Raw genomic sequence first — 135,401 nt, forward strand, 5'->3', positions numbered from 1 at the left:
TTTTAGAGATGGAATTTCCTATTTGTTTTTCCCTTTATACTTTGATCTAAGGACAAATGCTTGAGTGATACTGCAGAGTGCAGACAGTTGTTTGTCTGATAGTTATGTGCTAATTGTTCATCAAAATTCTGGGAAATATACAGGTCCATGCCACTGTTTGTCACTGAATTTCACACATATTTCTTATATTTGGACTTGAGTTTAGATAAAAAATAAACTATTTTACAATGTAGTTTTCTCTTTAACATTTGTTCACTGATTTCAAAGTCTAGGCTGATAAAATAATAAAAATTAAAAAGCAGGAAGAAGATGGAAAGGAAGTGACCAAGGTTCTACATCGGTATACCGCTGACAAACTATCTTCCTTTGGGGAGCTAGCACTAATGTGAGATTTGTATTCACGTGTTGTTTATTACATCATTATGTTACTTTTATTTTTGTAGCATGCTTTAAGATATCACAAAATCCTTCAAGATTAGTGAAGTATCACACAACAGTTACGACGAAGAGAAGATAAAATCAACAGGAAAACATAGTGCCTATAATGCTCCTATACTCTTTAACACTTTACTGTCTCCTACACAGTTCTAAAGCATGGAGCTTAGTCCTACTATCTAACATCCAGAAACACATATACGAATCACTTGATTCTTTCATGAGAACACATTACTCTGGTGTGCATTAAAGTGTACTGACCACCTCTCTTAGTCTATATGTAGACCATCCAACTGATCAAAGGAAATGTACTCAAATGTACACTTTGCAACATAACTTTTGTCATTATCACTTTTGAGTCTGAAACCCACCATACCATGGCATGAGAAGGCATTAAAATAACTAAAACTAAAATGTATATCTGTCTATTTATGCATGTATATGATGGAAAGTTGAATGAATTCAGACATAGACTAAAGTTACTATTATTGAAAAAACAGGTATAACAAGCCACTTCAAGCTTCAGTTCGTGCCGTGACTACTGGAACATTATGGGCTCTAAAGAGAGAGGATTTTCGGGGAATTCTGATGTCAGAGTTTTCAAATATACCATCATTAAAGTTACTCCGATCAGTGGAGCTGTTTACAAGATTGACCATACTTCAACTCAGTCAACTTGCTGACTCCCTTGTTGAAGTAACTTTTGCAGATGGTCAAATGATAGTAGACAAGGTACTTGGATGTGGAAGTGTTTCCTTTTGTAATTTTGTTAGGATATTTTTGTGCAAACTTAATGAGTTTTTCCTTTATGTTGACTTATTTTATGGGTTTTTTTCAGAATCATGACGCATCTTCCCTATATATTATTCAAAGAGGTCATGTGAAACTTAAATTGGGTGCTGATCAGGTAAATTCAGATGCTTGGGATCTTCTTAGTTCCCAAACAAAGGTGGTCCAATCAAGTCAAGAAGATGGTAATTACGTGTTTGAGATAGATGAAGGGGGACACTTTGGAGAATGGGCTCTCTTTGGGGAAACAATTGCTTTTACTGCTACGTCAGTTGGTGACGTCACTTGTTCTACCATTGGGAAGGAGAAGTTTGACTCAATTGTTGGGACCTTGCCAAAAGTTTCTCAGTCTGATGCCAAGTACAGCATCTGAAATATTTTTCACATAGTTGGCCGAGCAAATCTTTCTCAACTGCTAACTTTGTCACATTGTGGGATGTATGTAGGCTTAAAGATTCCCTGATTCCTAAAGGGCATAGGGACGATGATGATAGTGCTTTCAGGAGAGTGCAGCTATCTGATTTGGTAGGGGGTTAGTACTACCCTTCCTTTCCTCTAGCATGTTGGTTGTTTATCAGAAAAGGTTTTGTTGAAATTATATATGACTGTATATATATTCACAGGAATGGAAAATGTGCATATATGCCGCTGATTGCAGTGAGATTGGTCTTGTCCAACTAAGAGGTTCTGGTATGATAATCAGTTTGTTCATTGGTCTTTATTATTGGATTAATTAATCTGTAATAGACATTCTTGTGTTTTATCTAATCTTTTTCTGCTTTTTTTGGCTTATCATGGACCAGACAAGATCAAAAGCTTAAAAAGGTTTTACATCAAGAGAGTAAAAGACCTTCATAAGGAAGCACAAGTAACTGATGAGAAGGATCTCATGAAATCTTTGAGCCAATCAACTTCTGTTCCAGAAGTTCTATGTACTTGTGCTGATCAATCATACCTAGGAATACTGCTGAATTGTTGCCTTTGTTGCTCACTGGCTTCAATCCTTCACACACCACTGAATGAGTCATCTGCACGATTCTATGCAGCCTCCGTCGTTGTAGCTCTAGAAAATCTTCATCAGGTAATATTTTGCTTAATGAAAAACTAACACGTGAAAAGTTGTAAAGGGTTTCTTCTAACAGGCTAATCCACAAAAAAATATGTACATTATTCTCTTGACATAAGTCCTAATGCATAGTATATGCAATTTCAGAGGTCCATTCTGTATAGAGGTGTTTCTGCAGACATTCTTATGGTTGACCGATCAGGACATCTTCAACTAGTGGACTTCAGGTTTTCAAAGAAGTTGGAAGGTGAAAGGACATACACAATATGTGGGATTGCTGACTCACTAGCTCCAGAGATAGTTCTCGGTAGGGGCCATGGATTTTCTGTTGACTGGTAAGTGATTGTTTATCAATTTCCAGTATGAAGCCTTGCATGTCATACATATGTTCTGAATTTTATCCAATACCAAGTTATGGCTATAGTGTGTCTGTCCTCAAGTGTACAATGATCCTAATGTAAATGCCGATGATTCTGGGATGAAGGTACTTCCTTCAAGATTCACATGCAAATCTTGACATTTTTTTCCCTTGAACGTCTGACATTGTCAAAGGAGATTGAAACTCACTCAAGAATCAAATAGAAGCCATATGTCAAATTATAAATTCTTTTGTGAGATAACCCCACAATAGCATTTCTTACACCACCTTCATCTTAAAAGTAGCACATACATGGTGCCAATGAGTGTAACGCTTATATGAAAGCACGTATGCTGATATGGATGCCTTTGTTCAGTTAAAGATTAAGAGTTCTAAAAGAAAAGTTAAAGATTAAGAGCTGAGATGGTTCTTTGGCTTTTCATGATCAGGTGGGCACTTGGAGTCTTGATTTATTTCATGCTGCAGTCAGACATGCCATTTGGCTCTTGGAGGGAGAGTGAGCTAGAGCCTTTTGCAAAGATTGCAAAGGGACACCTTGTTATGCCAGCAACATTTAGCACAGAAGTTGTTGACCTTATAACAAAGGTTATATCCAATGAAGATTTGTTGTTTCTTAATTAGTTTAGTGGTTCATCTATTATTCACATTGTCAGGATTTCCTACTATATTAACACAAAATACTTGCTGTGAATTTCTTTGAACAGCTACTTGAGGTAAACGAAAATGCACGCCTCGGAGCCAAGGGAGCTGAGTCTGTGAAAAGGCACCCCTGGTTTGATGGCATTGACTGGAAGCGAATAGCAGATGGTACTTTCACAGTACCTGAAGAAATCACCGATCGCGTCGACAGCTATGTAGAAACTCTTACAGAGGACATGACAGCATCCACATCCATGCCAAGTGAAGAAACGGCTGATCAGGCTGCTCCAGAATGGATCCAGGATTGGTAATCTCAGTTGCTGCGTGAACAAAAAATACGTTTGAGAACTTTTAGCTTTCGGACAAAAAAAAAAATATATTACATACATGTTTACAGCATGTGAAATTTTGTCAAAATGATGGGTTATACATAGCAATTATTCTGTATAGAGGAATCATCAGCTCAACTTGAAACCATTTGGTCGGTGCCTGTAATTTGGTACTGCAGTAATTCAGTCAGGCACCAATTCTGGTCTGCAGGGAGAACTAATGATTCCTGTGGTATATATGTACAGACCCTTTTTCATTTGTGAATTAATTTATAGTACCATTCATCTCTGTAGATGAAAATTATAAATGCCTATGTATGTATGTAATTTTGTATTAAATTATGCCAAGAGGACAGGAGCAATGTGTCCGAAGTGACTTCTAAGCTTTTAATCCGTGCAGTAGATTATTGAGTTCTTTTGGTGAATTTGAAGTGCTCCAAATCTGTTAATTTGTACTTTCCAACAATGATCTCTTTTTCTGATTTCACCCCTTATTTGTTGCATTAGCTTAGCAACGTAGCAGAAAGCAACTTCGAATGCCACCTACATGATTTGGATGGATTGTCTGTGCAGAAATTTTTTTTTTTTGAAATGTTATTTGTGCAGGTTTTCAACTAGATGAGTGTAGTATCAATTGTTCCAGCCATCCGTGAGGAAAACAACAAACTACTACTGGTTGGTGACAGCCTTTTGTGTAAGGAATAAGGATGAAGCAGCATTAGTCCATGAACCCAAATAGGGCTCTTTGGATTGTAGGATTTTTGACAGAAACTTTGATTGTAGGATTATCATAGTAAATGTAGAAGATTTTGATCCACATAGGAAACATTTTTCACAGGAATTTGAAGGATTTTAAATCCTCAGAATTTCTCTGCTAGGTTGTTCGATCCCTTTGAATTACATTGCCATGAGCTCAAACTATCAGTAATATTCCATACAGATAGTTGTAAGATAATTGTATCCCAAATTATGTCTGCATGTTTATAAATAGTGTTCTTTAAAATAGATAATTTATGATTGATCACTGAGTATGTCACTTACTCGTGAAATTCTCTATGGTATGTTACTATTTCTTAATGTTCACTGATTCTATCATATGTGAAACAAATATGATTATATTAGCATATATATTGGTTAAATTATGTTTGATGTATCATGGTATGGTATGGAAATACCAAGCCAATAATATTGACGCATTACAGGGAACATGTTGTTGGATATATTTTAACCTAAGACACTGCTAGAACATGTTGTTGGATATATTCTAACCCAAGACATTACAAGGATTATAATATGTTGAATCATTATATCCTCCTCCTTCTCCCACCGTTCTCTCTCCCATCTCCTCCTTCCCCCACGCGCGCCAGATCGTCGCCCATGTCATGTCGCCGCCGCCGCCGCCGCCACCCATGTCATGTTCACTGCCTCCCACGCCAGGCCGCTGCCGTTCGGCCAAGGTCGGGCGCCGCATTCGGCCAAGGTCGTTGCTATCTAGATCTGCAGCCTAGACACTGCCATCATCCAGGGTCATCACCGTCGCTGTCGAAGCCCGCCGCCGCCGCCCGACCAGTTAGCCACTCGTCGCCGTGCAGAGGATGAGCGTGTCGCCATCCATCTAGTGCATCGTGCGGTTGACCGTTGCCGATGCCTTGTCCGGTCAGGCCGCCACCTAGTCCGCAGGTCGTCATCGCCACCGTTTGTGTCATCGTCCGCTGCCATCCCTAGCCGTCGGTTGAGAGGAAGAGGGAGAGAAAGAAGGATACTAATGAGTATAGATACTGATACATGGGTCCTGATGTCATAGACTCGAAATAGAGAGGATGGATGGAGAGGTTGTTGAAGTAAATGATGAATTTGACTTGACAAATAAAATGGAGAGTTTCCAAATAAACATTTAGAGAGTAAAATTTAGAGAAACTGTTGGAGATGCTCTTACAACATAAGTCTTTAGGTTTGCTATGAAATTTATAGTAAGATATATATGATTGGGATTTACACCTCATAGTTAATGGGTGAGATAATCTCTTATAGATTATATGAAAGCATATGGTCATGTGAGGAGACAATCGTGAGATATCCTTATATATATATTAATTCAAGACTCTTAAAACCCACGTATTAATCCTGAAAAAAGCCTAGAAATTCACACACATTAGAAACGCTAAAAAATTCCACATTAATCAAAGAAAAAAGAGTCAATAGAAATATAGTTTACAATATACAAAATTCGGTTTGAAAAAAATCAAGACTTAAAAAACTAAGAATCTATATAGAACACAATATGGACTAATTAAATTTCAGAATAAAAATACAACACAATGAGTAATTTGATACAATACAAATTCCAAAGCAAAATAAAACTTGTACTATAAAATTCCGAGTAAAAAATAAAGATAACTAAAAGAAGAGTCCATAATGAACACAATGTGATTTAACTAAAATTTAGGATAAGAAATACAATAAAATAATGATTAAAATGCAATTTCCAAAGTAAAACAAAATTTTCACTACAAGCTATATGAAATTCATAATAAACACATTAATTCTAAAAATAAAAGGCTAGTTCTCACATAAATCAAAAATTCTAGAAATTCCACATTAATCAAAGGAAAAGGAGTCCATGTAAAAATACAGTTCAAAATATATAAGATTCATATTTAAAAAAGACAATTAAAGGAACAGTCCTTATATAGCACACTATGAACTAATTAAAATTCAGCATAAAGAAATAATAAATGTGTGATTTGAATACAATACAATTTCCAAAGTAAAAGAAAGCTTTCACTAGAAGTCAAAAATGTATGACATTCAAAATAAAAAAATAATGAAATTTGTAAGCATTGATTTAGAATCACAAGGTTGGGAAATTCTAGATTGTTAATTTATAGTGATATGATTTTTTATAAGGTAAAATGTTCAAATATTAAAAATACTTTTAAGTAACATAATATAGTAAGCTTACATATATGAACAAAGATAAATAAAATATATATACTAAGAAAACTAAATTTGAAAGTAAAATAAATGAATTTTCACGCACGAGCTCGAATAATTGAACCTTGCATAACATCATGAGGATCATGGTTTATATTCATAGGAGTAATGTCATCATCATCCTCTCCCTCTTGATGTGGAGTCATCCTCAACTCAATCTCACCCTCTTCTCTCAAGTATGATTTTTCATATGAAATGTTAAAGGTTGGAATAACCCCAAACTAGAGAGAGAACTTAATTTTATATGAATTATTATTTATCTTATCGATTATTTTAAAAGAGCCGTTAGCTCTAGGCATCGATTTAAATTTTCTTAATTCGGAAAATCTATATTTACTCAAATGCAACCACACTAAATCACCAGGTTCAAGCTTAACTTCCTTTCCACCTTTACTACCAACAACTACGGTAGGCTTGACCTACTACAGTTTTTAGTCATCTTTTTAATATGTGGCTCAGTTGTTTCATGTATTTGTTTAATGAAATTAGCATGACCCTTAGCATCATTATGCATTTTCTTACTGGTATGTAAAGGCAAAATATCAATAGGAGTAAATGGATTGAATCCATACACTACCTTAAAAGCCTTAGTGATGGAGTGCTCCACCCGATTGTATGTAAACTTCACATGGAGCAAACACTCTTCCAACATGTTCATGATCTTCTTCAAAATAGCCCTCAACATCATAGACAATGTACGGCTCACTAACTCGATCTGTCCATCAGTCTGTGGGTGACATGTTGTTCAAAACAATAACATTGTACCCAACTTATTACATAAAGTATGATAAAATTGATTGAAGAATTTTGCATCATGATCTAAAACAATAGTAGAAGGCATATCATACAAGTGAATAGTCTATTTGAATAAAACAACAATATGAACAACATCATCGCTTTTATGGCAAGAAATACAGTGTGTCATCTTGGAAAAAACGATCCACAACAACAAAATATGATATCCCTCATCCTCTTTGTCATAGGCAACCCTAAAACAAAATTCATAAAAATACTTGCCCAAGGAACAGAGGAACGGGAAGTGCCATGTACAACCCATGTATGGCTCAATCGTGGTTTAGCTTTTTTATAGGTAGTGCAAAGAGCAACGAACCACCCAACATCATAGCTCATCTTTGGCTAAAAGAAGTGTGTGGCCAATACACCCTATCCATGTGTCTCCTACAATAGCATGAGACGAATGAATCCAATTAGAATACATAGGCAATTAGGTATACACTAAGTGAAACACAACTTAGGTGACAATAGTATTATTGAATTTTCTTATCTCCCTTACAGCTCCCTCCTAAGGAATATTTATAACTTTAGAGTATAAGTTTACATAAGGTTACATATATGTTTACAAGCTTCTCTATTTAGTAGAGACACTTATGGTTTTATGGGGGGTACAATTAGAAATACATAGGATATATAGTTTTATATGGACTGCCTAGCTCCCTATCACAATCATTGGGCCGTCATAGTCTAATGGGGCCTTGTCCCTTTGGCTTGGCTTATCCCTTAGCACAACCCAGCAACATTCAAGCCTTCTTGGGCCATGTGTGTCCGCCGAAGAGAACTAGTCATGCATGTGGTTGCCCTATGAGCCTTAGGTGGCCTAACTCTAGCAATTTCATATTCATGAATAGAAATAGTCTTATTATTCTTAATTTCTGTTAAATGATTTAAAAATGTTTATATTTTAAAACCGAGGAATATATATTACGTAGGACTCATGTTTATATTGATATAGTTCTTCCCTATATTGTGGATTCTAAATATTTGATGTGTGGTGCTAGGTCACATTTAAAGTGTAACATTTGTTTTTATTTTTATCCATATTATTAGATCACACGTGGAAAGTAATATTCTTGGATAAAAACTAGACATGTTAAACTGTTGTATATAAATTTTATATAAAATCCTGTAATTTTATTTAGAAATGCTACAATATGGTATGCCGTTGAAACAATATAGACTAATATCTGAGCATGAAACATTATACATATGTGTATCAGACCTAACGCCTATATATATCAGACTTATCTCGTTTCTAAAATGGTATACCGTTGTGTTTCCCCTCTTTGTTTTATTTGGTTTCAAAGGGCGTGCAGAACTTTTGGGCATGACTTATTTGGGGAGGTTAAGATTCTGAGAATAGCTGGTGAGAAGCCAGGTTCTCAAAATATGGAAAAGCTAGGTTTTACCCGTTTTGGTTTCTAGTTTATTTTCTGGATTGCGTAACTCCAGATTCTCAGAAGCTGAGTACTATTTGAGAGAGCTTCGAACTTCTGAAGACCTGTGAGAAGTTGCAACTACTAGAAACTCTCCAAACATACCCTAAGTCCTCAAGGTGATTTTTGCTATTCTGCCACTGTCAAAAGTTGGCTTTGTCTCGTATGCCATTTGAAAATTTGGCTTTAAATGCCATCTTAAAAAAAACCCTCTTATTTTCTTTACAATTTTATTTATTAAGTGTTACTTTACATTAAGTTTCTATTTTTTGAAGATCTACGACGATTTAACCCTTGTGGCTGGTGTTACTAGCGAGCCTAGGGAGGTGAGGTGGACCAGCTGCGAGGAAAGTTAGCGACTCTAGGATGACTAATGACGAGCTACAGCGACGGCGAACCAACGAGCTTAGGAGGGATGAGAGACCGACAACGACGCAAGGGAGGGGATGGCGCGAGGGGATGGTACGGCGCTCGGCTAGCGACGAGTGCGAAATACCACGTCAATCTAGGGTTCGTAAAGTGTGGCGTCAGAACACCCCTTTTGGCCTTCATAGGGGTAAAATTGTTCGACCTTGAATTAAAAGGAAAACAATATTATTAAAATTACTACCAGAAATAGAAATGGCAAAAAAAAAAAGAGATTGTTTGAAGATGATATTTTACCGAAGCCAAATTTCAGGATGACAATATAAACGAAGCCAACTTTGATAGCGGCAAAATAGCGAAAATCTCGCCCTCAAGCCTAGTAGTTCGCTTCGCTGTCTTCTCCGATTGGGAAAAAAGAGAGAGAGAAAACGGCCGAACCCGCGATCTCGCGAACCTGGGAGATGGCGGCCGGCGACGAGGCATGGTGCCGGGAGATGGTGCCCCGGGTGATGGAGCTGGTGAGCCCGCGCCTCCCCCAGCGGGACGCCTGCGCCCTGCTGGCCGTCAGCCCCTGGTGCCACCGCGCCCTCGCCGCCAACCCCAAGCTCTGGGAGGTGAGTCTCGCGCTCGAACTGCTCCCGGTCTCCGGCGTGGTTACGTGCAGAGGAGGAGCCGTTGCGATTCGCCGTCTGGAAACCTACTGTTTATGAGCTAGGCTGCTGGAAGCCTGGAACTGATACCAAAGCGTAATAATGCCCTCGTCTTGTTTATGAGCTAGCCGTCTGAAGCCAATGTGTTCTTGTATTCATCCCTTTTATTTGTTTATTTATTAGATTTAAGATTTTCAGAAGTTGTTATGCTTCTTTTTTTTTTTTGGGGGGGGGGGGGGGGATAGGTAATTTTACCTACTAGAATTGAAATTCAGAATTGGGAGTCTTTCTAGAAGGATTATTAGTTTCTACAAAGAAACAATTGCAAGTCCATCTTACAGGTTTAAAATGTTGATATACTATCCCCATCTTTCTGTTGGTTGGATTGGATAATCATTCTATGATTTTCATTCCCTATGCATCTAGCTGCCTCCTACAATATGATTTGATCTTCTTATCTTCACAATAGTCTTTGTTTTGTTTCTCTGAATCGTGAAGAATTGCCTGCTCAACATTTAATGTAGGTTCTTGATCTGCATGAGATGAACAAAGCTGGCGACCGACTTATTTCAGCCTTGTCGCTGGTAAGCTTAATCCTAACTTTTGAATATTATATTCCTTTTGGTAATGAAAACAAAATCCTGATCTACCTTCTGAATGATGATTCAGCTATTTTTATGGCCGTTCATATTTTCGTTTTAGGTGAAACATCAACCATGTTCTGTAGCGCACAGTAGCATACTATGCTATAATCACATATTGAAGTCCTTAACTAGTTTTGGTGATATATTTTGTTCCATTTTTCTGCAGAAAAGATATTGTCGTCTCAAAGTTATTAACCTTGAATTTGCTCAAGATATTGATGACCGACATTTTTTTCGTCTGAAAGAAATGGTAAGATTTCCTCTGCTTTTTGCCCTTTTAGTTGAAAAAAGGTTAAACTATAATATACACCTTCAACATAAATGGTTCAACGGTAATAATTTACAGGGATGCACCTCACTGCAAGAGTTAGAGTTCTTGAACCTAAACGCATGTCAGAAGGTTTCTGACAAAGGAATTGAAGCTATTACAAGTCTTTGCCCGAATCTTCAGGCCCTTTCTATCTATTGGATTGTTGGGTACACCATTTTCTGATTATTTGCTTTGCTGTACAAGCATACACTTGTGTTTCTAACTGCTGTACATTTTGTTTCTACAGACTGACAGACTTAACCATTAGTCACATTGTGAAGAACTGCAAGCACATAGTGGACCTGAATTTGAGTGGTTGTAAGGTAATGTTTTAGTTTCCATTTCCCAGTTGATGGTATGTTTTCTTCCATGCTTTTCTGAATCAAGCTGGCATCTATGCACATGCTGGATGTACAGAGTCCTACTTTTCTATGTGTTTTTCCATAATTATTATTGTGCATAGAATAGTTGGCTTATAGCTGCTTATTATTACTGAAATGAAACCTGGTGCATTACAAGTGCAGAGCGTCATTGCTTTGTATATCCATTTGTAGTCTACCATATGTAATCTTGGAGCTATGAATTCTGATGTGTTTTCTAGTAATGAACAGGGTCATAATGAAACATTAGTTATGGGCTATCATTTACAATCCAAGCTGTCGTTTTGCATATATTTTTATCCCACAGGTATACGTGTTACATATGTTTCTGATAACTACGATAACAAGATGATTCATTGCAAGCATTGTCTCTGTGGTTGCAGAATATCTCAGATAAAGGTATGCAGCTAGTTGCTGATAATTATGAAGGACTAAAGAAGTTGAACATAACCAGGTACACTTAAGATGTCTGGAGTGTATCCATCACGCCATTCGTAATGTGCACTGAATGTTTATTTGGCTCTTTGGTTTTGTTCAAATTCAGTGGGCTTGAGCAGGAAATGAAATTTAAACACATATATACCCTGTTTTTTTTATAAATAGGTGCATTAAGTTGACAGAAGATGGACTTCAAGAAGTGCTTCAGAAATGTTCTTCTCTTGAAAGCTTGAACCTTTATGCCCTATCAAGGTAATATTGGAAAAAGAAAATTCAGTTTATATGTGAACTAGAGTGTTAATGACCTGTCATCCTACTTCACATCATCCTACAGTTTTGGCGAGAAGGTTTATAAGAAGATAGGATCTTTAACTAACCTTACATTTCTAGACTTGTGTGGGGCCCAGGTAATTTTTTGTACTTTGGACTTTCAAGTTCTAGTTATCTTTGTAATAATTTACTGATTTGTTGTTCCCAGAATCTAACCGATGATGGCCTTGCATGTATATCAAGATGTGTAGGTTTGACATATCTCAATTTGTCCTGGTAAATGAAGAATTAGCCTTCCCTTTTCTGCCTGTAGAATGAAACTGTGTTGATTGATCTCTGCAATCACTTTATGTCAGGTGTGTACGTGTTACTGATGTTGGGGTGGTAGCTATTGCACAAGGATGCCAATCCCTTCAACTGCTTAGGTAATAGGGTAATTTTTGTCCAAAATGCTGCATCTATTTGTGGCTTATGATGTTTATTTTGTGATTTTTTGCAGTTTATTTGGAATAGTTGGTGTAACGGATGTCTGCCTAGAGGCTTTGTCAAAACATTGCTCACATAGTCTCACAACTCTTGATGTAAATGGCTGTATTGGTATTGAGGTGAGGATTTGAATACTATCACTTGAGCACTTAATCTTTTGTTTAATTTTGCAATTTTCATGTTTTTTAAAATTTTGTATTTTTCATGTTTTCCTCCAGTTTTATCAAAGAGTCCTGACTTATTATAGCCTATAGGTGTATTTCCCTCATAACTTATAAAGTCAAATATTTGCCATAAGGAGTTCTTTCTTTTACTGACTTTTTTGCATTTTATTTGAAAATGTTCACTCAGCACTTTTTGTTCATACCCACAGTTGGCATGTTATGCCAATGACTAGGCTATTCATGCTAATTCGATGACTATTGTACAAGATAATTAAATGCTGGTAAAAGTACTCCATAGTGAAATATGGGACAGGGAAGAAAATGAAAAGTGCCCTGTGATGATGTGATAAAAAAAATGAGAAAATTAATGGGTAGTTACTGTACAATTACTCCAACCCTTCAGCTCTTGTCGTTGTAATTTTAACTCTCCGTCACATCTTAATTTGGTTATTTGACAGAAGAGAAGTCGGGATGACCTTATTCAGTTGTTCCCGTTCCTACGTTGCTTCAAAGTACACAGCTAGTTGACCCAGATTTTTGTCAAGTTGTTTGTCCCACCAGGGGTCAGCAGTTCTTCCTGTTGGCACTTAAAATAGAACTGAAGAGTCACACTCTATAAGGGAACACAATAGCAAGACAGTTTCTTTGTTTGTTTATTGTCCAATATGTTTTGGGAGTGTGTATATCCTGTACGTGAACGCATATTTCCTGTGCAAACCAAGGTTGCGTAAGAACACAAATTTTTGTTCTTTTCTCATGGTTCTTAGCTCATCTCTAAATATTGCTTGTTTGGGCCTGATTATTTACTGTATGGATTACGCCAGCAATTTATTTTTCGCTGGGCCGGCTCTTCAGAGATTGCCGCCACCAAACCCTAGAGTTTCTCTCTTTCCAAGTCAGCCAGCCCAGGTGATTAGAATCACCCCAGCATCAAACGATCTTCGTTTCTTCTTCTGAATTTTACCCCGTTCCTCATGCCACCAGGAGATCAGATGAGAGGATGGAGTCAGGCTCAACCGATCTCTGGCTAGGTTCCAGGTTTCCAGGAAGATGTGCTTGCACGATTCGGATTCGTTGGAGCAGAGATGGCAGATTGAGGCGAAGTGCCACCCCCTTTCGTTGCAAGTTATCTGTAGTTAGGCACGCTTGCTTCATGGCCAGGTACATGAAGAACTTGCGATCGCAGTTTGCCGGCGCAGAGCATCTTGTAGGCTGAATTAACCGAGAAATCACCATCCGAAGCTGGCAGAGACAGGGCCGTGCCGCTTGCAAGATCCCAGACTTTGAAAAACTCTGCCAAGGCCGGAATGGAAAGGCACCCCTGATTTCTACTGTATGATCCAATTACTCCCTTGCAGTGCGTCAGCTACCGTTAGGTTCTTGTCGCGGACGAAAGAAAAGTAATGATGGCTTCATCTGCTAAATACTATCTTTTGCTTTTTATAAGGCTTATTTTAATTAGTAAATTTCCTAAGGATTAATTAATTGCTTGCAGCATATTTTTACACTCGTTATTTTGTTTCTTCACTGAAGCGAGCCGCTTGACCATTCTCTGCCACAGATTAATACAAATTTTGCCCATGCTAATATTGTTGGGAATAATTCAACTGTGAGGTTTTTAGAATAATTTGATCTTGTAGTTGTGTTTACGAAATAAACTTATTTCAGAGATGAAACTGATTGCATTACTATTTTATAATATTAAAGTACATAAAGAAGTTTTTTTAAAACAAATATATACAATGAAGTTGATCGAAGCCATCATGCTTTTCTTTTTTTTTTCTTTTGGGAGAGTATAGATATTGGGTAGGTTTCACTACGATAGGAGACTAGAGAGAGACAAGCACTCCAGGTCCAGGCCAAGCATAACAAGGTTACTATGGGCGTGTTCGGTGTGCCCGTACGAACAATCGATCAAACACTAATCTCCTGTGCCATGCCCATATAGCCATGGACACAAGCACAACGAGATGGGAGTGTTTCCGGTGGTGTTTGGATGGGACTAAATTTTTTTAGTCCCATATTACATCGGATGTTTAGATACTTATTATAAATATTAAACTTTTTTTTAGCAAGGTCACTGGGCCTGTTCAGTGTGCCTGGACAAACGGCCGATCAATCGATAATCTCCTGTGCCATGCCCATAGCCATGGACACAAGCACAACGAGATGTTTCTGGAGGCTTGAGCTGGAGCTGGAGAGTAACCAAATAGTTTCAGTATTATGTAAAATTGCAGTAGAATAAACTAGAGTGATTTTAAAAAATGAACTAGAGAGATGGAGCTGGCTTTGGGCGCGTTCGCAGGAGGGTCAAGAACTAATCATCACCTCTTTTTCCGTGCGCATATTTTCTAAACTGCTAAATAATATATTTTTTACTATAAAGTTTTATATGGAAGTTTAAAAAAATCATATCATTCCATTTTACTTAATTAATCATATGCTAATGACGTTTCTCGTTTTGCATGCGCTAACCAAGTCCATCGGAGCATGCGGTTGCGAACGAGGCCCTTTGAGTAGCTCACATATCCACTCTAGACTCTGCTCCTAGGGAAGTTGGAGCCATCGATACAACACATTCTGACTGTTTCGGTATCTGATCGTATCGGATATAGGGATGCATATATGATACAACGATACACGTATCGACGAAGTACCGGTTAATAATTTGAATCTTATTGTTTTTCTCTTCTGTAGTCCCACATATTTTATCTTTTAAAAGAAGAAATATAAGTATACTAGCCCTATCAATATATTGATGATTTTGAAAATTCCCGTATTATCGCATATCCATGCAACACGGGTGATTTAATCTGTCGCATTGTGCCAGCGTTGGTAATCAGTATCAGCCAAGAGAAACTGTAGCGCATCAAACTGAAGTTGTTTACGTGCCTAGTTTGTCAGTAATTCAGCGTACAGATTTCAGATTTGTACTTATATCGTCAATGAACAGATCGACGGTAACAAATTAATTCGATCGATCATTGACTATGCCAGAAACCAAAGAATTCAACTCAGAGTTTCAGACTGAACTAATTTAAATCAATTACGTATAATTTTTTAACAACCCATCAAACAGAGCGACTGGATCGATCAATCATCGTCAGAGATAGATGGCTGCTGCTGCGGCAATCGTTCGTTTTAACATATTAATGCCATCAGACAATGCATTTGCTCGTGAATTCTACAAGAATTGGATGAAAGGCGGCGAGGTGGGCTCGTCGAGTTCGTCCTCAGCCTGCACTTCCATCTCCGGATCGTCGCCCGCCTTGTTTGTGAAATCTTGCTCGAGCAGCTGCTCGTCGATCATGCCCTCCACTGTAATCCCTCGCTCAGATCCTGCCGCCGCCATGTCCGCCCGTTGTTCTTGGAGCTCCTCGTCGTCGGCGGGCATGGCGGCTGGCGTGCGCTGTCCGAAGCCTTGGGCTGCCATGCCAGCTCCTTGCCGGCGAAAGTGGCGGAACTCCGGCTCCTCGTCCTCGGCGTATGCGCTGCCGTCGCCGGTCATGGTACTGCAGTCGTACCACGCGTGGACGTGGTCGTCCTCCGCGGCGAACTGATATCCAGCGCTCTGGGCCGCCGCCATGTCTACTTCTTGGCCGAGCACTTGACTCTCATCCGCCTCGGCGCAGTCGTCGCAGCACCGCCGGGGCGCGCCGCGAGCCTCGCCCTCGCCGTCATCGTCGTCGTCTCTTGAACCCCGGAGGCGCTTCCGGTCGTTCGATACCGGGAAGAGCATCTCTTCATCCAGACCGTCGACGTCGCCGGCGTAGACGCGAGGGAAAGATTCTCTGTCTTCGTCGACGTCGGCGGGGGGGTCGGCGTTGAGGTCGGGGAAGACGTCCGGCGGAGCTGGGTCCCCGGAGGCGGAGGCGTAGAAGCGAGGGAAAGATTCCTCCGCGTCCACACCACCGTCGGCGGGGGGGTCGGCGTTGAGGTCGGGGAAGTAGTAGTACGGCGGAGGCGGGTCCATGACCATGGATACTCGCGCTGCTGGTTGGCGTGGCGAGACGAGGGAGGAGAGATATCCCCGCCTCCGACTCCGATTCCTTCTCGATCACTCCAGCCCACGCCGGCCCAACTAAGTTCATGGCCCACCTCACGGCCCAAAGAAATTGGCTAGTTCATGGCCCACCTCACGTGGTGGACGTGAGTCATTGCGTGGGTAATTATTGTAGCGGGAAACCAATCTTCAATGGCATAATTTCATGACATCTATTTTCCTCCTCCTGCCGTCCTGTGATGTATTATTTCAAACAATTTGTTGCATGGCAGACCAAGTGTCTTAGAGTTGTTCTATTAGACTACGAACTCTTATCTAATCTATGCCAATAACAAGAAACTATTTTATAATGATACGTTTAAAGATAGAGTTAGATACGGTTTCTTAATTAATATAACAAAATATTTTTTATTACACTACTTTTCTTTTTATCCACCCTTGATAAATGCAACAAAGTTTACTCTGATAAATGTTAATAGTCGACTCTAAACCGTTGTCATGCATAACAATAATTTTTCAATCTTCTTCCCTCCTAAGAGTTAACTCTAAAATATTATCAGCATAACAATGACTTTTCTCTCTGCTTATCTCTATTTGTTTCACGTCACTAAATTTGCTTACGTGACTTTTCGCTCTTTTTTACGTCACCAGATTTACTTCTATGACAATTAGTAAAATTGGCTAATAAACACTTGTGTACGTGCTCTTATCCTTTTCTCTCTCCAACACGTTTGTCATAAAAACCTCTGTTAAAGCTGTCCGAAAATGTCTACTATCTAGAATATTTGATTGTGCTCGGAACCCCTATTTGATTGTGCTCAGAACCCCTAAGGCTGTCTCAGTGAGAATTTCATAAGTAATAAATAGGATGTCATGTAAATATTTTAATAATATGACAATATATTAATGAAGAGAGTGATGAAATGAGTGTTATAAAAATAAAACTCTGTATGCACAGTTACCTAGACATAAATCTTATGTCTTGTATGTAACCTAGGAAACAACAATAGATAAACTATGTATTGAGATCTAGAAAACAACAATAGATAAAACTATATATTAAGAGAGTGGTGTTTTATCCTAGTTTCAAATATTTTTAGATGATATATCACTCTAGATAATCGTGTTAATAAAACTTACATGGAGAATAACCTAACAAAAGTTTCAATTGTAACTGTTTTATTTGTGGATGTTGTATTAATATAACACTAGTTTCCTGGTATTAACTGTTTCCGATATTTTTGTTGTGGTATGCATAATTACATATACTGTTCATGTATGATGAATAGCTATGGTTTGTTGCCTCGGAACTTCAGTTTGACTAAAAAAACACACACACACACACCTGTTGTCATAAGTGTGCTTATTCAGAATAAATTCGTTCACAACAGACTGCAGTGAGAAAGGGCTACAATCCTACAGCGAAATTATATGACTACAGAGCACCGCATTTCAGGAAGTTCTTTTAACATCTCCTGAAAAGAGTTCAGGAAAAATAAAGGGGAAGGAATGTCCTGAACAAACATAGTCAATGAAAGCCAGAGCACCCATTTCTAGTTCGAAGCTGGAAACCATCCCACAAAATGTGGTGAAATGTCTGTGGAAGTACAAATATTCAGCTGGTTGAGGATGCTATCTACGCCTGGATCACTAGGCCTGGGGCTTCTCCTCGGCTTTCTTTGGCTGCCAGGCAAAAAGATAGGAAACTTGTCACTGAGAAACACAACACATCGAATACTGGGTCTTATAAAAGAATGGAAGGTCATGCCCATTTAATACAAAGCATCTAAAAACACATAAAACACTTGTCATTCTTTTTAAGTTAGCTCTAGATTTGCCTAATTTTTTTAAAAAATAAGCTTCTGCAAGTCAAACTATATATTGAACGAGATCTGAATGAATGAATGTCGGAAGATTTTGGTGTTAATTAAAAAGTATGGTTCTTCTAATGACTTAGTTCTTTGTTGTGTTATGCCATGAAAAAAACATTAACTGTGTTTACACCATTTCTGTAAGTTGTTTTCCACTAGTCCTCTCAGGTCCAAACTGTTGGCTAGATGTGTTTTACAGACAAATACCAAGGTTACCTAGCTTATTAATCATAAGACCATTGTAGCCTACCCAGGGGCGAACAAAATAATTCATAAGCCATCCTTCATTGGCAAAATGAAAATAAAGCATTTATTTAGTAGGGGAAAGACATATAAAAAGGTCTATCAAGACTGGATAAATAAATCACTCAAGCGTGAAAGATCTATATCTCAAGCTACTCTTAGTAGATCATAAGAAATTAATAGTAGGTAACAATTTTCATGTGACCAATCTATGTTACATGATACTCTTTTCAAGAACCAAACAGTGCCCAGAAAGGAATCAATCTAGAGTGCTTTCTAAGCTATCTTTACACTCATACCTATTCTGTGGTGCACCCTTTGTTGCATTTTACTAAATCTACAGTCCCCAATAAAAGATTATTTATCCAAAATAGCTCAAGATAATATATCCATCCAGATAGAATGTAAATGTAAACATGTTCTATCTAGCTATCTAGACATTCTAACTTCCCATCATGAATGGAAGCACTAGGTGATTATATGTTCATATGAACAAAAGCAACATGCTTGAAATAAACAGGGTGTCGTGTCAAACCAGAGAAATTTAAGGTTCAACTAACAACCAGTGTTCTTAAGGCGACAAGGCAAGGCAAGGAGACCCACCCCTACCCAATTACCTATGCGATGCCTAGGCGTTTAAGGCGAGTGTGCGGACACATGAGCACAAGAGGCATACTAGAGATTTAATTATATTTTCAATTGGAATATGAAAATGAGGCAAAAAGTCAACAAGCCAACAAGAACACTAGGCAGTGACGGCGCTTTGCTTCCCGGTGGTGCTCAAACGCCTAGGTGACGCTTTAAGAATCATCGTAACAACCAAGTAAGAACAAGAGATAAGAATCACAGTGCACAAATGGAAGCATTTTAGCACATCAAACGCATGGTCTTCTATTAGAACGAAACAGCTGTGATCAATGTCCTATGTAAGTTACTCTCATAACTAAACACAGTGATAGCAGGTCATAGACCAACCAAAAATTGTTATAAAAAAAAGGAAAATAAGTGGAACTGTTACATTTCTTGCCAGTCAATGGCCTACTTGTATTTGTATATTACTACCTCAGTTTCACAACATAGAACTTTTTATTATTGTATATATTCATATAGATGTTAATGAATATAAATATACATACAAACAATATATATTAATCAATAAATAAATCTAGGCATAGCTACAAAGTTTTACAATACGAAATAGAACATAAAACTTAGTGAGTACTAAGTTAGGCACCTTCACTTACAAACAGGGATGCAAATTTGTCCACTTATGGGTACCCACTGTCTATGAATGTCTCCAAAGTTCTCTAAGTGTATGTTCTACATTGATTCGATGTGTACTGCTATGGAGTTGTAAAAACTATCCTACTTGTTTATTGAACCGGGACTAAATGGCAATAAAAGGAGAATACCATAAGTCGCAAATATAGAGTACACCTCATCAAAAGCACAAGAAATGGAAATGTTTATGTAGCAGCTAGAAAGAATCATGTATTTGGTTGCCTATCCTGAATTCCTTAAGTTTCCCCTCTTTTACGCATGACGTGATGATATTTGATTCTAGCAAATTACCACCAAATTTTGGCCATAAGCAAACTGATATTGCCCACAAGTTGTTCGATGAAACGAACGGTGGCCGAAACTATATAATCACCTAAAACGCATAAGATCCACGAGTGATAAATGAAAATACAACGCAACCCGCAGTATCATTATTTGGTCGAATGGACGCAACGTGGCAGGAAACGCCCACGCAGGCAAGGTGTTCGACGAAAAGAAAGCATGGGCAAACGAAGATAAAAGACGCACCTTGATGCCCGGGAACGACATGGTGAGCTCTTCCTCGGGGATGACGACGGGCCACTTCTCCCCGCCGTCGCGGAAGAGCTGCTCGGTGTCGAGGAGGCGTCCGCGGTCGAGGATCTGGTCGCGGATGCCCTGCGCGGTCGCGCCCTCGGCGGCGACGAATGACTCCTCGACGCCGTTGAAGTAGGTGACGAGGACGCGCGGGGGCGGGTGGGACTTGGCGTCCCCGGCGTCCGGCGGCGACGGCAGGCGCCGCAGCTCGACGGAGCAGGCCGGGTTGGAGTCCTTGGCCTTGCGGCCGTTGCACTGCGCGAGGAGCTCCACCACCGCCGCCTTGCGCGGGTCCAGCGGGCAGTACTCCACCACCACCTTGGACAGGAACTTGAGCATCTCTCCTCCTCCTCTTCGCCGCCGCCGCCGCCGCCGCTTCGGTTCCCGACGATCGTGAGGCGTCGGGGTCGGCTGAACGATTCGGGCTGGGCTCAGACTACGGAGGCCTTGTTTTGTGGGCCTTTTGACGTCTGTACACGGCCTTTTTTAACTCATTTTTTTCTCAATATTATTTTATCTTTCATCATCTTATTTATTTAAAAATAACTTCATATTTAAAGCCATCATTATATTAGAGTGCGTGAAAGTATACGAAAAATGCGTTATGACTAGTTAAAAAATATATAATACCATTAAAGCAATCAATTGCATTGTATTATATGTGAGAGGCATCCGGATCCTTTGCGGTAAGGCAAAGGGGCACTGTTCATACGATGGAAAACAGTAAACAAACGACGTGAACAATACAGCAAATACTGTAGCCACAGTAATCCAAAATATTGTTCAGTGTTGTAGCAAGTATTGCAGCAATAAATTTTAATTATCCGTTTTGATATAGCGGTTACGGGATATACCAAATTTACCATACTATAGCCCCATGCAGTAGCACTATGCTACTGCAGGGATCCCGTTCCATGTGAGAGTGGATAAACAAATGTGCATTGATACTAGATAAATTACATATAATACCTAATTAAAGTGAACACCATACTAGTATTTTTTTATATTTATATTTGTATGATGGGTAAAAACATAATTTGTCATTCAAAAATGGTAAATCCAATAGTAGATCATAACAAAAGGTCAAGTATAAAGACGATAGTGATATCTACACTGAATGAACAACCAATGCTTCGCCGTTTTTAATACTAGCTGCAAATCCATTAAGTTTGGGGGCAAACCAAAGTATGGCACTCAACTTTATGGTATAAGAACTTTTTTTTTCATTTTTTATTAAAAGACACCACACGAGTTATGCTGCGTTAGTTTCGGCCTGTTAGTTTGAATTAATCATCATTTTTTTCCATTAGCATGTTTTTCAAACCGCTAAATAATGTATTTTATATAAAAACTTTTCATATAGTAATTGTTTCAAAAAATCAAATAAGTCTATTTTTTAAATTTTAATAATTAATACTTAATTAATTATATAATAATTATTTTTATCGTTTTTCGTGCGGTTAAGTGGGGTTTCGTGACCTTTCATGTTCGAACGCAGCCTATGACCCACCCGTACATTACACTAGAACGAAATGACAATCGCAATTGTCGTTCTCTTTTGTTTTCCTCTAATAAACTGTGTAGAGTTACGTGCCTTGGTCATTGTTTTGTTTATTTTAAGCATAAGCGAAACAACTTATTATGATAAAAAATAATTTACAGGTAAAACATTTATGTATATGTTCTTAACGACCTAAAAGCAAAAGTTAAAAGATAATTTATGATGAGAAAAAAACTCAGAATCAACTTAAAATTTTAACTTTTTTATTTAAATTTTGACTTATAATTATTAGTATAAGTGAAAGGATAAAGGTTTTTGATCCTTAATTTTTTTATTTATAAGCTTTATTTTAGTTCCGATAAACTTATGCATCATTCCATTTCTAGAATATACCTGAATCCCAGCTAGCATGCTTATCGATGACTACCTCGTCACATAAAGAATGTATTTTTACCCTGCTTAACGTTTTACCGTCCGTCTTATTTAAAAACAAATTATAATTAATATTTTTAAGTATTTTTATAAAATTTTTAAATAAGACGGATGGTCAAACGTTAGACATGGAAATCTACAAATGCATTTAAATTGAAACAAAGGAAGTAAAATGCAGTCGTTGAAGCACAACATGTAAATCGAGACAGCGGTGACGAGTGCCTTGCAACCACGAGGCGCCCGCGTAGAAGCCAACCGAAGAGAGGAGCGGCGGTGGGGTGACCGGACCTGGAGCCGGACGGTGGTGGGGGGTGGGGGGGGGGGGGGGGGGGGGAGGAGGGGGGCTCGCAAGATGGAGGCGTGGGGAGGCCGGCCGGCTGACGGGGGGTGACCGGCCAGCCGGCCGTAGATCTGAGCGGCGCCGGCCTTGCGTCATCGCCTCTCGGGCATGCTGGGAGGAGGGGAGAATGAGAGAGGCAGCATTCAGGTCGCTGGGAGGAGGAAGAGTTAGACTATAGGACCCATAGATAGCAAGTCAGTTTGGCTAACTAAATTTTAGCCTGAAGAGTGAGATGAGCATCTGTTGGAGATGCTCTTAGGACTATTTTGGTATTCACGCATATCTCATGTACATAATATATGTTGCCATTCGGCCCAACTCAATTGAACTAAGATTAACCCCCAAAATTCCTCACCTCAAGTTACAGCAAGTACTATCAGTTTAATCATGGCAGTGCTCAAGCAGAGACTGAAATGCAGAAGGAAATGAGATATAAAGTATCCAGTTTATCACCCCCAACCAAAATAACAATAAAAAATGAATATGCTGGTCGCATGGAGATAGCCAGAATACTTAACGAGCTACTATTTTTTGCATAGCCATGTCTGAGAATTTGGAATGGTAGACAACAGATGGACAAATAAAACCAACGAAAGCACGTTATTTATTCGTCTGTCCCAACGCAAACAGAAGTACTTGGTGAAACGGAAACAGAGTTCAGAGTCTCAACGACTGAAGGACCAAGCAATTACAATCCCCAAATCACAACTCAAACTGAAGTTCTATGGAAGCATAAAACTGTCCGGACTGACTTTAGGTTAGTGATAAGTCACTGAAACGTGCATGATTCAGCTGCAGACTGCGATAAACATTTCCATTTTCTTGATGGCTTCAGCAATGCAAATCAACGCTGACGTGATAATTTGTTCAAGCCCCATCTTATTCAGCCAATAGCTTCACAGCGATCTTCCCCAGATTTCATCAATCCAGCCTACACAGTGCAAGAAATATTTGATGAAATGATCTAAATTAATGCAGTTCATAAAACAAATGACTAGAAACTTACCTCTCATGCTATAGTGCTTTTGCTTAGATTTCAGATGCCATTTCAAAATGTTCCTGTCCGCGAAGTTCCAGGACATATCCAGGGGGTGCCAAATCAAGCCTGTAAAGGTAAACATCCAATCTGCATGTCAAATTGTCAATGTAAAAAATCAAAGAGCATCTATTGCTTGTCGAAAACAAGTGAAAAGACATAACGATACCGAGAGCACTGGCATAGTCATGCATGACTGCAAGTATGTGCACGACAACGCAAGCCTGAGCCGAGCTGTTTGGCTCCGAAGGAGCTTTTGCAGAAGTAGAGTTGCCCCTTGCGAAAGTTCTCTGTGAACACAAAGAGAACTACATGAACACCATACAATTCCAGTGCTGTTAGAGGATTATTAAAATAGCAAGGGGAATTTTATGTTACGTTAATACTCAAGGTAGTAGTAACATCCTGCAGCTTTCTGCTCTGCATCCTTTATAGAGCCTAGCTTGTTGATCCTAGGCCTGTAGGTTGTAGGATCTTTCCTAAAGGTGACATCAAGACGCTGCCGAACACAGAAATTTAAGCTAAGTAGTTTCCATTAAAATGAGCATAATACTGTATAAAATATTCAATACTGAGCACTTGCTCCTCTAAAAACCAACATATTGACTCTGTCATTTAAATTCCAAGAAGTGTTGAATACCAGAAAACTTCAGGACCATCCACTATTGTCACGGTATAATATGGGAGGCAGTAGAAAGAGGAATTTGTACTTACCGAAAGAAAACGGTTCATCCCAGAGGCCAGGGATTCTGGTGCATTTGCAATACATTCAACAGAAGGTTTTCCATCAAAAACAACCACCTTATCAGCAAGGTAGGTTGCCATAATAAAATCGTGCTCAACGACAAAAGCAGTTTTCTTTTCATGAAGGATAAATCTTTTTATGACCTTCGCCGCAAGAAGTCTCTGCTCTGAATCAAGATGGGCACTTGGTTCATCTATGAGGTAAATATCAGCAGGCTGTAAACAAAAAAACAATGTCAAAATCAATACTTAATGGATGTACTGTCCAGATTACCAATAGTTATATACCCTGTATTCCTTGACATGACCTAAAAAAACTATATCTCTTGAGCATAAACTTTTCTAACTAGGGATTCATGGTTTAATTTACAATATATATGCATCAATGACGGTAGCACAATAGTCATGTGCTGTTAGTTGCTTATTTTGTCCTTGATATTATGCTTTCAAGACCTTAGAGCGTTCTTACAATAGTTGATGTGCACGGGGGTGCCTGATCTTTCGGTGAGTTGTGATAACTATGATTTGAGTTGGCCATGGTCACATCAATAGTCTAGCTAGTATGTGTCAACTATGAGCCTAGACAAATGTGCTCCAGCGTTATTTAAAATAATAATTTACTCCTCCATTACATATTATAAGACTTGTTGGGTTTGCCTAAATTCATTCATATGTCAATGTATATATTTTGTATATATGTCTAGATTTATTAGTACACAAATAAATTTAGACAAAGCCAGAAAGTCTTATAACATCAAACAGAGGGAAACCTATTATGACCCATCCAATTTCCTGATAGGACAAATGGAGAAGAAAAATGTCCCAACAATCCATAAATGTAATCATCAATGTCAGGCCTTGCGAATTTATGTAAGACTATTATATAGTCATCAGTCATCAGTGACACTTGTGCGAAGGTTATTGATCAGGACGATACAGAAATAGTGCAACACATAGATACTATGCTTGAAAGTATAAAATAAACCATAAAGTTCACCATCAAAGTAGCAAGTACACTTGGCATCCTATAACAATTTAATGTGATTAATTAATTTTCGTCCACAAAGTACATGGAAAAGCATGAGCTCTTAGAGGTGATCGAGCGAGAATATAGAATGTAGCAAACGAAAGATAGTTGAGTTAGAAAAGAATGTGTAGTGTGGAAGATCTAGCTCTCGTGAACAAATCTTCTTTTCTTGACAGATAAGCTCTATACAGCCTAAATGAATTTTTGAGATATATAAAAGTCCCATTTTCTTCTCGAACTAAGGTATTGAGGGTACTGCAAACAAGGTGTATCACTATCACATTCTACAGATCTATTTTTCTAGCATTTAAAGGCTTAAAATAATTAAGGAAACTTCTCTACTCACAACAAAGATATGAAAAAATACTGCAGGGTAATCCAATGTTGTATGTCTTACCTTGCCGAGACAAAGACAAAGTGCAACCCTTTGCAGCTCCCCTCCAGAAAGAGTTGGAACCTGCCTGTCCATGAGTTCCTCAATTTTCAGTGGTTTCATGACATCAGATCTGAACTGGGCTTTAGTGCATGATCCAAGTATTTTCTCGAATAGAAGATCCCTCACTGTAGAGCTACATTTAGATATCAATTCCTGAGGCTTGTATGAGACAGTGTATTCGGGCACATCAACTTCTTCGTCTCCTACTTTGTCTGGCTTCAGTCGTCCTGCCTGAAATTCAGGTAAGAACAATCGTGAAAGTTATAATTAGAAGAAGAAATTTTATGTTAATGCAAAAAATATATTTGACAAAATAAAGTGATATACCAGCATACGGATAAATGTTGTCTTCCCAGTACCATTCTCACCGAGCATTACAATTATTTGGGAATCATTAAAGCTGCCTTCTGTGACTGACAGCTTAAAGCCACACCTTGTTTTTGTCATGGTAGGATATTGGTAGTATTGGTATGTCTGACCCTCTATGATCTCCTCAGTAGACTCAGTAACCTAAAAAAGCAAATATCATTGCATTAGATTCAGAACATATGGGAAGTAAAATACGGTGCTCCTAATCATAGTCCTTACTCTAAATGTGAGTTTCTCCTCACGGAAACGCAGGTTTTCTGTTGGTATAAAGCCATTCAGGAAAATGTTAATTCCTTCTCTAACTGAAGAGGGCAAAGTAACAACACCATATGCTCCTGGAGTCCCATAAAGACAACATATGTAGTCTGATAAGTAGTCAAGTATGCTAAGATCATGCTCCACAACAATCACGTAGCTGCAAAACATAAAGGAAAATTTGATTATTAAATGCAAAGAATTCAAATGTTGTATTTATCTCCTGATTTGGTAAAATGTATCTCTCCTTACTTTTTGGGTTGAAGCAAAGAGCGAATAACTTGTGCTGCTTTCAGCCTTTGTTTCACATCAAGATAGCAGGATGGCTCATCAAACATATAAACATTTGCTTCTTCCATAGCACGAGCAGCTATCGCAAATCTCTGGAGTTCACCGCCAGATAGAGCTGAGACATCTCGGTCCAGAACTTGATTCAATTCCAGAATATCGCACAATAGGTCTTTCACATGTCTCTCATCTTTTTTGCTAAGAAGGTCTCCAACCTTCCCTTCAACAGATTTTGGAATGTGGTCAAGGTACTGTGGTTTCATAGTTGCCTGTAACCAATTGGAACGCATTAGAATGTGTCACAGTAACAAATCTGACCATTACTATGTAAGTACAACTATAAATAAGTTAGAGGGTAATTAGTTCTTCGACATCACTATTTAGCTTCTGCATAACTGAAATGATTTAAAACACTTCAACCATGACCTGAGCAATGAATAATTTGGATGATATGTCTGTAAGGAATAAAGTCTAGAACATCTTTGAGGGAAATATCCTAACTAAATACATCTGAATTCCTACTATATTTCAATTCCATCCAATGCATTTCAAATCTAATCAAATATGGATGATTGATAAGTTAGATGAGGGATAGTAATAACCATTTATGCACCAGAAAACAGAACATCGTACCTAATAATACTTTTGTAAGGAAAAATTTCTGATAAATCAGTAAGTTCATGCAAATCTGTAATGTACCTTCAATTTGTCTTCCACTAGATGAGTAAAGTACTTCTGGAGTTCAGATCCACGGAAATTCCTCAGAATTTCATCCCAACTTGGGGGATCCTGAAATGGCGATAAATAGTTTCATAACCTAAAGCTACTTCCATTAACCACACTCATCTTTTCGATTGTGCTTATATTTATAAGCCAAAATTTGAATTTTTAATCTTAAATTTAGAGTTGATTTTGGAGATTTTTCATCATAGTTTATTTTCAAGCCTTTGCTTTTAGATCGCTAGGAGCATGCATATAAATGTTCTATTTATAAATTATTTTTCGTTTACAAATACGTCGTTTGACATTTTCCCAGAAAAAAAAACAACCCCTAACAAGTATACCAAATAGTGCTCCGTGTTACTTACTGTGAATTTACCCAAGTTGGGCTTCACCTTCCCCGCCAAAATTTTAAGTGCTGTTGATTTACCAATACCATTTGTCCCTACCAAGCCCAAAACTTGCCCAGGTTTTGGAACAGGCAGCCTTAAAAATATTCAAATCAAGTTTCAGGAAGAAAGGTTAGCTCCAAGAAAGCTAGCTAGGCGATTAATATAACAAATGGGAATTTGTACCTGTGAAGCTTAAATGAATTTGGTCCATAACGATGTGTCGTCTCCTTGTCAAGATCACTTAGCAAGTTTACAATCTGGATAGCATCAAAGGGACAAACCTGGAAGAAAATAACAAAAAAGGAAGAAAGTTTAACTGAAAGAATAACAACAAAAAGGAAAAAAAGTTTAACAATATTGCACATTTGAAAAGAAAATAAAAAAGAGGCATCACAAAGAGAAAAGAAGTTACACCTTCACACAAATACCACATCCAATACATAGGTCCTCAGAAATTAAGGATACTCTCGATGATGGAGTAACTTCTATGCACTGACGCCCTGTCAATGTAGATAAAGAATCATTAGTCATGTGCACAAATAAGTACCTTCTCTATCAATAAAGTGAGACAAAGCCATTTTTTCTTTATTTGAAAAGAAAATGTGCATATAAATAACGAAATCTGCAACTTAAAACGATACATGCAGTAAATTAAGTGGATATAGAACAGCAAAAGATAGACAACGATAAATAATTAACTACATTGAAGCGGGTGACCCAAAGGTATAACCCAGATCATTAGCTTCAGTAGACATATAGGTCAGTATATATGTTCACATGAAAAACCATATTTTCATTTTTCCGACAGTTCCCGCTTACTCCTAGGAGGAGGTAATAGGATGTCACTGCTTTCATTCACGTATTATCTTTTTTGAAGCAAGCCAACAAAGCGCTGGTTTTATATTAAGGAGAAGCAGCAATAATTACAAAGGGCAGCAAGGACCCTGGAAAGGAAAAAAAAAAGACAGAGACGACACTCTTCAGACTGCGCGTTGCCGCGCCAGGTCAAAAGCTAAGGTGTTTATCTCGCTAGAGATCTGGCTTCGCATAGTGACCATAAATCCATTTCATCTTTTATGGTCCTGATGATTTGCTCCAGATGTCGGTATTCTCCCTGGAAAACCCTCCTATTCCGTTCTTTCCATAGCTCCTATGCTATTAGTATTTGTGTTGATCTGACCCCTTTGGAGAGTTCCTTATTTTGTTGACGGCCACAGCTGTCCCACCACTCAACCACAGTCCCACCCTCACAGAAGTCATCCGCTATCCTAGTGTAGCTTATTTCTACCGCAATATGGTTCCAGCCTCCCGTGTTATGGGGCAGTCCTGAAATAGGTGTTGGGCCGTTTCCAGGTTCCTAAAACAGAGCTGGCAGAAATAGTTGTTCGGCCACTGCCGACGTTGTAGCCTATCTGTTGTCCATATCCTGTTGTGTAGCAAGAGCGAGACGAAAAACTTGCACTTTGACGGTGCCCAAACCTTCCAGTTGCGCCTTATCGCCCTAACCGTGGTGGTAACACAGAACTATGCTTGATAGGCTGATTTCGCCAAGTAAACTCCGGTTGTTGTTCTCGTCCAGGTGATGGTGTCCTCCACTCCTTGTGTTAGCGTGGTGTCCTATTGTCGCATCACGTATTATCTCTTGGCAAATGGCCAGTTATTCAAAGCATACTTATGATAATTCGTACCAGCACGAAGTAGGTGAATTTTATTACAAGCCAGAATTGAATGAAATAAAACTCGTGTAATATAACCAATCAATGTACAAAGATATTAGAAAAATGTCGCATGCAACATAGGGGGTTTCTTATTTCATTTGGGCTATATGAAATGAGTTTTTTTACCCTTCTTAAAAAATACGTTGAGATACCAAAAATTTTACTGCAAAATTTTGATACCTTACACTAAAAAATAAAAAATATAGTACCTCAACGTACTTCTTTAAAAATGATAAAAAAGCTCATATAAAATATAGATTTGTGCAGATTATTGGAACAAGTCAGTGCCAGAAATTTCGTAACGTTGAAGTCTCTGATACTAGTTTAGATTTTAGCCTTTTAGGATGAGTGGAATACTCTTTCCAAATGTCCCAACATGTGTAGATTAAAGAACTCACTCATCACAGGATGGTTATCCAAATTTGCCAAATAAAGGTTCAACGAGTTTAGCAGCCAAGCAGGTACGTGGCTGTCAAAGAGTATGTAATATTTTATACCAAATTTTACGTTAAAAACTTGGTACTCTACGTACTTCTCAATGGCCTTAAAATTTCTGTAAATATTTGTACCAAAATTGGCAAGACGAAAAAGCATTTGGGCTCGTTTGTCAAGGTAGCCTTCATAGGGTGTGCATCCTCCTCTTCAACCATTGCCGTCTCAATTTTAAGCAGATAACCCATCATCGTACGTAATTTACCAGAAGGCCAGACCGAAGTACGCGTACTTAAATACAGCCACTTAAATTGAGCTGCAAACTAATTAACCAATGCAAATTAAATTACTAAGGGAAGAACCAAGCGCGACTCCACGAGGATATCCAAAACCCTGGCGGCAGCTAGCTAGCGCAAACAGAGATCATGCATCATCATCAAGAAGCCCGGATTGGGATATCGTGTGCGCAAGCTAGAGCTGAAGCACATAATCTCTTGAGCCACATTATTCATATTATTATTCCTTTTTTTACGAACACATCTTCCGAACTACGAAACAATGCGTTTTGAAAAAATAAAATTCTATACAGAAATTTATCATCTCACATCATTTATACTATATAAAACTGCAGATAATCTTCCATTTCTATTTGCACAAATACACAGGCATAGACATGCGTACCGGTGGCGTTGACGGGGCACCGTTTGCGGCACTGCAGGCCGCAGTTGCTGGGCCGGCACCGGTCCTCCGCCACCACCGCGATCCTGCTCCTGCTCGACCGCCCCGACGACATCGCCGCCGCGTTCGTACGTCGTCCCCTCCCCCACCACGCCCACGGATCGATTTGGGGATTTGCCGATTGATCGACCGTTTCCGAGAGGAGAGGAGAGGGGAGCGGAGGGGGATGGCGGCCTTGCTCAAGTGCGCGACGCACGGGTGGGGGTCGAAGCAAAGGCCGGGCGGTGCCTTGGGGGCTAAGTTTGGGCAACGGTCGCCGCTGACTCGGCCTGGCCTGGCCTGGCCCGGGCCCACCAGCTCCACGCTGTCAGCTGACCTGCTGCTCGAATAACCATGGTACAGTTGTAGTTTGACTTTTGGTTCGACAGCTCGTTGACTTTTCTTTGTCTTTTTTTTTTATCAGGGTCCCTGTATAGAGCTTTTTTTTATTAGGATGGGAGTTTTGAACAAAGGTTACTCAGTATAATCGTACCAAAATATTTTATTAATTTTATTTCATAAAAATTATATTTTAATACAATAATTTTTGTCAATCCTTATCCTTTGGTTTTTTTATTTGATGTCGTTGACTTTTAAATTTGATTATTCGTTTTATTCTAAGGGCCAGTTTAGTTTCCAAAAACTTTTCTTAAAAACATCATATGAAATATTTGGACACTTAAATAAGCATTAAATATGCATGAATATTAAAACTAATTACATAGCTATGGAGGAAATCGTAAGACGAATTTTTGATTTTTGCCATGTACTAATTATGCTCAAAAGATTCGTTTCACGATTTCTCCCATAACTATATAATTAATTTTTTATTTTATCTATGTTTAAGGTCCGTAGAGATTGATGTTTTTTTTTAAATTAAATCCTGCCAAACCTCGCTGAATATTCAAAGTTGTGCCCAGAGGGTTCGGTACAACTACCAATCATCGTCTCCTTGCTAATTTAATAGCTAACTAGCAAAGTATGCCCTCATAATATTTAGGATGGTACATCAAATGCTTCATATATTCTTTGATAGGGGTACATTTATATTGTAGAGATAAAATAAGATATTAATAATATGTAGAAAGATTATTTTTAACACTAAAGGATATAGCGTAGTTTGTAAAAAAATAATACAGGTGGTGGGGTGGCAGATTCACTGTCATCATCATTGGTTTGTTTTAAAGTAGTATATATGCTGTTCTTTTTAATTTATATATCTGATATTCATTTTATTAAAAACTTATATAATTATTATTTTTTTGTGATTTAATTTATTATTAAATATATTTTGATTATAACTTATTTTTTCTATTTTTATATAAAAAATTTAAATAAGACCAATGCTTAAACTTATGTAGTTATATAAAAAATCAGTTGTATCATATATTTTAAATATGATGTAAGTATTAATTAAAAAGTTATAGGTACGTACGCCTGCAATGCCGCCCTTTTCTAAATGAGGTTTCACATTGAACCGCAAATTGTGATGGGATGTTGACATATCTCGAAACCAACAGAGAGAACATCCATACTCGATGTTTCTCTTTTCAATATGTATTGCTTTATTTTTAGATGATATCTGTTGGAGTAATATTTTTTTCTCACGTAAGAGGATGGGATAAGATATATGTTAGGAATGCTCTTGCCGACTCAAATCTATTTTATATCGATCCATAGAACACAAACTTAATTTACTCATTATACAAATCTAACGGCTAAAATCATTTGCATCAAATCGGACAGTCCACGTTCCATCTCTATCCTCTTTCTATTTACTGGCTCCCAAAATTACGTGCACTTTCCACCTATCATCCCTACATCAAATTGCATGTATTAAATCTCGGTCAAATAAAGCTCCAAAATTCAACATGTCATAAAAAGACCGTAGGGAGTATTAGAAATACCATTATGTCAGATCTCGGTCAAATCTACAACATCTAATAGTTCGTCTTTTTCAAAGTTTTTATGCAAACATAAAATACGTCATTCTTAAAGTTAATTTACTAATAATAAATCAAATTTATAAATAATATATATATATATACATATATATACATATATCAATATGAATGGTCAACATTAGATCCCTCAATCAGTGGCATTAAATAAAATAGACTGGATATTAATTAAATGATGTGTCATTTATATGTATATATATAATCTAATATTTATTGTGTATTCGAGTTGATAATATTAAATAACAAGAGATACTTTTCACATGGTAGTATTATTTCTAATACTCACTCGGTGTTTTTTTATATGTATATATCAACGCGAATGATTCAACAATGTCAAATAAAAAAGAACGAGTATAAATTTGTAATGTATATGTACGTATATTATTTAAATTATAAACATGCGTGAGTTTAAATTGAATCGTAGGTAATTGCGGGAACTATTTTTTAAGTGATGTTAAATTTCGAACCTATGGTTGAACTTTTGTATTTTTCAAATTTTATTGCAAATATTCAATATTATAAATAATTCATAAAATAAATAAACAACTTGTTTGGATCCAAATTAAATTATTTATTTAATATATATGCACATATATCATCGATAAAATATATTAGAAACTTTTTATAAAATATAAATTTCTATTAGAAACTTTATATATGTCATGCATAGACCAAATCTTTATATATTAAAATTTTCATATAAAATATAAATTTATACAGTATATAACTCCAATAGTTATGCTATATATACACTTACATGATTTATGAATAATTGTATATAAAAAAGTTGTATTCCTGTTTTATTGTAATAAAAAAATGTTGTTCACAGGAATTACACAAATTTGCCTAAATACTTTATTTTACATGAATTAGAAGATAGATTCTAATTTCATGAACAAATTTTCCATCTTTAAGGAGTATAGATATGGCTTAATAGCAGGGTGGATGGTAAAGTATCGCCATGAAATTCATTTGGTCGAATATAATTATGGATACATAAAATTGTGCAATGTCTGAAATATAAACTTTATTTCAATCCTTTGATTTATATCATTAAATATCATCGGATGTTAACAGATGTCTGTTTGATATATGACTCGAATCGAGTTAAGGAGCAATTAGATCTATTTTAGGAAAATTAGTTTAACTAACAGAGCTAAATAACGTATGAATAAAAATATTATGACACTATAGCGTTAGCAAGGATATATTGCTAGTTGGATATGATATCCCTTTATATACGCCAAACTTTGAAAAAGGAGAAATTAGAAAAAAAAATTGATGCTTACTCAGCCACCAGGGCCACAACCACTATGCAAGTGGCCATTAATCGACAGAATTATTGAGAGTGGAGCAGTTCCATATAAATGCAGCCCAGTTTCGGCTCCCCTTCTGCACCCAACTTCACAGTGCACACGGCGCGAGAGGACAGTTTACCGAGGAGCGGCTAAGCCAACCAAGGCGATCGAGCAAGAGAACACAACAACAGCAAAGATCTGCGCCAACGAAGGCTCTCCTCTCCAGCTGGTAGTAATCCTCCCCTGCCCTTCCGTACCGTCTTTTGTGGTTCCTATATCTCTGATTGACCTTGGCCAGGCCCGTATCTCTGATCCTGGTTGGCTTTAACCAGGATGAGACATGCAAAATGAGGGTGTTTGGTTAACTTGAATACAACCTGTTTGGGCTGGGAAGTTAGTTTGGTTGGTTGGATTCCGGTGCTTGTATGAAGAAGATTTTGTTTATTTGGTTGTATGAACTCAGTAACAGTCACCCTTTATTTCTAGGTGGTGTTGTTACTCTCCTATAGTGTTATTGTAAAAGTATATAGCAATTTGATAGTCATAAAAAAGTTATACACTACAGTCCGTGAAAATTTTATAGGATACCTTATTCATAAAAAGTATATAAGATTTTATCACATCAAAAGAAGAGAAGCAAAGAAAAAAATCACATACTAATAAAATTTATCCCATAAAAAACAATAGCTACTCAGATTCCAGATTCGGCAAGAAGAGGAAAATATTAACAACATGATTTACACAGAACTGGGATGAGAAACAGCAAATAAAAGAAAAAAAGGGAAAAAGAAGCAGGTATCGTTGGCTTCGTTCCCAACCCTACACCGTCGGTCTTCCACCCTTTCCTAGCAGGCACACGCGGCCACCGCAACTACTAGTGGGATCCAGCGGCAGCACGATTCTTGTCGCCGGATCTGGGTGGTGGGCTGCGACAAACCCATTGATCAAATGCTGTAGCCTGTAGAGGAGAGGAGATGGCCACCCGTTGGCTGGATCTGGCAGGGGGAGCTCGGTGGTGAGCTCCTAGCCGGCAAAAGAGAGGGCAGTGACGGAGGAGCGAGGACGGACGGAGTTGGGGAAGAGAGCCTACTGTTCTAGATTGGGGAACAAATGAGATGCGCGACAGGTGAGGTCGGTGACCCCATCGTCTTTGATTTTGCACGCGCGGGTGCAGCTCTTGCATGTGCGGGTGCAAATGGCTGCATATGCTGGTCGCTGGACCAGGACGACCAGGGAAGCTCTCAATTTGGCCGTTCCTACTCAGTCTGGCTGTGGAGTTCTTTTTGGGTGTGTTTGTTTGTTCGTATAACCCTAACTGTTAGAGAAATTGACCAGATAACCGAGAAGCAGATTTAACATGAAAAACCTTTACGAGAAAAAACCACGGGCGCCAACCGGCAATATCCAATGTGAGGTGATGATTACAATAGCAGGGGAATACACCAGGCCATCGCACCCTTCCCGTGCAGCTTACAATATATATAAGGGGAAATCAATGAGTCATAATAGGAAAATACTGATAGAATCCTATTAGGAAATTAATCCTACTCCTACTCCAAGTAGAAAACGGTTAGAAGAAATCTAGTAGGAAACTAGTAATATAATCCAAATACATTACATATAATAATTCGGATCATATATCTGACAATCTCCACCTTAAGATGAATTCCTTTGTAGCATAAAAATTGAAATCACCAGAAACCTCATGTAGATAAAATTACCATGCGGCCAATAGTCTTTTGGACTATAATAAGCACAAACCAAACTTGAGGACAACGAGAACCTCGCTTGTTTTGAACAGGAGCAGTGAACCATACTTTAAACTCGCAATGGGAATAAAACCCTAAACCCGTTGGTATAAATTGGTAGAACCCAACAGAGATGCGAACCAAAACGAAGTATTTGAATCTCCTGATAAACCTCATGAAAAATTGGTCATGTGCTCATAGCAGTTCCTCTGAAATCACGTGATCAAAATAAGAGCATTGAGTAATACTTCAAAACTCGCCGTAGGATCAAATCCTAAAGTTGTTGGTATAAATTAGGGGAACCCCTGTACCTGTAATCCCGTACCGTTATTACCGTACCGTTATCAGTGGATTTGTCTCCCGTGGTTTTTTTCTCTCTATCTTAGAGGAGTTTTTTCACGTTAAATCCTGTGCCTACGCATACGCTCGTTTGGTCATTTGTATTAGATTAGTCTGGCTCGTATGAGATCGTGTTTAGTTTCAGGAATTGTGAGTTGCACAAATATATAAAGGAAAAGAAGTATGAGCTGCACAAATACATTCTCATATAAAATACATTCTCACAAAATCAGAATACCAATGAAATGCACAAATACATTCTCAGAATATGAGCCGCACAAATACCAATTGATGAAATGCACAAATATATTATCAGAAAATCAAAAAAATCACTGGGAAAGAAAAAGATAACGAAAAATTTGAGCTGCGGCTAGAGGACTTCGATGGAGGGTGACAGCGGACTCCGACGGCGTCGACTGCGGCTGGCCTACGGCGGCCGCGACGGACTCCGACGGCGGCACGGCATCACACGGTCGTGGTGGCGGACTCCGACAGCGGCACGACATCACACGGTCGTGGCGGCGGACTCTAATGGCGGCGCAGCATCACACTGTCGTGGCGGCGGACTCCGACGAGCGGCGCGACATCGCACAGCCATGGCGGCGGCGGACGGGAGTAGTGTCGGCAGATCTAGAGACGGGCGCGGCTGTCCTCGGCGTGACTAGAGACGAACGCGGTCGTGGCGTCCGCCAACGTGTGCGGCGGCGGCGGATTTGGAGACAAGCGCGACCGTGAAGATGGGAGTGTGGCCGTGGCGGAGAATATGATGGCGGAGGCGGACGCCGTCGAGCCGACGGATGGGGGTGGCGGCGGATGGCCTCGTGCGGGTGGATGGGACCGACGGCGGACAGCCTCGTGCGGGCGGACGGGGGCGGCGACGGACAGTGGGGAGGAGGAGGCAGGGAAGGCACGCGCTTGCATCCGCGCTGCAATGCACCGAGCCAGGCTCGAGAGCGAAGCTCGCTCGGTGCGTTTCTCGCGGGCCTGGCTGCAGGGCTACTTTTGCACTAGTTGGGCCTGGCTAGAAAAATCATGTAGGCTACCAACAGCAGTTGGTTGTATCCACTCATGCGAGCCAACCTTCATGCAGACAACCAAACAACCCCTTTTTTATCCGCTAAGCCTAGCTCACGAAACATGCTACAAGTGGTATTCCAAGATACGGGCTAAGCTTATACGGGCAACTAAATGATATATTTGTAAATAATAAATAATTTCTAAATAAAACTTTTGTATATGTGGTTTTAACGATATAAAAGTATAATAATACGATTAAAAAACCCCTAAAATTAAGATCAAATGTAAGATAAAAATTCAAATTTTGTTTTATAAGTATAAAGAAAAGTGAAAATACATTTCACATACTGAAATACTACGTGTTTTTTTATATGACACCGTTAACTTTTATATTTACGTTTGACCATTCGTCTCATTTAAAAATTTTATCCAAATATACAAAATTATAAGTCATACTTAAACCCATAACAATAAATTAAATTATAATAAAAATAATTAATAATTATCTATATTTTAAATAAGATGAATGGTCAAACGTAAACAACATAGAAGTAAACGATATCATATAAAAATGATGGAGGGGGTACTTAGCTAGTACTAGAGCTTATCGATTCATCTCATTATGGGTTTTAAGTCAACGGTGATACTCGTAACTCCCGGATAGGCAGTGCTGGTTTTAAACATGGCCAGTTTAGGGATGCAGATGGGCAGGGCTGGGCCTACCCAGCCCATGAACAATGGGGCAAAAACCACATAGGGCCAACCCACGATGTCTTATGGGCTAACATGGGTCAGTGCCTATCATAGAACGGCTTGGATCTGCTCCCCCCTCCCTCAGAAGATGAGGCACAATAACATGTAGAAGCCCATATCTCTTCTCAATCAATCACCCCACAAATGAGACAAAGACATAGGATATATGGGTAGAGCTCTCTTTATTATCAAACACTATGGATGTGTTTAGTTCTATGGATGGAATGGGTTGGGATACAACTAACCCATTTCTGTCCCTGTTTGGTTTGGGGATGGGTTGGACCTGGAATTCTCTCAGATCCGGGTTTAACTCATCCCTCCAAATCGGAGGGATCAACTCATCCAGGGGCGCGCTGGAGGAGCATGTTCTACCGAGTCATATAGATAGAGCTGATTGGTTGTGATATAATTTTTTTTGTCGGGAATACGCAAAAGATTTACGAGTCTATATTTAATGTTGAATTGTCTATTGCATTTATCAATTGTGAAATATCATTTCCATTTGTTAAATTTATTTTAAATATATTACTTGTATAAATATACATAAAAATATTTTAGGTTATTCACATATTAATTCTAATAACCCATAATTTTATTTGAGAGATGAGACGTAACATCACCAACTCATTGTACAAAGGTAATCACATCTAGCCATCCCACATCCATCCCTCGAACCAAACATACGATGAGTTCACTCCATCTCATCTCATCCTTCCAACCAAATAGAAAATAGAGTCCAAATCATCCCTCTAACCAAACAGAAAAATGAGACCAACCCATCTCGCAATTCAGGAATGGATCCAACACATCCCACCTCGTCCATGAACCCAACACATCTTACGTGTATAATAATGAGCACCCCTGCCCCTCTATTTATAGGTCAAGGCAGACTAGAGGTAGGAACATATTCTATCAACATAACCGCTTCGGATTGTTCCCTAAGAATATGTAACACCCCAGCCCGTTTAAAGCCTATTAGTAATGTGAGTTTGGCTTATGTAACCCACAAGTGGATGTGATGGTGGTTTAGTTCTACCTTGGAAGTTTAGGTGGGTGAGGACCTGCTTATAAGCTTTGTTGCTCCAACCATGGTTACTCTAAATTTTTGGTAATTTGGAGTAACATGTACGAAACGTCGTCGTGCTGTGGTCTTATTAGGCCAGCATAGACCATATGCAATCCAAATTTCCTTATGGGCTGAATTTACAACTCAAGGCCCAAAAATGATGTCTAATTTACTAATTTATTTTATATATGTGTGTTGGGCTAGAGCTGCTTGTGGGCCGAGGCGGTTGGGCAGAGGTGGCAAGATGGCCAAGATCTCGAGAGGAACGGTGAGAGGGGATTAGGGTTTCCCTTCTCCTCTCCACTATCCACGACGACATCTGCCAACCAACACGCCTTCCCCTAGGCATGGCACCAATGTCGGAGCCTGTTGACTATTGACATTAAAGAGGGTTGGGATGGTGCATGGTGGGGGCCCTGTCGACGACCCATCAATCGCCCAAAGGCAGGATAGAGGCGACAACTTCACTCTCGTGTAGCAAGTGGTGCGGTGGTGACTCGATGGTGCATGGTGGAGCGACTCGTGCATCCACAAGATAGCGACGAGCTGAGCTCAACAACGGCCGCCAGGGCCTTAGCGACTACAACCACCTTGCATTCAGCCATGGCGTCCTGGCTGAGACCGGTTTATGGACGGTGGCTGATCGACCCATCATCCTCCCCACCACAGCTACAAGGCACATTAGTGAGGGGGTTGATGGCGACGGTTGCCCGTCCTTGGCATCAAGGTCCATTGCCGATGGCGGATGGGTTTATAGGGCTTTGAAGACGATGGCGGTTTTGTGCGATGACTCCGGCGCAAGACCAATGACATCTTCAACAACGATGACGGTCCTTAGTCGGAGAGCCTCCAAGCTCGGTGCATGAGCTGAGGCATCGATGACGATGAGAGAGAGACAAAGATCAAGAGACTAGCGGGGGAGATCTAGGATGGTGATGATAGCTGGTTCGACCTAGCTGAACTATGTTCGATCCAGGAAAGGCATCCCGGTCAATTTTTGATTTAGAACACACAGTTTTCTTCAACATAAAACCATAGATGCTTATAGATCTAAAGCAGCGAAAACCAATCTGCTACTAGATCAAAGAAGGAAAATAAATCAACTGCTACTATGACATCAATTTCATGGAGAAAACAAAGAAAACCTAATGAATCTACTAATTGCAATCAATAATTTGACCGTAGATTGATTGTCGTAGGAAGGCTCGATGTCGTGATGAGTCAATCGCGATGATGAGGAAGAAGATGCAGTGGATCATCAATGCTAGCGTGGCCGTAGAGAGTGTTGATAACGTGTTGTAGAAAAGCTACATCGACAGATTGCCTAGATCTGCTCCCTTCCCTCCCGCAGAAGATGAGGCGCAAGAACATGTAGAAGTTTGTATCTCTTCCTGATCAATCACACCACAGATGAGACAAAGACACAAGATATGAGGGTTGAGCTCTATCTATTATCAAAGATTGTGTGTATAATAACGGGCACCCATGCCCCTCTATTTATAAGTTGAGATTGGCTAGGGATAAAAACAGACTCTATCATCGTAATCGTTTTGGATTGGTCCACAAGAATAGGAACCTTATCACTAAAGGAGATAGGTTCCATAACAAGGCCAACCCATATCTACATTACATGAAGCAATCACCTTCTATCTATCACAAAAGGGCTATGTAGCGAACATTCGCGTGCCCCAGTTTCATGCGAACGCTTGTTATTTACTTTTTTGGCTTATGATCTTTTTTATACATGTAAAGTTTTGTGCTATTAATGTTTATATATATAAAGTTTACATATTCGACTCCAATTCGAACTTGGATTCGATTTCCAACTTTTAAATCCATATGTTTATATACATATATACTGAAAAAATATATGTGCAAAATTTATATACTTAAAGTTTATAAATGTAAAATTTATATGTTTAAAGTTTATATGTCTAAAGTTGTATGTTAGTTAAATATGTGTTTCGCGTGTTTGATATCCACACAAACGTTTGCTAAATAGACCCACCCTATTTGTCAAGGGCAGAGTCATCGTAGGGATAGGTTTACTGCACGGATGCTTATGCATGGCAACAATGCATGAACGGATGATCCTCGTGTATATGACTAGTCTGACTAGAAAGCCCATGTGTGAGACCACACATGTGCGAATTTGATGTCCTACAGAAAACCCACATATATTTTCTTAAGCTCATAAAAGTTTGTACATAAAATTATGGTATACATATAAACTTTGTATATGAAACTATATACATGGATTTTATATATACAATCATTCGGTTTAGGTTTAGATGCTTTATACATAAACATAAGTATAAAAAGTTGATAAATATAAATATTTGGTATATAAACTTTATATGTATACATATTACATACTTGCTCTGTTCCATATTATATGACTTTTTAATTTTGTTTGGATCCATCTATTTATATCAATGTATATGTTTTCTATATATGTCTAGATCTATTAGAACACGTATGAATCTCAGCATAGTCAAAAAGTTTTATAATATGGTATGGAAGACATATTTGTCATGATAACTTTATATGCATAAATATTTGAATTAAAATACATGAAAAATATTTTGTATAAAACATTAGAGATATATGTTTTATACATACAGAAACATAAAACATAAATTTATATATGTGAATATTCGGTCTTAAAAAATAAGAAAAAATTGATACAGACATTTATATGGCCGATCAAACACATGTTATCTTGATACCAACACACCACTAGCCAACAACTCATAAGTTGGGCCAAGCCCGTACGCACGTGAGGCCGAAGAGGAAAAGGCCAGGCCATTCGCTCACGTGTTCGATCTTCAAAAATTACCTAGGGTCTGGATCACCCATGCATAATCTAGGTATAAACATGATATATAGAGATGTCAATAGACCTTTCGGAGCCAGCCTGGACGACCTACATCCATATGTAGAGATGTCATTAGATCCAGTTATCTGTTTTCTCAGTGGGAATTCTCCTGCCAGAGGACGGTGATGGTTCTAATTATTTTCCCATGAAAAATTAAATGGAGGAAAATATGTTTTCGTTGGGTCTTGCGGGGATAGGTATGGTCGTTAGTCCCTGTCCACATCCTTATGAATAGACATTTATAAGTTTTAAGTTTATTTTTTTCTGGCATGGGATTATATTCATGGTTATATTCAATAAATAATAATTTTATACTTTTATATTATGTATTAGTGAATATATGTTCATTTTTATTGATATAAAATGTGGATTATATATATATCATTTGAGATGTATGTTGTATTGTTTAAGCGGGGACAGTGAATCCACGGGGATTAATTTCCCGTACGAGAACAAGTACGAGGAAATTCTTTACCTGTTGTAATTCACCGGGATGATGATAGAAAAAATTCTAACTCATGGGGACGGGTATGGGGATATAAAACCGGACGTGGAATTTCCCGTTGCTATCTCTATCCATATGGTTAGGGGTGAAAATGATAAAAGACAATGGCATGTTCATGAAAACGACGCTCGATTAGTCAGTAAACCACATATTTATTAACTGATTTATTTAACGTAGACTATAATACGATTAAGACAAGATTTTAAAACCATCATATTCTACACATGACTAAAACAACGGTTGAAAACGGTAGTACGGCGCTCGCTAGAGAGCTTCATTGAATCTCAATTTTAAAATTTTATTTTGCACATAAAAAACTAGGCTCCAACCGCCATTCTAAACAGGTGCCCAAGAATTAGTCTGAATGCAATATGATCTTAAGAAATTAATTAGTAATTGATGCATGCTTTAGAGCAATAAATTTGTATGAGAGCTAACCTATATAACGGATCAGCTGTAAGATGAGATATATCAACTATTTTTCTCTTATCTGTTTTTCTCTTTCATGTATTTAAGTCACTTATATGTGAGCATATGTACGGCTAGCTTTTGTATAATAGCCAACTTTTTTTTATTTTCTGTCTTCTTCATGTATATAGCATTCTATTATACTTTCTTATACACACGCAGTGCATTCCTATGTACTGCTACCCGGCCAGGGTCACAGGACCTAGGTAGAATTGTAATATATAGTTATTTTAGTCTATATTAATTATATTATTAGTTAAAAATAAAAATATTATATGTGTTATATACACCTGGTAATTTTTGTTATGGATTTGTTACTGTACACACGGATATGGACGTGTCTTCTACACATGATTAAAATTTATCAGAGTCGGACACCTACACTGCACCGCACACAAAAAAGTCATATACTAATAAGTAATAACAAGTCATGGGTGCCATATTTTGCAGGCTCCAGTCAGCATGGAATTGTCGAAGTTGGTGGGGGGCCTGGGGGCAATTGCTGGCATCAATGAGATTGCTAGTTTCTATCAATTGGTGAAAAGTACGATCACATCCCGGTGGAGCAGCGACAGGAAGAAGCAGCTCCAAGGCATGGCATTGGACTTAGAGAGTGGTTTAAGACGTCTCAAAGATATTACTCTGCCTGACATGTATAACCTGATTGCCCGAGCTGAATGGAAGATCCACCAAGAGGACGTGGCTAAGCTTCTTCGACAACTCCAGGATGCTGAGGACCTGCTTGACAAGTTCAGATGGTATGAACTGAAGGTGGCCATAGAGGGAAATGCAAACCAGTCTGCTCATGTTGAATTCCTTGACCATGAGATCCCACAGGACTCTAGCAAAGTGAAGGATATTCAGGAAAAGCTGGATAATATTTCAGGCCAGATGGAGAGAATGGGTCTGCGTGAAGCCACCCAGCGTTTTGATGAATCTGTCCGGCCAGAGACCAGCTCTTTTCCAACTGAGACGACACTCTTTGGTCGTGAAGGGGTTTACGAGCAGGTGTTACAGCTCCTCCACGTACCACCAGCTCAAAGCCACTTAAAACGCAAAGCGCAATCGATGCATCAACAACAAGTACATCAGAAACCATTGAAACTAGGATTATACTGAATAACAGTGGACCCAGAAAACCAGGTGTTCCTGTGCTACCGATAGTTGGAATTGGGGGTGTTGGAAAGACTACTTTGGCCCAACATATATGCCATGATCCACGAGTTAAGGCTTATTTTCAACTGATAATTTGGATCTGTGTTTCAGATGACTTTGATGTGAAAAGGCTTACTATAGAGGCTGTACAGTGCTCTAAAAAAGAGGTGACAACTGATAATTTGGATTCTCTTCAGCGTGCTCTTCAAAAAAAAAATGGAGAACAAAAAGTTCTTGATTATACTTGATGACATGTGGGATGATGCCTTGAAGGAAGATGGACAGTTTTGGAAGAAGTTTTGTGCACCTTTGACAAATCCTCTAGAGGGAAGTATGATGTTAGTTACCACTAGATCTCCAAAGGTTGCTTGTGCAGTGAAAACAATGGAACCCATTACGTTAGAGGGATTGAATAAAAATGACTTATGGAAATTCTTTAAACACTGCACGTTTGGATCTGAGAGTTCTAATAATTATCCAGAGTTAGAGGACATTGGAAGACAAATAGTCCTAAAGTTGAAGGGTTCACCTTTAGCTGCCAAAACACTAGGACGCTTGTTGAGAACGAGCCTTAAAACTACACATTGGAATGATATACTACAGAGTGAACTATGGCAACTGGAACAAAATAACACTGACATTTTGCCAGCTCTTCGGTTGAGTTACTTGTATTTACCATCCCACTTGAAGAGGTGCTTCTCATTCTGTGGTGTTTACCCAAAAGATCACAAATTTGACAAGAACAATTTAGCTAAAATTTGGATTGCACAAGGCTTTGTGGAACCAGAAGGTACCGAATCAATCCTGGATGGCTATCAGTACTTTGAAGACCTTGTAAATAGGTCTTTCTTTCAGAAAGTTGATGGGAAATTTGTAATCCATGATTTGCTGCATGATATGGCACAACTAGTTTCAAAACATGACTGCTTTATCTTAAAAGATGTCAGTGACTTCGAAAGAGTTCCTCAAAGCGTTCGTCATCTCTCAATACTCTCTAGCACAGACTTTGACTTGACCAACCTGCTAAGCATATGTAAGCACAAACAGTTGCGAACTCTGCTATGCTTCAGGTCATTACGGAAGAAAACTTTAGCTTCTGTAATGGACCAATGGTGTAATGACCTTGAGCATATGCGAGTATTTTTTTGTGCATACACAAAGGAGATACCGAAGAGCATTGGCAAATCAAAGCATCTTAGGTACCTTGAAATCTCGGGAGCTTGTCCTTTCAAAAGTCTTCCTTCAGAATTCTGTTCCCTCTACAAATTGCAGTATTTTTCAGCTAGGAAGTGCAAGCTAGAAAGCCTGCCCAGTGACTTCAGTAAGTTAAGAAATTTACGGAGATTTGAATCATGGGGATTTAAGTGTTCTCCGAAGGGCCCGCAGTGTTTTAATGCATCCAGTGGGAATGGAAAAGGAATTAGATTGATGAAGAATGCCAACCAAATTTGTGGACATTTGAAAATCAATAATCTTGGTGCAATAAGCACAGAAGATGCAAGAGAAGGTGAACTAAAGAATAAGGAACATCTCAGCGAGCTTACGCTGGAATGGTCAAGGCTACCACAAGAGCAAGGTGAGGTAGGAACTCCTGTAGAAATTCTTCAAGCTCTTCAGCCTCCCGAAAGTGTCAAATCCCTGATTCTCCGAAGCTATCCAGGTGAATCTCTTCCATACTGCTTTGAGCCACATGACTTACCCAACTCATCATCCCGTGACTTTAATAGACGTAGTGACAGTGTACATGAGAGCACAGACCTAAAGGATATATCAAGAGCTCTAGCTGAGCACGACAATGGCTGGGTTGGTATTTTCTCATATCTCACGGAACTCGTCATTTATGGATGCAATAACTTATTAAACCTTGACCAATTTGTACAGCCACCTTATCTGCCAGCAATCAAGAAAATAATGATATTATGCTGCAATGTGTTACAATCACTACCAACTGAAAAGTTTGGTATATTTTGTGAACTTAGCGAGTTGATAGTTTTTGATTGCCCTAGTATCAGTAATTCACACTGGTTGCGGTTGCAGGCTCTCAAAAGGCTCACCTTGTATAACTGTGGGGATTTCGGAGACAATATTAATTGCTGCTCCCTCACCTACTTGAGATATTCCAATGGCCGTGTAAGATCCTTTCCCCTACAAGCGTGGGGCAGTAACCTTCCAGCTCTGAAGGAGTTAGAAATTTGCAATTGTAACAATCTTGAATTTATCAAAAATCCAGAATCATCAATCAGCAGTAGCAGTAGCGGTGACAGCAGCAGCACTATAACATTCTCATTCCTCACTACCCTACAAATTTCTTCCTGCAACAAACTGTCGACCCTTGATGACCTCCTGACAAAAGAATCTCTGCCTGTCATTGAGACGATTTCAATTTCCAGTTGTGAAGGGTTACTGTCCTTGCCCGGAGAAAGGTTTGGAAGTTTTCCATTTCTAAAGGATTTGGCAATTAGTTTTTGTCAAAATCTCAATCGGAGCAGGGGATTAGTTTTACCATCATCTCTCCAAAGGCTCACCCTAAATGATTGTGGGGATATATCTACCTGCTTTGCCCACTGCCTAGACAATATCACCTCTCTTGTGTCACTCAGAATTATTTCATGCTCAGGTGTAGTGTCGATTCCTGACGAACTGTGGATAAGTAATATCACATCACTCCAGGAACTTTCTATTGAGAGTTGCCCAGACCTTGAGTCAATCTGTGATGTAGACACAATTGCAAAGATAAACAAAGTCTCAATAAGAGACTGTCGAAAACTTGCCAAGCCTCACACTGTTTGGGTTAATGTGCTTGGGGTGCCTCGCACTTCGAGAACTTATTTCAATTTACTTGAAGCAGGTTCTAAACTGGGGTTGGTGGTTGAAGTGGATATGGAAACTTTGAATGCTACTGATGGGATCAGAATCAGAATTGTTATGATCAATCCTAATGGCCTGCCGCGCTGTTTCCCTGCGACTTCACCTGATTTACTGACAGGTGAATTGTGTTATCGACTTGAGGAGACTGTAGAAGCTATGACTAACATACAAGAGAATGTGGCAACGTCTGACGAGGATATGGACAACAATGCTCAGATGGCAGGTGATAGGAGGATGGTTAAACAGCTGCAGCTAGATCAACAAAGGTAAAGAAGTAGCCCCTAATCCTATTTACCTACATAATCCTTCTCTGATCCAAATCTTGTTGAATCTGGTGGCAGTCATGGAGGCCATATTAATTCTGCTATGGGTAACAAGAAAATGAAAGAGGTGGTAGTGGCTGGTCAAATTTCAATGGATGTTGAACCTAGGATGAGTTTACAGAGTTCAACGCAGGAATTGGTTGAGAAAGGTTACCAGGGTGGTTCTTCAACAGATGTGGCAATATCTGATGAAGATATGAACAGGAATGTTCAGATGGAATATGATAGGAGGTTGGCTGAACAGATTCAGCTTGAGCTGGATCAACCAAGGTAAATAAACAGTCCCTAACACTACGTAATCCTTTTGGGGCTGTCTCCGGTGCATTTTATTGTTAGTAGAATTTATTCCATACCATTGATCTATTTTTATTGGACGACTGTGATACCAACAATATTAGATGTAGTATAAATTTAAAGAGGTAATATCGTCCTTTTTATTATGATCTTTACTGCAAAAAAAAAACAAAATTACAAAATACTGCTAATCATGTAATTAACAAAGTATAAAAATACCCTTTTTATACTACCAGTAAAATGCACCGAAGAGTTGCCCAATCCTTTTCTATTCCAAATGGTTTCATTTGCTTATGAAACAACAACATCAGATTATGAAGGAAAAAAATACTTAAAGATAATGCAGGAAATAGTACACCCTTCTTCTAGTAATGATTTCTATGGTCTGCTTCAGGTCTACTTCAGGCAATGTAATTCTTGAAATGGACATTGAAAGAGACCTATTTGTCTGAGTATCAACACCTGTCACCTGGTTTCTCTCTCTAAAAACAAAAACAGCTTTCATTTGGTTTCTCTCCAAAAAAACACCTGTCATCTGGAAGGAAAAGGACCCAAAAGAAAGGAAATGTCAAGATTTTTTGCCCTCATCTTTTCACTTGTCCTTATGCTTATAAGCTAAAATTTAAATTTAAAAACTTAAATTTGGAGTTGATTTTGGGGTTACTTCATCGTAGTTTATTTTTTAGCCTTTATTTTTAGATCACTAAGAACATGTATATAAAATTTTACCCACAAAATAGTTTTTAATCATTAATGAGCCGTTTAGCTTATGCTTAATTTCAGAAAAAACAACCATGCTGGTCAGTCCTAAATTCACAAGAAAAAAGTGTAACAAACATACCAAGAAAAAAAATCATGAAAGTATTATTTTGTAATGTCAAGGGTATGAAAATCCTACAAAACTAAGATATATTAAAGAGATTCTTATGGAACAACTTTTGATTTCATTGGTCAGAATGAGACTACGAACCAACACTTTACTACATGTTTTCTGAATTATTCGTGTGAAATAAAACATTTTCTTTGGTCCCGGTCAGTCCTAACCAGCTCAAGGTAGGTCAGGGAGTATTTTTGTTGGGAATAAAGAAGTAGAGCTTTCATGTCCTAGAACAGGACGTGGGATGCTACCTTGAGAGAACGTTTCTCAAGAATGATGAAAATGGGTGTGACTGGAATTTAGTTATTGTATATGGGGCTGGCCAACTAGATAAAAAAAAAGCAAGATTTCCTTACTTAATTGGCTCATTTTGCCAATCAAAACAAATTTCTTTGTTATTAGGTAATGATTTTAATATTGAAAGGAAATCGAGAAGAATTAGAGAGGTTTTACTCAGGTTGAGTTCTCTTTGTAATGTTATAATTGAAGAAAAGCCAACCTGAGTTAACCTTACTTTGTAGAGAATACAATTGTGTGACATCAAGCTGAAATCACCTTTGACAAATCCGATAGGGTTTAAGCGAGTATTTGTTAGTAAAGATTTTAGTTTCTGACTGTTGTTAAAGCTCTTGAAACGGCCCCCTCTCTGATCATGCTCCTTGTCTCCTGTTTTTAAATTTGAAAGTAGATACAACTCAGGATTGCTATTATGTACAGGGTTAATCTATTGACAGATGGCAATGAAACAAAAAGCTTTAAGAAACTAAAAGGTTGGAATATGGATAGTGAAATTGTCAAAAAGACATTATCAAGGCCATACTCCAAATTACTAACTACTCCCTCCCTAGAAATCTACAGGTTATATTTAAAAAAAATCAATATTTATATATGTTGTAAGTACATTTAGTGTATAAAAGTTATACCAATAGATTTATACTTTCAGAAAGAGCTGTCATAAAATGTTGGTTCTATGGATATTAAGGACATATTTTGTGAGCAATCAATGGTCAAAGGTTTCTTCAAAATATATTTTATCAGCACACTGGACAAATGGGTGAGACAGTCCAAATAATAATGGCACTTAAAATGTACATATTGTTTCCACTAGTTGGCTCCCGACCCAGGCTGATACAGTCTCCTTGACCTACAATTCAGATAGTTAAAACAACATAGGAATATGCAACAAAATAGACAAGTCCAACTGCTGCCAAAATGTATGATGATTTGATTCTCTCTTTCTCTGACTCTAGGTGTCCTTATCTGACCTGAGTGCTCTGTGCTGATCATTGTTATACTCTCCACCAATGTAGGTCCAAGTGACTGGCCAAATGGAGCCAATAGCTGCCGGATTGGGGGCGCCTACAAGGACATCCAACCATTGCAAGTTATCATCCCAGTTTTCTTCTTCATAGTCCTGCTGCCACAAAGTCTCTTATTGTTTGAAATAATTCTTGCAAGACAGAATTATTTTGCCAATTCGTGATTGTAAGTCCGATAAGCGGGGGAATGCACTGATTATGCTTGAAGGATTCAAAAGCCTCTGTTAAAGGTGCACACATACATTTGGTTTTGCTCGAGGGGTTTAGTTACAGTTTTAATCAGAATTGTCTCTTATAGAGCCATTTTAAGGTGCTCCACCTTACCTCTATGGAGGTAAGAGTTTCAAATCAATCTCCACCATTGATAGTTAATTTTATATTTGTAATTTTAGATATGTTTGCATGTCTCAATTAATAAATAAATAGCTTGAATGGAAAAAAGTAACACACATCACATTTTCTCATGGAAAACACATCCACAATTAAGTCATGCATGGCAGAAATTAAGGGAATTAACTACCTATTTACACAAAGCTTATCATTGATGACTTTGCATGCACGTTTTCAGGAAGATGACTTTGCATATCGATTGAATTGAAGCTTGCAAGATGCGATCTTTCCTCAAAATTTGTAATAAGTGATACTCAAATAAATATAATTCAAATATCTTGATTCTGTGAACATTTGAAATTTGTGTTTAAATTGAAAAAAATGGTAATAACATTTGGAAATTGGTGCTTTAATATTAAAACTGAATTTTCACTCAAGGATTTTACGTTAGTTTTTAAATAGGTTAGAAATTGGTTGAGCATATTTTGTATAACTATGAGACATAGTTCAAACAATTGTAAATAAAATGGTATGTAATATCATGCTACTGTTACCATATTGACACACACTTTAATGGTGCAAACCATTATTATATTTCCTAATTATGAGGTCTTACCTCCCATAGGGGTAAGACAAATATTGACCATTGGATCAATGGCTAATGAATGGTCCAAATAAAACTTAGAGTACCTTAAAAAAGTCCAATAAATAAATGAGTTGGTTAGTTCAATTAGTATTTAAATTGTTCATGCACATTTGAGGATTTCAAATTGCCATATGGAAAGGTCCATATGAAATTGTAGATTGAGAAACAAAAACTGAGAACAAATTTTAAGCATCCCATGGGAAAATCCTAAGCAGGACTAATGTTTTCATGAGATACACCTGCTTTTCAAATATGAACTTATACAACATACAAACAGAAGTCTCTATTCGAACGCAGCCTCTGTGAAAGACCCAAGCAAGCATGCATGGCAAATAGAAGGTCCAGTAATGAAAAATGATATTCATAAAGCATAGAGTAGACTTGCAACTGTGTCGATGATTTTTAAAGAATCAAACTGCACATGCTTTTCCTTCGGTTATGGTCAGGTAGCTCATAAAGGAGATGAAATAGTTAAAATGATGTGTGAAGTTTACCTTGTGTGCTTAGTCAAAAATATTATTTTTCATCCAAAAAATCAAAAATATTATTTCAAATGGGATGTGTACAAAAAAAATGATATGTTTTAATCATTCAAAGTACTGCTTCCAAAGTGGAGCACACCAAGACAAGGAATTTAATTATAGGTGAGGCTGAATTAAACAAATGGATTAATCAGGCCACTTTGAAATACACATCAAGGTTGTGCTAGAGCGTTTTGCATTTTGGTTCTTAAAGAAAAGGAGCAGTATTTGGTACAAAAGGAATTCCTATATGTTAGTTGTTTATCTATGATATGCAGCAGTTGAAAACATTTCAAAATGTTGAACAGATAGTAGCTTAGACTGAAGCATGACCATCGACGATCATTTTTAGTAGTAACTGGCCATCCCATTTTGTGGAGTACAACTATACATAAATGCTCTACATGATCCAAAGGCATTCGTCCCAAATATGTGTGAAGTTGGGAATTCAGGTGCTGCGTCAAGATCCGCTCGGCACGATGGCAAGCCCCAATAATCTTCGAAGGCAAAAAAGGAGAAGAAAGCACTACAAGGAGTCGGACGACAAGAGCAAGAGTCAATATATACCAAACGGAAACTGAAGCCGAAGGAGCTCATAGCAGTAGCTAACTGACAACTTATCTGGTACCCGAAGCTCAATGACTAGAGATGTCAATGGGTCCCCGTTACCTCTTTCCCCACGGGGAATTCTCCTATTAGGGGACGGGATGGTACTTATTGATTCTCCGTGGGGAATTAAATAGAGGAAAATATGTCCTCGTAGGGTTTCGCGGGGGCGGGTATGGTATTTAGTCCCTCGTCTCCGTTCCCCGTGGAGACCCGATTAATAGAAATATATGAGTTTAAGTTTATTTTTTCATGTCATGGGATTATATTCATTGTTATATTCAATAAATAATAATTTTATATTTTGATAATATGGATTAATGAATATATATTCATTTATATTAATATAAAATATGAATTATATATATATGATTTGAGATGTATACTATATTGTTTAAGCGGGGACGGGGAACTCACGGGGATTAATTCCCTGTGCGGGGACGGGTATGGGGGGAATTCTTTACCCGTTGTAATTCGTGGGGATGGTGATGGGGAAAATTTTAACTCGCGGGGACGGGTATGGGAACGTAAAACCCGACGGAAAATTCTCCGTTGCCATCCCTATCAATGACTATGCCAAGACTATGAACAGTCGGTGTCCGTATCATCCCAACCAAACCAAGTTGAGTAACATTTGCTGGCACAAGTGGCAAAATAATCATTTCAATGTGGTCTATGTTTCCAAATGGGTCAGAAATAATAAATTATGGTTGCGATGTCCTTTATCAAACTACCAGTTTTTTGGGTGATCTCCAGCCATATAGCATGTTTTTACAATACCTACCAGCAAATTATTATGAATTTTGAGTATCGTATAGAAAAATTTACACTGTTTGCAAGCTGCTAGTTGCACTAAGCTCATCTATCGCAGTTAGATAATAGTACAGCAGATTACTCTCTCTTTATTTCTCTCGCCCAAGGATATATAACTAGCTAGATGCTCTTGTCAATAGTGACCTTCTTTATTCCATTTTATGGATGCATGAATGCAGTAACATTAGTGCTATTAATATTTAGAACAAGGACCTAGACTGGTTATTTGTTCACAAAAAAGACTAAAACATTTCTTATTTACTACTATATGTTCAAAATGACTTAAACGGGAATTCAATAATTTGTTATTATTTTTAGTTGATAACACTTATCGACTAATTAAGTAGCTCCAGTTAGATGACCAGCTCTAGAAGTTGTAATGCATAGAGAATGTATCAAATAAGTGATAGATTTATGACGTGTTTGGGTGGATATCCCTGATAGGAGATGACTGCTTAGTTTTTTAGGGCTTGTTCGGAACATAGGATAGGAAAAATATAGGAATAGGAAAAACTCAGAAATAGTACAGGATTTCATATGTAAAACAGAGGATTGAAAAACTTAGGAATTCAATGGTTTGGAGTGTCGGAATAAAGGAATATGTACACCATAGGAATTTCAAGATCAACAGTAATCTATATATTTTAGTCTAACTAAGCAATACATATATCTAGACTCTGCAAATGGGCCGCACAGAAAAGACTTATCTTTGATCTTATCCTCACAAGCTTCCAGGATGCTCGATTGCCTCGGTATTATCCGAAGGAAAATAAAAATGAGGTTGGGGTGGATGAAAACTTTCCTGTGTTCTACCAGTGAAATCACCAACAAAGGAATACTTCCTTCAATTTTCTTACAACTAGTTTGCACGGTCCGAATGATAGGAAAGGAAAAAAAATCCCTATGAACATGATTTCTCCAAAAATCCTTTGAATATCCTGCAATCCGAAGAGAGCCTTAATGTGTTTAGTTCATGATCAAAGTTGTATAAGGTAGGCCAAGAAGAGAATATTACATAAACATGTAGGATGAGTGTATCCGAGGAAATTGGTTGGATGACCTCATCCACCTTTCTTCGCTAGAACTGATCATTAGTGATTGTTAGTGATAATTAGTATATTTTTATCATTAATTAGTAATTAACAAGTTTAAATTAGCATTAATTAGCGATCATAGATATATTTTATTATTAATTTGTACTCCGTGATCATCGATATATTTTGTTATTAATTTGTACCCATTATGATAAGATCTATGATGATTAATTATATTATTATTTATTAGTAATTCAATATGCTCATTCCATCCATCCTCATCCATCCAACCAAACAAAAAAATTGATCATCTCATCCATCTAACCAAACACAAAACTGAATTACCATATTCCTGAAAATAAGGATGATCATATCCCATTCCACCTTGATAGTCACCAGAATTTGGACAATTGTCGCTAGAGATTAAACTGTGATTAAAGACCGAATCGAACAGGAAACAGGACAATCGGATAGAAGACTAGGCGGAATACGACTCGGATTCAGCCGATGGAGTCCGGATCGAATAAGAAATAGAGTACGATTAGACCTAGAATGTTACAGATAGATTTAGGAATAATCAGAGTCCGTGTAATTTAATTTTATGTATTAGCTAGAATTAGTTTGGATTTTTCCTTTATCTCTAAGAGAGTTAGAGTCCGATCGGGACTTGTGTGTTAGAGACATAATCTATCTAGTAGTTTGTTATTTCTTTTTATCTGTTAGGAGTTGTATGTCTTATCCAACACGGCCTAGCCTCCACCCGAGGGTATAAATATGTATGTCCCGGGTCATTGTTTTTCATCTACACATCAATTAGATCAACTATTTTTAGCGCATCGCCACCCTCTTTCCCGAGGTTTCAACTCCGGCGGAACTTGGCACCTGACGTGGGGTTGCATCATCTCGATCTCCGACGAAGGGGTAAGTCCTACGTTCCGCCGGGCCACGGTAATCGTTCGGCTAGATTAGAACTATCTCGGTTCAGTCTAATCTTCTAATCTAGTTGCACGATTGCAAGTTATCGTATCGGTTTCAACTTAGATCGCTTTCGTGTTTTGAGTTGATCTGGTCGACCACTTTGGACGATCTACGTGGGTTTGATATTTGCTTTTTGACATATTCAATCTACTACTGTCTCGGTTAGGTCCGATCTAGTAGATTAATTGCGTTTGTCAGATGGTTTATATCAGATCAATGTATTTTATTCATTGTTTTATCAAAGTACCAGCCGATAAGTTACCAGTCATCGACTCATTGGCTTGATAGCAATTTAGATCTGTTTAGTATCTATTCTGACATTGCTAGGTTTAATCTTGAACTATCTCGGTTGGGTCCGATCTTCTATGATTATTCTTAGCAATCTAGGCTAGGTATTTTATAGTTCTTGGTTCTTTGTCTGCCGTCTATAGCCGATGATTTTTGCCGATCTACATGCTTATCATATTTACATCAGTAGAGTAGCCGATTTCTTTACTGCATTAGTTCTATACCAATCTGCTTGATTTAGATTAGATCGACGGTTATTTATGTTGCATCGGCTTATGAGAATTACATGCAAGTTGAGTTTAGCCGATCGTAACACATGATTCCTTGTTTATTCCAAGTAATTCGTCGGTTTATTTATTAGCCTTATCGATCTTCATGTTTCCTATAATCATATCATGCTCAACTACATATTGTCTTGGTTAAGTCCAATCTCTGTATGTCTGGTTCGATCTGGTTAGAGGGGCTCGTCCAATCAACTAAGATTAATAAGTAACTTGGCGGATTACGTTGGTCTAATATTTAATTTAAATTTATTTCTATTTGAGTTTATAGCCGATCTAAGCTTTTTACAGCTGATTGCTCAGTCTATCGGCTAAGTGCTGCTGTGTCGACATCCGATCGGCTGGATATTTAGTCACCTATCGGCTCGGTAGCCGATCGGCTTGTTTTACTGCTTATCTTGTCAGTTGCAGGATCAAACTGGCTGGCACACCCGCGTATTTTAAGAATTTAGGTCCTGCACTGGAGCTGTCTAAGATTGACTCCTAGGCCTACGTGTGTGACTGTTTATTGTTATTTTTGGTATCAACAATAGTCAACCAAACGCACCCTTAATTGGTCCAGACCCATTTAATCTATTAAACTCCAAAGGCACACAAAAGTATTACACAATAATGAATTATAGTCGGGCATCGACAGTCGATGGAGTGGGGCATTAGCCGTTGGCTAGAGTAGGCATCAGTCGTCTACTAAAGTCGGGTGTCAAGCCAATGTGGATCTCAAGCGTCGTGTGGTGTCAGGGTTGGTTGAACCCGAGGTATCGGCTCTATCAGGCATTAGGGCCAGGCAAGCCACCGGGTTGGGCAAACATGAGGTATCGGCTCCGGGGATTGGGACCGAGCCATTGGACTAGTGCTAGGACTAGGGTAGGCATGCATGCATGCATGCAGTATGAGTATTTATGTACTAAGTTAATCCTTTTAATTCAACACAACATAATCGATGCCCAGATTATGCCTGATTCAATCATGGGTTAATGGGATTATGACTGAGTTAATGATATTAACTCTTCTCTTCCTAAAATCACAAGTTAATGATATTAACTCTTCTCTTCCTAAAATCACGTCCTCGGCTCTTTGTCTTAACTCCTTCCATGAGTATTGTGCTACTGCACATGCATACCTCTCCATCTCTAGCCCTGAGGACTTGCACACACAAGTTCTCTAGACGAGTAGGTCTTTGGAACTACGTTCATCACGAGTATCTGTAAGAGCATTTTCAACAAGTGGCTAATATGATTTCTAAAAATTAAATTTTGGTATTAAAGGGTAAAAAACACACTCCAACAGCCGCCTAAAACTACTCCCAAACTTTTAGCACCCCAAGCATCATTATTTTTGATCCAAATTTTGGCCTTCTCCTGGGTCACCAACTTTTGGGTCACTGTTGGAGATGAGAGTAATTCTTGGCTCTAATATTTTTTAATATTTTACTAATTCAGTATAATTGGGAGTCAATTTTTAGCTCACTGTTGGAGATGCTCTAAAGGTATCAAGTTTTTTAGGAGCGTGTTTTCTGCGTGACTACTCTTCTTAGCATCAACTACGTCGACTACTTCCTACGAACAACAACGATGATACAAACGACATGGGTGAAAATGGCAGCATCAGTGGTGCGGGAGGGAATAGTATCAAAAGCAGAGGGAATAATGACCACACTAGTGAATCACTTATTTATATGATGTTCATGATGCATTAGTTTCTTAGTGAAACTTCTGGATCAAATTATATCGAAAAGTGGCTAGATTTCCAACACGAAGGTCATCTCTCCGTCACTTCCTTCTCCATCTCATCTACTCCCTCCGTTTCATAATGTAAGACGTTTTAGTTATGCTTAGATTAATCTATTAACCAATGTATATTGTTTATATATATGTCTAGATTCATTGATAACTATATAAATTTAGGATACGCTAGAAAGTCTTACATTATGAAACGGAGGTAGTATTTACTTTCATATAAGATGCAATTGTTAAATTCAATTTTAAAATTTGATATCGTTGATACTAGAATTTAAGGATATGATACCAGCATGAAAAGAGAAACACAATCTACTATCTATTTCCATGTCTGTTGTTAATGCCTATGGATCAAGTAACCGACATATATCTTCTTATTTTCCCAATAGAACAATATAATACACCATAATGCATGCTTTTGATTAATGTACTTGTTTCACAGTATAAAACTTTTGAGCATTGTCAACATTCATATATATGCTAATGAAGTTAGACATATAAAAAACTACTACCTCCATTCAAAATGTGAGCATTTTCATATTGTTTGACACTATTAAAGTTAAATAGAAATAACTAATCTCCAAATGAATGTGTGCGGAAGGGTTGATGTGTGCTAAATGGGAAGAGTTTGGATCTCTAATATTGAATTCAATGCACTTTCAAGCAACGAGCATGTCCACGTGGTACAATGAGGATCGTCTTATTAAATTTCCACTGCACTAGCAACATATTATATCATAATTTGATGAATAATGTAATATGAAAAGACTATGAGTTTTTTTGTAAATATAATTAAAATACCTTCCAGAACCATCACAAGACCTCTTTCTCGCTCGACTACGTGGTTTCTCATATTATCTCTCTTTTCTATGTTGTAGTGTCTTCTCCCTTCCAAAAACAAATCCTCTTCCTTGCTCGAGCGCGACTTCTCATCTCTCGAGCGTGGGTTATCATCTTTTCTCCTTTTTTTTTCATATCACAGCTTCCCCTCCCTTCTCAAAAAAACACCGCTATTATTTTTATATACAAATCCTTTGTCACTCTCAGGAACCATATCTCTCGTGAGTGAATCACAGTTCAACGAGAATCAACAATTAGGTAGTCACGGTGAGAGAAAGACATATTTATAGCAGATACCTTCTTTCGATGAGACAACTAGCAGTGTGAATAGTATCAGAAATATTTTGGTACAAGATTTAAATGTAGGAATGTTTACAATTTGAAACATACGAAGTATTAGTGTAGTAAGCTACTACTATCTCCATTTCTCTAAAATATAAGCATTTTTAAAAGGTTTAACAGAGATTAAAGGTTGAAAACAAAATAAAGAATAAGAAATGAGAAGAATTTCAAATGAGAAATAATTGATGTGATAACTAAACTTTAAATTGTAACAGAAATACTTATAGTTTACTATAATATCTAAAATTTCATAAATAATCATACTTTAAGACGTGAGGAGAGGAGTACATCATATTTTTCAACAGGACTATAGTCACCATCGATGGGTACTAAACAAAAATTCGAAACACGTCATATTGGATGAGTGGAGTGTGAATGGAAAATAAGAAAGAGGCTTATCCATCTATCACAGGTGCCAGTAGCAAACATCATCATGGAGTTCATGGGTCTTGCCAACCTGTGACCAGCAAGTGGTTTGCTCTCTCTTTTTCTAACCCATCAACTGGTTTTCTCTCTCTCTTTTTCTACCACATCAAGCGGTTTTTTTTTTCTTTCTAGCCGGTAAAGAAAGACAAGCAGCTCAGCTCAGCCAAAGCTAGCTAGCTAAGCAAGCAGCCACTGCCACGGGAATCTAATTATCTCAATCCCAATAATAATAATAATATACTAATCAATCAAATCCTCGTCACGGGAAAAAAATAAAAAAAAAAGGAAAAAAGAAACTCGGGAGGTTCTTGCTCGCCGTCGTCTTTCCCCTCCCTCGCCGTCGCTCCCAAATCCCCCGCCCTACCGAAACCCTCGCGCTCCTCTCCGCCGCCGCCGCGCGCCTGCCTCCGGGGGGGCGCCGGTCCTTCGCCGGAGAGGCGGACGGTAACCTCCTCCTCCTGCTTTTGAGCCCTACCGCCGCGGCTTGGTTTCGGGCGGCGGCGATGAGGGAGCTGCGCCTCGCCGTCCTCATCATCGCGGCCTCGCTGCCGTCCTTCTCCGCGTCCGACCGTCAAGGTACTAGCGCCCTCTCCCCGTTCGCGCTGCGCGCGCGCCGCGCCGCCGGTTCGTCTGCTCCCAGCTTCTGTGTAGTGTGGTACACTGGTACTGTGGTTTCGTTCTGCGTGGTAGCCTTATCAAAAACGCCTTCGTGGAATTGGTACATGCTGTGACGCTGTGAGATCACATCTTGTGTTCCTGTGTTGATTTCCATCGCTACAGAGCTTTAGGTTACCCTCAATCGATAATTACATAGCGCATTTTGCGGCAGGGAATGCTCGTTTTCAGTTTGGTAGGCTGTAAGCCTATAACTGCAGATTTGGTCGAAACTAGCCGTAAATATGATTATAGATTTGTAGTGCTAGTTGTTTAGTCCAGAAGAGGGAGGGGGGGGGGGGGCAGAAGGCTCGAAACATGCTATTTACTTGGTTCATTGGCCAACGTGGGCCGGCCGTGCACCATCCTAAATGCTAGTATAAAGGTTTCACCAAAAGTGTTGTGGGTTTCAAAATGCTGCATATTCTGTGATATTAAGCAATCGCACAAGGTAAACATATGTTTTATCGAAACTTTACAATTGTCAAGGTTTTTTTTTATCTTGAAATGGCCATTTTTGTTTATATTAATAGCTTTACTACAACATTAATTATGTTACATGATTATTGATTTTTTTATTGACGCCTGACATATTGTACTCCTTGTATTTGTATCCCTAATTGCCCCCTACAAGCCAGTAACTTCCCTTATTTTCCCCTATGGAATCTGTCTTCCCTTATAGGCCACTTAAACTTAGTTTATGCCCCCTTATTTTGCGCCTCTTGTCACCCTTCTGTAACTGTTCTGTGAACTAGGGTGGAACATGCCGGAAATTTTGCCTTTCTTTCTCCTCAATCTCTCCATCGCTGTCCTATATCTCTTCGTAGGATAGCATTTTCCCCATCTTGTCTTCTGCTGGTGGGTACTGCAGCCAGGAGGTTAATGGACTGGAGAAGGGTGACAGAAGGCATTGAAGAAACACGAATCATCAAAGCTGTCCATTTCATGGAAATCCACCATCCCCAGCATTCGCCGAACTCACGACACCATGAGTCCATGACTATCCTTCTATGGGCTACTGCCTATGCGGAGCCCACGACAGCTCCTTCGCCCTACCTAGTCTTTCTCGAGCTCATGGCAGCCATAGCTGGTGCCACATGCAGATCTTGCCACTTCCCTGTCTTCACTGATCTCTTGATTTCCATGGCCCTCTTGCCGTAAATAAAATGTGATTTGCTGCAATTTACAGCAAGGGTTACTGAGAAGATTACATCATGGAAACCAGATCTATACGGCAACCATGGAATCTATTTGTTCTAAATTCCTAACCATCTTTCTCCTAATAGTGGAAATCAAGTAAGATGCAAGAGTCCTGATCGTTGTCTGATGGAGGAATCCAAAAGGGAGAGAGAAAGTGGGGAGTGAAAAGGAAGAGAATAAATGGAGATGAGTAAGGAGAAAGAAGAAGCTGGCATTCTGGCAATGGCCAGGATCAAGGGTACAACTGCCATATGAGCAAATACTGAGAATAATATTCAACTAACAGTATGACTCACTAACCTAATTTGACTGGAAGAAAAGGTGGAGTGAAGTGAAAGTTGACTACTAGTGGCAAATGAGGGAACCTAATTTCTGCAAGGGGGTAATGAGGTGGCTAACTTTCTGGGGCAAATAAAGAATTCTCTGTAGAGAGAACACATGCAACATGCTATCGTATTAGATCCTCCCAATCCTGCAAGCTTATTATAACCTGAAACTGTATTCCTCATTTTCCGAAGTGGTGAATCTTTTGTTGGCACTAACTTTGGTATAATCATGAGTCATTTAAATTAGTTGATGAACATAGAGTAACTTAATTTGAAGTTATCTATCCTCTGGTTCTCAAATACCTTTTGCATGTTTCACCAGGAGATGCCTTATATGATATGAAACAAAAACTGAATGTTACTGGCAATCAGCTTTCGGATTGGAACCAAAATCAGGTCAACCCTTGCACATGGAATTCTGTAATTTGTGACAGTAACAACAATGTTATTCAAGTGTAAGTTGGAGCTCATGCACCTTCTCATCTTATTCACTTTAATTTTGTGCTGATCTCCCCCATCCCCCCCCCCCCCCCTCCACTCCATGTCCTGTTTATTTCCCTTTTTGATAATGCTTTCCCACAGAACATTGGCTGCTCGTGGATTTGCTGGAGTTTTGTCACCAAGAATTGGAGAACTGAAATATTTGACAGTCCTGTGAGTACATTGCCCTATTATATAGATTAGAATAGTTGGGAATTCAATATATGGGTGTTTATTAAATGGTTTTTCTATGGGATAGTAGGAGAACTACTACCCATAATATATTAACAGTAAAATATTTTGTTAAGAGTATTCCTGTAATTTGAAAACTATAAGTAGATAGCATGAGTAATTCCAACAAGTTTGCGTTGACCCCAGAAATTGGAAAAATACTGGAACAAAATAATGTAAGTATGCATACTAAAAGTTAAAAAAATCAGGAAGTTCAAGCAGCAGTCTCTAGAAAATCTTGTAGCAGCTAAAAGGTTATACAGAACACACAAATTCTCAATGCAAATCCTATGGAGTTTTATTCTTTGGAATTGTTCCCCTGTGTTTCCATGTTGCTAGAGATTAACCATAGTTTCACCACAGGTCTCAGTCCAGCTGATTTTGTCAGCATAAAAGACCAATTTCTGCTCACCATAAAACCTTGTTAACTGTGACAAACACATTGTACCAATGTCACTACTACTAATTCTGGATTTTGGAAGGTGTTATGAGTATGTTTCTGCATCATAACAATTCTCTCCAACTATTATGAAATGCTGTAGTGTATGATCTTGCAGGTCATTGGCTAGTAACAGGATTTCCGGTGGCATACCAGAGCAATTTGGTAATCTTTCTAGTTTGGCAAGCTTAAATTTAGAAGACAACCTGTTGGTGGGAGAAATACCAGCTTCTCTTGGACAGCTTTCTAAGCTCCAGCTGTTGTAAGTATATCATTTCAACAATCTCCTCTTTTGGTGCATACAATTAAAATGATTCATCAACTTTCATGTTTCTTTCCTTTTTTTCACCTAACCAGGTTACTTAGTGATAATGATTTAAATGGATCAATTCCTGACAGTCTAGCAAAAATCTCAAGCTTGACTGACATGTAAGAGTATACATCTTGGCTAAGTATGGTCTCTTTTTATATTTCTGTCTCTGCTAACACTAGTTCATCTGCCATTTCTTGACAAACAACTTTCTTTTTATGGCAGCCGGCTGGCATACAATAATTTGTCTGGTCAGATACCTGGTCCACTGTTTCAAGTAGCACACTACAAGTATACCAAGACCTCTCTAATAAAATTTTAATCCAAGTTTTTAACCTGAGTGACTGATGAAGGTTCAATTTTCTTGAATAGCTTTTCTGGTAATCACTTAAATTGCGGGACAAACTTTCCCCACACTTGCTCAACCAACATGTCCTATCAGAGTAAGTTGTGTTGTGTCCTCATTTGTTTATTTATATATTTACTAATTCAGAGTTTGTCTTCTAGAAAAGATGATCACCCTATAATTCTATATTACTTAATCCCTCTAGAATTTCTCATGTTACAGGTGGGTCCCATAGCTCAAAAGTTGGCATTGTACTTGGAACGGTTGGAGGAGTAATAGGACTTCTCATTGTAGCTGCTCTCTTTCTATTCTGTAAAGGAAAGACGAAAAGCCATTTACGGGAAGTTTTTGTGGATGTAGCAGGTAATATTTTCATGCCCTTGTAGTTGATTTCTTTTTTATGTACATGTTTTAGTTAAGAGTTTTGTTTATGCTCTTTCATCGGTTTTTTTCTGGATGGGTTACTTCTTTGTGGATTTGTGGTTATGTTTATTAGTATCTGCATTAATTATTTCTCTTGCTAATGTCTCCTGATCACACATGGTAAATGATTTTCTGTAATTGCAATTCACAAACCAACCAAAGCAAGCAAATGCGCCTATTTTTTAAGCTCATTTCAATTATTAGCAGGTATTATCAACATGTGTGATTCAACGATTTATACCTTAGTTCTTTTTCTAATTAGAACATTGAAGCTGCATCTATTATTGAGTTAACCATACCAGTTTTTTGTTTGCTTGACAGTGCATTGAACAAAGTAATCTAAAAATTTGTGATCCACAGGTGAGGACGATCGACGAATTGCATTTGGCCAGCTTAAGAGATTTGCATGGCGAGAACTACAAATTGCGACTGATAATTTCAGTGAAAGAAATGTTCTCGGGCAGGGAGGTTTTGGGAAAGTTTACAAAGGTGTTCTTCCAGATGGCACTAAGATTGCTGTAAAACGATTGACTGATTATGAAAGTCCTGGTGGTGAGGCTGCCTTCCTGCGTGAGGTGGAGTTGATTAGTGTTGCAGTTCACCGCAATCTTCTAAGATTGATTGGTTTCTGCACAACACAAACAGAACGCCTCCTGGTGTATCCATTCATGCAGAATTTGAGTGTTGCGTACCGCTTGCGAGGTATCGATATCATACTTGTCCAGCACTAATGTCCTACTTACTGCCTTACGAGGTTTTCTCAACTGTGCTGCTATTCTTATTTGGAGTCCATGTGAACAGAATTGTCATTTGCTTAATATGCACATGGTGGGCATTCAGTGTTTCGCAGTTCAATATTTCAAATAAACCTTGAGTCACGTGATTGATTTGTATTTTCTAAAGACTTGAAAAATGTTAAAACTAATTTAGCCGTTTTAGGTATTTGATGTGAATTTCATTCCAAATTGTCTGTTGTGCTGAAAATGATGCAGATTTTAAACCTGGAGAACCTGTCTTAGACTGGCCACAAAGAAAACGGGTGGCTATTGGTACAGCACGTGGACTAGAGTATCTTCATGAACACTGCAACCCCAAGATCATACACCGTGATGTCAAAGCGGCAAACGTCTTGCTTGACGAGGATTTTGAGCCTGTTGTTGGTGATTTTGGGCTTGCGAAGCTAGTGGATGTGCAGAAGACATCTGTCACTACTCAAGTCCGTGGAACAATGGGTCACATAGCACCTGAATATCTATCCACAGGGAAGTCATCAGAGAGAACTGATGTTTTTGGTTATGGGATCATGCTTCTTGAGCTTGTGACTGGCCAGCGCGCCATTGACTTCTCACGCTTGGAGGAAGAAGATGATGTCCTATTGCTCGATCATGTAAACGTTATATTGCTTTTGTTCCAAAAGTAACCAATCTACTGTATTCGTTTGGAAATTTTGGAAACTGCTGCCATGCATTGTGCTTGTTAATTTGTTATCCTTTTACATCTTATGATGGGCACTGTAAAATGTAGGTAAAAAAGCTTCAAAGGGAAGGGCAGCTAGGCTCCATTGTGGACCGCAACCTCAACCAGAATTATGATGGCGAGGAGGTTGAGATGATGATCCAGATAGCATTGCTGTGCACACAGTCCTCACCTGAGGATCGTCCATCCATGTCAGAGGTGGTTCGGATGCTAGAAGGCGAGGGTCTGGCAGAGCGGTGGGAGGAGTGGCAGCAGGTGGAGGTGACAAGGAGGCAGGAGTACGAGCGGATGCAGCGTCGGTTTGACTGGGGAGAGGATTCTGTATACAATCAGGATGCAATAGAGTTGTCTGGAGGTAGATAACAAGAGCTGTGGCAACAAATATCAAAACGGCGTAAGCTGAATATGTTCTTTCCTGTAATGCATCTCTGTAGAGTAGATAACAGATAGCTGGGAATTGATACAACCCGGATGGATGATATAGATAGAAAAATAAAGCTGTATGCGTTTGGTTGGGCATGGCCGAGCCTGATCAGTTGTGTGATCCCCATGGATGTGTGCATTATTCTTCTCAAGTTGTAAGCTGTTTCTATATATGGTCTGCCCTTGTGCTTAGCCACCGTTTAGGTTTGAACGATTGCTTCAGGTCACATTTGAAATACAGAGTAATTGTACAAAAAGGTCATATGAATCAGTTTTATTCTCGTAGGAACCAGAGGATCAAGGAATCTGAAAGAGGCCTTAGTGCTAATTTGTGACCATTGAATTAGTGCTCATTTGTTCCACAATAATTGGAACAAGCCTCGTTGCGAGGATGAAACTTGGTTGGTTCCCCGAGGACCCATAACAGCCATAACATGAGGATCAATGATACAGTTATTTGTTTGTTTTGCCCTGAAAGCAGTAACCCTCAGTTTGTGGCATCTCCATTTGAATCGAAATGTGACAACCGGATGGATTATTATATAGATGGAAAAATAGAGCTGTATGATGCATTTCAGTGTTTGGTTGGGCATGGCTGAGCGCCTGAGCCTGAGGCCCTGAGCTGTTCTTGAGCTATGCTATGCTCCCAAAGTCCCAATGGATGTGCGTGTTATTCATCTCAACAGTTGCATGTGAATCTTCTGACTTTAGTTGAGTATAAAGTGAATGGTATATGGATAGGGTGTAAGTGGACAGTCCACTTATATACCAATCAACAGGGTTATCCCACGGGTTATATACTTAATTGATATATAAGTACATCTGTAAGCAACCCAACCCACTTAAACCCTTATTTATGGTGCCATGACTTAAAAGAACAATTTAGCCATCCGATTCACAACGACCGGATAGGTTGACTCACTATATTAGCGACATGCACCAAATTTTCATGCTATTTACATTCCACAATTTTGTAGAAAATAGTTTAAAACTCGGCCCCTGCAACCAAACCAGATGTATATAACTCACCACTTTAGACCATTAAATGAAGTTCAAACGATGACAATGACAATGAAATAAGAAAGGAAAATAACAAGCTTCTTATAAAGTTGACACTCAGATTTGACAGTAAAACGAATTTATAGCATACAGTAAACGGATTTGGAAACACCCGAGTTTTTCCTAAGAGGCAGGTCAGACTACTCATAGGGACTTTGTTAGACCAACGGCATAATACTGATCTGATAGGCATAAACCTAGCGGTTTAATTATTAATGTATTTAAATGTATGATTCTATTTCCTTAGGTGTGCACAAGATTTGCTAAACCTTAATTAACCCTAAGACCACATGGAAAAGTTTATATGGAGCTAAGCCCAACTCTTTTATGAAGGTCTAAGGCCGATTCCATAAGACCCAAGGCTCTAGGTGATTCACCGACATGTTGGTGGATCAGACCAAAAAAGTCATTAACATGATTTTTTTCCTAATTTCATTAGGAACACCTTCAATGTTATATTTAAGGCGGGTCATTAGGCCATGTAGATATACATAGTGTTGAATAAATGGGCTAGGCCCAATTAAGTTCAATTAAAATCTCATTAGTCCACAATAAATGGTAGAGACAATAATACCACATTGAAGATTTAAATTGGAGCATCTCAACTTAAATAGGGAGTTATTGGGGACTCCTTGTTGACCGGTTGAGATGGAGGGAAGACTGCCACGCGCGCGCGTCGAGCCAAGCCAGTCGGCCAGGCCGTGGGTGTGGCGTGGCGGGGTGGCCGGCCACCCCGCCGCTGCCCTTTTTCCATGATTACCTCTACGGTAACTCTTGTGCTGAGTACCTGCACGGGTAGACGGGTGATAAGATTTTTGGGTAGGCGGGTGGTGAGGTTTTTGGGGAGTACATTCGCACGACTGCCCTCTACTTTGTTCGCAACTTCGTCATGTCAACCAGTGGAGGTGCGCACGAAGGAGGCGGTGCACATGGTGATGGCGGCAACGGTGGCGCTCATAGGAACTGCACCAACTGAGCCAGTTCTGCCTCAAACACCAGCGGAGGGCCATTCTCAAGGTATACCTCATTCTCGTTCATTACTTACATTTTGTTGTTAGAAATAATTTCATTGCTATATGATCATGAAATGTATGTTTATGCTTATTATATATTCATTAGTTTATTCCCTAAGATTGCTATGCATGTTGTCTTACTATTTTGGATTAAAATATGTCGAATTGTGAACATATTTACTACACATAGTGGGTTTCTAACATTGCTCTTATTGAAAAGAAAGGTAGTAGTAAGATAAGAGTTTGCATTGACTTTAGATATTTAAATAGAGCAACTTTTAAAGATGAGCATCCTATGTTTATAGTCAACATGTTGATCAATGATACTTCAAGACATGTCATGGTTTTGTGAGCTTGTATAAATGGGTCATTAGACTTTTGGGTTGAAAAATGGTAGCTCTTCATGTCATTAACACATGTTGATCAATGATGCTTCAAGACATTTGATGATTTGCTTGGAGTTATCTTAGAAACTCACATTGATGATATGGTTATCGAATCGGATGGCATGGACAATTGCTTAATTCACTTAGTTAGTCTTTGAAAGGATATGCTGCTATGGTTTGAAGATAAATTCACTTAAGTGTGCTTTTGGTGTGTCAGCATGGATAGCCACTTTGCCTTTTGTTTTGGAGGTGCATATAGGTTGTTGTTGGGTTGGTGTTTGTACTTCATTTTGCATCAATGTGACGAGGAAAAGTTTCTGCCTCTGTCCCAAAAAGAAAAAAAAGAAGATAAATTTTTCTTTATTTATCTGGTCTTATAATATGAATTTGTTCAGGTCTAGTCTTTTAAATGACAAATCTGTTTATGGAAGTTAATTTATTGCTCTTTATTTTGTCATAGATAGGAGATTCATATATGACTATTTTATGGTGTGTGGCCATTGTTAAATGGAGACAGTAGTAAGATCTGTAATTCACTAGTTATCGTTCTCATTCATCCAATTACTTCTATACTCCTATAAATTTTGCAGATTAAGCACCAACAAAGTCATTTGTTTCCTTTTTTGAATACCAAAAATGTCTTCAACCATTCTTCCTGGAATTGTTCAAAATTCCAAAGGTGAAAAAACATAGTACTTTTTGAAAGATGCCAGCCAATCAAGTCACCGATTCGTCGACTCCCCATGTGAAAATCCAACGCTCAAGAATCACTTAGGAGCATGGTTGTTAAGGTGTAAGGAGAGGCGACGCCTTAGACAGTCAAAAACTATTAAGGTGACAAACAAAATAAACTAATATGGTACTACCTCCCTTTCATAATATACGATTTTATAGCCTTTGCTAGATTCATATGGATGTTAATAAATCTAGACATATATACAAACAATATACATTGATAAATAGATAAATCTAGACATAGCTAAAAACATCTTACAATATGAAACAGAGTGAGTAGCAAATTAACAATAGATGATTTAAACCAAAAATTTTGACAAGCTTAAACATCTAGCCGATAGATCACCAAAATGAATTATTGGCTAAAGCTCCAATAAGACGGTTCATACATGCACACGAGTTTATCTAACCTATCATTTATGAATAAACATATTTGATCGGACTAAACCTAGACATAATTAAGCTTGTTGTAACCACAAATCAAAACGAAGCTGATAACATGTATGACCCATGATTGGAAAACTGCAACTATTCTAAACATGCATGGCAATTTATATATTAATAGAACACGAAGAAAAACAATTGCAAAGATTATTTAGAATATCGAACTTAACTAATAAAGTCCTATCTAATCTAGCCGATGGGTTGACAAAACTGACTTAAATCAATGTACCCTTACTCCGACGACCTGCTCCGTCAAAAGGGTGTGTGGTGAAGCATCGAGTTTTGTATTGATCTCAATCTATTTTTGTTGGACCGAGGGTGTACATATTTATACGCCCGCTTCTGGGCTAACCTTATTGAATACATGGTAGAGTCTATCCTTAATTGCAAGTATCCATACAGATTCGACATGCGTTATCATATATTATCTATTCTACCATACAGACTCTTGTAGCTGATCTCCTCTTGGACTTTATCCTTCCCTGGCGTTGTTCCAAGTTTGATGGCCCAAGTACACATTTGTAGCTATATTTCTAGAAGAGATTTAATTAGTGAGGTGAATAGATTGACTTATCACTGACGTATTGTCTCTTGAGTGTGTATCAAATATTGTGGAATATCCTTCTAAATCACAGCTCACATTGCTAGTTGCAACCTTCGGAATCACAATGATGTGTTAAGTAGTAGACTAATGAATAAAGTTGTAACCTTTATTAGTGCTGGTAAGGAATGGAATCACCACCAAATGTCATATACTTGTGGTGTTTTATTTTTCTATATGGTGATACAAGCAGTTAGTTACATTACTCCGAAGTCTCACTTTCGGACTCATTTGAGAATCCTGGGTAGGATTGTTGTTGAGATCTAGGAGTGAAGGCACCATGCTCTTCTCCCCTGTTGTTCTTGAGGCTTCTGGCTTGCTCCCTTGAGATGAGATACACATTAGCAATCACATCGACTGGCAAGGAAAGAAATACCGAGTTTTTTCCTACAAGCTGGCTCACGAAGGCATTAGCATTTGTCTTGATTGCAATATATTGGAATCCTTCACGTTGTGCTTTCTTCAAGACAACATAGTGTTGTGGAATGATCAAGAGTTGTCCTGGGCGAAGTTCATCATCGAACATTGTCTTGCCAAAGTTACTAACAACCTGAACACGACCACGTCCTTGAGTGGTATAGACCAAACTATGAGCATTAACATTCCAGAATGGTGAGAGAATAACATTCTGTATAAAGGAGTAGAAAGTAATGTTATATATGCCATAAATCAAAGAATTTTCACCAAAATAATTAAAGAAAAGACATGTTCCTATCAAAAATACCTGATACAAATTTACTCTTGTAGCACTCATTTGGACGAGGTTAAGGATGGGGAACTTCTGGCTATTGAGACTTGTAGTCCTTCTAGCACGTGGGTTGTATGTATCAGCACGACTAAGGTTTTCAATGTTCATCCTCGTCTTGATTGTGCAGAAGTTCTCGTCCAATCCATTCCACCAGGAAGATGTCTGTTGTTGTTCACTATACTGAACTTCTTGGTATTGAGCTTGTGTCTGTTCTTGTTGTGTCAAAGTGGGTTTCAAAAATTGAAGGCCATTCTTTACATGTATAATCTCTCCACGTTGATCATTTTGGCTCTGTAACCTCTTTGTTGTTACTGTACTGATGCCTAGAGCCTCACTTAGTATCTCAACACCGAATCCGCTAAATATGTTTTGCCTAGAGTGTTGCTCAACTGAGCTACCATACACTTGTTGTCGTTGAGCTCTAATGTTGTTACCACCTAATAAGAACTCCTGAGTTTGTCAATAAAAAAACATAATGGTTAATAGTATGAATTACAACATAAATCACAAATTAAGCACAACTTCAATTGAAATAATTGTTAAAAAGTTACCCTTTGCCTTGGTTCAAGCTAATTAGCACTGTTTTTTACATCATAAACATATACTGCAACAACAGGTGCATCACCATCGTTGTAGAACCAATGTGCAACACCAGCCGGGAGCGCAACAATATCTCCTTGCCTAAATTGATGGATTTTTGGTGCTCATCTGTGAACTTTTGGATCTGACTTTGTTCTTGAGGCAAAAATTGTTGGAATTGTTGCTGGTAAGTAGCAGGGCAACCGGTAAAGGTCAAACCGATAGAGCCTCTCCCTGAAAATAGTAGTGTTCACATCAGGTGCACAAAACATAAAAACATATTCATTTGGCCATGAAGATCATAATGGACGGTGTTTTGTATTATATTTATCATTATACAAACCTTGGATAATGTAGACCAAGCCAGGAGCATTGTTGTATCGAGGTACTACAAGGCCTTGAGGCTGAATGACACGTCAGATGACAAAAGTACCTGTGCACTGGAACAATTCATTCTTCTTGTCAAAGTACTCAGTCACCCCAGCTTCTGACCTCACTTTCCGAAGAGGCTCAAATGCCTGTAATCTATCGAATCTACACTCTCTTGAACTTCCTTGCCGAGGGTTGTGCCATGGGTTTGTACTTGGATTAAATATTTGGGCCATAGAACCATGACATAAGAGAAGAACACAAAAATATATAGAAAACCGAGAGAAAACAGTAGTTGCCATAGCTATTTTTAGATGGTAATGAAAACTTAAGCTAATTGATGTGAGTTCAAGGACAGACCAGTCCAGTTTATATAGCAAAGAAAATAATCTTAGAACACGTAATGATAGAGTTTGTTGCATGTAATGACAACACCTACCTTGTAGTATCAAAATAATACAAAAGCATGACAACTTTGCAAGATCAAGCTATACATATCATGACTCAGCAATGACACATATCGTGTGCTTTTGGAGCAATACAAATAGAACTTGTTAATAAATGTATATCAATACTCTTGATGTGGGCCTTTTCCCTTTGTCAGTGTATTTGCTTTTGTGCCATAAAGTTTATGTACTAGATAAGTTTAGCCTAACTTTAAAATAACAAACTTGTAAGTGTGTTGTCAATTTTGCGTGGCATGCTATACTTGATATGGTAGGTGATCCTTCAGAGTAACAAAATTGTAGGTTTATTATCATCTTTATATCACACACGTCACCTTATAAGTTGTCAGGTAAATAAGTTTTTTTATATTTTAATAGCTTTACAACTTGGTTATGAATTGCCAAAAGTGTTTTCTCTCTCTCTATATATATATAATGATATGTCTATCCATATCTTAATATGTCTCTTTGCCTTGTTAGTATATTTGTTTTTGTACCATAAAGTTCCTAATGGTTATATGCTTAGCCTAACTTTAAAGTAATAAACTTGTAATTATGTTGTTTTTTATGTGGCATACTACACTTGATAAGTTGGACGTTCATTGAAAATAACTTATCTTTATGTTTGGTGTCATCTTTTTTACATTGCACGTCATGCTTGATATGTTACCTGATCTTTTGAATAACAAACATGCAATTTTTTTTATTTTTGTGTGGCATATTCCGTCTTACACCCTATTAAAATAAACCAGTCAATGAAACATATTGGTGTGAATAGTTTTCCCATGTAACTAGACTTTTTGGAAAAAAATTACAAACTATATAATTTGCATGTGAAATGAACTCAAATGATTTTAACTATTTTGGAACAACTCATTTGATTAATTTTACATGGAACAATTTTGTTATCTTTACATGATGTTGTTTGATTGAGATTATATTCCATGCATGCCATGGGAAACAAAAAAATATATTATCCGGATCTGTCTTTCTCAACTATACTAGATTTGGCCCACTCCTTATTCATAGCTAGTTATGCCTTCTATGAGGGTACCCAGTATCCATATATTTCACAGTAGACCTCGAGTGCTTCACAATCGAGTTGCAGTCTTTCTCGTGGTTCATGACCAATGCCAAGTGCTCCAACTCTCTTGGTTGTTGTTTCTAGGTGCTCTCGTTCTTCTTGATATCTTGCAAAGAGGTTGTGGAGGGCTTTGTTGATAAAATCCTAGGAGTAACCCTGACTCATGCTTAGATGAAAAATAACTAAACATAGAGTCAATGTAGTCGATGAGGTTGTATTGAAACGTAGTGGGGATCGGTATCCATATATTCCACACTACCATATATCTACATGTCGATGAAGTCGATAAGGTTGTATGGGATTGATCCCATCGAGTGCGCTCTTGGAGTCTTGGTGTGAATTAGATTGTGTATCTCTTATTGCCCCTTAGGGCCTGTTGGCTTGGATTCCCTTGTGTTTCCCCTGTTGACGTCAAAATGTGATCCGATGACGTGTCACACATGAAGGCCTAGGAGTCACTTCTTAGAACGCTCCAGTGCAAGACCTAAATTCTTAGAAGGTGCATGGGCGTGCCAGTCAGTTCGATCCTGCAACTGATAAGATATAAACAATAAAGCAAGCTGATCGGCTATCGAGCCGATATGTAACAAAAAATCCAACCGATCGGATGTTGATGTTGTAGAATTTAGCCGATAGGCTAATCGATCGGATGTTGAAGGCTTGGATCGGCTGAGAATCCGATACATAAACTCAAGTAGTTAAATAAACAATGAATCCTTTGCTACGATCGGCTAAAACCAACTTGCATGTGATCCTCTTAAGCCGATGCAACACAAAGTAATTACCGATCAAAGTAAATCCAGCCGATTGGTATAAAAATAATGCAGTAAGGCAATCGACTACTCTATTGATGTAAATATGATAAGCATGTAGATCGGCAAAGATCATCGGCTATAAATGATTGACAAACAACCAAGATCTATAAAATATCTAGCCCATATTGCTAAGAATAATCATAGAAGATCGGACCAAATCGAGACAATTCAAGATTACACATAGCAATGGCAGGATATAAACTAAACATATCTAGATTGCTATCAAGTCCATGAGCCGATGACTGATAACTTATCGGCTGGTACTCCGATAAAACAATGAGCAAAATACATTGATCTGATATAAACCATATATCTGATAAACACAATCTACTAGATCGGACCAAACCGAGACAGTATTAGATTGAATATGTCAAATAGCAAATATCAAACCAACGTAGATCACCCAAAGTGGTCAACCAGATCAACTCAAGACACGAAAGTGATTTAAGCTGAAACTGATACAATAACTAGCAATCGCACAACCAAATTAGGAGATCGGACCGAACCGAGACAATTCTAATCTAGCCGATATGATTACCGTGGTCGGCGGAACATAGGACTTACCCCTCTGCCGGAGATCGAGACGATGCAATCCCGCGTCAGGTGCCAAGTTCCGCTAGTGTTGAAACCTCGATGAAGAGGACGTCGATGCGCCGAAAGTAGTTGATCTATATTATGATGTAGATGATTTACAATAACCATGGGCATACATATTTATACTCTCGGGTGGATATTAGTCCATGTCAGACATGGCCCATGATTCCTAATAGATAAAAGGAAATAACAACTCCTATATGGACTCTATCTCTAATTCCTACCAGATAAAAACACACAAGTCCTGATCAGACTCTAACTCTCTTAGAGACAAAACTAACCCTAATTAATATATAAAATTAAATTACACGGACTCCATCTATTCCCGAATCTATCTGCATGATTTTCAGGCGCAATTAGACTCCTTTTTTCCATCCGAGTCAAACTCCATCGGCTATATCCGAGTCATACTCCAATTGCTTCCTGTCCGATTGCCCTGTTTCCCGTCTGATTCGGTCATTAATCTCGTTTTAGTCTCCAACGGTAATTTTTCAAATTTTGGCGTTAACACCCCCTCAGGGATGAATTGTATTTGTACCCACAGTTTCCCTTTTTCTAAGTAGAACTAGAGAGACAAGTATGGGTAGTATATATAGAGCAATCGTGGTACAAATCGAGTAGAATTCTTAGGAGTTGTTGAGCAAAATGGCCGGATAGGAAGAATCGTATACGGATCAAAGTACACATGTGTCCTTATCCAAGAACAATTCCTTTTCTCTGCCATATAGATTAGGTATGTGGTAGTACGGGTCTATGGGGTATCTCATATCTGTAACACTGGTAGTAGCCCACGAACTCTACTCACATACAAAGACCTACTAGTACAATCATCATGAGAAGTCAACTTATCAAAGTGAGCAATCAGAGTCATCATCTATGTTGATCCAAGCAAGTGGCCATCGTAGTAGGTTTTGATATTTGAGCAGAGTTCATAATAAAATCTCGACAAAGTTTCCTAGTCTTCCCTAACCACTCGATGATTATGTGAATAGTTGAAAGGCACACACACAAAGTATAAAATTTTAAATGCATGTATGTAAAAACAAACTGATATATCGCCATTCGCTATCTACTATTGCACAACTGGGAGAACTCGAACCACCTTGTTAAAATCATCCTCTTAGACCATCCCAAGGAGATCCTCCATATTTGATCATCCAAATGCCCATTTGGATGGTCATCCAAAAAAGATTATCATTCATACCTCTTTCCACTCCAACAAATTATCTATATTACATCATCCATATCACACCCTCCTAATATTTTAGTAATATCTTCCAGCTAACCTTACATTTGTATTAAGGGATATATTTTGAACGAATAATTTTTTTGTTGATATTTATCACGGTAATAATTAGAAATGAGTATATTTTAATGGACATATGTTTAATGGTCAATTTTGTAATTGATATATTTGAATTTATTTAATGCGATAATAATTATAAATGAGTATATTTTAATGGATATATGCTTAATGGTTAATTTTGTAATTGATGCATTTGAATTGAGTAAAGAAATTTGTTTGTGTGTCCAACAGATACATTTCACCAACTCAGTAGCTCACTCAAAGTGTCCAACGGCTAGCACATAGGACGACGGCTAGCACATGCACTATAAAGTTCATCTCTATATATACCGCCACAATGCTTGCTATCTGTTTCCCCAATATTGCTTGCTATATTTTTCCATCACCCCAATATTGCTTGCTATATTTTTCCATCACTCCATTGATTGCTATCTTTTTCCATCACTCCATGAGCTTCATTTTGAAATATTTCGTGTTGGATGAATCATCGTCATCGAACGATGAAATCATCACTACTACTGCAATAATCATGCAAGATGAATATGTGCAATCGAATGCTCCACGGCGAGGTGGTTCTGTTCCTGGTCGTTAGGTTGTTCACCGTAATCGTCGAGCTGGCTATGTGCCAATAGCGGCTTCTAGCAGAACATATTGACCCACCGAGCATCCATAAAGATCACATCAGTTGAACCTATAGTGTATCTTTGTATTACTCCCTTTATCTCACGACATCGATTAAGCTCAAGGCTAGATATGTGTCATCATTTTAATAGTTCAATCATTTTGTCGAACCTGTAATAGATTACTTAACTTGTGATTGGCTCCTCAATCACCTTTGTTATAGACATACACTTTCATAATCTATAACACCGCGGGGCGCAGAGATATCTCTCTAAGGGAGGAGCAAATTCTATGTTGATTATTCACATCTTATTACATGTTTCATAGTATGTCTGAAGACTACTTTTATAACTACCTAGTCATGATGTAGCGTTTAGTACTCCCTAAACAACCCATTACACATGTTGAGAACCATGACAATCTCAAGTCAAAGGATTATGCATCAACACTTAGTGAGAGCATTGGTGGCACATATAGCTCTCACGGTGTCTCACTTGGATCTATCCAACATAATGTTTTTCAACATATGTCCACATGATCGATTTGGTTTCATACCATGATTCATGAGACATGATCATCAATCAATACATGTGTTGATTATCTAACCACATTTGTTCGATATGTCATATTTAATCTAGGAACCTTTTATGAAATAGTAACTTACAGCATAAGAGTCTCATAAACAAATCGTATATTTATTAATCAATAATAAGTTTCCATCTCAAAGAGCAAAGCATGATAAATATGTAAACATAGTGTGTGATACAACCATCTTTATGATTGTCTCTAAGGCATATCACTAACACAAGAGAGTACTCATATGACTTACATGTCATTTGAATGGCTAAACTTTTTCTCTCAATGAAAAAATCTAGCAAATATGCCTTACCCACCAAGTTGGATGGCTATCTGTGGGTCCCACAAGGATATATATACTTTCTAGATAAATGTAGAGAGTGAATACGAAGAGTAGATATGAAGAGTCCGTTGGATCGGGGGTGTCGTAGTTTTCAAAATTTGGATAGCGGTAGCTAGCCCTTAAAATTTAGAGAGTGAAAGTAAGGAGTGTGTTGGAGTACACAATAATTTAGAGATGAAATCTTTTCACATAAATAGCTAAACTATGATCTAGAGAGCAAATTTTAGCCATGTTTTTGGAGATACTCTTAACTAGACTATAAAACTGAATTAAAACCTCTACTGAGAGTAATTCATTTTATCTCCATACATCTTTTATTGGTCACTTGGATACAATGTTTAGGTGATATGTTAGCATATGAAATTTTTTTTGAGACCAAAGAAGAAGATCTTCTATTCATTTGAATCACCCAGGTTGGAATCCTGGTTTACACGCGCCCGTAAGCACACAGGAAGTTCAGAATTACACACCCACACTGGTCTGTTCTTTGGATTAAGAGCACTTAGTTCATTCATCCACTCAAACATTTTTTTATGAGATGACACTATTAAAACGGCACAATAAAATCTTGCACTTAGAATGGACAAGTTTTTTTTTTTTGCCCATGTACTTGTCATCCCGGAGAAAAAGCATAGCATCGCGGGGCTGTTTATTCATAGCATTTTATCTCATCCTTTTTCTCTTCCCTGTAGACAATAGACACCGAGAAATATATGCTACTTAAATGACTGAAAATGTTGTGAAGAATCATGACGAGTACTAAACCATTTGTTTTATTTTTACGTATCGTAGAGCGCCCCCTAAAGCAACAGGACATTTAATTGATCATCAAAAGAGTGCTTACAGTACATTATACTACCTCCATTTCATAGGCAATACATGCTAGAGATAAGTTGTATGGGAAAGAGGGTAAACAAAGTTTCATCCATATAAAACTCTTTTTCTCTCTCTCTTTAGTGATGCATCATTAAACGTATTGACATGAGTACTATCACTCTCATCTCTTTTTTTTTATACTTATACTTATAAGACAAAATCTAAATATTTAGCCTTAAATTTAAAATTAATTTTAGGGTTTTTGACTAAAGTTTATTTTTCAGCCTTAACTTTTATGTAGTTGAGAGTACGTATATAAAAATTTTACTCACAAATTATTTTTTGTTTATAAGTACGTTGTTTGGCTTTGAATCACCCCTTATCTGCTATTCACCATTTACTGTTCTCGTCCATCCATTACCAGTTTACCTCTATACTAGTATTATTGTCCAGATTAAACCAAGTCGTGTATTTTCCATGTTCTCAAGTTAAAAAATTCGCACTTGTTATGACTTATGATGAGCCGTTCTCTACTGAGTTTTCTACTTAGACGGTTATATATATATGTTCCATACGTCCCATTTTTTTGGTTAAAATTAAACATAACTGATTTAACAACTTATTAGCAATTAAAAAATTATGCATAAAATTTGTATATACGTGTTCTCAGCGTTTTAAAAGCAAAGGCTAGAAATAAACTACAATAAAAAAACAAAATCAACGTCAAGTTTAAGTTTTAAAATTTAAATTTTGCTATTAAAACGTAAGTAAAAAGATAGGTGTCTTACTGACTCCAACCATACTATACATGAAATTGAACAAGATTCTTGAACTTTCTGTGCAGCTACATCACAATGATCACAATGGTGCTGTTCAGTTTGATCATTCAGTCATCCGGTGACAATTTCTACGATATCATGCACCGTCAGAAGCATCAATGAAAGATGTGTCTATGGACGCTTTAGTAGAATTCTCACCCTAAAGAGGGCGACCATCCTCTTTAGATCTTCCATTAATTGCTGCCTTGCCGGATAAATGGCCTGGAGTGCTTCATTGAGTTCAAGTAAGGGTGTAAGTGGGCCGGTCCGCCAACTCGTTTATAAGCCAATTAAGTAGATAATCCACCGGGTTACTCACTTAATTGATATATAAGTAGGCTCACGGGTTGGCTTACTTACACTCCTAAGTTCAACCACTGGAGGACTAGCAACTAGCTTCAACACCTTGCACATTTCAATGAAGGGTGTTTTGTCATCATGATACCTACCATTCTCACTTCTTATCCTCTCTTAAACACACTTTTCTCTCTTTTTTTCATTTTGTCATCTAATAGGGTGGAAATTTTATAGACGACGAAGAACAAGAAGAATGCATACTCTCAGACTTTCGATATGTATATCCAACAACTATTGTCTAGCTCTCTTGGCCCTCATGCCCTCAGATATACGTAGGGATGGCAATATCCCCGCTGGGGGCGGGCCTCGCCGGGAACCCGCCCCAACAAGGTCAGGGACGGGGGCATATTTTGCCCCACAGGGAGCCGGGGCTGGGGCCCCGGGTTTTTTGGGGCCAGGGCTGGGGGTATTTTTAACCCACGGGGCCTCGAAATAATTTTAAAAAAGAAAATAGGAAAACCCAAGACTCAGCTATTAGGCCTAGCCAACGCGTCCATAGCCCACTCTCAACCCTAGATGCAAAATCCTAGCCACCAGTATTGGCCTGCTAGATGCAAAACCCAACTTGGGGAGTGATGGAGCACCGACACCAGCCTACCGCCCTCTGTCGGCCGCCACCTACCGACCTCCGCCCCCAACCCTCCACTCCTCGGTGCCCACGGCCCGCAGCACCACGGCGCCCGTGGCCGCTTGACGTCGCCCACGGCCACCCAAGTCCCGACGCCGCCCGCAGCCACCCGATGTCGCCCGCCCCCGATCCGTCAGGTCTCTCTCCTTCCTTGCTTGCTCGGGGAATTTGGGGCCTATTCGGCCGAGGGCGGGGACCTGGCGGGGTCGAGGATGGGGATGGTTTTCCCATAAACATCGTTTCGGGGCTAGGGCTGGGGCCGGGGGTGTTCCAGCACTCCCCACCCCCGCCCTGCCCTGCCGTGCCCCATTACCAACCCTAGATATATGTGTTTGGGTGCATGCCCTCTGTTTATAGCCAAGTTGTGTAAGAGTCAAATGATTTTCAAGTAGCTAGGTGGCAGCTAGCTAGAGATATATACGCGGTTACAACCACACGTGGAGCTACAAAAGGTATGCTAGGTATGCCCTGCATTCTTACAGATTGCATATCCGGTATATATACTGTAGATTGCACTTAGTGATGGTTTCAACTTAATCCATGAATTTAAATCTTAACGTGTTATTTAGTGCATATATATTGAATCACGTTATCAATTTTATAATTATTACTTATTTACTAAAATAGATTTATCAAATTATATACGATAATTTTTTCGGCATACCCTTAGCTAAAATCGACCCTAGATTTGTCACCTACAACTACTTTTAATTGCTCTATTAGAGTGAAGTAAAACAAAACGAAATGGTAGCTCAGCATACTTTGAACAGATTGTTAGTTGACATTGACTAATAATTGTTTCAAACACTACCTTTGGCCTCTCTCGTCGGAATATACAAAATTTGGAGGAACAATGTGGAACTTAAACAAAAGTCATTCAAATTAATTTAAAATTTTTAGTTAATTTTGTGGTTTGTTTCATCGTAGTTTACTTTATAACATTTGGATTTTTTGCTATGAAAAAAACACAAAATCGACCTCAAAATTAAATTGAGAATAAGTCGTTTATTCTTCAAAAAGCAGAAGAAAGGGAAAATATATTTCATCACAAATAAACTATTCTTTTCATTCAGAATATGAAATAATAGGAACCTATTATAATATTAGCAGCAACCTGTATAAATTTTATGCTAGGTTTAGTTTTTATGAGACCGAGTGAGGCCCCGTTCGTTCAACCCCCATAAGTTAACTTGCCTTCTCGTTTTCCGCGTGTACACTTCCCAAACTGCTAAACAGTATATTTTTTACGAAAAAAATTTTTATAGAAAAGTTGTTTTAAAAAAATCATATTAATATATTTTATATTTTTTAATAAGTAATAATTAATTAATCTAGACTTATAAAAAGGAGCAGTTTCTTCTTTCTTAGGTACACCCAGAAAAGTGTACACATATGTTTCCTAACCAACCGTTGGATCTTTCCATCAAACGTTGCATGTTGTAAGTTGGATTAACCTTCTAATTAAGCCTTGCAATTAACAGCCCATGCACACCACACGGTCCACACCCACGCGCCCCTGCCCCTCACCGCGCCGTTAGCCACGTGCCCGTTGCCGATCACCGCGCCGGTCGCCGCCGCTGCTCCCTCACCCCGCCGCTCCCTCACCCCGCCGTCGCCGCCGCTCCCTCACCCCGCCGTCGCCGCCACCGCTCCCTCGGCCCGCTATCGCCGCCGCGCCTCCCTCTCGGTCGCCGTCCCTCAGCCCGCCGTCGATCTCTCCCTCTCCCGGCGCCCTCCATCGCCCCTCCTTGCGTCCCTGTACCTCGCCGGCAGCTACTGCCTCTCTTTCCGGACGGCGTGGCCGCTATCTCCATTGCCGGCTGCCGCCGCTGTCGTGCTGCTCCTCGCCGGACACCACGCTGCTGCCACTTACCCCGCCGTCGCCGTCGCCGTCGCCGCCGCCGCGCTGCTCCTCGCCGGACACCGCGCTGCTGCCCCTCACCCCGCCGTCGTCGCCGCCACTCCCTCGGCCCGCTGTCGCCGCCGGGCCTCCCCTCGGTCGTCGCCCCTCAGCCTGGCCAGGTTTGTGTTTTTTCGTAGTTACGATTTATTGTTTTGTTGCTGTTGTTTGCTGGTCCCTTGGATTGATAATCGCTAATCTAATTCTAGATTTTTGTAATGATAGATTGATAGGTATTAGCCCGTGTTAGCCCGTGCTGTTACAACATTAGTATAATGCCAATTCTTGAGTGCAATCTTCAAATTATGATGTTTTCTTTGACTAGGGATGCTAAATATCTGTTCTGAATCCATCATCATCACATTGTGTGAGTAGCTTGCTTGAAATGCAAATCTGAACATGGTAATAGTGAGCCGAGATATTCGGCCATGTGGATCTGTTGGACCCATAGAGGGTTAAGACAGGACCAGAATGCATTTCGAGAATTAAATTTGTGCCTTGTGCATCTACCAAACATGCGAGTCGAGAACGACCTGTATGCTTTCAGAATTGCCAGTCTGTCCTTGCATAAATTTGTTTCCAGGTCATGATCCACATATTGTATTGTACACCATAATGGCACATGCAAACTGCTTATTTGTTGGATCGAGTCAGCTGTCTAATTTCATGCTTTACCAATCACTTCCTGTCTAATTTCATGCTTTACCAATCACTTCCAACCAATTGACAGTATAGTCAATTTAATATGTACGCTCAAGTTTTGGATATATTCTGAAGCTGTTATTGATTATATTTTTTAGTTGTGTTCTATGATCTAAATTGCTTCAGCAAGGCCTCAAACTAATGTAAAACAGTTCGTTTATAGAACTAACATGTGGATCCACAATTTTAGCTGAATTCCTTTTGCTGAAGTGATTGATGTGTGTCTGAAAGTTATTGTGTCAATTTTTAAATATTTATGTAACTTTCACTTGATTTGTGTTCAGGTGTTGAAGAACAAATGGCGCGATGCCAATGCAGTATGCTTCGATGTCGATAGCACAGTCTGCTTGGATGAGGGTATTGATGAGCTCGCTGATTTCTGTGGGGCTGTGTCCATGCCTTAATTCATGAAATTTATTAAGCATGCTCATTGGTTCAATGTTCTTAGGGCAATGACAGAAACTGTTCTCTTTGAGGATGCACTAGCTGCCAGGCTGTCGTTAATCAAGCCCTCTCTCTCCCAAGTTGCGGACTGTTTAGTGAAGAGACCTCCAAGGTCAGCTTATATGAGACCCAACTTGTTAATTGAGATGTTAGGGAGGTGTTTCTCTTTACTACTTTTTTATGTCGTCAGGCACTACTCCAACTATTCACCTTTAGGAAATCTTTGGATATGTTCATTTCCTTCCACTCCTTTTTTTTTCTTTTTTGAAGGAAAGAAACCTTCCATTTTAATTTTACTTGCTACTGAACAGAACGTAATGTGTTTTGGACACCCCCTAATTTTAGCCACAATTGAATTTATAGAAGTGACCACAAGAATATCTATTTTGTCTAACTTTCCTCGTATATTTGTGACAGAGTATCAAATATTTCTGTTGCAACAGCACAAAGTTTGGATAGCTTTAATCAGCCATATATTCAGCACTGTATAGTATAACATGTATTTCTGTGTTACAAAACTCAAAAAATCACCAAAATGGTGTTTTCTTACTGCAGGATTTCTCATGGCCGCGACTTGATTAAAAACTGGAAGCTAATAATACTGATGTATTCCTTGTGTCTGGCGGTTTCCGACAAATGATCAAGGTAATCACACGTCTGGTAATTCTGGAATATCTGAAGATGGTTAGGTTGCCTGGATATTAGAAATTCTTCAATTTTCTACAGTTGTGATGTATTTTAGTGCTGGAATTGGAGCCTGTTTGGTTACCCTAGGACTTTTTTTTAGTTCCTGTCACATCGAATGTTTGGACTAATTAGAAGTATTAAATATAGACTATTAATAAACTCGTCTCATACTCTGGACTATTTCACGAGACGGATCTATTGAGCCTAATTAGTCCATGATTAGTGAATGTGATGCTACGGTAAACATTTGCTAATCGTGGCTTAATTAGGCTTAAAAAATTTGTCTATTGAAATAGCCTTTATTTATGCAATTAGTTATGTTATCAGTCTATATTTAATACTCCTAATTAACGTTCAAACATCTGAGGTGACAAAGGACTACAAAAAAGTCGCTAGATCCAAACAGCCCCTTGGTATGCAAATTGACAAAATAGCAGAAGGAATTGTGATGTATTTTATATACCCATACAGGAACGCTGCCATTCGGTTAGTTAGGGAGGTAAAAGCGATCAGAGGGAGTGTCTTTGCATCTGCTTCTTGTGAACAGATGAGCTATACTTACGATGCACTGAAGTGTTATGCACCAGGAATGGTTGAAGTTCTCGTTGATAGTGTGCAGAACTCAGCATTTTTAGAATGAGAGGTCAAAGAGCAGGTGCTTGGAATACTGTAATACATAAGTAAAGTTATTATTTAACATGGATGAATGGTCTAAACAGTCAGAAATGAAGCATATCTTTTCGTAATATTGTTGGAGCCACGATTTTCTGTTCGTGCATACAAATTTGGTAGCTGAAGTACACGGTTGTTCCTGGCTACCAAGCAAGTCTCATGATTTTATTCACCTTTCGAGCCCATCACTGTTTGTTTAATATTTTTGAGCTCATATATGATAGATTGACAAGATTTCAGATACCATCATGCATAAATATTTGATGAGCACTGTTCTTGGTTAATTTTCTTATATTGGAAGCATGCTGGAATGTAACTGGACTACATACTCTTACATTGGAATACTTTAACTTGGTAGGGTAATGTTCCAAAAAGTTAAGATAAGGGAAGTCCAAGTAATGTACAAAAGTAATGTACAAATAATTGAGACTCCAGTTGACATAAGAAAATCATCTGAAGCCTCACATGGGATTGAATCAGATAAATCTCTCTGTATTCTAGCACCTCGAACAAAATTAACAAGCACAAATGATTTGTTGGGTGCGGTTTGCCAATATATAATGTCAATAGACTCCCAAGAATCTTTACAGTATGTCAATTTTCCATTCCCATATTATTATATTCCTACTATTAAATATTGATTACATATTATCTCTCTTTAACTAATTGTTTTTTTACAGGAAAGAATGGATTCAAAGCATTGAGCCATATCCAATTTCTTTGAGTCTTAAAAGTCTTCAAGATATACTGGACGTAAAAAGGCCAATGGACAAAGATTGCTTCAATATGGCCGTACGGATGCTTGCATGCAATGAGTTCCTAATGTTTTTAGATGATACAATCCACTACATAGACCTTTAATTCTGGGTAAGCTGTTTGAGTTAAGTTAAAACAATATTTAATGTGCTACTAATTAGAAATATTTGACAAAACAAACGATATCTGATTTCCATTGTGAGCCACGCCGTCATGCAAAGCTTGATGTCAAACGGTTGGCAAAACTGTTTGAATGCTGGCCTGGCATGGAGTACAAAATTTCATAGTGTAGCAATGTAAGCAAATTTATTTGGCTTTTCGATTCTTTCGTTATGTTTCTCTTGCATTTTTTTTTAGGTTCTATTGCCGCATTCATTCCTCGGCCACTTCACATTATTTGTACTAGACATGAAGGCCAGAACTATCTTTATATTGGACCCCCTGCCAATACCTGATTTATATGTGGGTCATCCTCCAACCATGTCCTATGTTCACAAGATAAATAATATATCCATGAATGTTAACCTTGCCATACAAGTAGCCAACCCAACTTGGAAAGATAACATTTATTTCTAGAATAGAGAAATACCAACGGGTGTTCTAAAACAAATGACTGGTACATGCTTACAACCTAAACATAAGAAATTTTGTCTGTATTTGCGTGCATAAATTTAACATTATATTCCTATGTAGGGAAGTGTCAGGCTTCTTTGTTCTTGACTTCATACGCTCATGGGATGGTAAAAAACTGTCATCGATATTCTCGGTGAGTATAGTAGATTGTGTACTACTGCTACTCAATTACATTAAATGTGTGTACTCTGACATTCATCCAAAATACAATATGTGCAGGATGGGATTAAATTGAGGACTGAGTTTTTCATCAGCAAATTGAAGTTCAATGAAAATGAAGCTAAAGAGAATATTCCTGTAGACATACAAGAATTCGTTGATCGCATCAGGTGTTAGATAGCTTCGAAATGTTAGATATTTGGTTATGTAATTATGAACCGCAACTTTGCTTAAGTACCGCAATTCTTGGAGCAGTGGGCGTTGTACCTGATTGTGATTTTAACATTTTTTATTTTATATAAGCACATGTTTTAGTGCTTACCGTTGAACATATCGGTTTTAAATAATCCTTTTGCAATAATTTAATAGGGGAATATATAAATAAATTTATGATTGAATCATTGATACACAGTGATCATACGACACCATTTTCCCTTGCAATCGTTTTTGAAGGATCATTTTAATCAGTGGATTAATACCCTATAACCGAGTCCACGTATCTACCCTCCTGACAAATCATGCATGCAAAAAAGCGTCGCTATGAATAACTCCACATATCTACCCTCCAGACATATTGATCTTTATGAACAAAACTCAAATAAGTTATGGTCCATATATTTTCCGAGGGAGCATTTTAAAATCATTTAATACTGGAGCAGTGAGGTTGTACATGATTGTGATTTGATTTTCTAAATTTAAATATTTGTTTTCCTTCCAGTAAATTAAATCAATATAATATTTTGATAGTCTCTAATATTTATCGTATGTATGCATCCAGATGTTCGAGACAACCTATTAAACAACATTCAAATCCATAATTATCTGAAAGAATATCAGATGTAGGATGCTCTAAACAGAAAAACACTACTTCACTTCATCTGCTGAAAAGAATTGATCAGCCAGTTCACATGACATGATGAAGGAATAAAATGTTTGTGCATTTTTTTATTCTATTATATTATAATACAATTACAATAAAGCACCATCTTTGAGCATGACATAAGTGATACATAATTTTATTTAATAAACTTCATCCAATACACGTTGATGTTCACGTACACACTCACTAGTCATATACTAATGTATTATTATATTTTTTGTGCTAGAATAAGTTAATTTACCTCGTACGAAACGAACGTGGCCCGAGTATAACCGTTCAACCTAGTCCAATCAATCAACCTCAGCCTGCATAGGGCAGGCCAGCGCATCATCCAAGAAGGCCCACGAGCTACGGCCCGGCCCACTCAGCAGAAGCGGCCCAACCAAGCCCGATCCTCCTCTCGAGAAAAAGAAAAACGAAAACGAAAATAGAAAAGAGAAAAAAGAAAAAACCTCTCCTTGTCCTTCCCCTTCCCCCTCCCCCGGCAGCAGCGGCTCTTCCTGGTGCCCTAGCAGCCTCGCCGCGGGGTGCGCGAACACTACCTCCCCCTCTCGCCCTCTCCTCCTCGTCGGTATCCATCTCCGCCCGCCCCTCTCCTCCCTGCACCGCCGGCGCCGGCCGCTGCCCTCTCCTCTGCTGCTGCCGCGCGGCAGCGGCGGCGGCGGCGGAGGTGGTGGTGGTGAAGGTGGAGTCCACGTACCCCGGCGTGGGCTACGGAGTGATGCCTTCTCCTTCTGGCATGTACGAGGTACGTCGAGTACCGCTGGTCTATGCGGTTTCAGTGAATACGTGCGAAATGTTCTGGATTGATTTTTCAGCTCGCTCTGAATCCATGTCCCCCAATCCGAAGCAGTTGCATGTTCAGGGTCGGGATGCTGAGCTGCTGACACGGGGTGATAGTCCCATTGATGTTGTGCCGCCGCTAGGCATCGTTCCGGACGATTCCGAACAAGTAAGATCGTTGTCACTAATCTAATGCACCTTATCTAGAGACTTGGAATCAAATTAAGTGCAAAAACAATTTTCTTTTACTGACCCTTAGGAAATCTGTTCTGCAGGTTTTAGCTCATGTAAACAGCATAAGTATACCTGGGAATCCAGGGAATGAAGTTTCTCCTTTACAAGCCTGGAACCTACCAGACCTGCACAGCGAAAAGGTTTAACTTGTTCATTATCTGTTTACTGTGTTGCATCCATTGGTCTATAAGAGCAAAGAAATTGGCAAGTGCACTTATAGGCAATAACAAACACATGTTTAATTGCATACAGGTATTACAGGCCAGTAAGAATGATGGGCAAATATTGATAACTCCACTTGAATTGATTAAGGTATTTAAAATCACTACTTTAATTACTTAGAATCACTTTATGCCTAGTATTAACTGGGAGATGAATAGCATCTAAGTCCAATGCAGAAACCTGTTGATAAGCAAGTAATTGCAGAAGGAAGACTGCAACTAACTGGTGATGGCCATCAGGTATGAAAATCAAACAATGCATTATATGCATATAGAGAGGATTGCTTTGGACATTTGAATATGGCATTGAATAGCTTAAGTGCTTAACAACAAATATCGATTGCATGCAGATACTATCTTCAAATGGCATGGACAAAACTGCACATGAACTATATTTGGATCAATTAGGGAGACAAACCAACATAATGGACCAACCAGAGCAGCGTACTGAAGAACAAAGCCAATCACATGATAACATGGAAAGCGACGAAGTGTCGTGTAATGATAAAAGCAGCGATGGTGAATCAGACAGAAGCCTAGGAAATGAATCAGATAAAGAGCTAGGAACACACTATAGTCCTAGTTTTATGGACTTGGATAATGCAAGACCACCAGAACTTGGAATGAAATTTCCAACACTTGAAGATGCACAGAGATTTTATGAGGCACATGCTCTTAAAACTGGTTTTGTTGCAAAGAGGGGGACAAATTACAGGAGAAAAAAGTTTACCCTAGAGTGCCACAAGACCGGCACATCAAAGCTAACTCCGAACCCACAGAGGAAGAGGAAGAAAAATATTATAGAGAGGACACAATGCCAGGCAAAGGTGGTCGTGAAACTCCACAGTGGACAGTGGGAGTATGCATCAGTCCGGAATGAACACAACCACCCATTGTGTCCTAGCTATTCACTAAGATTCTCGAAGCGCAAACGCAGGCAAAATCCTCCAAGCCAGAAACAGCTGTATGTTCAGAGAAACGGTGAGCTACTGACACAAGCAGATAATCTTGAGGAACAGGTGGTGCAACCTCTTATTTCAGCTAATTTTAATGAAGTAAGTTTACTGATAAATGTACACAGACATTTTGCTTATGTACAAGTCTAATTGAAATGAATTTTTATGATATGTCCTCCTGGTTGTACCTCAAGGTAAACAACAAAAGGACACCTGGACATTCAGAGAATAGTATACCTACTGCTGAGCAGGAACCTGTTAACGAACAATCATTAAAAGATAGAAGACTACAGTCCGCTGACAATTATCAGGTATGGAAAGCTGAAACTTAATAAGGCATAAGATAATAGGTATTGCTATGTATCATAATTCATGAGTACCAATATTGAATAAGGCATCAAATAGTAGCTTAAGGTAAGTTACTCATTTGCATGCAGGAGCAATCTTCAAATGGCATAGACAAAACTGCAAAACAACCGATTGTAGATAAATTGGTTGAACAAAACAACTCAATGGATCAATCACTTCAGCATACTGAAGAGCAGAACAGATCACATGATAATGTGGAAAGCAGTGAAGCGCCAAGTGATGATACAAGCAGTGAAGGTGATTCAGGCAGCAGCTCAGGGAATGAGTCGGATAAGGAGCTTAGGAAGTACTATCCTAGTTTTGAAGAACTGGAGAATTCAAGGCCACCAGAACCAGGAATGAAATTTCCATCCCTTCAAGCTGCACAAAAATTCTATTATGCGCATGCTCTCCTAACTGGTTTTGTTGGAAAAAGGGGAACCAACTACAAGAGAAGGAAGTTTCACTTAGAATGCAACAGGAGTGGCAAATCGAAGTCAACGAAGTCATCTGAAAACCTATTGACGAAGAGGAAAAGCAATGCTATAGAGAAGACACAATGCAAGGCAAGGGTGATTGTGAAGCTCGATAAGGGAGAGTGGTTGTTCACAGCAGTTCGCCATGAGCACAATCATCCATTATGCCCAAGCCCTTCACTTACAAAATTCCTATTAGACCACAAACAAATGTCAACTGCAGAGAAGTCATTTTTAAGAGTTATGAAACAAAATAGGATACCTCCTAAGAAAATTTTGAAAGTTTTCAGGAAAATAAGAGTTTGTTTCAGAGACACGCCATTTGAAAATAAAGATGAGAACAACATACCGCAAACAGAACATAGAATAGCAAACTCAGATGTTGAAAGCACATTGAAGCACTTCACAGAATTGCAGATGCAAAACCCAGAGTTCTTCTACATGTTGCAAAAAGATGAAAACAACACAGTGACAAGCATCTTCTGGTCTGATACGAGATCGAGGATCGAGTATGATATTTTTGGAGATTTTATAATGCTTGATGCTATCTATAGCACTGATATGTGTAACATGCCTTTTGTGCCTATTATTGGGATAAATAACCATGCGAGACCCCTCGTGCTGGGATGTGCTTTGTTAAAAGATGAGAAAACTGAAACCTTCAAATGGATGTGGCGTACATTTTTGCAAGTGATGGGAGGAAAAATGCCAAGAACAGTCATGGCAAACCAGGACACATCAATGGAGGAGGCAATTGCAAGAGTCATGCCACATGTAAGGATTAGGTTTTGCAAGCGGCATGTTATGAGCAAAACTCAGGAAAAGCTTGGAGCCTTCATGGCAGCGAAAGGTAACATAAATGCAGATCTACACAACTTGGTACACAACTCGCTGCTAGAAGAAGAATTTGAAGAAGAATGGGCTGAGCTTATTGAGAGGTATAATGCAAGTGAAAACCATCATCTGCAGCTCATGTGGCAAACAAGAAAAAGCTGGGCACCTGTGTATTTTAGAGAATATTTCTATCCATTTGTCGAATCAGTTGGATGCAACGAGGCAATGAACTCATTATTTAAAGATAATATGCTTCCAAAGGACACGATAGATAAGTTCATTGGGCGATATATGGAGATACAAGAGAATGTAAAAAAAGTTGATGATGAAGATAGATTTCATTCAGGAGCTGACCTTAAATATGTCTCGATGCAGCCAATAGAACAACATGCAGCACATATTTATACAAGGGAAATATTTCTGAAAGTGCAGAAAGAACTATTACATTCTACTGCATTCAATGTGCAGGAGATTCAAACAGGAACAGTATACATACTTGAAAAGGTCTTCAACTATGAGAATCCAGAGTTTGATAGAAATTCATTTGAAGTTCTAGTTGAACCTGGCATCAAAGCATTCAAGTGTCAATGTGCAAAATTTACGAGGGATGGAATACTGTGCTGCCACATATTCAGACTTTTCACTCAGTTTGGAATCAATGAAATACCTGAGCAGTACAGAATGCCCAGATGGACTAAAATGTTCAGAGAGGAGCAGCTAAAAAAGAACAAGGAAAACAAATTGGATAAGCATGACATAAAGGATTCAGAAAATACGTTGAGATATGCAATGCTAATGAATAAAGTGGCTGAAATTGGCCGACAAATATGCCATGATGAGATAAAATTCAGCAGCTTCATGCTGGAACTAGGCAGGATTCAAGAAAGGTTGATAATGGAGCGAGGAGAAAATGCAGAAAATAATGATGATACATGTTAACAAGGGGTCTTACAACATGAGCAAGGAGGGAGCAGTAGCGATGCAGATATAGAGTTGCAGGAGCAACAGCACATAGGTGGATTGCAATGCAATGTGGATATTTATTGGTCCAAATGTGCAGTTGCTGGATCATTGTCAACATGAGCAGCAAGCATGTAGAGAATTGCGAGAGTTGGTCAACTGATCTGATCTCTCGGAGGAGGCTCATGTCCATGAAGTAGAATGGTTAGTAAGCTTAGTTTATCCAAAGCAAGTTAGTTATAGGTTCCGCAAGGACTATGTAGTGAACTTGTGGTCTGATAGGGAAGTGCTGGTCGAGAGCAGGAAGACATCCTCTATGTAGAGATGCATTGTATTTATAATTTGGCCTCCTGTCTATAGATCTTTGGTTCGCACTGAATGGGAAGCTGATAATTAATTGGTGTCCGTGCTCTCCGTTTGTCAGATTTGACCTTTTGTTTCTGCCTGCCTTTGCTCGGTTCAAGATGATTTATTGTGTCTTTCTTTTTATTTGTCATAATCGTGTATCGTACGATTTTGATGTAATATGTTCCGTGCATTTTGGAGTTGTTTATATGCTGTGTTTTCGACAAACATGTAAATTTTTATGTCATCAGGTTGTTCTCGTTTCATGTTCTTTTGGTAGGAAGAATATTTGTGGTGAATGATTGCATTTAGTTTTAGTAAAGATTGGCGTCAGTTCTTATTTGCAATGTGTGCTTTTTATTGAAATCAAACTCAAGTTAGCTTTCATGTGGTCGCAGAAGCTGGGAACACCCATTCTTAACCGAGGTCTTGTTCTTCACCTTCTTCCATTCTTTTTTGAAACTAAAGTGGAACTAAAGAGGAAATAAGATTGAACCGCCAATTTTTACGAGTATATTTATATTTATTTGTTAGTAGTACTAGCATATAGCCTTCACTTTGCCACAGCACAGATCGATCACAAATTCACAATTCACAGATTTAAAAGCAGAGTAGGCAGAGCATATAACCAAGGCTAACAACAAATTCACGCAAAATTTTCGTCGAAACCGTGCAAATTAAAACTCAACCTTGTTGATGAACGTAGTACAAGTTGACAAGCTCGGATAGCTTGAGATTCTTTCGACCGAACAAACCAAAAAACAGAACAGTTTGGTTGTCTGCTTCAAACATGATTAAGCCCAATCGCCTCCCTAATTATTCTTCCTTTCTCGTTTCATTTTCTATCTATCTCGAATTCATTCTCGATTGTAATGAGAAAAAATCTGCGAGGAACAAACAAATACATCAGCTGCCAAGCCGGAGAGCATCTCAGCGCATCCGACGCTTCTGCACGGGCTTGCGGTCCTCGTCGTCGGAGCCGGAGCCGGACACCTCGCCGTCGTCGTCGTCGAAGTCCTCGAGATCCTCGTCGTCGAAGTCGCCGTCGAACTCCCCGTCGCTCCCCATGGCCTCGAACTCATCATCCTCATCCTCCTCGTCCTCGCTCACCGCCTTCGCCTTCCGCGCGTACCCTCTCCGCGCGCACAGCGCCGCCGCAGCCGGAGCCGCTGCGGGCTGGAGGCTGAGATGGAGGAGGCGCACCACCCCCGCCGCCGCCGGTGGCAGGCCCGCGGCCCCGATTACCGGCGCCGAGCGTGGTGCCGCCGCCGCGGGGAGGAGGCGGCGGAGGGCTAGGGAGGCGATCCCGGAGGCGGCGCGCTGCATGGCGGTGGTGGAGCGTGGCGGCTAGGGTTTTGGAGGCGGGGTTCGCGGGAGGCGCGGGTGGGTTTTAACGGACATGGCTGGAAGATTCCAGAGACTCGCTGCGGCGGCGAGCGCGTCTTATTTTTTTCCCTTTTTTTTTTTGCACTTTTCCTTACGAGCTTTAGTGGGCTGGGCCTGGGAATACTTGTTGGGCCACGCTTCGGAGAAAAGTAACAAGATTGGGCTTACAGTGAGCTTTGGTCGGCCCAATGGAAGCTGAAAGTTCACCTGTCTGATTGTAGCAAGTAATCGAGTATCATCCGTACTTTTGGACTCTGACACAGTCTTTGAGATGCTACTTTGACCAACAGTATCTACAAAAATAAAATGTTTTAAATAAAAAGAGTTACATATTATGATAGTTTGTTTAATGATAAATCAAGTAACATCAATTTTACATGGTTGATTTTTTTTTGTTATTAATAGTCAAAGTTACTTGACTTGTCACTATGCTAAAAATGTTTATATTTTGGAATTGAGGGTAGGTGTGATGGGACATTGAGTGGTACGAAACTAAAATTGTGACAGGTCTATAAATGTTTGCAATATATAAATGTTTGCAATAGAAGAAATACCTTTCCCACAGTAACAAATGGATGGTTTACATAAATTTTTTTTTCTAATTTCATTGAAATCAACTGACAGCATAAAAATGTCTGCTTCAGTAATACCAATTTCCTAAATAAATTCATTACTAATATATATCTATATTATGAATAACAAAAGAAACTTATTGAATGAGTTGATATCTAAATACTCCCTCTGCATTTTAATACACTACATTTTTAACTTTTTATATGTGTTTAATCTTCTATCTTATATAAATTGTTTTTGCAAATATATAGAAATGCTAGTTATAATATACCATAAATCAATAATAATTATTTATGTTTTTTAAGTAAGAAAAATTGTTAAAGATGTATTAAAAATTAAACGACATCCTCTATTACAATAAGGTGGGAGTGTGACATAATAAATCTACTATATAAATATTTCTAATTTCATTGAAAACAACTGAAGCATGAAAATGGTTGCATCAGTAATACCAATTCCTAAATAAATTCAATACTAGCATCAATATACATTATGAATAACAAAAGAAACGTGTTGAATGAGTTGACATATAAATACTCTCTCCGTATAATACACGACATTGTTAACTTGTTTTACACTTTTAACCTTTTGGCTATTTAAAATTTTTGCACAAATATATAAAAATGCTAGTTATAATTAAATAAATTTATTGATAATTGAAATCATAATAAATAAATATTTTTTATTTAAGTTTTTAAATAAGATAAATGGTTAAACATATGTCAAAAGTTTAACGACATGATTTAAGCGTGACATAGGTCTCAAAAAAAGATCTACGCGTGACATAAAAAAATCTACTATATTAAATACTCCTATCTGTGAATGATTATTCATTAGGGATGAAAATGGATCGAAAACGGACAGAAACCACCTTTATCATTTCTATTTCCATATCTTTTTGGAATCGGAATCGAAAATCTCGGATACGAATAGAATCGAAATCAAAAACCTCGATACAAAAACAGAATCGAATATTATCGAATACGAAAACGGGACGAATATGAATTAGAGCGAATACGGTAACGGAAATTTATCGTATTATAAAAACCCTCAAACCTAGCTTTGTTTTTTTTTCTAAAACACTAGATCAAAAATTATAAACATTATCATCCAACCATACCACCTTTTATCATTATAATTGAGTTCATAGATCACTTTGCTAATGATTGTCTCAATACCAAATAAAGGCTATAGTTTATAAACTATTATAAATTAAAGTATACATCTCACGGATTATTCCAAAGTTCATATATCATATTTACTTCATACAAGTTATTATGAAATAAAATATTAGTGTATATGTTTTGAGTAATTAATGACTTAAGGTTAACTTGTTGAAGGAGACTGGGCTATTTGGGCTGATATTCTAGATTTTATTGTATATAGGCCTACAGAAATTCCGAAAAAAATTCTAGAAAACTTTCAAAAAGTTTTTTTTGACCGATTTTAATTTCCAACAGATACTGCCCTTAGCGTTTCTATTTCCGAGAAAAAATTCTGAATTTGTTTTCGATAAATTCTAAAAATATTCCGTTTTCAAACACTAGTGTAAAATCCAGAAATATTCCGAACCGATTTCATCCCCTACTATCATGCCCTGAAAAGCACTTGTTCACATGCCAACGTTTGAATATCCTACCTGTCATTCGCAACTTATATTTCACTCCAGTTCGAGATTTTGGTCCAGTCATCAAGATCCATGAGATGCAGTAGCTGGTAGGTATCCAAGGCTGCACGGTGGCACATGCATATGCTCCGACAAGGTGGGCCCTCACTAAACTGGCACGCTGGGCCCAGTCCAGCAGTAGAGCACGGAAGATCCAACGCGAAGCGGTCAGGCCCGGAAAACAACAACTCACGGAGCACATGACCACTGGGGCCCATCCTATTACGTACATTTGCTACAAAACCAGATCAAACAGCACACATTGATCAATATGTCCATAAGTACATGCATGTCAAACAGCTGCACATACACATGCATTCACATATATATAATTATATATACAAGAAAGAATGAGACTTTCCATTGTGTATATATTGATCCATGAAAAGATTGTGGAAGATTTGTTTTTAATTTTTTTCAGAATGTAGGATATATAAAACGACATAGGAGAAACAAGAATAATGAAATAAATGCATGCTTCCAAAACGAACAAAACTGGTGATAATATACAGATGCCATACATACATACATGTTCTCACTCACACTGACTGAGCATATAATTTAAGTACAGACAAAAATTATAGGCTTACACATCTAATAAATAACCATAAAAGAGGAGGGGAAAATGGCAGGGAGAAAAAAAATGAACAATAATAATGGAATATCTTCGTCATCATGCATATGTGTAAGAGCAAAGAATGGTGGTGGTGGTGGATCATCCCGGCCGTCTCCAGCTAGGGCTTGAGGTGTCCGTCAATGGCGGTGAACCCTAGCTAGCTAGCTAGGTAGCTAGGCCTTTGGCGCCTCCTCCTCGGCCTTCGCCGGCGCCGGCTCAGACGGGGTCGCCTCGGGCGCCGCCGGCGTTTCTGCGGCCTCCTCCTTGGCTGCTGCAGGTTCTGCTGCCTCGCCGCCGGCGGCTGGCTCGTCGGCGGCAGCAGCGGTCTCCTCCTCTTTCTTCTCCACGGCTTCTTCCTTCTTCTCCTCGGCGGCGGCCGCTTCCTCTTTCTTCTCCTCTGCGGCGGCAGCAGGAGCCTCCTCGGCGGCCGGAGCCTCCCTGGGCTTGGTCTCCTCTTCCTCCCCGGTGGCGGCGGGGAGCAACGTGGAGACCTTCTCGAAGGTGGCGAAGACCGGGCCGGAGAGCAGCGCCGGGCCGACCTTGGCGATCCCCTCGCTCAGTTGCTTCGCCCCGGGGAACTCTGATCGATCAAACCAACCACCATGAGAAAAAATTCACGTAGCTAATTAATGCAAAAATAGAAACGAAGTACGTAATCAGAGAGGTGATCTCAATTATCATTACCGATCTTGGCGAGGTCGTCGACGAACTTGGTGACGGCGGCGGAGTTCTTCTTGATCCCGGACACCTTCGTCCTGTCCTTGATCAGAACCTGCATCAAACGGCTCCAGTCAGTTAGTGACCTACTTAGCTGTAAACAATGGCAGATACGACGAGCTACATATCTATGAGCAGTGAGCTAGCTGACAGCCTGACAGTGATATGTGTAGGGTACATGCATGGTGCATGCATCGCTGAGCCACTACAGAAATGCATGAGATGCAGCCGATTAATTCAGCATGCATCGATCAGGATCATCATTAGATATATGGCCTAATTAATTAAGTTCTCAATTAGTTAGGACGGACGGATGCATATATGATTGGTCGGTCTGGCGATGACTATGGTTTTACCTTGAGCGGCGCAGGAGCGGCTTCGTAGATCTCGACGACCTTGGGCTGGAGGCCGGCCTTCTTCTCCTCGAACTCGCCGTTGATCCCCTCCTGCACACATCGCAGCCGGTGATCAGCGTCGTCTCATCGCGAAACAATAGATCGATCGATCACTCAAACAAACGTGTATATATAGATGTTACCTTGGATTCGTCGAAGGACTTGATGATCTCGCCGGCGGCCGCCTTCTTGGCGGCGCCGCCCTTGGCGAAGACGACCTTGATCTTGGGCAGCACCTTGGTCTTCCAGTAATCCATGGCGCGCTCCGCCGGCCGGAGATCGATCGATCGATCGACTGACTGACTGACAGACTGAAATAGATCGACGACAATCGATCGATGGATCAGCTGATCGGAGCGGGAGCGATGACGATGATGAGACGTACGTGCTACGTGAGGAAGAATCAGTGGGGGGGCGGGGCTGCGGTTTTGCAGGCGCTTGGCTGCAGTTATAGCGAATGGGGGGAGCGGAGGAGGCTCCGGCGTTGGGAGGAATTGCGGGAATGCCACTGGGCGCTAGTAATAATTGGGGCGGAATTCCAGGCAGGGGCCAGCACAGCTAGCCTCTGCGTTGCAAGCAGGGTGGTCAGAGTCGCTGATGATGATTAGGATGCATGCTGTCCAAGATTACCGATTTGTCCTTCACTTCACTGTTTTTTTTTTTTTACAACTGCGCTTTGGATTATTACTCCTATGTTTTATGGCAGTGATGAGGTATAGGAGTAACAAGTATAAGATGACAAAAGCAACAGGAGATGGTCAGAATGTAAAGGGATTGATTGTTTCGCTTTTTCACGGTATATTTGTGAGCGAAAAATAATTTATAAATAAAACTTTTATATATGTATTCTTAGTGATTTAAAAGCTAATACTGTAAAATAAACTTCAGTGAAAAAATGTCCAAAATTAACTCTAAATTTAAGGTTGAAAATTTAAATTTTGGCTTATAAGTATAGGCAAAAATGAAAAAATAGAGGTGAAAAATTAGAAATTGGTGATGATAGTTTAATTGCACAAACCTTAGTGATGGAGTCATGCCTGGCGACCATGTGTGGCCGTATGATCTCAGTTACCGGTGAGCATTGCTCTTATACGTATATGTAATAAGTTTGGCCTAGAGAGTATATAAGCCGTCTATGTAACTATGTTACCACCAGTGGCTCCTTAAGTTAGTTAGGATACTTTGGTGGTATGGGCTGAGGTTCTCGTGGGGACTCGATTTTGTTAGTTCGTTTCGGCGGTATCATTGGTAACAATGATGTAATTGTTATGAGTCATAGCTTCTATGCCGCTAGACGATAAGCTTGACAATAATAGCACATGTTTTGTGAAGTCTTACCTGTTGGTTCTTTTATTGCAAATGTTGATGACTTGTGTTGGGCTCCATTGGTGTTTTAGTTGTTAATTGGTAGAGATGAGTAAAGTGTTTTTCCGTGTGTTGTGTGGTTATTACTATAGTTTTTTTTCTTTTTTTCTTGTAACCATGTTTGGTTTTACTTCTGTTTATAAAAAAAAATATTAACTTTCCTACTAGTTTCGGCTTCACAAACAAGCGGCCATTTAAGACAGGCGCCTATGAAAACAATCCTTGCAGCCGATAGTAAATAAGATATGAACTGCTTGTGAAAACTCATTTTTGGCATCTATAAATTTTATTTTATAAGTATTGACTTAAATTTTTGTAGGAAATAATTCAAATAGTTTTGGCAGAAGTTGTAATCCACATAGTTAATTTTTTTTAGGCTAGATTAAAAATCTGTTGGCTCCGCTAACAACAATATTAACGATGAAAAGATGTTAGTACTAACTCCTAACTTAGGAAGTACACATATCTACGGTACGCCATGAATTCACTCTTAGTTATTGTCATTATAACTACAGATAAGACAACTAGCTACTTAATGCAACTTTTCATTAAGCACGGAGATCCAATCTCTCATCTACTAGACTCCAGTCAACATTCACTCAGACAGGAGGGGTAAATCTAGATTTTTAACAAATTTTTTTCTTACATAGCTTTTACAAACACTGTTATGACATGTCGTGAGTAAATCTAGATGATATTATTTATTAGGTAATTTAATCAAACAGTTGAGAACTTTATAAGTAAGAATTTTATGTTAAAAAAATTAGTACCGGTAGCCACATTCGTTCGTAGGAGACGTGCACGTTGACGGTAATTTGACTAATTATCGCGTGGGAAACAAAAAAAATATTTAGCATGTGATTAATTAAATATTAGTTATAATAAATTTAAAAACTAATTAATCTGGTTTTTTTAAAGCAACTCTAAATATTTTGTGAAAAAATACATGGTGAAATCTGCGAACGCATTCAGGAATGAGGAGTGGCAAAAGCGTAAATAAACAGGACATCAGGGGCGGACAGAGCCCGTGAAACAGGTGGCAGGCACAGCTGGCGATGCGCTGCTGGGCCCCACCGCCTCGGTGTCTCTCAAGATTGGTTGCGTGATACGTGCGGGCGGGGGGCTGGGGACTTGGGGTTGAACAGAGACGGCCAACCTCACGCTGACTGGTGGGCCCTCAGATCGAGCGGTCCCCACCACACAGTGAGTGGGGCGCTGTGATCGTGGGGAGAGTGGGGGGGGGGCAACGGTCGTGTTGGTGGACTGGCTGGAGGGGGGCCCACCGCTGGGACGGAGGAGACCGCCGACCACGTGGCCTCGCTGGCTAGGCTGGCTCTTGCCACCGTGGCGCTGTGCTCCTCCCCTCCCCTCCCCTGAAAAATCTCTCGTTCAATCCACCGCCGCTCCATCTCTTCCGGCGCCGCCTTCGATTAGATTTTTCAGACCGGGGATATATACCGATTGCAGTCTGTCAGTCAGTCAATGCACAATGCAGGGCGAGTTCTTGGGGGTGAAAATAACCTCCACTGATTTGGTTAAATAAAAAGAGTTTTTCGTGATTTTTTTTACGTCGGATGTTTAATCGAATGGAGTTTTTATTCGACCGGATGAAGTTTTTAAGATATGAATTAAAAAACAAATTTGATAGCTCGTTTGGAAAGCGAGACGAATATTTTAACCCTAATTAATTCATCATTAGCACATGTGGATATTATAGCATTCATGGGCTAAATAAGCTCAAAAGATTCGTCTCATAATTTTCTCTCTAACTGTAAAATTAGTTTCTTTTATCTATGTTAATTGCTTTATTTAAATGTCTAAAAATTCGATGCAATTTTTTTTAAAAAAATGAAAACTAAACGGGCCCCTGCTCTCTGCGTTGTTTTATACTATATAGTTTTGGTTGTATTTATATTCATCTATATGAATAATATGTCTCCCATCTGTCTGATTTTTTTAAGAAAAAGCGAAACCGTGTTTTTGCAAAAGAAAAATAATTTATGTGAAAAAGTTTTATATAAGCATCCACATGAAAAAACAAAAACTGTAAAACAAACTATGATAAAAAAAATTATAAAATTAAGTCCAAAATTAATTTTTAAAATTTAGTGTATAAGAAATTACAATAGCAAAGCGATAGAAGCCTATAAATCATTTTTACATATATGTTTAGATTCAATTAATATCTATATAAATCTAGTCAATACTTTAAAAAATTTAAATTATGTTTAGGTGGTAAATTATTAACGTGACATAGGTGGTAAATTATTAACGCATATATTTTCTGATATATTTTCTATACCATAACTTCACACATTTTTAAATTTAACATGATCGATACATAATTAATCATGCGTAAGAATTTATCTTAATTTATGAGAGCAAATTCGAGTGGTCGTGGTTCCAACCGTCTTAGTTGAATAGAGATACTTGCACTGTTCCCCTTTTAAAATATACTCTATCTATTTTGGAAAAAATATAGTTATCTAGTATGTGATTAGACGCATGCTACTCCGACGAACCAATGCACGGATTATCGAAATTTGGGATATTAGCATATATTTAACCATATACTCCCCTTCCCAAAATATATAGTTACCTATTTTTATTGGCTTATTGTCTGGATTCATTGTATATATTACTCCCTCTATTTCATAACGTAAAATGTTTGACTTTTTTCCTTACAATATTTGACCATTTGTCTTATCAAAAATTATGAAAATATCATTTATTTTGCTTGTGACTTACTTTATTATCAAAAGAACCTTAAGCACGACTTGTCATTTTTTATATTTGCACTAAATTTTTGAATAAGACAAATGATCAAGCGTTATAAAAAAAATCAAACATCTTACATTATGAAACGGAGGTAGTACTAATTACATAGGAGGATTTTATTGGTTTTTTTCTAGATTCATTATTGTACTGGAATAGAATTTGATCTATTCTAGATAGATACATTTTAGAATGAATGAACAAATAGAAAGATACTCCAGTGTGTAGGCTACCGCTCCACCGTCAAATTTTGAGGCTCTCAGGGTCATGCCAACTGACTCTTAGTGGCTGTTTGAATCCAGGAACTTTTTTTAATCTCTTATCACATCGGATGTTTAGATGTTAATTAGGAGTATTAAATACAGACTGATAGCAAAACTAATTGTATCAGACAAATTTTTTAAGTCTAATTAAGTCACGATTAATAAATGTTTATTGTAGCGTCACATTCACTAATCATGAACTAATTAGGCTCAATAGATTCGTCTCGCGAAATAGTCGAGAGTATGAGGTGTGTTTTATTAATAGTCTATATTTAATACTTCTAATTAGTATACAGAGACTTAAAAAAAAGTCAGTGGGAACCAAACAGGCCTTTAACTTCCGACTGTATCTTTAGGACTCTTTCTAACGGTATAAATGGTACTCCCTCTATTTCATAATGTAAAAAGTTTGACTTTTTTTCTTATAATGTTTGATCATTTGTCTTATTCAAAAAATTATAAAAATATCATTTATTTTGCATGTGACTTACGTTATTATCAAAAGAATTTTAAGCATGACTTATTATTTTTTGTATTTGTATAAAATTTTTGAATAAAATGAATGGTCAAATGTTACAACCAAAAATGTCAAACATCTTGCATTATGAAACGAAGATAATTGATGGAATGATTTTTCCATGTCTAATACTAGTCCTACTTGGCATTACTTTTTTAATGGATGGTACACATTGTGTCACTTAAAACCAAGTGGTCGTCTTCAGTTGAATGTGTATCACAAATAACAATCAGAACTGCCAGAAAGAACGGTCGGCCGGTTTGATTTAGATTATTGAATATATTATGAACTTAATATTAGAATGAACAAAATGTTTAGAGTAACAAACTTAGAAAATAGATAGATTAAAATAAGTTGTCTAAACAAAGCAATAGATGTTTTTTTTAGAAAAGTGTAATTTTAAAAGTGTGGAGAAAATAATCTATTCCAATAATCCCGATGAATATACTGAAAAGAACATGACCTTTTTTTTGATAACGGAGATTTTCAATCTAGCATTTGACGATTGCAAATTACAAATTATAGCTTGACAAAAAAAATTATAATACCAACCTAAGGACATAAAAACACAATCAATAGAAATCCTATTGCCAAACTTATGTTCATAGTTGACAATAATCGATATAATCGTTGATTTTTAGCATCCGTATGCTAATTGTATGTAGTTCTTGTTCTCATAAAACCTAAAAATAGAATCTCTAGCGATAAATATACAACAAAACCATAACCATATATATCAATAGGAACAATATAAATTACTTGTTCACCTAGATATTGCCACCGCTACGATCAGAACCCGATCAATAGATGGACGCTGTCGCTGGCAGTGACAGAAATAATTGTGCACTGAACTTTAAATTAGATGGTGTATTGTATTAACCTTTGGACTTTCAAGATCCTAACAGTTCTCTAACTTTCCGTTTTTCCTTTTATTTTGTATGAACAGTGAACTAACTTGTCAATAGGAAAAGAGCACATAAACACAACAAACATGAGTTGGGTGGCATGGCATACGCAGCCTGTGGCCTGTGGGTGGCTGGCTGGCGGTTAGCAAATGCTCTAGCAAATAATTGGCAATGATGAGTTCGGTTACATTAACAAATCCATGGATTAGGGCGTCATTAGCATCATTAATTGGCCCTTCGTTGGTGTAGTAGCAGCATTAATGCTATGGGCAACTCTCTGATGCATTTTACTGGCAGTATTATACTACCAGTAGAAAAAGAGTATTTTTGTGCTTTATTAATTACTTGATGATCAATATTTTGTAATTTTTATTTTTTTTAATAAAATCACAATAAAAAGAACGATATTATTGGTAGTATAATTTAATCACAGCCGTCCGATAAAAATAAATTAACAGTATGGATTAAATTCTAATCCCAATAAAATACACCGGAGAAAGCCCCTAAGGCTATTCACAATGGTTTTCATTTTGTTGTTTCCAAGATGCTATATCAACTCAAGTGATATAAAACTATCCCTTCCAATGGACAGTTTCATTTTTTTTCCTTAGACAAACTTGCATTTAGTTTACCACATGAACTATGGTTGGATTAGACGGGGAAAAGTTGAAATAAAACTGGTTGTGCTCCACAGCCGGTTTCAATCAGTTTCCAAGTGTCGTAAACGATGCACCACCGATTTTATTTAGATAAAACCGATTTTATCTCTCTCCTCATATATAAATCTTATATCATATCATCAGTTTTGCCGATACGACATCTTATTTATTGAAAACGAAAGTAAGTAGCTTATATTGTTTAGTGCTACTAGTAGTACATGGGTTGATCGATCGATCAGTTGGCTGCAGGTTGGTCGGCCAATGATTCGGTCTCGTACAAAGCAACTAATTGACGGTTGGCATCGATCGCTCGCTCCCATCTCCTCAACCTTTTGATTCGTATATATGTGCGTTCGTTGGATATTATTGGATTCCAAGCCAGCTGTGCTAGCTGCAGATCCCATTCTTGACCCAACCCGTGTACGCCATTGGATATTGCGTGATGAAATGGAAGTTAAAGTTTGGTGCTTTGGAAACCCTAGCTAGTTTGGCTCCATCGATCGATCGTTAGCTAGCTTGCTTAATTGCTCGGTGGTTTACTTGCTTATAAGGGTGCAAATAGATCAGCCTACCAATCCGTTTATATGCTAATTAAATAGGTAACTCAGTTGATTACCCACTTAGTAGGCTCATGGGTTGGTCCACTTACACCCCTACTTGCTTGGGTGGGGGAGTATTTAGTACTACCTTGTTTTCCATCTACACACGAAGGTTCGGCCTATTTCTCTCACGGGAATACGATCAGTGGGTTCTACCTTTGGATCTTATTTAATTTCTTAGCACAGTTTTTATTTAGGAGGGAGAGTAATTAAGGAACGATGTCACACTTTTAATTTAGGAGGAAGCCTATGGAACGACATCCCGTTTCAAAATAAGATAGACTTGATAGCTAGGTATCGTGTTTCAATTGGACGTTATTTTATAGTTTTTTTTTGTTAATTTAGACGGCTCCTCTAGTCATTCTTTACACTTTTGTCTGTTTTTTTTCTTCTGCTCCACTTTATGCCCTATTTTGCCATTTTGTAGATCATGTGTATTTTGAACTCCAGCGAGAACTCAATGGTAATGGCAGTAGACGTAGAGTCCATAGAGAGGTCTTCTGTGCTCTCAGTGACTCTAGTTATACCAAAGAAGTACTACCTCCATTTCATAATGTAAGATGTTTGACTTTTTTAGTTGCAACGTTTAACCATTCGTCTTATTTAAAAATTTAGTACAAATATAAAAAATGATAAGTCGTGTTTAAAGTTTTTTTTTGATAATAAAGTAATTTACAAGCAAAATAAATGATATTTTTATAATTTTTTGATTATGACAAATAGTTAAACATTACAATTAAAAAAGTCAAACATCTTATATTATGAAACGGAGGGAGTAGCTCGTTTTCTGCCCTTTATCTTGACAGAGAGCCCGGAACTCCAAATGAATGCGTTACAATAAATTGGCGCATTATTTCCCGTTGCATACAGTAAGCAATTGAGCTGGAGCAAATCTACGCTTATTTATGCGTTAGATCACTGTGTCGACTGGCGATCTCGTTTTTCTGCTGCTACAGTTATCCTGTGATGTAGTGCAGAGGACCTAGCTAGCAATTCAAAGTGTCTCCTTAATTTGTTTCGAGAGTGTGCAATGTCTTCGAGGAGGGGGAGATGCATGCATGGTAGATGGTACACCATGTTCTCCCGTGCTTATTTCGTACGGCGGTGGTTGCTTGGGTATTTTATAGAAAAGACCAAACTGTATATTTCTAAATAAAAAATAATTTGTGAATAAAAATTTATATATATATATGTATATTTAGTGATCTAAAAGTTAAAACTGAAAAATAAACTTCGGTAAAAAAAATTTCTCCAAAATCAACTCCAAATTTAAGGTTGAAAATTTAAATCGTAGGTTATAAGCATAAGCATAAGTGAAAAACCATATATATAACATGATACTTACACGGTCTTAAAATTAGCTATTTACTACATAATTATACATCATTTAATAGCTATATTTTGAAACGTAGGAAATACTTTTAATTAGATGCATGTTTTTTATAGTGAGTAATTAGATGTATGTAGATTGCTATAGTACTGTTTTAATTACGAAAACATTCTATATTCTTCTAAAAGTAGGCAATGGTGGTAGCAGTGAATCTGTCATCCACCAGCTATGTTGCATTTTTTTACCAACTGCTTCATCTACTTTAATATTACAAAATGGTCATGCATATTCTTTATTTCATCAATAAAATATAAGTTTATTATGCAAACACCTTACACATATGGAGTGTCAAATTGTTTTGAAAACCTTACAACTAATTTATGTCAAACTAATATACATATAGTTCATATTTATCCGTTACAAAGCATGGATATTTAGTAACAAGAAACTTTGAAAAGAGCTAGGATATTATTCATAGGGGCAATTGCTCCAGGACACAAAATTGAAGCAAGTTTAATCAAATCATGCCATATTTTCCACTGCTTGGGAACTTGGGACAAACGATGCATGTCTATATAACAGAAGCCCAATCTAAAACCTTCCTTCCCTCAAAAAAAAAAAAAATAAAACCTTCCTATCGTGGATATTTTGCCCTAATTGCATTGCGTTGGGACAAAACCAAAAGCCCAGATCATCTCCAAAAAGATGAAAAGCCCAGTCGTATCAGTTGGGCTGAATCTTTGCTGACATTTAGGCAGGCTATATTGCCCCATATTGGGCCAGAGCAACTGGGCTCGGACTACTCCGGGCACTAACTTTTCCAATGCATTGGAATAATTAGTATGGAAGAAAATTCTAGGTTTTGTCACTAATACTAAGCGATTAGTTCTCTAAATTGCCAAAAAAAAACCAGGTTTTATGGGAGATTGTAACTTTTTGTTATTCTTACGGGTGAGTGACTTCTCATAGGGAGTGTTGTGAGAGGTTAAACTCACCCGGTAAAGAGTGACAAAAAGTTAAAAGTCACGAAAGGGCATGTAGCCTAGTGGTTGCATAAGACCTTAGTAGCGTCCGGGTTTGACTCCTCTTTGAAGCAAATTTTTCAGGATTCTAACGGCTTTGTGCTTTCAGTGGGACGTTCATAGAGGGTTTGCGCACGTACATTCTTAGAAGAGAGTGTGTATGTGTTGTGAACGTCTTCGTTATACTGTGTTTAAAAAAAGTTAAAAGCCCTGATTTACAAAGTACCATCATATAAATATTTTCTTCTTATTCTTTAACCATTGCCGTTAGCCTTCAGTCAACTGCATGCCTTAAGTCCAGGTGCAAAAATTCCATTTTACTCCTGGAAAACAAATAAGGGTAAAAAGGATATTTTGTGACATGTTAATGAGGTGGTGTTGGCGGTGAGGCGGAGTTATTAATCGGCACGGCACGAAAAACATAATAATAGATTAATATATGGTTAATTAATTATTAACTATAAAAAATAGAAAAAAGATTAATATAAATTTTTAAAACAACTTTCATATATATATATTAAAAAAATGTCTTGATTAGTAGTTTGATAAACGTGCATACGTAAAAAGAGAGTATATGGGCTAGTAACCGGTATTGCCGACCACGGCCTCATTGCTTTTAACTAGAAAATATTGAAATTCTCAAAGATACGATGTTGGCTTTTGCATGTCTGGGTGATCTAAAGCTTGTCAGACTGATGTATAGAATCACCAGTTTACCATCAAGGTGAATTTTGTTTCTTTTTTTACCATAAGTAACTATTAGGCACGGCGAATATTTAGCTCTTGATTCATAATGCAGGTCCAGATTATACTGAAATGAGACAATACACTCTCTTGATTCCATGTTATAAGACATTTTAGATTGGATAAATCAAACTTCTTTTAATTAATTGGCCAAAGTTATACTAAAAATAGCAACATTTTTTTGCACAACAAATATACCACAAAAATAAATTCAATAATAGATATAATGGAACTAGTTCTGTGTTATAAATACTGCTATATTTTTTCTATAAATTTAATGAAACTTAAAAAATAACTTAGAACAATCACAGTATATCTTATAACATGAGACAAACGAAGTGAATTTTTGCACCTAAATTTGCACCGAAGAAAAATTAGCAGACTTATCTTCTCACTTCTGCATATGTTTATAAGTCAAAACTTAAATTTTTAACCTTAAATTTGGAGTTGAATTTGAGTTTTTTATTGTAATTTATTTTTTAGCTTTTGCTTTTAGATCGTTAAAGACATCTATATAAAACATTTATTCAAAAATTATTTTTTATATACAAATATTTCGTTTTGCTTTTCCTACCAATAAGCAAGACAAAAAAAAGCAAGACGATGACCACCCTAGGTGGCCATAGCTATTTAGGTCGTGTTTAGTTTCAAAAACTTTTCTCAAAAATATAACATCGAATCTTTGGACACATAAATAAAGCATTAAATATAAATGAACATTAAAACTAATTACAAGGTTATGGGAAAAATCGTGAGACGAATCTTTTAAGCCTAATTAGTACACGATTAGTCATAAGTACTACAGTAAAAATGTGCTAATGACGGATCAATTAGACTCAAAAGATTTGTCTCGCGGTTTCTAGGCGGAATTTAAAATTTATTTTGTAATTAAACTACGTTTAATATTTCAAATGTGTGACCATATTGTTACCAAAATTTGGTAAATTTACTTATTGGATTCGGATAAGGAAAGGTGCGATCACAGATGGAAATTTTATCCGAAGGAGTTCGAATCCAACAGAGAATCATGAAGCCTAAGGCTTAGCGGCATAAATTTATCTTTTAATTAGAATTAGTTTAAGATTTTCCTTTTTCTCTGAGAAAGTTAGAGTCGGATCGTGACTTGTTTGTTTTATTTTATCTATTAGAAACCGTGTGTGTTAGAGATAGAATTTTGCTATTTATTTTTATTAGGAGTCGTATGTTGTGTCCTACACGGAATAGCATCCACCCGAGGGTATAAATATGTGTGCCCAGGGTCATTGTAAATCATCTACATATTAATTAGATCAACTTCTTTTAGCGCATCGCTACCCTCTTTCGAGGGTTCAACTCCGGCGGAACTTGGCACCTGACGCGGGGCTGCATCGCTTCGATCTCCGGTGGAGGGGTAAGTCCTACGCTCCGCCGAGCCACGGTAATCGCATCGGCTAGATTAGAATTGTCTCGGTTCGGTCTGATCTTCTATCTAGTTGTGCGATTGCTGGTTATTGTATCAGTTTCACCTTAGATCACTTTCGTGTTTTGAGTTAATCTGGTCGACCACTTTGGGTAATTTACGTTGATTTGATATCTACTGTTTGACATATTCAATCTAATACTATCTCGGTTAGGTCCAATTTAGTAGATTGCGTTTATCGGATGGTTTATATCAGATCGATGTATTTTGCTCATTGTTTTATCGGAGTACCAGCCGATAAGTTACCACTCATCAGCTCATTGGCTTGATACCAATCTAGATCTTGGTTGTTTGTCCGCCGTCTATAGCCGATGATTTTTGCCGATCTATATGCTTATCATATTTACATTAATAGAGTAGCCGATCGTTTTACTGTATTATTTCTACACCAATCGGCTTGATTTAATTAGATCGATAATTATTTATGTTGCATCGGCTTATGAGGATCATACGCAAATTGGGGTTAGCCGATCATAACATATGATTCATTGTTTATTCCAAGTAATTCGTCGGTTTGTTTATTAGCCTTATCGATCTTCATGTGTCCTATAATCATATCGTACTCGACTGCATAATGTCTTGGTTAAGTCTGATCTCTGTACATCTAGTTCGATATGGTTATAGGAGTCCGTCTGATCAACTAAGATTAATAAGTAATTTAGCGGATTATGTTGGTTTAATATTTAACTCAAGTCTATTTCTATCAAGTTTCTAGTCAATCCAAGCTTGTTACAGCCAATCGTTTATCCTATCGGCTAAATGCTACAACATCAATGTCCTATCGGCTGGATATTTCGTTACCTATCGGCTCGATAGCCGATCGACTTGTTTTACGGTTTATCTTGTCAGTTGCAGGATCAAATTGACTGGTACGCCCATGCATTCTAAGATCTAGGTCCTGCACTGGAGCACATTTCCTTATCCAAATTCAATAAAAAAATTTATCAAATTATGGTATCATACGCATCGATACGATCTCTCTCTCCAAAATTTTTCTCAACGGAAGAGGGCCTTAGAGTAAACCGCAATGCTGACAATCTTTTTTTAAGGCTCTGCTGACATTTTGGGATACCACATGAGGCCTGCCTTGGAAATCATGAATATCATCTGAATTTTACAGCGAGCTAAATTCTGCAGGAATCGGCAAAAAAAAAAATGTCCGTTTTCGAAAGAGGATGATCTACTTAGTTAAGCACATCATGCCTTTAATTTGGCATAGTTCACATGAAAGATCACAAAAACATATCAAAATTCAAAACTCAAACGAAAGCAATTAAACTGATGCACTGATCGATATTCTCCTAGAAGTATTCAAATTCAACGTACGACGGATCAGCCCGTGGCGAGCGGCTGGCCTTCGCGCCGGCGCTCTTGGTGGGCGTGCCGCCCTGCGCCGCGGCGGCGCCATCCATGTCGGCGGCGAGCGGCGAGTGGCAGCCCACGGCGGCGTCGGGGATGTAGGGCGGCATGGCGCTCCTGACGAGCGCCCAGTTGACGCCGTCGAAGAAGGGGTGCTGCTTTACCTCGGCGGCGCCGCGGCGGTAGCCGAGCCTGGACTGGGGCTCCTTGACGAGCAGGCCGCGGATGAGGTCCCTGGCGGCGGCGCTGACCCCCGGGGCGTCCGGGAAGCGCAGCGGCTGGCCGACGACGTTGAAGAGCGTGGCGCGGTTGCCGGAGCCCTTGAACGGCGTGGTGCCGTGCAGCAGCTCGTACAGGAACACGCCGAACGTCCACCAGTCGACGGCGCTGCCGTGCCCCTCGCCGCGGATGATCTCCGGCGCCAGGTACTCGTGCGTGCCCACGAACGACATCGACCGCGCCCCCGTCGGCTCCGCGGTGAACTCCAGCGACGTTGGCGGCGGCGGCTTCTTCGTCTTGCCTCCGCCGCCTGCCGCCGTCGCGTCCTGCTCGGCCTTTCCCTTCCCCGGCTTCTTGCTCTTCTTGCTCTTCCCGTTCCTTCCAGGGAGAATCCGCGGGAGCACGCAGCCGGGCACGAGACTGCCGCCGCCGACACGGCCCGACGGCGACCGGACCAGCGCCGGGCTGACGGAGCAGCGGAGCGAGAGGTCGAAGTCGGAGAGCATGATGTGGCCTTCCTCCCTGACGAGCACGTTCTCCGGCTTGAGGTCGCGGTACACCACCCCCAGCATGTGCAGGTACTCCAGCGCGAGCAGCACCTCCGACGCGTAGAACCTGCATGCACAAAGAAAAGATCGCCGCCATTATTTCATTCACCTCTTCTTCTTCTTCTTCTCCGGCGATCGGTTGACCGTTTGGAGCAGAGAAGAGCAGGTGCTGTGCTTGTGTGTACCTGGCGGCGTGCTCGGAGAAGCACTTGTTGGGCTGCTTCTGGCGGAGGGAGTGGAGGTTGCCGCCGGAGCAGAACTCCATGAGGAGGCAGCAGAACTTGTCGGTCTCGAAGTGGGAGTAGAGGGTGGGGAGGAAGGGGTGGTCGAGGAGGCCGAGGATCTCGCGCTCCGTCTGCGCGCGGGCGAGCTTGTTGCGGCTCACCAGGGAGCTCTTGTCCATCACCTTCATGGCGAACAGCGCGCCGCCACCGCCGCCGCCTCCGCCGCGGAGCTCCACGAGGTACACGCTGCCGATGTCGCCGTACCCGAGCCGCCGCAGGAGCCGGAAGTGGCCCAGGCTGAGCGGGGACTCGCGCGCGCTCGCCGCCCTGATCGCCTCCCACCTCCCGTCCCCGGCGCCTCCCGTGTGCCGCCGCACAAGCGCCGGAGCAGCGGCGGCGCCGTCGTCGTCGTCGTCGACGACGCCGTCGCCGTCACTCCGCTCGGCGCCGACGACGGTTGCCGACGTCCTGGCCGGACGGGCGGCCGTGTCGACGTCGGCGTAGATCGGGTTGATGCTCTTCCGGAATCCCGACGGCTTGTCCGCTGAATGGTCTCTTCCTCCTCCGACCATCCTCGGGCTCGGCAGCGTCATCGGGTACACGCCGGCGGCGTCGAAGCTCCCAGCTTCCTCCATGCCGCCGCCGCCGCCGCCACCACCACGTCGCTCTCTCGATCAACCTCTCACCCTTGCTCCATGCCGTTCGTGGTATACGCACGCTCGCGCGCTAGCTTTGCAGCTGCAGAGATGGAGGGACGAGTTCGTCGTGTTCTTGGAGTTTTATGGCCGGGACAGCCGGCCGGCAGCAGGGCCGGGAGGTGGTACCGGTGGCCGCCACGGCCGGGGCGTCGTCGTGGTCGCCACTAAAAAGAATAGAATGGATACGGGAGACGTGGAGGGGGCGCGCGCGTCGCGTGGATGGGGGTGTTGGTTGGCGCCATTTGTTTGGTTTGGTTTGGTGGTGGATGGCATGTCCGGCGTCGAACACGCGCAGGAGGTCGTTGGTGACGACGGCTGACAAGGATGTCGGGGGGAATTGACTTGTGTAAACTTGTACTGCTACTGCTGGGAAACCTTTTTGTCGTCTATTTCACGAAAAGAAATTCTTTTATATCACTTCAAACGTCGAACATTTAACCACATGTTAAAAGAAATTTATGAAAACGAATAAAAGAATAAATTTCATACCTTGTCTGAAAACCACGAGACGAATCTTTTGAGCATAATTAATTCGTTATTAGCACATGTGGGTTATGGTATCACTTGTAGCTAATCATGGACTAATTAGGCTTAAAATATTTATCTCACGATTTCCTCTCTGACTGTTTAATTAGTTCTTTTTCATCTATGTTTAATGCTCTATTTAGGTGTTCAAAAATTCAATGTGATGTTTTGAAAAAAAAAATTTAGGAACTATACCAGCCCTCGTACTCCTACCATGTTTGCTATTTATCAATCGGTGGAAAGTTTTTATTCTATCAATCGAATTTGTTGCCCTTAGATTTGCTTGTTAACCGCATGCTAATTTGTTTGATTCCCTTTGTTACCATTCAATTTCAATCTAACGTCTCACAAAATCGATGGATGAATTTAACCTTTTCAAACGATAGACTAATAGGTGGTCCATACTCCTACTATTTCAGTCATATTTTAATTACTTTTTTGCCGCTTCATCTACAGTTAACCAATTATATATGGAGATTAGCTTTGTTCTTTTGAACATACTACTAGGTAGTTTGCTAATGGGCTAATGGATCCATATATTAGGCCCATTATGCATGAAAAGCCCGTTACAAGAGAGTCGCATCACCACCTGAAAGCACGTTGTAAAGACAAAAATGCCGGTTTTTCACATCGTACGCAAACATTAGAGGGTCATTTTGGCTCCCTTAATTCTCGGATGAATCTGAATCACTAAAACTAGGCATGCTGGCTTTCTCAAAACTCCAAACTAGTTCAACTCAACTGATCGCAATTTTACAAGATGTTTCGTATATTGTGACACATTGACTACCTAATGTAGACCTCTTACTACGGCCTGAAAAGATCATTTGGGGCCTAGAGGTGGGTGAATAGGGTAATTTTAATTTTAACCTAAAGCAAAACAAATCAGTAACAGATATTTCGTTAGTTATGAATGAAACTTTTGTTGGTTTCTAACCGAATCTTGGCAATTACAATAAAAGTAGCTCAACACAACTAGTAATAGATCTATCATAAACGTAAATGCACATACAACAACAGTTACTTAACGACAACAAAAGCTAAGCAAAAAAAGTGTATGGAAAAATATCACTGTGAGCATCCAAGTAGCTTTTTTCCGAGGTTTAAATCCTTGAAGGGATTCTGCTCTTCGTTGACGAGCTCACAAAGAGCCAGGTATTTTTTAACTGTATCATCTGTAAGTGACAAAAATGCACTCCTTCTGACAGTGGTATCTCTTTCCCTGTGTGGAGGCGAGATCTAACCTTCACAGACTTCTCCTCAAGCATCACAAGCGAATCAATTGCTCGAAAGTAACACCTAGCTAATAGCTAGGAGCACTCAACCTCCAGAAGTAAAAGATGCACAACTAAAACCTAGGAGGTCATTGTTTCATTTTCTAGGAGAAAAGTCAAACAACATATTTGTAAATAAAAAGTAATTTATTAATAAAACTTTTATATGCGTGTCATTAGCGATTTAGAAGTAAAGATTAAAAAATAAACTATAATAAAAACTCTAAATTTAAGATTAAAAATTTTAATTTTAATTTATAAATATAAGTATAAATGAAAAGATGAGAGTGCTCCACGTTCAGGGTGGTACATGAGCATGTTGTGAAGGCGGACTCAATTAGGGTGAAAAAAAAAAGCTCGCCTAGCCGTTCGATTCGAGTTTTCATTTTAAAACAGAATTATTTAATTTTTATGAAGGTTGTTTTCACCCTAACTCGAGTTGGCTCGTTCACATAAACAAGCTCAAATGACAGAGAAATATAATAAAACATAATAATCAAGTTTTTTTTGACCATCCCTAGCCACAACAAATGTAAAGAAGTTTGAAATACGTGGCGTAACAAATGTAAAGAAGGAAGTTGATGCAGTGAAGCACTCATTAGATGACACTAAAAATGGGATCTATAAATAGTGAAGCATTTTTAAAGTAATTCTCTCAATAATATGGCTAGGTTTTGATCACAAGACAGGCCCACGAAAGATTAAAAAAAGTGTTCAACTCTTGCTCATGAGGTGAGTGTGATTGAAAAAATATTTTCTTTTTGCATCGATGAATTTAGGATTTTCTTTAAGGGCATACTAGCCTAAAATTTATCATATAAAATTCGGTAATCCATTTTAGCAAATTGATAATAGTAGTGAAATTGTCCACGTGATTCAATCTACAGTATATTAAGGCTTAAATTCATATACTAAGATGAAACCATAAAAAAAATAATCTACATACCCTACATGTTATGGCATACTCCGCATACCATGTAGTTTTGTCCCTGTGTTTTGCTTGTGATAGACCTTAAACATAAGGTGCACCCTAAGCTAATACTACATCCCACAATGTGTATGGCCCACATATCCCTATTTTGTTTAAAGTTAATGTAATTCTCTCTTCTCTCGTGAAGCCACATTATCTTAATTATTTTTAGCCTTAGAACGACACATCAAAGGTGTTAAGCCATATCATCTTAATTGTTTTTACCCTTAGGATGATACATCAAGGGTATAAATTGTATCTCTTTATATCATTTCAATTGTTTTAGCCTTTGGATGATTCATCAAAAGTGTAAACTGCATCTCTTCTCCCAAAAGACAAACTCAACCATTTATAACCTATGGAAATTGATAAAGGTATAAAAATATATAAATACATGAAAAAAATTATATAGCACGTAAGAATTTTTTTTAAATTCATATGTACTATATTATCCAATAGTTTTTCCACAGCAACGTGTTGAGTATTTTTTTGAACCGTAACCGATGTTACTAACAAAGGATGGATTCTTTATTTGCTATTATCTCTGTTGCAGGTTACAGGTTGTCTTATCTTTCTCTAAATTGGAGTAAATTGTAATAGCTGCAGGTGACAGTGTGGTTTGGTCGCGTGTGCACGCGTGATGGTAAGGTTTAAAAGAGGTGGGTCGGGCAATGCATTTTCAAACGTTTTACACACACGTATGCGCCGCCACAAATTTTCGTTTGTTGTTTGTTTCCTATTGTTTTTAAAAGAAAGCAATTCCCTATTCCTGCAAGATAATTAGCCCGTGTGCAAAATTAGCAGCCTTATTTTTAGGCTCTGTTTAGTTTCTAAAAATATCACGTCGAATCTTTGGAAACCTAAATAAAGCATTAAATATACATGAATATTAAAATTAATTACACAGTTATAGAAAATTATAAAACGAATCTTTGAGACTAATTAGTACATGATTAGCAATAAGTGATACAGTAAACCAACATATGATAATTACAGATTAATTGGACTCACGGTTTCCAGACGGAATCTGAAATTTATTTTGTAATTAGACTACGTTTAATATTTTTGTTCGAGTCAATATAACATCTCTCCCAAATATTTTTGGAACTGAATGGGGCCTTAGCTTCTTGTTATACATATAAGCTAAATTTTAAATTTTCAACGTTAGTTTTGGAATTGATTTTGAGGTTTATTTATTATAGTTTATTTCTCAAACTTATATTTAGATCACTAAGAATAATTATATAAAAGTTTTGTCAATCTTGTTTGATTGAGCTATGGTTTGGGGCTCCTTGTCTCATGGCACCATGCGTGGTGTGTTTGGTATGGATGAGGACAAATGAAATATGACTACTATGTTTATTTAATAAACGATACTTGGTTTGCTGGCGAAACAATTATGGAGCGACTACAAAGAAAATTACTTCAAAGATACTGGATTTGGCTAGTAACTGGATGAGGCTACTCCATCCACCTTTTAGCATTCTAGCAGTGAGCAGTAGCAACTAGTCGATGATAATTAGCATGACTTTTTCCTAATCAATAACTATATCATTTTAAAGATAGGTGTTGATTAAAAATAATTTGTATATTTTGCTGTTAGTTAATAATTATCTTGTGTTGTTATCAGTTAATAATAATCATTTTCATTAGTGTTGGTTACAAATAAATAGAATATTTTATTTTAAACTAATAGTAACCATGACAAAATTTGTAAAAATTGGATCATCTCATTAGCTCAATCACTTTTCACATAGCACAAAAATATCATATAAACCAAAATCAAAAACCGGAAGGCACGATCGATCCGAACAAGTTCAAAAATGGTGATGACCTGGCGTGCTACTGAATTTCCACTTTGCAGAGTAATTTTTGTTTGGACTGCGACTGGACGAACAAACGGACGCCACGGAATAACAGCTCTACCCTTTTTCTTTTTTCTTTTGCTTATTATATTCATACACCCAAATTTAAATTTTCAACCTAAGTAAAATTTCGAGATTTTCTATCATAATTATTTTACAGCCTTAACTTTCGAATCGCTAAAAACATATTTATAAATATTTTATTTACAAGTTTTTTTCATAAATATACCGTTTATTTTTTCAATAAAAGTCAAACAATATCCTCGTTCAAAAGCGAATATCCCACGAACCCATTTGTGGCCGGGCGGGTTGCCGGCGGCCGACGTGGCCGGGCTCGCAGCGGCACAGCCGCACCGATGGCCGTTATCCCCCGAGCACCCACCGCCACACCCCCGCCCTACAAAGCCAACACCCACCCCACCCTCACCCACTCGCCGCGGCACCACCCCCCCTCCCCCTCCCCTCCCCTCCTCCCACCGCCGCCGCAGCCATGCAGGCCGCCACCACCGCCAGCCGCCTCGCGCCGCCGCCGCAGGCCAACCGCTGCCGCGCCTCGGGCCTCTCCTCCGCCGCGGTGAGGTGCCGGGGGAGGAGGAGGGCACGCTGCCTCAGGGTCGCGGCCTCCCTCGAGCAGGAGGTCAAGGAGCGCGACGGCGCCTCCCCGTCTCCCGCCGGTAAGTGATGGGACTCTCGTCTCATGCCTGCTCGCTCGCTCGCTCGCTTGGTTGGTTGGTTGCTTGTTCGCCTACCTGCTTCTGCCCGGCGCTGCGGCCGCCTCGATCGGTCTTCGGAGCTAGGACCACGCTTAGCGATGGAGCTGGATTGGCGCCATGCTTTCTGATTAGTACACCCAAGTTGCTTAGGTCCGTTTTGAGTTGGTCACTGTGCTGCCGCCTTGCTGACGAAGCGTGCTTAGTGTATGTATAATGTGTGATCTGGTGCTGGGTAAAAGTGTCTGAGCACCCTGTGAGTATCTCAGCAAGTGAGTGGTGCTACTACGTGTTCACTTTCGCTTTGCATCATTTTGTTTAGAATTGCTGATTCCACATGATGATATGATTAGCATTTCAGTTATAGCAGTCGTGGCTTCACAAGCTGATGGATCCTTACTCGTAGCTGCTAACAAATAGATGGAGGGTTTAAGGCCTGAACCTATGATGCAGGGATACGGATTCGTTGGAATTTTTCTAAAATAATGCCAACTCCATCTGACATTCCCTTGGTCTATACCAACACTGTCTAAAGTATCAATGTGTTTCCATAATGGACTCTTCCCAACCGCCAAGGTCAGCATAAGGCTTAATGGGCTGGGCGTGTCACAATATGTGCTGGAGAAGTGTCAGCGGTGTATCGGATACTTAAATTAGTTATTTCTGCTGTTTAATTTTTTGATACTTGGCTTACGCGTACTGGAGACTTATTGGTATCGGACATGCCATTCGACACCGATGCGAAGTATCGGTGCAGTATAGAACTCAACACCTCATGGTATTATGCACTTCATTATTTCTGGCTACTCTTGCATGTTGAATCGTGGAATCTTGTTGAAAGTGTTTTTGTGTGTGGAAGCTACCTACATTTTAGTCTCACAAATATCTTACTTTCACATTATGTGGGCACTGGCTTTACCTGGTGCCATCAGAATGATTGGTTTTTTCATGTCATCGATCTATCTGTACATATAAGCTTCCCTTCTTTTCTGTTATATGACGCTCCATATCATTTTCATTGGATTATTCAGCTGGGAAGAGTAGTCAAGCAACTAGAAGAGATGTGAGGAATATAGCAATTGTTGCTCATGTTGATCATGGAAAGACAACTTTGGTTGATTCAATGTTAAGGCAAGCCAAGGTACATTCTAGAAGTTTATTGTTCTATTCTAAGATTAGTTTCAAAATTTCAATGTTAAGGCATGCTCTTCTCAGAAGGGAAGAATATGTACTGCACCAAAGTACCTTGAACAAAAGATGAACTATTTGTTAAAATTATTTCTGCTCAACCACCAGGTTGTGGTGAAAATCATAGTGCACTTACCATGTGTGTTTCTGTTTAAATTATGCAGGTTTTCCGAGATAATCAAGTTGTACAGGAAAGAATAATGGACTCAAATGATCTTGAGAGGGAAAGGGGAATCACTATACTTAGCAAAAACACTTCGATAACTTATAAGGGTACTAAAATCAATATTATTGATACTCCTGGACATTCAGATTTTGGTGGGGAGGTAGAACGCGTTCTCAACATGGTGGAAGGAGTTCTCCTAGTGGTACTAGCTACTTTTGCTGTTAATTGTTTTATAAGAATATTGATTTACTTCTTATTCAATGCTTAAAACATACTCTACTGGCTTCTTCGTTGATATCATCACATTTTTGACATGCTCCGTGTCTATCAAAAATTGTATCACACTGCATGTAGGGCGCTAATCCAATTTTCTGCTGCATGTTAGTATGTCACACAAGTTCCTATGGAACGATTTTTCGAACAGTGTACTAATGTGAATTGCGAAAATGAGCTAAAATCATTGTATTAACATAATCCTCTATGCTCTGTAGGTTGATTCTGTAGAGGGACCTATGCCACAAACAAGATTTGTTCTGAAAAAAGCTCTAGAATTTGGACATGCTGTTGTAGTAGTTGTAAACAAGATTGACAGACCTACTGCTCGTCCAGAGTTTGTGGTGAATTCAACATTTGAGCTATTTATCGAATTAAATGCAACTGATGAACAGGTAAATAATTATGCCCATACTTTTGTTCATTGATTTTCTCTCTTGAGTATGAAGCTCATTTACTATCCTTATGTTCTTATTTTGCTGCAATATGTCAGTGTGATTTTCAAACAGTCTATGCAAGTGGTATTAAAGGAAAGGCTGGGTTATCTCCAGAAAATCTGGGCGAAGATCTTGGGCCCCTTTTTGAGGCAATCCTTAGATGCATACCAGAGCCTCGTATTGAGAAAGACGGTGCATTGCAATTGCTTGTGAGTAAAAACTTGGGATGACATTTTCATGTACTTGTGGGAATTACAAAGCGTACTACTTTCTATCTATCCAATCATTGTCTTCTTAGATATCCCTCTAATGATGGATTCTCTATCCTCACAAACTGTACCACTATTTTCTCTGTTTGTTTCTTACTGTTATTATCATCTGGTAATGCTTGAACTTTGGGATGCTGAACTCCTTACTCCAAGTGGCAGAAAGCCATGCCATGGAAACTCTGTTATGCAGTAATGTCGGGAAATACTGAAAGCTGATAGCCAAGATCAAGAAACAGTATCTTGTTTACTTGCACAGCTATGGATACTCTTACATGATTAATATTCACAGATCAGCTCACAATAAATGTCACATTCACAGATAAACATTTGTTCATGCTTCTAAGAGACAATTCCTTATTTTCCATGTGAATTTATATTAACTAATTTTGGAGTCCAGGCATTTACCAAGCACATAATATGAGTACTTCAGCTATTTGTTCATTTCTAAATCACTTTATACTTTGTCAGAAAGCTTGATATGTCCTCTTCTGAGCTTCTCTATCCAACCTTTTCAACTCTTTTTTTCCTGGTCATAGGGTATATCAGAACCTTTTGTTTTATTACTTCCAATTCTATCCTAATTCCACAATACTGACTGATGCATAGGTGTCTAATACTGAATATGATGAACATAAAGGACGGATAGCAATTGGGCGACTGCATGCAGGAGAGCTGCAGCGAGGCATGGAAGTAAAGGTACAGAACTTTTTTTCCTGCATGTATTGCAAATACCAGCAGCGCAAAATGATTAAAAGAGAGAATTAGGTAGCATCAAAGCCATGGGAAACCTTGCCTAGTTTTAGCTTTAAATCTCTCTCTTGTATCCTTTGCATGAGCAACCATTGCAACCTTGGTTAATGATTCAATTTCGAAGTTTCTTTAGCTGTATATATTAATAGTGTTTGGATATCTGCATGTGGGTGTACCATCTGATTGTGCCCATCTGATTGTGCTTTTCTCTGTTGATTCACTTGATTGTGCTTATAATCTTGGTAATCAAACTGAAGTAGCAAATATGATTGTAAAAAACTACACCTAGGCATGTCTATCCCATTTATCCCTCCTAACTGATATTCTATCCTTTTCTTTTTATCATAATATAACTTCTACTGATTTCAAAATATTTTCAGGTTTGTACACCAGATGATGCTTGCAGGATTAGCAAAATAAGCGAACTCTTTGTTTATCAGAACTTCAGCCGAGTTCCAGTTGAAACTGTTAGTGCTGGTGACATTTGTGCAGTATGTGGAATCAATGATATCATGGTTGGTGCTCCTTTTTTAATCTTGTATTAAAACTTTCTGGTTTACATATAGCTTAGAGCATGATAATCTATTCTTTTCTTTGAACTCCATAGATTGGTGAAACCATAGCAGATAAAGTTTCTGGAACACCCTTGCCCACCATCAAAATAGAGGAGCCAACTGTCAGAATGTCTTTTTCCATCAATACTTCACCTTTTGTCGGTAAAGAGGTATGGGTAAACTCCAGTCTGACTTAAATCATTGTATCTCTACTGTCTAGCATGTTCCGCTGGAGAAAAATGCCAAAGCTAGATCTTGAGTATAATGCTTTGGGTTCAAATGGTAACAAGTAAATTACAGACAATGTCGTCATTCCAAGTGGTTAGACTAAATGCTGTTTTAATTTGACAATTAGAATGACCTGCCTTTGCCAGATGGTTTGGTAGTATCAAATCATGGTTGCATTTTTACAGATGGAAGATTTTTCTCTGTTGTGTTTGAAGTGGCCAAAGTGAATGCTGTCGAATGATATTTGAACCTCATTTGTCGAATTGGACCTCATGTTTTCCCTAAAAAGATTGGATGTCTCGCTCGCTTGCAAGTTAATCTAATTAAGATCCCAGAGTGGCACTTTTCCACCACTTTTGCTGAAATGGTGTCAATGCTATGTTAAATATAATGCTGTTAGTCTTGGGAATGCTGAAATTTTGTCTGTTCTCACTGAATTTATCACAGGGGAAATACGTGACAAGCCGTAATCTCCGTGATCGGTTATATCGTGAGCTTGAGAGGAACTTAGCTATGAAAGTAGAAGATGGGGAAACTGCTGACACTTTTCTTGTTAGTGGCAGAGGAACACTGCACCTCACCATATTGATTGAAAACATGTAAGCATTTATTGTCACCTTCAGTGATTCAATTCAACTTGTACTTCTGGCGTTGTCTTGAAAACATCACAATTGCTAACAGGCGGAGAGAAGGATATGAGTTTATGATTGGACCTCCAAAGGTCATTAATAAGACAGTGGATGGAAAGCTGCTAGAACCTTATGAGGTATTTCTTTTTTTAATGCCAGAATCTACTTGTATATTTTTTCTAACTTCTTAACAAATAACGTCTTTGATAGCATTCCTATTTATTTTACTATCCTAGAACTCCCTACTCCCTCAGTTTTCATGTAACCAACTTGTACTCGCTACTGTGCTCCAGATAGCTGCCGTGGAGGTTCCAGAGGAATATATGGGGTCAGTTGTTGAGCTTTTGGGGAAAAGGCGTGGACAAATGGCTGACATGCAACCTAGTGGGTTCGTACCATACTCTAATTCACTCATCATTTCATGAGATATGTTGGAAAATTTTAATACTATCTTTGCAAAAAAAGTCTAAATTTTCTATTGAAATTAATGAAGCAACCAACACTATATTGAAATTAGTGTAAAAGTTTACCCATCTAGTCTGTCTCGCATTACTATGAGAACTGCATGTCAGACATTTTGTACAAGAGTACAAGATTATCATGTTGTGGAGTAACTTCTGAGTTCTGACCCTCTATCAAATAGATGCAAGAACAATTTTTGGAATGGTTTATGCATTTTCAAATGGCTGTAGACTTGAATTTTGGGATAGTTTATTCTTATTATTTTGAAGCAATTATTTTACTCTGAAGAAAACATGCAGGAACGGGTGTAATGAATACAGTATGGATTTGAAAAAAAAAATGCATAATGCTTATTCCTGAAATAGAGTTGTTACCATAACAAGAGTCATTTCAAATGGCAGGCCAGAGGGAACAACATTGCTAAAATACAAGATTCCTACTAGAGGCCTCATTGGACTCAGGAATGCTGTTTTAACAGCATCTAGGGGCACAGCAGTACTCAACACAATCTTTGACAGCTATGGCCCATGGTCTGGAGATCTTAGTTCACGTGATCAAGGCTCCTTGGTACGCATTGCTTTCAATCAGGAAGGTTTTTCTTCAGATTTTTGACATCTAACTTGGACAAAATAATATAGGTCGCATTTGAGGATGGAAGTACTACATCGTACGCACTTCTTAATGCTCAAGAAAGAGGTATACTATTTGTGAGTCCAGGGCAGGATGTTTACAAAGGACAAATAGTTGGTATCCACCAGCGACCAGGTGATTTAGCAATCAACGTGTGCAAGAAAAAGGCTGCAACAAATGTCCGTTCCAACAAGGAAACTACAGGTTAGTTTTCACCTGCGACCATTATTCAGTACTGCAATTTTCTTATTAGCTTGAAAGATCTTTTTTTATGAAGAAAAAGGCAATAGTAGTTTTATATTCTTTATAAAGAAAACTTAGGCGGTAGTAGTTTTCTCTTGTGAATGTTCGAGAAATAAAGTGTAAGTCTTTTTGTCGAACCATAGCTTTTCCCAAACTCACATAATCTATGCCTGTTATCAACCCTGTACTTGCTTCTAAAATTTACGCTATTTGACCCTTTTTGATAAGTAATTACGAAAATGAACTGGTTTCAAAACTTATTTAAAAAATGTAACGTTTTGCTTCGTGCCACTCCGAGGTCCTTCATCTCCGTGCCAGGGCTTAGCGTGGACTTTGCTACCTCTGCGCCAACCCCCCTGGCGTGGAGATGGACCTCTATGCCATCGGGGGTGGCGCAGAGCAAATGGTTCATTTTTGAAAATAGGGTTTAGACCAGTTAATAATTTTTTCTTGAAAATGATCAAATAGTACAAAAACTGGTAGTTGCTCGCTACAAAAAGTTTCTCTGGTTCAAGTTGGGGTTCCTAACAATTAAGCCCCTACATCATGAGGTTGGGCAGGTTGGGCAGGTGTGCAGAGCGGGTCTGGTTGGAGGCGCTAGTAGGCCTATTGACCTGATTGTTGCTATAAAAATGAAAATTTAAAAACATCAGAAACAGGATATATACTTTGCCTGAGTGAGTCGGAAGACTCATGAATAGGTGCATGCTAGCAAAACAACCAACGTATATTACTCGCTTGTCAGCACTGGGGTGGTGCCAGCCTTGGGCCAAGGCCTGGACCAGCCCACCCCAGCATGATTCAGCCCATATTGGGCTTGGCTTGGTGAAATTAATTTGAACTCATGGGCCGTAGCCAGGTGGCCTGGGAGCTGGGTCCCCGTAGCATATGCATGTGAACACAGATAGTGCAACAAAGGGGGTGTTTAGTTGGTGAAATAAAAATTTTTGTATGTCATATCAGACGTTTGACTGGACCGTCAGAAGGGGTTTTTGGACAAGAATGAAAAAACGAATTTCATGGCTGGCATGGAAACCGCGAGACGAATCTTTTGAGCCTAATTAATCCGTCATTAACACATATAGGTTACTGTAGCACTTATGGCTAATCATGTATTAATTAGGCTCAAAAGATTCGTCTCATAATTTGTCACATGACTGTGTAATTAGTTTTTCGTTTTATCTATATTTAATACTCTATTTAAGTGTCTAAAGATTTGATGTGATGTTTTTGGATGAAAATTTTTTGGTAACTAAATGGGGCCAAAACACTCGTGCATTTTGACTCAGGCTCTAGGAACAACCTGAGCCTGACTGTTGACATGCTTCTCCCTTCATCGGATTGGATAAGCTACCTTCCTTCACCATGGAATTCGAAATCCTTATAGGCATTACTTCTAGCAAGTAATCCTCTTGCAGCTGTGAAAATCATCCTGTAATCTGCCTGAGTAAAACCTAGGAGCCAACATATATCCGTACTTATATTGTATCTTCCTGGGCCTTTCCACATCTATGTGCCTACCTAGCTGCTAACTGCTCTCATATATAGATTAGCGAAGACATGGAATAATGGTTTCATCAAACCCTTCCGACTTGAGCTACATTCACTGGCTGGGGCACGCTCCATCGAATTGTTATATTAAGTTTCACATCAACTGTCTAGCCGCCAAATTTTGAGAGAGCGTAAATTAATTTATTTTCGTTTTGCTTCCTGCAGTGGTTCTTGATGAAGCGTTGAGCTACAGTTTGGATGACTGCATAGAGTTTATTCAAGAAGATGAGCTAGTGGAGGTTACTCCTGCAAGCATCCGCATGTGCAAGAACCCGAAAATTTCGAAGAAAAACCGATGACTCAGTGGAGGTTACTCCTCGAGCATCCTGCACTTCTGGAGCTGCTGCTTCACAAGAGATGATACGAATGGTGCGATGCCAGTCAGTCATCATCAGTTGCTCTGCAGATTACAGACTCAGATATAGGATTACTCAATTTTGCAATGATTATAAGTTGCCAAATTATCGTCTGGATTCCTCGTTGGAGAGAGAAGCTCGGGTAGTCTTCAAGGCAGCTGCAGATACATATTCTTTTACAGCGATATCAGCTGTATACAAGTTTGTAGGTCACATAGGTATATACCATATACACATGATTCATGCAACTATACGCCTTGCAATGATCATTATCCAATTAATCGAGTATACACATACTGCACTGTACTGAATCCTAGCTCGTGCTTACAATTGGAGCACTTGTCAAAAATGATAAAGAATCTCCCTACTCTACTGTTTGCTGAGGTATATATAACCCTAATGTACGTACGAGCTCATCTACAACAGAGCTCAGTCAAAACATGGCGAGAGCTAATCGAGTTGCATCACTAACTAATTTAATTAATTACAACAGGTAAGCATGAGCAGCTGGCTGTCACAGCTCCGGCAGGAAGCACGGTGGTTCATCTTGTACGAACGATGGCAAGGTGGCAGCTCCAGCGAGACTTCCCTCTTCAGAGCCAGCGGCAGTTTCAAACCACTCGCTGACCATGCCATCCATCTCCATGTCGTCGAGGAACTGACCGTCCTCCTCCTCCGGCGAGATCGTGGCACCCCCGTCGTTGACGCCGGCGAGGACTTCATCCACCAGCTGGTCCGAAAGGAAGAACTGCTGCTGCTGCTGCTCGTAGAAGGCGAAGTCTTGGTTGCTCTGCTGCTCCGGCAGGAAGCCCGGTGGTTCATCTTCAGGGGCATCGAGAGTTTTCATCAACGCACTGATCATGCCATCCATCTCCATGTCGTCGAGGGACTGACCGTCCTCCTCCTCCGGCGAGACCGTGGCACCGCCGTCGTTGACGCCGGCGAAGTCTTGGTTGCTCTGCTGCTGCGGCACAATGCAGCACTGGTTCTGCTCGCCGTACGCATATTCTTGGTTGCTCTGCTGCTGCGGCACAATGCTGCACTGGTTCTGCTCGCCGTACGCGTATTCTTGGTTGCTCTGCTGCTCCGGCGCGGCGGCGAGGGAGGAGGAGGTGCTCTGGGACTGGGAGGCCTCGACGTCGGCGGCGAGGGAGGAGGAGGTGCTCTGGGAGGCCTCGAGGCCGTAGCCGTCGGGGATGCGCTTGCGGTTCTGGCCGTGGCCGGTGAAGGAGATGTAGCAGGCCCTGTGGGAGGTGGCGATGGCGGAGCCGGGCGGGGGGAAGACGACGTACTCGTGCATGACCCAGCCGGTGCTGCCGCTCCGGCGGTCGTCGCAGTGGAAGTTGAGGCTGAACCTCTCCCACCTGAAGGTCTCGCCGGCGAGACGCACCGCCCCCTTGGCGTCCGTCCGCTGCTTGACCCACCTGCCGCCGCCGGCCACGGAGCGCACCTGGCGGCCCTCGCCGGCCGCCGGCGCGATGAAGTAGGCGCCGTCCTCTTCGCCGCGGCCGTGGCGCTGGAGCAGCATCCACGGCGGCAAAGCCCTCGGGTCGTCCAGGAGGACGAGGCCGGCGAGCGGGGGGCGGCCGTCGCGCAGGTAGGGCAGGAGGAAGAACTGGAGGAGCATTTCGTCGGTCGGCTCGAACTTGAACCCCACGGAGAGCCCCAGCGACGGCGCCATGGCTCGATCGGTTGCTTCGATCACGCGCAGGAGCTTGAGCTTGAGCTAGGCGTGTGATGTGTATATAAGCCCAAGCCTCTCCGACTCGACTCTGATCCGACTCCGACTCGACTCTGATCGCGCGCAGGAGCAGGAGCGCGCGCAGACCTGCCGTCTCGGATATATAGGCGCGCGTCTTCGAGTCCTAGTCCGACTCTGGGCCGGTCTAACGCGCGATCGGTACTACCCGTATAGGTATACGTATACGTACATATACTTTATACATTTATACATTATACATGTAAACTTTATACGCATAAATTTTAGACATACAAAATTACATACATACATATATATATATATATATATATATATATATATATATATATATATATATATACACACACATATAAATATACATATAAATTCTCTATATGAAAAATCTAGATATGTACAAAACATTAAAACATTATAGATATAAACTCAATATATACAAATCTTTATGCATATAAATTTATACGTACGGCAAACTTTATACACATAAAATTATATTATATATATATATATATAAAGCTTATAAATATAAACTTAATATATATAGAAATCTTTATACATATAAACTTAATTATAGAGCCCCTACGACGCCGCCATGGCTCGGTTGCTCGATCGAAACTTGTCGCTTCGGATATATATGCGCGCTTCTTCGGGCCCTATAGTCGGACTCTGAGCCAGAGCCCAAGCGTGGAAATCTCTTCTAAATTTTTTCGGGGACATCCCCTCACCTATTGCATGTTATCTAAATAGTTATAAAAAAATTAAAAAATTATAAAGAGATAGATTAATACTAAATATATAACTGCACAAACATGCAAAACTCACCTACTCCTACTATATAGTAATAGTATGAGTGAGAGTTAGGCCGCGTTTGGTTACCTAGACTACTAAGAGCAAGTATAAATCAGACTATAAGCCGGCTATAAGAGGTAAGGAGAGAAAGGAGAAACGGGTTGTAAACTTATAGCTAGCTTGGACACAGGAACCAAGAAACTTGGTGAGAGAGACATGTGGATCCTGCATTAATAATAAAGAGCTAACTACTATATGAGTGGACCAAGAAAAACTACAAAGAGCATTATAACTAACTTGTTGGCTATATTAAAGCCTTGTTCCCTCTTTTTTCCATACGCATGTTTTCCAAACCGCCAAACGATATATTTTTTACAAAAAGTTATATATGAAAGTTACTTTAAAAATTCAGATTAATCCATTTTTCTATTTTTTTCTAATTAATAATTAGTTAAGCAAACACTAATCTATTGTTATGTTTTTCGCACCAAGTTATCAAAACAACCACCGGACGCAGCCTTAGTTAGTATGACAAATTATATATATCAGTGATGACTAAATGAGCTACATTATGAAATGCAATTAATTATCATTGATGTAGAGCCTGTTTGGATGCTATCCTGAGCCCCGTGCCTGAGAAAAACTCATGCCCAAAGGTAGCCTGGTATTTTGAGATTTTTAGCCTGGTCAGGCAGTCCTGAGTTTTACTTTAGTTTGGCTAGTAACCTGAGCCTGAGTACTAGCATTCAGATGGAGGAGAATGGCTGGCCTGAGTCAGGTGATGTATTTTGGTCGCCTGAGCCTAATGGAGCTGCCTGAGTCAGGGAGCATCTTAGAGTAGCTATAGCAACCAAACAACCTATAAACAACTCTCAGGCTTGCTCATGGTCAGGCAAATCTCTTCTAGGGTGGCAACCAAACAAGCTCATAATATATTAATGGGTTGTCTATTTTAATTGAATAGCTAAAAGCATGACAATATGAATATGTCCTCGAGGGACGCCCCACCTCCCCTTATATACTAGGGGATAGGGTTGAACGAGTTAGATATCGGGTAACATATGATCCCCGACATCAATCGTATCATATCCAACTATGTCCGACCTGTATTGCTAGATCAGGTGTAAAGTACTGGGCTTTTTCGCACCTAAGTCATACTATACATGGTTTATTATCTCTGTCTTTATGGACCGCATATTCTATATGAATATATGTAGATCATACAGATACCCCTAATCTATATTGGCCATTTGCCGAACACTTCGCACACGATAGAGGGGAAAGTGATGGGAGGGAGGAGGCCTTGGGGAATACGCTGGAGATAGATGATGTATGGGCTCCGTTGCGGCTACATAGCTAGTGGCATGGAGTGACATGGATAGCGGGCTAGGGTGGCTGAGTGCTTGCATGAGCAAGATGGGTCAGCGTGGGCGTGCACGAAGGCTAGGCCATGGATTGCTCATGGGGGGGGGGGGGGGGGGGTGGAGACCAGCCAAGCGCATAGGGACCGATAGAAGATGGGCCGAGTGGCGACAGGGTAGGCCATCAGAAGAGGAGGCCGGGTGAGGGTGACATCGTTGGGCTAGAGGGCGGGGGAGCCAGCTCGGGAGTAAGAGAAGATGGAGAGAGGAAGAAGATTTGCCGAGTAAGGCCATGCAAGGCAAGGAGAGGGTGTCCCGGTAGTAAAGAGGGCTTTTCCTTCTTTCCAGGATTAAATGGAGAGGGTTTGAATGCTTGAACTGATAGTTGAACTTGCTAGTTGAATTCAAATCTCAAGTTCAAACTCAACAAGGGGAGGGGGGGATTCAATTAAGGGGCTAACAAAAAAGCATTGATGTGTTGGTCCGGGCATGGATTCGAATATCAGATTCAAGGTTTTAATCTTCTTCGGGATTTGAGTACTGTTCTAGAAGGGGAAAATGATCTTGAAGATAGGGTTTGAATAGGGGTTTGAGTGCAGGTTTTCAACCTTCTGTTGACGTCAAAAAGTGATCGTTGACGCGTCACACACGAAGGCCTGGGAGTCGATCTTAGACAGCTCCAGTGCAGTACCTAAATTCTTAGAATAATGCACGGACGTGCCAGTCAGTTTGATCCTGCAACTGACAAGATGAACAGTAAAACAAGTCGATCGGCTATCGAGCCGATAGGTAGCTAATAATCCAGCCGATCGGATGTAGATGCCGCAATGGTTAGCCGATAGGATGAACGATCGGCTGTTAAAAGCATGGACCAGCTGGAATTAAATATTAGACCAATGTAATCCATCCAGTTACTTATTAATCTTAGTTGATCGGACGAGCCCATATAACCAGATCAAACTAGACATGCAGAGATTGGACTTAACCAAGACAGTATGCAGTCGAGCATGATATGATTATAGGAAACATGAAGATCAATAAGGCTAATAAATAAATCGACGAATTACTTGGAATAAACAATGAATCACGTGTTGCGATCAGCCAAAACCAATTAACATGCAATCCTCATAAGCCGATGTAACATAAATAACTGCCGATCTAACTAAATCAAGCCGATTGATATAGAAATAATGCAGCAAAGCAATCGACTACTCTATTGATATAAATATGATAAGTATATAGATCGGCCAAAATCATCGGCTATAGACGGCGGACAAACAACCAAAATCTATAAAATACCTAGCCCAGATTGCTAAGAATAATCATAGAAGATCAGACCCAACTGAGAGAGTTCAAGATTAAACCTAGCAATGTCAGGATAGATACTAAACAGATCTAGATTGCTATCAAGTCGATGAGCCGATGACCGGTAACTTATCGGCTGGTACTCCGATAAAACAATGAGTAAAATACATCAATCTGATATAAACCATTTGACAAACGTAATCTACTACATCGGATCTAACCAAGATAGTACTAGATTGAATATGTCAAATAACGAATATCAAACCAACATAGATCGTCCAAAGTGGTTGACCAGATCAACTCAAAACACGAAAGTGATCTAAGTTGAAACTGATACGATAACTAGCAATCGCACAACTAGATTAGAAGATTAGACCGAACCGAAAATGTTCTAATCTAGCCGAACGATTACCGTGGCCCGATGGAACGATGGACTTACCCCTCCGCTGGAGATCGAAGCGATGCAGCCCCGCGTCAGGTGCCAAGTTCCACCAGAGTTGAAACCTCGGAAGAGGGTGGCGATGCGCCGAAAGAAGTTGATCTAATTGATGCACATATAATTTACAATGACCCGGGGCATACATATTTATACCCTCGGGTGGATGCTAATCTATGTCGGATTTGACTCCTAACAGATAAAAAGAAATAACAAACTCCATCTCTAACACGACACAGTTTCTAATAGATAAAAGAAAACAAACAAGTCTCGACCGGATTCTAATCTCTTAGAGATAAAATCCTAACTAACTTTAACTACTAGATAAAATTACGTCGCCAAGACTTGGTCTTCACGATTCCCAGTTGAATTCGAACTCTTCCGGATAAAATTTCTATCGGCGATTGCACCTTTCCTTATTTGAATCCAATACGGAGATTTACCAAATTTTGGTGTTAACACCTTCGGGATTGAATTTGGAAGGGAGATTTGACGATAGAAATTTGTTTCGAGATTTTTTGAGGGTACAAGGACGGAGGGACTAAACTAAGATCAACATACACTTACTCGCAATCAAATAACGGATTTTCATGGATTGAGTTTTATTAATTCAGTTTTTAACGCCCTTCGAAAAGCGAGACGTTAAAAAAAAACTTTCTTCACAACATTGTATATACATAGGTCGCATATCACCTCAAACGGTTTAAGGTCAGATACCATTTCTGGTAACTTAACAACATCTCTGACAGGTCACGATGGCTCGGTCCACCACATGTATCAAGTTAACTGTGACAGTCCGTCACAGGCATATCTCTATCAGATTCTATTTCTATACCATCATAGGTAACTTGATACCTATGGCGGGCCACGGTCGGAGGGCTCACCGATGACGACATCTCTTACCAGCCGTCAGAAGTGAGGGTCATCATTGACCATTGCCTTGGCCCGTCACAGTTATACTATCAGAGGTGAGAGGATCAGACATAGTGAAACTCTGGCAAAATATATGGAGAAACATTTATTTTCAAAGTTATAACGTTTTAGGCTTAGGCTTATTTAAACGACGTGTATTAAAATAGCCGGTGTTACCGTGTTAGTATTGAAAAATGTGACCTTTTCTCTTATACTAAGTGATATTGATTTGCACGGTTTGTTGCCATGTGCAGCTGCTGCTCTGCTACCGCACCTAGATCTGATTTGCAGAAGTGAGACACCATGTTGTTGGACTGAAAATACTGTTCTGGAATGTTTCACTTGGATCAAGCCCTCGTTTTGTTCAGGACTGGCTACATGTTATCTAACCAAAAATCTGATGGAACAGCTAACAGTGAAATTTGTTCCTGCTCATTCCTGTTCGTGCTGCGGGGAACCCCAGGGAACGGGTGCAAATTTTAGATCAGGCGTGGGTTTTAGAAAGGAGATTTACTCCCATTCTTCTTTTTATACTGTGAGGTATTATTATCATAAGATATTAAAATCCTCACTCGTACTATCTACCTTATGATTAAATTGATACTAAAATCCTGACTGTTGGTGATGGTAAATCAAGCGGTCATGATTGTATGCTACCTCGAGGTATCAGCTTAATCGTGGGGTGGACAACACAAGTGTGAATTTTAGTATCTTACGATACTAGTACCTTGCAGTATAAAATGTTGGACGAGAATAAAACTCTTTAGAAAGGGTTCATCCCTTGAGAGGATCTCCTCCTTGTTTAACATGAGAGATTAATATGTGATATATAATCATTGTACAAATATGTATATTCAAATTAGACCTTTATAAGTTGAACATAGAAAGAAAAATTAAACTCTGTCATAGAATAGAATCATTTATACTCTCATGATTCTCCTGTTCTAATAATATAAGCTAATGAATCTGCAAGTTACATACATACATACATACATACATACATACATACATATATATATATATATATATATATATATATATATATATATATATATATATATATATAGAAATTAAAATGGCGGCTACAAACTGATCACCGCAGCAAGCATCAAATCAAATCAGAGATTTACAGACAAGCAATTAATTAATCCGACTTATTACTAACCCATGGCAATTCTGTTAATTATTACCATCAATTTTGTCAGAAGTACGTTTTGTGCCTTGTCGAAATCAGACAGCGGCTGGTCCGACGAGGCTCCATGGTCACCGGCCGCTGCAACCTTGACTACGTCCACCACTTCCCTCACGAAAAGTCCCACCACCCTCGCTAACTCCGCCGTGCCGGGCTGCACCGGCGGCAGCGCATCGCAGTGCTCGCCGGAGGTGTGCCCAGTTCCGCATAGTTTCTTCGCAGCGGCCGTCAGATACGCCTCGATCTTCTCCAGGCAGGCACTGTCCATCGTCGGCATCGGCCCGTGGTATCCCCGAGCCGCCGCCGGCTCCTCAGCCAGCGGCGCACCGTTGAGGCCGCCGCCGCCGGCCAGCTTGGCCGCCCGCAGCTGATCGACAAACTCCTGCAGGTGATTCAATGTCGGCGGCGCCGAGGGTTGTTGCAGTGGTGGTGGTGCGCCTGCTGAATGCGACGCCGTGGCGGCGGCGGATTCATGGGCTTCGTGGTTGTCGTGATCAACGTTAACGATTTCATCTTGTTGACGACGGGTGAGATGAGCATCCAAGAGCGGCTCCACGGCGCGCGGGCCGGCGTGCTCGCCGTCGTCGGAGTTCACGTGACCGCCGTCGAGTCCAGTGAACGTGACCTGCTCCTGATAAAGAAACGGTTGCGAAGTCACGACTGGTTCTTGGCATGATGTGAGATCTCCATACAAGACATGATATTGCTCGTCGTCGCCATCATCGTCTTGTTCGCAGCCGTGTTCTTGGTTGCTCTGGATTTCCGACAGGAGGTAGTCTTGGTAGACCTGCTCTGCCGCCGGGAAGTGATGCTGGTTGCTCTGCTGGTGGTTGTGATCGGTGTAGGCGTAGTCATGATCTTGATTGCTCTGCTCCGTCGCCGGCAAGGACTGCTGGTCATCTTGTTGGGTGTCAGCGCAGTATCCATGGCTAGAGGGCTCATGCGACAGAGGAGGTGCACCGGCAGCGGCGGCGGTGGAGGTGGCCCGGACGTCCTCGACGGCGTCGGCGACGTAGTCGTCGGGGACGCGCTTGCGGTTCTTGCCGTGACCGGTGAAGGAAATGCGGCAGGCGCTGTGGTTGGCGACGATGGCGGAGCCGGGCGGCGGGACGACCACGTACTCGTGCATCACCCATCCGGTGCTGTGGCTCCGGCGGCGATCGCCCGCCGCGACGTTAAAGTGAAAGCTGAGCCTGCACTTCTCCCACTTGAACGTCTCGCCGTAGCACCTCACCTCCCCGCTGTCCTCCGTACTCTGCTTTATCCACTTCCCGCCGCCGGCGACGGAGCGGCTCACCTTCTGCCGGCCTCCCCGGCCCGCACCTGGCGCCGGCCCGATGAAGTACGCTTCGTCCACGCGGCCGCGGCCATGGCTGTCGAGCAGGGTCCACGGGGGTGCTCTCGTCGGGTCGTCCAAGAGGACGGCGTCGTCGACGGGGAGCCGCCTGTGCCGCAGGTACGGCAGGAGGAAGAACCTCAGGATCTGTTCGACGTCTGGATCGTACTTGAACCCCGGGCTAAGCAACCCCGCCGCCGTCACCATTGACGCGTTCTCGATCGCGGCCGCCGCGCGCTTAGGTTAATTTCGGCGGGAGAAAGGGAAGGGTTTGAGGACTTGGAGCAGCGGCGGCGATGTCGGTGGCGATGTTGTGGGCGCGTGGATTCGGCAAGCTAGTGACCAGCGGCGACCATCTCCGATTCAGAATTCGGACTCCGATTCGTCGAGCGGCAAGTTGTTCGGACTCCGATTCTTTGCCTCTTCTTTTTTTTTCCGTTTTTAGCATGTTTTTATTTGAGAATCGTATCTGGATACTTTTGAATTGGCCAAAAAAGTGCAATAGAGAGTCCTTTGGCACTATAATGTTTCAGATCAGATTTTAAAAACTCTAGTAAATTTCAAACATAAATTTTAAAACTCTCAACAAAAAACTTGAATAAACACTATAGGGAGAATTTGAAACTTCCATCTACAAAATTCTAAAAATTATGTTTACGAAAACGATGTAACAGCTTGAAGTCGAAAGCGTTAAATATACTGTGCGATGATGTGGACGGAATTAAGCCATGATGACATGAATATACTGTAAAGAAAAACACTAAAATCGGACATGGCTTTGCCCAGCGACTGCCCCATTTGCCATGTTGGAAGAGGTTAATATACTTGCACTGCATCTTTTTCACTTTGTTTATACTTATAAGATAAAATTTAAAATTTAAAATTTTAATTTAGAGTTAAATTTAGGATTTTAATTAAATTTTATTTTCTAATCATGACTTTTAAATCACTAAGAATACATGTATAAAAGTTTTATTCACAAATTATTTTTCGTTTGGAAATATATCATTTATTTTTTCCATGTAAAAGCCAAACAATCTCTTTCATTTTACGACCAACTACTCTCTAATATACTAATGAGCGGCACTGTAGTCCTTTTAATTACTTTATCCTGAATTTCTCCAAAACAATGTAGAAGACCTTACGTTTTGAGGGTGAATTCCGCACTTGAAAGGCTAAGAAATTGCTTCGCTCAGATATGCCACATTGTTTAGCTGAAAATACATATAAATGAAAGAACTTATTAACGACTATACAATAATTTATGGGTAAACTTTTGTATCCGCATTCATAGCGATCAAAAGCAAATACTGAAAAATAAACTACGATGTAAAGATATCAAAATTACTTTTAATTTTAAATTTTAAATTTGAATTTAGCTTTTAAGCATAAGTATGAGAGAAAAGTTAGGGATGAGTATACATAAACACAACGCATGCTCGGGTATGACAGCAATCCATATCCATAATCTTATACATTTTCTACTTCTCTATCCATATATATGAGGCAGAGCTTTTGCCTTACTTTCAAAAAAAAAGATCCAGTTTAGCAGAAGAATAAAAAGTGAAGTGATGAAAGCTTAGGTTTTCATACAGGCTTGGAAATTAAAAATGGTAAAACCTACGTGGAAGAAATCAACAAATGTGGCAAGCCATTCTTAAGAATGAAAACTTATAAAGGAAGCAAAAGCAGGGATGGGGGTAAGCATATGTAGGATATGTTATGTGTAGATGAATATTTTCTTTTTTTATAACTATTTAATATTATGGATGATGGAATTAATTACAATGAAAATAAAAATCTATTTTACAAATATGAGATGATGAATTTCTTTATAGATTTTTAAAAAAAGATGTGCACATAAAGGAAAAAGAAAAACCTATAATAATATGTACAGAACACAACCATATTGTGGTGTGGAGTCGTGGCCTCGTGGG

The 135,401-nt window shown here is 39.3% G+C and overlaps 11 protein-coding genes and 2 pseudogenes across 11 annotated transcripts in view; 8 read left to right on the plus strand and 5 right to left on the minus strand.

Annotated features, from left to right (window-relative positions):
- Positions 1-3,644, plus strand: part of LOC102701416 (protein phosphatase 2C and cyclic nucleotide-binding/kinase domain-containing protein) — an 8,487-nt gene extending 4,843 nt beyond the window's left edge. Inside the window, exons 8-16 of the mRNA XM_006647100.3 lie at positions 300-385; positions 936-1,167; positions 1,274-1,584; positions 1,671-1,749; positions 1,848-1,914; positions 2,028-2,305; positions 2,438-2,625; positions 3,098-3,254; positions 3,374-3,644. Of these exons, the coding sequence (XP_006647163.1) occupies positions 300-385; positions 936-1,167; positions 1,274-1,584; positions 1,671-1,749; positions 1,848-1,914; positions 2,028-2,305; positions 2,438-2,625; positions 3,098-3,254; positions 3,374-3,619 (1,644 nt within the window). The 3' untranslated portion in view covers positions 3,620-3,644. The remainder of the gene's footprint in view (positions 1-299; positions 386-935; positions 1,168-1,273; positions 1,585-1,670; positions 1,750-1,847; positions 1,915-2,027; positions 2,306-2,437; positions 2,626-3,097; positions 3,255-3,373) is intronic.
- A 5,962-nt stretch (positions 3,645-9,606) lies between these two features.
- LOC102702252 (F-box protein At3g58530) lies at positions 9,607-13,409 on the plus strand. Its single transcript, XM_006647104.3, has 12 exons — positions 9,607-9,842; positions 10,403-10,462; positions 10,689-10,772; positions 10,869-10,999; positions 11,080-11,155; positions 11,596-11,666; positions 11,816-11,902; positions 11,985-12,057; positions 12,129-12,196; positions 12,277-12,345; positions 12,420-12,525; positions 13,029-13,409. Exons 1-12 carry the CDS (start codon positions 9,690-9,692, stop codon positions 13,092-13,094), a joined length of 1,044 nt encoding a protein of 347 aa, XP_006647167.1. The 5' UTR covers positions 9,607-9,689; the 3' UTR covers positions 13,095-13,409.
- Positions 13,410-17,889: 4,480 nt separating this feature from the next.
- On the minus strand, positions 17,890-20,974 carry LOC102702532. Its single transcript, XM_006647105.2, has 2 exons — positions 20,497-20,974; positions 17,890-18,256 (listed from the first exon to the last, which is right to left on the minus strand). The coding sequence occupies exons 1-2, from the start codon at positions 20,881-20,883 to the stop codon at positions 18,224-18,226; spliced, it is 420 nt and encodes a 139-aa protein (XP_006647168.1). The 5' UTR covers positions 20,884-20,974; the 3' UTR covers positions 17,890-18,223.
- Positions 20,975-24,260: 3,286 nt separating this feature from the next.
- On the minus strand, positions 24,261-31,111 carry LOC102713717 (ABC transporter E family member 2-like). The gene is made up of 12 exons (XM_015833439.1): positions 30,916-31,111; positions 28,499-28,584; positions 28,268-28,365; positions 28,061-28,178; positions 27,672-27,761; positions 26,937-27,241; positions 26,649-26,844; positions 26,388-26,570; positions 26,022-26,291; positions 24,742-24,813; positions 24,568-24,602; positions 24,261-24,352 (listed from the first exon to the last, which is right to left on the minus strand). Exons 1-11 carry the CDS (start codon positions 31,025-31,027, stop codon positions 24,582-24,584), a joined length of 1,551 nt encoding a protein of 516 aa, XP_015688925.1. The 5' UTR covers positions 31,028-31,111; the 3' UTR covers positions 24,261-24,352; positions 24,568-24,581.
- Positions 31,112-43,446: 12,335 nt separating this feature from the next.
- Positions 43,447-46,417, plus strand: LOC121053475 (putative disease resistance RPP13-like protein 1). Its single transcript, XM_040520426.1, has 4 exons — positions 43,447-43,992; positions 44,413-45,942; positions 46,177-46,269; positions 46,370-46,417. The coding sequence occupies exons 1-4, from the start codon at positions 43,447-43,449 to the stop codon at positions 46,415-46,417; spliced, it is 2,217 nt and encodes a 738-aa protein (XP_040376360.1).
- A 539-nt stretch (positions 46,418-46,956) lies between these two features.
- On the plus strand, positions 46,957-50,173 carry LOC102713989. The gene is made up of 3 exons (XM_015833734.1): positions 46,957-47,273; positions 47,349-47,600; positions 49,812-50,173. Exons 1-3 carry the CDS (start codon positions 47,020-47,022, stop codon positions 49,819-49,821), a joined length of 516 nt encoding a protein of 171 aa, XP_015689220.1. The 5' UTR covers positions 46,957-47,019; the 3' UTR covers positions 49,822-50,173.
- An 8,642-nt stretch (positions 50,174-58,815) lies between these two features.
- Positions 58,816-65,065, plus strand: LOC102702818 (LRR receptor kinase SERK2). Its single transcript, XM_006647106.3, has 11 exons — positions 58,816-59,237; positions 61,164-61,296; positions 61,424-61,495; positions 62,110-62,253; positions 62,349-62,420; positions 62,527-62,592; positions 62,674-62,744; positions 62,870-63,010; positions 63,431-63,772; positions 64,063-64,457; positions 64,595-65,065. The coding sequence occupies exons 1-11, from the start codon at positions 59,165-59,167 to the stop codon at positions 64,907-64,909; spliced, it is 1,824 nt and encodes a 607-aa protein (XP_006647169.1). The 5' UTR covers positions 58,816-59,164; the 3' UTR covers positions 64,910-65,065.
- Positions 65,066-69,304: 4,239 nt separating this feature from the next.
- Positions 69,305-71,205, minus strand: LOC102703095 (annotated as a pseudogene).
- A 15,606-nt stretch (positions 71,206-86,811) lies between these two features.
- Positions 86,812-91,553, plus strand: LOC102703368 (protein FAR1-RELATED SEQUENCE 5-like). The gene is made up of 8 exons (XM_015834073.2): positions 86,812-86,888; positions 86,994-87,092; positions 87,199-87,297; positions 87,410-87,469; positions 87,556-87,618; positions 87,729-88,433; positions 88,529-88,645; positions 88,772-91,553. Exons 1-8 carry the CDS (start codon positions 86,862-86,864, stop codon positions 90,929-90,931), a joined length of 3,330 nt encoding a protein of 1,109 aa, XP_015689559.1. The 5' UTR covers positions 86,812-86,861; the 3' UTR covers positions 90,932-91,553.
- Positions 91,554-95,336: 3,783 nt separating this feature from the next.
- Positions 95,337-97,055, minus strand: LOC102703652 (plasma membrane-associated cation-binding protein 1-like). Its single transcript, XM_040521122.1, has 4 exons — positions 96,794-97,055; positions 96,612-96,701; positions 96,223-96,310; positions 95,337-96,118 (listed from the first exon to the last, which is right to left on the minus strand). The coding sequence occupies exons 1-4, from the start codon at positions 96,905-96,907 to the stop codon at positions 95,712-95,714; spliced, it is 699 nt and encodes a 232-aa protein (XP_040377056.1). The 5' UTR covers positions 96,908-97,055; the 3' UTR covers positions 95,337-95,711.
- A 12,534-nt stretch (positions 97,056-109,589) lies between these two features.
- On the minus strand, positions 109,590-113,129 carry LOC102714538 (annotated as a pseudogene).
- A 3,197-nt stretch (positions 113,130-116,326) lies between these two features.
- LOC102703932 (putative elongation factor TypA-like SVR3, chloroplastic) lies at positions 116,327-124,783 on the plus strand. The gene is given in 15 exon segments (XM_006647109.2): positions 116,327-116,381; positions 116,384-116,644; positions 117,712-117,821; positions 118,033-118,236; positions 118,526-118,702; positions 118,801-118,953; positions 119,620-119,709; positions 120,144-120,278; positions 120,371-120,487; positions 120,993-121,144; positions 121,227-121,311; positions 121,468-121,562; positions 122,038-122,203; positions 122,275-122,470; positions 124,226-124,783. Coding segments are annotated over 15 exon segments (2,130 nt in total). The 3' UTR covers positions 124,360-124,783.
- Positions 124,735-126,385, plus strand: LOC121053489. The gene is made up of 2 exons (XM_040520472.1): positions 124,735-124,800; positions 124,910-126,385. Exons 1-2 carry the CDS (start codon positions 124,765-124,767, stop codon positions 126,152-126,154), a joined length of 1,281 nt encoding a protein of 426 aa, XP_040376406.1. The 5' UTR covers positions 124,735-124,764; the 3' UTR covers positions 126,155-126,385.
- The last annotated feature ends 9,016 nt before the right edge of the window (positions 126,386-135,401 follow it).

The sequence above is a fragment of the Oryza brachyantha genome, chromosome 2, assembly GCF_000231095.2.
Source record: "Oryza brachyantha chromosome 2, ObraRS2, whole genome shotgun sequence".
In the NCBI taxonomy this organism is placed as follows: domain Eukaryota; kingdom Viridiplantae; phylum Streptophyta; class Magnoliopsida; order Poales; family Poaceae; genus Oryza; species Oryza brachyantha.

Coding starts and splice junctions, on each gene's coding strand:
- LOC102702252 (XM_006647104.3), top strand. CDS start 9,690: ATGGCGGCCGGCGACGAGGCATGGTGCCGGGAGATGGTGCCCCGGGTG. Junction 11,667..11,815: donor AAGAAGTTGAACATAACCAG/GTACACTTAAGA, acceptor TTTTATAAATAG/GTGCATTAAGTTGACAGAAG. Junction 12,058..12,128: donor TAGACTTGTGTGGGGCCCAG/GTAATTTTTTGT, acceptor TGTTGTTCCCAG/AATCTAACCGATGATGGCCT.
- LOC102702532 (XM_006647105.2), bottom strand. CDS start 20,883: ATGCTCAAGTTCCTGTCCAAGGTGGTGGTGGAGTACTGCCCGCTGGAC. Junction 18,257..20,496: donor TGTCGTTCCCGGGCATCAAG/GTGCGTCTTTTA, acceptor TTTGCCTGGCAG/CCAAAGAAAGCCGAGGAGAA.
- LOC102713989 (XM_015833734.1), top strand. CDS start 47,020: ATGGAAACTTTGAATGCTACTGATGGGATCAGAATCAGAATTGTTATG. Junction 47,274..47,348: donor CTGCAGCTAGATCAACAAAG/GTAAAGAAGTAG, acceptor ATCTGGTGGCAG/TCATGGAGGCCATATTAATT.
- LOC102702818 (XM_006647106.3), top strand. CDS start 59,165: ATGAGGGAGCTGCGCCTCGCCGTCCTCATCATCGCGGCCTCGCTGCCG. Junction 59,238..61,163: donor CTCCGCGTCCGACCGTCAAG/GTACTAGCGCCC, acceptor ATGTTTCACCAG/GAGATGCCTTATATGATATG. Junction 63,773..64,062: donor TGTTGCGTACCGCTTGCGAG/GTATCGATATCA, acceptor AAAATGATGCAG/ATTTTAAACCTGGAGAACCT.
- LOC102703368 (XM_015834073.2), top strand. CDS start 86,862: ATGCCTTCTCCTTCTGGCATGTACGAG. Junction 87,298..87,409: donor CAGACCTGCACAGCGAAAAG/GTTTAACTTGTT, acceptor AATTGCATACAG/GTATTACAGGCCAGTAAGAA. Junction 88,434..88,528: donor TTTCAGCTAATTTTAATGAA/GTAAGTTTACTG, acceptor TTGTACCTCAAG/GTAAACAACAAAAGGACACC.
- LOC102713717 (XM_015833439.1), bottom strand. CDS start 31,027: ATGTCGTCGGGGCGGTCGAGCAGGAGCAGGATCGCGGTGGTGGCGGAG. Junction 24,814..26,021: donor TTTGTCTTTGTCTCGGCAAG/GTAAGACATACA, acceptor TTTTGTTTACAG/CCTGCTGATATTTACCTCAT. Junction 24,603..24,741: donor AGAGACTTCTTGCGGCGAAG/GTCATAAAAAGA, acceptor CAAATGCACCAG/AATCCCTGGCCTCTGGGATG.
- LOC102703652 (XM_040521122.1), bottom strand. CDS start 96,907: ATGGATTACTGGAAGACCAAGGTGCTGCCCAAGATCAAGGTCGTCTTC. Junction 96,702..96,793: donor AGTCCTTCGACGAATCCAAG/GTAACATCTATA, acceptor CGATGTGTGCAG/GAGGGGATCAACGGCGAGTT. Junction 96,311..96,611: donor CCGCTCCTGCGCCGCTCAAG/GTAAAACCATAG, acceptor CGTTTGATGCAG/GTTCTGATCAAGGACAGGAC.
- LOC121053475 (XM_040520426.1), top strand. CDS start 43,447: ATGGAATTGTCGAAGTTGGTGGGGGGCCTGGGGGCAATTGCTGGCATC. Junction 45,943..46,176: donor CTGAGCACGACAATGGCTGG/GTTGGTATTTTC, acceptor TTGCGGTTGCAG/GCTCTCAAAAGGCTCACCTT. Junction 46,270..46,369: donor TGAGATATTCCAATGGCCGT/GTAAGATCCTTT, acceptor TCAAAAATCCAG/AATCATCAATCAGCAGTAGC.
- LOC121053489 (XM_040520472.1), top strand. CDS start 124,765: ATGATAAAGAATCTCCCTACTCTACTGTTTGCTGAG. Junction 124,801..124,909: donor CTACTCTACTGTTTGCTGAG/GTATATATAACC, acceptor TAATTACAACAG/GTAAGCATGAGCAGCTGGCT.